The sequence below is a fragment of the Hordeum vulgare genome, chromosome 1H (genome assembly GCF_904849725.1).
Source record: "Hordeum vulgare subsp. vulgare chromosome 1H, MorexV3_pseudomolecules_assembly, whole genome shotgun sequence".
NCBI lineage: Eukaryota > Viridiplantae > Streptophyta > Magnoliopsida > Poales > Poaceae > Hordeum > Hordeum vulgare.
In genome coordinates, this window is record NC_058518.1 from 476,852,611 (window position 1) to 476,996,789 (window position 144,179).

The following is a 144,179-nucleotide window of genomic DNA, read 5'->3' on the forward strand; positions in this document are numbered from 1 at the left end:
CGCAACGGTGCACAGTCGGGGAGAACACAATTTCGTCTTGATAGTGAGAGATCACCTCATAATGCTACCGTCGTTCTAAGCAAGATAAGGTGCAAAAAGGATTAACATCACATGCAATTCATAACTGACATGATATGGCCATCATCATGCGCTTCTTGATCTCCATCACCAAAGCACCGGCACGATCTCTTGTCACCGGGTCACACCATGATCTCCATCATCATGATCTCCATCAACGTGTCGCCATCGGGGTTGTCGTGCTACTCATGCTATTACTACTAAAGCTACGTCCTAGCAATATAGTAAACGCATCTGCTAGCACAAACGTTAGTTTAAAGACAACCCTATGGCTCCTGCCGGTTGCCGTAACATCGACGTGCAAGTCGATATTAACTATTACAACATGATCATCTCATACATCCAATATATCACATCACATCGTTGGCCATATCACATCACAAGCATACCCTGCAAAAACAAGTTAGACGTCCTCTAATTTTATTGTTGCATATTTTACGTGGTGACCATGGGTATCTAGTAGGATCGCATCTTACTTACGCAAACACCACAACGGAGATATATGAATAGCTATTTAACCTCATCCAAGGACCTCCTCGGTCAAATCCGATTCAACTAAAGTTGGAGAAACTGACACTTGCCAGTCATCTTTGAGCAACGGGGTTACTCGTAGCGATGAAACCAGTCTCTCGTAAGCGTACGAGTAATGTCGGTCCAAGCCGCTTCAATCCAACAATACCGCGGAATCAAGAAAAGACTAAGGAGGGTAGCAAAATGCACATTACCGCCCACAAAAACTTTTGTGTTCTACTCGAGAAGACATCTACGCATGAACCTAGCTCATGATGCCACTGTCGGGGAACGTCGCATGGGAAACAAAAAAATTCCTACGCGCACGAAGACCTATCATGGTGATGTCCATCTATGAGAGGGGATTTCCGATCTACGTACCCTTGTAGATCGCACAGCAGAAGCGTTAAGAAACGTGGTTGATGTAGTGGAACGTCCTCACATCCCTCGATCCGCCCCGCGAACCGTCCCACGAACCGTCCCGCAATCCGTCCCACGATCCGCTCCGATCTAGTGCCGAACGGACGGCACCTCCGCGTTCAGCACACGTACAGCTCGACGATGATCTCGGCCTTCTTGATCCAGCAAGAGAGACGGAGAGGTAGATGATTTCTCCGGCAGCATGACGGCGCTCCAGAGGTTGGTGGTGATCTAATCTCAGCAGGGCTCCGCCCGAGCTCCGCAGAAATGCGATCTAGAGGAAAAACCGTGGAGGTATGTGGTCGGGCTGCCGTGGCAAAAGTTGTCTCAAATCAGCCCTAAAACCTCCGTATATATAGGTGGGAGAGGGGAGCCTTGCCTTGAGGCTCAAGGAGCCCCAGGGGGGTCGGCCGAGCCAAGGGGGGAAGTCCTCCCCTTCCAAACCGGATCCAACTAGGTTTGGAAGGAGGAGTCCTTCCCCTTTTTCCCACCTCCTCCTTTTTTTTCTTTTCTCTTTGATTTTCTTCCTATGGCGCATAGGGCCTTCTTGGGCTGTCCCACCAGCCCACTAAGGGCTGGTGCACCATCCCCAAGGCCTATGGGCTTCCCCGGGGTGGGTTGCCCCCCCCCCCCCCCCCCGGTGAACACCCGAAGCCCATTCGTCATTCCCGGTACATTCCCGGTAACTACGAAAACCTTCCGGTAATCAAATGAGGTCATCCTATATATCAATCTTCGTTTCCGGACCATTCCGGAAACCCTCGTGATGTCCGTGATCTCATCCGGGACTCCGAACAACATTCGGTAACCAACCATATAACTCAAATACGCATAAAACAACGTCGAACCTTAAGTGTGCAGACCTAGCGGGTTCGAGAACTACGTAGACATGACCCGAGTGACTCCTCGGTCAATATCCAATAGCGGGACCTGGATGCCCATATTGGATCCTACATATTCTACGAAGATCTTATCGTTTGAACCTCAGTGCCAAGGATTCATATAATCCCGTATGTCATTCCCTTTGTCCTTCGGTATGTTACTTGCCCGAGATTCGATCGTCAGTATCCGCATACCTATTTCAATCTCGTTTATCGGCAAGTCTCTTTACTCGTTCCGTAATACAAGATCCCGCAACTTACACTAAGTCACATTGCTTGCAAGGCTTGTGTGTGATGTTGTATTACCGAGTGGGCCCCGAGATACCTCTCTGTCACACGGAGTGACAAATCCCAATCTCGATCCATACTAACTCAAGTAACACCTTCGGAGATACCTGTAGAGCATCTTTATAGTCACCCAGTTACGTTGCGACGTTTGATACACACAAAGCATTCCTCCGGTGTCAGTGAGTTATATGATCTCATGGTCATAGGAACAAATACTTGACACGCAGAAAACAGTAGCAACAAAATGACACGATCAACATGCTACGTCTATTAGTTTGGGTCTAGTCCATCACGTGATTCTCCTAATGACGTGATCCAGTTATCAAGCAACAACACCTTGTTCATAATCAGAAGACCCTGACTATCTTTGATCAACTGCTAGCCAACTAGAGGCTTGCTAGAGACAGTGTTTTGTCTATGTATCCACACATGTATATAAGTCTTCATTCAATACAATTATAGCATGGATAATAAACGGTTATCATGAACTACTCCCTCCGTCACAGTTTATAAGGCGTGCACGTATACCTAGGTCATCAATTTAACATATATAAAATATATTATTTACTATAAAAATTATATAATTAGAAAATAGAACATCTAAAGTTTCTAATGATATATTTTTTATAATATATGCCTCTCATTAAGTTGGTCAAACTGACGACCTAGGTATACGTACATGCCTTATAAACTGTGACGGAAGGAGTAAGAAATATAATAATAACTAATTTATTATTGCCTCTAGGGCATATTTACAACACCAAGTACTAAAGAGACTAAAATCAAGTTAATGAGCATTTATTATCCTCCAAAACCTTCAATCCAAAACTTGCATGAGGAATTAAATGAGGAGAGAGAGGACTAATGCACATTTTAGTAGGGGTACCCCTGACTAAAACATTTTAACCTAAAGACTAGTTTTAGCCTCTCTTTAGTCAGGGGTGTTTGAAACTTTAGCCTCTTAAAGAGACTAGTTTTAATCACACTAGTTTTAGTCTCTTGTATCCAAACACACTCTATGCATTAAGGATGTAGTAATACTAGTGTATGATACTTCACATTACAATCATCCTTAGTGCGGGGAGCATGACGCGCCTAATTTTGATGTTCCGGTAAGTTGCCTGATTCAAGATGAAACAAAATTATTGTACTTGTTTACTCTTGACGCGCCGGGTTGACTTGCCGTGCACAGTTTATCGCTAGAACATCACTTTTGCCTTGAAATACGTTGAGTAGATCCGTACCGAGTAATATAATAAGTACACTAAGGAAGTAAGACCAACTTCACCGCGCGACACCATCTTGTCCGCGCGCGTCTGTTTGGGATAGAACGGACAAATACCGTGGCCCAACGTGCGTACCCAAATGGACAAATGTTCAGATTTCGTCCGTTTTTGACTCATCCCTGGCCCAAACTTGCGCCCAGTTTGGGAGAAACGGACATTGCGCGGACGCGCTCGCCGCACGCCCTTGTCCGCCCGTGGCCCGCGTGTCGGGGACACAAGTACTCCCAGAAAGTCCAACGCCTCCACCCCCTCTCCCGCCCCGCCCCGCTGACGGCGCCGCCGCTATTCTCCGGCCACCTCATCCCCCGGCCGTCCATAGCAAACCCCGTCTCGCCATGGCCGCCACCACGCCCGCGCTTTCGTCGTAGTTTGGGCGTCGATCGAAGGAGGTTTGACCGTCGTCGTCGTAGCCGGCGGCAGAGTGGATATGGCGGCCACGACAGCTTCCGACGAGTACTCTAGAGTGGCCAGTAGCCGGCCAACAACCACCCCTGCATCGAGGTGACCATCGCGACCTCTTTGCTACTAGGAGCGAAAGGTGTTCAACACTTTGCCCGCAAAGGTATGGACAGTGGTGATGAGTTTTTCTTCCATCACTTCATTTATTCATCGGACGATTCGTCGTCCGATGATGAAGATATTGTGGTGGCTGCAGTGATGGTTCACGACCACATTCAACGGCAGCTTTGGGAGGTGATGACTGCTTGTGTGATCATGTACAACATGATCGTCGAGGACGAGCGTGATGACAGTATCTTTGACCAAGGATTTGATTATCAAGGTGAAAATGTTGAGCCCCTCCACCAAGAACCGGCCACGTTTCAACAATTTGTCGAGTTCCATCATGAGATGCGTGATTGGCACACTCATTTGAATCTTCAAAATGACTTCGTTGAGCACATGCGGGAACATATTGAGAACCAATAGATGTATTGGTTCATTTTATGTTCATTCAAGACAATTTCGATTTGGTTGTAAAACTATTTTATTTAGAGACAATTTCGATTGGGTTTGATGTGCAAACTTGTTTTGATACGAAAATATGGACATTTTAGGCCCTGGCGGACAGGATGGGTCAAAAGGATGCGGCCACACGATGGGCGCACGACAACCGCATCCGAGGACAGGCCCGGACACGACCCCATCGCCCTACCCAAACAGACAGAATCCGTGCAAAACGGACGTCCGTTTGGGGTCGCGCGGTGGAGTTGGCCTAAGCTAGCTGTAGGCAAGAGAACCACACTCGCCAGCCCCATGGCCATAGCCTCAACAGCGGTGGTGCTCGTGCTCGTGCTCGTGCTAGCGATCGCGGCCGCGGCAGAGACTCCGGCGCCGACAGGGCCGGCCGGCTGCGCCACGAGCTGCGGGGACGTGGGTGTGTTGTACCCCTTCTCCCGTCGACACCCGCCTTCTTCCGCCGCCGTGGCAGCTCCTGGATGTCGAGGCGGATGGAGACAACGTCGTCCTCCTCGTCCGGCTCCCGCTCCCGCTCCTCCGGGTCGCCGGCGCTCCTCCCCGCCAAGTCGTAGCCGCAGGAGACGCCGCTAGGGGTGGCGCACGTGCATCGGCGGCATCGTCATCAACGTCCGGGGGGAGATGGAACGCTTCCTCCCGCCTCGTCAAGCCGAAGACGAAGCCGGGACTCCTCCCCGTCTAGCAGGAGCACCTGGACATGGCCGCCGTCGACGTGACCGCCCTCAAATGGGTGCGGGACGACTACGTCCGGGGGGAGATGGAACGCCAGCGTTGCGCCCTCGAGGGGATCGTCCCCCGACGCTGCGACCGCGGGGAGGGCGACATCGTCATCCTCGACGACAGCGACGAGGAGGCGTCGGGGCCTTCCAACCCCGTTCGCCACGGCGACCCAGGGCAAGGGTGCAGCAAGGGTGGCGGCAAAGCGCACGACGACGACGACGGTGATTACACCAATTTCTATAAGTTTCTCGGCATGTAGAAGGCGGCGGCGGCGGCGGATGGCCGCGACGTAATTGAATCATGTTTTTTATTTCATTTTGTACAAATTTCAATGAAAAACTATGAATTTCCTTTGAATTTGAGTCGATTTTGACCGAATTTGGATCGAGCTTTTTCTCTCCAAAAAACAGTTCGGACGACCTTTTTTTTGGGGGGGGGGCGACTGGGAACCCACGTCCCCATGTCGTTTTTTTGCCGGCGCGCCCCGAGACGATGCTATTTCACGCCCCTGAAGCGCCGAACGGGTGGAGATGCTCTAAGAAATTATTTGTCACACTTTTTATATGTGTGCGATGTGAGATCCTAATGTGGCAGAAGAACATCTTGCCTAAGATGAGACTTAAACCAAACAATCTTTTAAGTTGATCAAAAGTTTGTAACCTTAGGTGTGAGTGTGACAATTCAAGTCAATCTTAGTCACAAATTAAACAGCCCCGAAACTCCTAGATCCCCTGCTGGTCCACCCTGTCTCCACCACTGAGGATGACGCGCCGAATTCTGACATTCCGGGAAGTTGCGTGATTCAAGATGAAACAAAATTCCTGCACTTGTTCACTCTTGACGCGCTGGGTTGACTTGCCGTGCACAGTCTCTCGCTTTAGCCTTGAAATACAGTGAGTAGATCTACTAGCAGTATACTAGGGAAGTACCCAGCAGGTAAGAGAACCACACTCGCCAGCCCGATGGCCATAGCCTCAGCAGCTGTGGTGCTCGTGCTAGCGATCGCGGCCGCGGCAGCGGCAGAGACTCCGGCGCCGACAGGGCTGGCCGGCTGCGTCACGAGCTGCGGGGACGTGAGCGTGCCGTACCCCTTTGGCTTCGGCCCGCCGCACTGCCACTGGCCGGGGCTCAACCTCACCTGCGACACGAGCGGCCCGCGGCCCCCGCGGCTGCTCCTCGGCGACGGCGCGCTCCGGGTCGCCGCCATCTCCCTCCGGAACGCCACGGTCCGCGTGGTGCGCACGGGCTCCATCGTCGACAGCGCCGGCGTCACCTCCGACCGCAACGTCTCCTTCGGCGGCGGCTTCGTGGGCGCCGGGTACATGCTGTCCAACGGCAACGAGCTCGTGCTCTCCGGGTGCAACCTGCTGGCCACGCTGGTGGAGGACCTCGGGGTGGGGCCCGGCAGGTCGGGCATCATCAGCGGCTGCGCCTCCTTCTGCTCCTTCCGCAACAAGAAGGTGGACAGCGTCGGCCAGCCGGCCGGCAAGTACTGCTCCGGCATGGCGTGCTGCCAGGCGCCCATCAACTACCACAGCTCGCCCACCGGAGTGCACCTCCGGTGGCTGGACGCCGGGAACCACAGCGAGGCGCTGACGTTCCTGCCCACCTACGTGTTCGTGGCGGAGGAGGGGTGGTTCGACCGGAGGCCGCTGGCTGACGAGCTGCTGAGCGTGAGGCGGAGCCCGTCGGAGGCGGCGCTGGAGGTTCCCCTCGTCCTCCTGTGGGCCGTCAAGCAGGGCCTTCCGCCGCTGCCGAGCTTGACGGCCAACTCGTCCACCGCTTGCTCCGACGACACGCACCGCATGCTCTGCAAGAGCGGGCACAGCGTGTGCGCGGCCGGAAACCTCGGCTACACGTGCCAATGTCGAGACGGCTACGACGGCAACCCCTACCTCACCCATGGGTGCCAAGGTTAGTTACTCCTACTCTACTGTACACTTGCAATATATCGGCACGTCAACCATAATTTCTCAACCTTTTGGATTCAACGTCCACTTCCTTCGTTCCTACATATAAGTAGATTTTAATAAAGACTACGATTTCGAAACAAAATGAATGACTCCATATATTATTTTCAAAATCTATTATTTAAAATATTAATGTTTAGTATAAAAAAACTTTACTGTAATATTATAAAATATTTTTATAATAACGTGTGGGGCATCATCTGGTTCATGAAACGCGCATATTCACCTGCCATCACGGTACTCACGTTTTTTTTATTTGTTTCTTTGACTGTATAAAATTTGACTCGGTTTTATTACTGTATGAAATTTGACTCAGTAATAAACATGGGTTTCTGCGTCTTGTGATGCAGAGGCCGGTCTCCGAAGAAAAAAACGACATTCATGTGTCATTGTTTAAAATAAGATGATATTTTCTTTTAATCTTAATTTTGTCTGTCTATGCTTATATCAGTTGTAGACAGTACTGCTTATTAAGCAAATATATGGTCCAACTTTGACCCAAAATGTGAGTAGAGCGGCTATTTCTCGCTTGCTAGATAATTCTGGATGCATTGCATTTATTAGATACAAATACTTTATTACGTTAATATGTGATTTATCTATCTATAAAAATGTGATTATATCTGAAAATTATGTTTAACAAATACAAATATGGATGCTGGCATACAACAAATACGCTGGAAAGCCTCAAATAAATTCAAAAAATGCGAGCATCAGTGCAAATCTAGGACTTAAATCCCGGTGGATTGGTCCCACCACAAGGAATCTAACCATCTGAGATATGCTCGGTTCATAAATATTCTCTTCGTCTGAAAATACTTGTTGGAAAAATTGATGTATTTAGACGTAGCTCTAGATACATCCATTTCTCCGATAATTTTTTTCGGACAGAGGGAGTACAATTTTACTTGATAAATGCCGATTTAGTAAGTATTTATTTACTTATCAAAAATACATAACTTAATTTACTAAATCAATAAGGGATGACGCGATTGAAATGGTTTTCAGAAGAACAAAATTGATTAAAAAAATCACAAACGAGTGAAAACTTCACAATGGAGAGAAAATAATGTATGTAATATTAGATAAATTGCGAAAGAACAACAAACCTTAACTTTAGTTTTTTTGGGATCTTACTTTTTAAAAATATTCAAAAGGTCAAAAAATATTTGGGATTTTAAAAAAATCTTTGGTATTTCTAAAAAATGTTCATGTTATGCAAAAAAAGTTATTGGTTTCATTTTCATTTTTTTCTTTTCCTGTTCCTTTAGTTTGACATTTTCTAGTTTTTGTTTTGAATAAAAAAAAAGTTCTCGTGTTCACAATTTATATTTAAATGTTCATGCGTCAAAATAAGGAATTGTAAAAAATGTTCTTGCTTTCAAAATGTGTTCATATATTCAAAAATGGTCTAATGGCAGTGACATCAAAATTTGAATTGCAGATCATTTTCTCTTTCAAATATGTAATCTAGAATTAGTATGTTCCCAAAATCAAAGTTCAAACAAATGAACGCCAGTTATATTGTTATAAATTGACCAATCAATAATGCAAGTGCCCACAGACTAACACTTGTATGTTTTCAAGGTCTTTATGGTGTGCTAAATAATGAATTTTTTTCATAGATGTCAACGAGTGTGAGCAGCCACATGACCATGGGTGCTTCGGCAAATGTATCAACACAATCGGAGGGTACAAATGTCAGTGCCCACAAGGGACACATGGAAACTACACCATCAAGGATGGTTGCATCAAGTCTGCGGCTACAGGTTAGTACGTACTCTATGTTTCAACTTCTTCAACTTCATTGGTATCACTAGAAAATTAGTATTTCTTATTTGGTTGTACAGTACACTTTGTTATTTCATTTGACCATTAGTCCTTTTAGGTATTTGACATTTTTATACAAAATAAATTAGGGGCATGTCAAAGTATATAATAGCATACTAAAATAGGGTTACAAGAATTTTCTTACAAGATGAGGGTCTAGATTATTGAAAAATATATTCTTTAAATAAACGTAGATAGTTTTTGTGCATCCAACTTGTCTCCATAACAGAAACAAATATAGCCAGTTATGAGGCTAATCTTCCATGTAATTCTCTAGGAACTCGTGTTCTCTAAGATTTTGCTATTGCATGGTTTCCTATATTACGCCATACATTAAGGGATATTTCAAGAAAAATGTTACTGAGAAATTACATTTTGCATCAAATATACATTACTTGGCCGAGTGGCCCATGCAAGCTAGTGGTCTTATACACCTTAAGAGCGTGCACAATGAAGATGCATAAGCACAAGTGTGTAAAATAAAGTGAGGCCATATTACGACATCATTAATCATATGCATAATAGTTAACCTCTTCAATGTAGATTGGTGGTTAGGTATGCTCCTTTGTTAGCACACCATAAGCACCTATAGTGAACTTAGGCATGTCTCCTTATAAGCACATATGTGTATGATATGAGAAATAAAACCTTTTCGGGTACAAATATATTTTCCATGTGAATTTCAAAACAAAAGTTATTTTCATGTTGGGAAAGATACATACGTTTAAAAATCCGGTCTCATCGGGTATAATCCCATAAAACTACATTTTCTCACACATTTTAACCAATCAATACAACCTTGTAGGCCAGCTTTTGCTAAAGAACAAGAAACCTATTAAAATTTTGCTTCAGAGATGAAACTTTGGATATATAACCACATGGCACACATGGTATGCAACTGAAATTTAATGAGAAAAAGTTGGGCATATTGGGAAGGCCTTGATACTTCAAATAAGAATAATGTGATAAAAGATCGATTTATAAAAAGCGAGACATGCTCATTGGACCCTATTGATTCCATAGGTAAAGGCATTGTCTTTATGCATGCCATAATATAAAATAAGATTTTGCTACATGTTCTAATTATATGAGTTTACAATTACGAATATTCTTTATTATTTGAGGCTCAGCGGGTAAAGTTTTCATTCTTGTTACACACTATAATCAAGTATTGCAATCAAATATATATGTATTAGGAAAATAACTAATTTTGTGTATGCTAGAACAGAATTTTTTGACTTGCTAAGGATCTAGTTCAGCGCATACACCATATATGTCTCTTAAAAGGTTATGATTGTACTCGCTACTCTGATTTCATTTCATGTATTTCCTTCTAAATATATACTTATAGGGTTTTGGTAAGAAAATACTTGTTAATGTTGACTTCAAGTTCTCAGTATTGAGAGTAATATTAATATTACCCCACACATATCCAGGAACAAGCATTGGTATAGGAGTTGGCAGTGCAGTAGGATTTATGCTTTTGGTTCTCGGGGCAATCTTCATGGTCCAAAGGTTTCAACATAAGAGAGAGATGTTGTTGAAACAAAAGTTTTTCAAGCAAAATCGTGGACAGTTGTTGCAACAATTAGTCTCCCCAAGGACTGACATTGCAGAAAGGATGATCATTCCAGTTGACGAACTTGCAAAGGCAACCAACAACTTTGACAAAGCACGTGAGCTTGGTGGTGGAGGCCACGGTACAGTCTACAAAGGGATTTTATCAGACCTACATGTTGTGGCCATTAAGAAGTCAAAGATCACAGTACAAAAAGAGATAGATGAGTTCATAAATGAGGTAGCCATCCTGTCACAGATCAATCACAGGAACGTAGTGAAGCTTATTGGATGCTGCCTAGAGACGGAGGTACCATTGCTGGTTTATGAGTTTATTTCTAGTGGGACCCTCTATGACCATCTCCATGTTGAAGGGTCAAAATCCCTCCCATGGGTAACTAGGTTTAGGATTGCAACAGAAATTGCAAGTGCTCTTGCATATCTTCACTCATCAGTTTCAATCCCAATCATCCATAGAGATATCAAGTCTAGTAACATACTTCTGGATGAATCTATGACATCGAAGGTGTCGGACTTTGGAGCTTCAAGATACATTCCAACAGATAAAACAGGATTAACAACAATGGTTCAAGGAACAATTGGATACTTGGATCCTATGTACTTTTACACCGGCCGCCTCACAGAGAAAAGTGATGTGTATAGCTTTGGTGTCATTCTCGTCGAACTGCTAACAAGGAAGAAACCATTTTCGTATTTCTTCCTTGATGGAGATGGTCTTGTTGCCCATTTTGTCAAGTTGCTTGCTGAAAAAATGTTGGTCCAGATACTAGATCCGCAGGTCATAGAGGAGGGAGGCAAAGAAGTTCATGAACTCTCCATACTTGCAGCATCATGTATAAAGTTAAATGCTGAGGACAGGCCTACAATGCGACAGGTGGAACATACACTTGAAGGCCTTGTTGTAACCAGGAAATTTTTAGAGAATGACATTACTATGATGAATTGCTCGTTGAATAAAGAAAGAAAAAGCCCGCTGGAATGCAGCAGAAGACATAGCATGGAAGAGGAAATATTGATGTCTGCAAGGTACCCTCGGTAGATATGCCAGCTTTGTACCATGTGCATAATCATTGTAGCAGATTACTCACTTCTATATTCGCAAAAAAGTAAGGATCACTCACTTGTATTTATGTGTGTTGTTCTAGACTAGAACCTCAGTCACTATCGTTTTTTATGTTATGATATGCAATTATCATACTTCTGATTTTGGCCCGCTGGATAGACAAGCCCAAGGCACCCAGGGCCATGGCGTAGGTCGTGAAGCTATATCACTTTGTTTACTGCCAATGTTTTGGTCCGGGGCTTCGCACAATCCTGACTACGCCACTGCCTTCATGTTCACTTAACACAAGATCAATGAAGAAGAGAGGGTAGCTCCAGATATGCCAACCAGGGGCTCTCCTGAGCTCATAGATGGTGCTTCCGCCATATCCACCGTCCACCATGGACCCTGGAAGTTGTTCAGAGGAAGTTGTCGCTGGCGACGGAGCAAAGCATGGATACAACATATTGCCAAACCATGACATAACACAAGACTACCAAGGATTACTACTACCCTACACAAGGAAGATCCGATCACCTCCCACAGCCATCACCAGACACAAACTGAATGTGAACGGAAAATCTGGTAGGATGCCCATATACTTTTTTTGCTTCCGTCGAGAAACCCACGCACGCACGGACCAGTTGTACTTGTATTGCTTACAATCACATTACACGACGCGGTTACAACATTCGTTATACGAGCAGCGTGTAGCAACTCACTGAGACTAGCGAGACGTGAAGAGATCAAGGGACACCAAACGTAAGGTAAAACTCTCAGTACGAGATGGTAGGAAAAGTACCCCCCCCCCTGCCCGCCCAAAATAAAAAAGGAAAAATGCCGAGTTCGGCAGTTTTCATTCTGGATACTTGAAGCTGATGGTGTTTAAGGGTGCACACTTTGTAATCGGCGCAAACAGTGCTGATAAGAAATCCGTAATGGACGCGAAGTTGTAAACAAGCCCTGCACAAATGTAGTCATCGAGTAGCGTCTTGAGAGTTGAGAGAGCCTGCGGGTTCCAAATTGACTCACTTTTGGTCTGTGTAGACAGCATCAACGTCATCCAATTCAAGCAACTTACATACGAGGTCCTTGTTTAGTTCCATGGCCTCGTCATCCACCTGTGATAAAAAGGTGAAAATGGGTATTGTCATATCTATTTCCATATATATAGTCGTTCAGTACATGGAAAGAGTCCGTAAAAGGAGATCTAAAGGATTGGAGCATCACCAAAGAACTAGTCATGGATAGGGGTGCGTGGAAGCTTGCTATCCATGTGCCAGAACCATGAGTTGATCGCGAGATTTTATGGGTTTCACCTCTAGCCTACCCCAACTTGTTTGGGACTAAAGGCTTTGTTGTTGTTGTTGTTGTATAGCCGTTGAGTACATGACAATCCAATGTTGCTAATATGGATAGCATGATGCAACGATCTATGAGTTGCTTTCAGGCATGTTCTATCTCGCTCGGGTATGCTATACTGAAACTTGACTGGACGATAAGGTAAACCTAAAGTGTCAAGTCCTAATTTTATCACATCCTACCAAAGTACCAATGACTGGATCAACTCATGAAGATGCAGTAGTCCTGTTTCCTACGTAATTCGTCTGATATTTAACCGAAAACTAATTCAAGTAACATCAATGAGACAGCAGCTGCACCATTTGGAGCTTGGCAGCACACAAGGTACATCATAAATAAACCACCCAACTCAGCGATAATATCAATTGGATAGAAGATTAAGCTTTCACAGACACATGTGGTAGCATGTGTTCATTAATTTTCAACTCGTACAAACTTGACCACAACAAAAGGAAATCAAATACCTCAATCGGATTGAGAGGCAGCAGTTCATAACCGTTATCCGTTTCAAATTTCAGTCCTTCCTCTTGTAGCTTTGATAGCACAACAGGATAGTTTTCAGATGTAGTAACTATCTTGTAAAACCTGGAAGGAAAGAGAGCAATTGTAAGAGCTGTATGTACTCTGAAGAGACAGCTATGGCTAATTCCTAAATGTAGTGAATTGGAAACAAAAGCACCAGGAATATCACATGCAGGTCTCTGACTTTAAGCATAACCTCTCTGCATGCATGCAGTATTTTATGGAAGCGAGAACAGCACAATATCTAACTTGTGTTAATTTACCACCTGTAAGATACTATGAAAATGAAGATCAAATCCACTGGATCGGAGCGTAACATTTCTAGTTGAAATCAGTGGGGTACCTCTCTAGAACCTCCTCTTCAGAGTCATCTTCATCATCAAAATTTGGTTCAATAACATCATCGGCACCAGCATCCAAAGCAACAGACAGTAGTTGGTCCTTATCGGCATCTGTAACTTTTATGTTAACCACTCGAGCTTGTCTGAATCTGAATGTAACAGACCCAGGATCAGCCAATTTTGCTCCACAGTCTTTTACAACATTTCTAATATCCGCAATAGATCTTGTAATTTTGTCTGTAAGGACCTCAACGACCATACCTACTCCACCAAAACCATAGACCTGTTGAAATGTTTCAGGCACTTAAAACTTTCACAAGATACAAAATATGACCTTCAAACTTATTAACTCCTGAACACAATTTACGTCATATCTTGTAATACTATTGCCTACCAACCTCATATATTCATTTATTTGGAAAGAAAACTGTAGGAGTGACTCCTACATACAATTAGGGACCCAAATTTGCGTCCATGAGGATTTAAACCTAGGTGGTAGGGTTGTACATCCATTTCCCCAACCAGATGAGATAGCCACACTTTCTACCAATATCATATTACTGCCAAATGAGAACCTGGTAAGGTCCACAGTAAACTAGTGATAGAGAATTCTACCTCATAAATTTTTTCTGTGTAAGTATCCTGACCCTTTTCTGAAGCTCTTTTGATATTACGCTCAACAACTTCCTTGGGGACATCAAGCTCTCTTACTTTCTCTAGTAGCGCTGCTAAAGCTGTGTTGGATGAAGGACTTGGGCCACCCTTCTTGATGCTGCATGATATCCATATGAATATATAAGGAGCTGAAATAATTAAAATATTTGAACTAAAACCACGACAAGAATTATGGAATGGAGGGAATATATTAGAGTAAAATGCATCATAGGTCCTATAACTATTCCAAGTGTGTCACTTTAGCCCTACAACTTTCAAATTGCACATTTGGGTCCCAAAACTATTTCGAGTCGTTCACTGCAGGTCCTATGGTTGCCCGAGCAGCGTTGACTGCCCGACATGTCGTCTGGACCGGTGCCACATCGACCAGAGGGGCCTACCAGGCTAAGCAGTGAAGCACATATTTGCAGGAAAGCCCTTAGAATCTCAGCTTGTCTCATTCTCAGACCCTCCATCTCTCTTCCACGATCGAAGCTCTCGGAGGAGTGATATGGTCGCGACCGGCGGCGGACGCGCTTGATGCCCGGCGATTGGAGGCGCAGGACGGGAGTCAGGGATGCTAATCCGACCGCGGGGCTGGTCCGGTGGCTCCATCGCAGCGGCTTCCCAACACCCCTCCTCCGGAGTACGGTAAGAACCATAACCCCAATCCCTCTCTTTAGCTTAGAGATTTCGACAGAGTAGCATGATTTGGGCATTATAGCTTAGATATTGTGTCGATTCAGTCTGAATGTACGTACTGAAATCTATTTCAAAAGAGCTACTGCTGTATGTATGGTGATTTGGGCATCTTCCTGTAAGTATGGCGATTTGGGCATCTTCCCGTGCGTATGGCGATTTGGGCATCATTGCTCGTACTGTACATAATCCCTGCTGTAACTGAAGCCTTATTATGTACAGTGGTCTCTTTTTTCGCATTATAAGCTCGTCCTGTACACCTATAGTAGCATTTGAAATTGTACTGCTGATGTATATATGTACTAGTGGTGATGCAAAAGAAAAAGAATCATATCAAAGAATATAATTAACTGAGGTGCTTAATGCTCTCAGTAGAGATTAATCATGGTGGGTTTTTTCTCGGCTTTGGAACAAACAAGAAATACATGGATTGCAAAACATATTTCTTTGATCATTGTGAGGTTGAAACCTGGTCGCCACTGTGGATTAAAGATTTTGTGCAGCAGCTTGGTTATGATCCAAGTAAAGTGCAGTGTCTCTGGTTACTTCGTGGCATGAATTTGGATAATGGACTGAGAATTATTGATAGAGATGCAGATTGTCTTAGTATGACTGCTATTGTGCTAAAGTTCAAGCATTTCAGGTTGTACATGGATCATGGTGATGTTTATAGTGAGCTGAATATGGATGACATATGCATAATTGACTCACCTACAATGCCTGATATCATGAGTCCTGTGAAGCCACAAGAAAGAGGTGCAAAGAGCTATGTTAGGAGTAGTCCTAGGATCAAGAGCAAGGCACAAAAAGGTAGACTAAATATGTCCACTAGTCAAGAGAACATTAGACAGAGACCCAAAGGGAGAAATATAGAGCAAGTGCAGGAAAACAATGACAGCGATAGTGGTAGTGATAGTAATTGTAGTTATGAAGATTGGGCTGACTCAGACAATGACTTTGACAATGGTGATGATAATCTGTTTGAGGAGTGGGTTGATGACTTCAATAAGGATGTCAGAGCAAAGAAAAATAAAAGCAGTACAGTACAAGAGGGATAGTGACTAACTGACTATGACACTGATGAGCTAGAACTGCCAGCTTCAGAAAATGAGGAAAATGAATCAGAACATGAGGTTGTTATGTAAAAAGGAAAGAAGAAGGTGAAGCTCAGGTCTTTCAAGCCAGACGACATGAAAGCACCAACATTCAAATTGGGTATGAAGTTCCCTACCGCAGCTGATCTTAGAAGGGCAATTCGAGAGTACGCTATTCAGAATAGAGTTGCAATCAAGTATGCAAAGAATGATAAACAAAGAATTAGGGCACACTGCTCCAATGACTGTCCATGGTATTTATTCGCGGCACCTGACAGCAAAACCACAAGTTTTGTGGTGAAAACTTATGTGGGGGATCACATCTGCAGTAAAGAATGGGAGGTTCATGGATTCACATCAAGATATCTAGCAGGCAAGTATTTGGAGAACTTCAGGGCAGACAAAAAGATGACATTGATGAATTTTGCAAGATTGGTGCAGAAGGACTACGACATGATCCCTACAAGGAGCAAACTAGCAAGACCAAGAAGGATAGCAATAAAGCAGATTCATGGAGATGAAGAGAAACAATGCTCGTTGGGACTATGCACAAGATATCAGAATGTCCAACCCTGGGAGTAGCATGTTTATCAAACTCAAAGATGGCAGATTCTACCAATGTTACATGTCATTAGATGCTTGTAAAAGAGGCTTTTTAGCTGGATGCAGGCCTGTTATTTGTGTTGATGGGTGCCATCTTAAAACAAAATAAGGCAGACAATTGTTGACTGCTGTAGGGATTGATCCAAACAAATTTATTTTCCCCATTACTATGGCTGTAGTCAAAGTGGAGGACACACCAACATGGAAGTGGTTTCTACAGACTTTGAAAGATGATCTATGTTAGGAATATGCAACTTGTATTCCCATGAGGCCATAGGCCAGTATATATACATGTACAGGTGATGGACTATATGCAGGAAACCCCTTATATATCGGGATAAATACAAAAGGGTACATGACTTATATTATAACTCTAACACCCCCCCCCCCTCAAACTCATGATGGATGAACAACACTAAGTTTGGAGAGATAAAAGCCATGTTGTGCTCTAGTCTGGGCCTTCGTCAGGAAATCCGCCAACTGTAACTCGGAAGGCGCATACTGAAGAGCAATGACCTGATCCTGCACACCAGCGCGCACATAGAAAGCATCACCACCAATATGCTTGGTGAGCTCATGCTTCACAGGATCGCGCGCAATGCTAATAGCACCTGTACTGTCAGATAAGAGCAGAGTCGGTGTAGTGATAGAAACACCAAAATCCTGAAGTAACCACCGTAACCAAGTCACCTCTGCCGTCAAAAGAGCCATCGCTCGCAACTCAGCCTCTGCACTCGAACAGGAAACTGCAATCTGTTTCTTCGTCTTCCAGGCAATGAGAGAACCACCAAGAAAAACACAGTAAGCAGAAAGTGAACGGCGATATGAAGGATCACTAGCTCATGTAGCATCCAAATAGGCCTGAAGTTGTAAAGAACTGGAGCGAGGAAAGAATAGACGATGAGAGATCGTGCCCCGAAGATATCGGAGAACACGGAGGAAATGACTATAGTGAACCGAGGTGGGAGCGGAGACGAACTGACTCAGAATATGAACCGGATAAGAGATATTCGGACGAGTGACAGCTAGATAGACAAGACTGCCAACAAGATGACGATAACGCGTCGGGTTAGGCAGAGGATCACCATCAGTAGCACGAAGGTGAACATTGAGCTCCATAGGAGTCTCAACAATGCGCTCGTCAGTAAGAGCAGCACGAGCAAGAAGATCCTGGATATACTTTTCTTGGGATATAAAAAAGCCATCAGAGGTAGAAGAGACTTCAATCCCAAGAAAGTAGCGAAGAGGTCCAAGATCAGACATAAGAAACTGCTCACTAAGACGGGCCTTTACAAAGGCAATATACTCGGGGTCATCCCCGGTGATGATCATGTCATAAACATAGAGAAGAAGAAGAGTCCGACCACGAGGAGAAAGGTGAACAAACAATGCTGGATCATGAGCACTCGCTGAAAACCAGCGTCAGTCACCACACAGGCAAAACGCTCAAACCAGGCACGAGGGGCTTGCTTAAGGCCATAGAGAGAGCGACGAAGACGACATACCATGCCATCAGGAACAAAATACCCAGGTGGTGGTTGCATGTATACCTCCTCACGCAGCTCACCATTAAGAAAGACATTCTTAACATCAAGTTGAGATATAGACCAGTGGCGTGCAGAGGCCACGGCAAGAAGTGTACAAACAGTGGTCATATGGGACACAGGAGCAAAAGTCTCGTCATAATAACGACCATGCTCCTGCTGAAAACCACGAGCCACAAGACGAGCTTTGTGACGCTCAAGAGAACCATCGGAGCGAGTCTTAACCTTGTAGACCCACTTCAAGTGATGGGACGGACTCCGGGAGGAAGGGAAACAAGATCCCACGTACCAGTGCGTTCAAGAGCAGCAATCTCCTCTGCCATCGCAAACTGCCATTCAGGATGGACAACAGCCTCACGATAGGAAGTCGGCTCAAGAACAGCAGCACCAACGGTGGGAAATCCAAGGCGATCAACAGGCGGACGAGGGCGAGAACGCAAGGCATAGGGAGGCTGAGATGAGGATGATGACACATCCGCAGAGGCATCCACAGAGGCATCCACATGACGTGAACGACGAGTGTAACACTGAGGAAAAGATGGAACAATGCAAGGGGGGATCGCCAAGGTAGAATCGGGGGGGTGAAGACGTAGAAGTCACCTGAGATGAAGGTGCAGAATCCGGTGACATGCCAGGAGAGGAAACCGTGGGAGATGGTGGTAGCAAATCAACAAGAGGTGGAGAAGCAGAGGGAGCGGAACGAATAGGCAAAGGCTCAAAGGGGGTTAGAGGTGTATCAGGAAAAGTGAGGAAAGAGATATCCTCCACTGAAAAGGTCGAGGAAGATGGGCGTGGGTAGAAGGGACGAGACTCGTCAAAAGTCACATCCCGAGAGATACGCATCCGACGACCGATAGGATCCCAACAACGATAGCCCTTATGCTCATCACTGTAGCCTAAGAAGACACACTCAACAGACTGAGCGGTCAGTTTGGTGCGTTCGCGAGGGGCAAGAAGAACATAGCAAACACAACCAAACAGGCGAAGCATCGAATAATCAGGAGAACAATCAAAAAGACGCTCAAAAGGAACACCACCTTGTAGAGCAGTAGAAGGTTGTAGATTGATGAGATAGGTGGAGGTGGAGACGGCCTCAGCCCAGAAATGAGGCGGGAGAGAGGCAGCAATCATCATCGCACGAGCTGTCTCAAGAAGGTGACGATGCTTGCGCTCGGCTACACCATTCTGAGCATGAGCACCGGGACAAGAGAACTGAGCAAGTCTACCCTGCTCAACGAGAAATCCACACAATATCTTGGAGATATACTCTCCAGCAGAGTCAGCACGGAACACACAAATAGGCGTAGAGAACTGAGTGTGAACCATGGCAGCAAAACGCTTATAGATAGATAATACCTCACTACGAGAAGACATAAAATAGATCCACGTGTATCGAGAGAAATCATCTATAAAGATAATATAGTAGTGATGGCCTCCCTTCGAGGAAAAGGGAGCTGGACCCCAAACATCCGAGTGGACAAGGTCAAAAGGACGCTGAGACACAGTCTCGCTATGAGGATAAGGTAACTGAACCTGTTTACCAAGCCGGCAGCCCTGACAGTCTAACGACACACCACCGGAGACGGATCCAAGAAGACCACGTCGAACTAAGGATGAGAGACGGGAGCCACATAAATGACCCAGACGATGATGCCACTCTTGAAAAGAGCTGGTGGACAAGGCAACAGAGGAGGAGAGACTGGCTGCGGTGGCAGCGGACGGAAGGTGAAGCCAGTCAAGCTCCCAGAGGCCCTAAGAGTCACGGCGCCGGGGGGCAGCACCAAGAAGAGCACCAGTGTGACGGTCCAGAACTGAACATGAGTCAAAGTCAAGGATGACCCGACAATGAGAGTCAACAATCTGGCCACCAGAAAGGAGCTGCATGGTAAGCCGAGGAACATGAGCAACATCGGGAACATGAAAAGATGAAGTGCTAAGAGTGCCTCCGCCAGTAACCGGGAGAGAAGTGCCATCAGCAGTAAGAACATGAACAGGAGAATCAAGAGGTCGAGTAGATGACAGAGTGGATGAATCAGGAGTCATATGAAAAGATGCTCCAGTATCAAGAACCCACGGAGATGTACCTGCGTGTGTAGAAGGTGGTCTCACAATGCCAGAAGAGTCCGTAGCAGAACCAACAGAACCTGTCGATGAAGAAACAACAGATGGAGCTAGCAGACATTGAAATCGTCCAATCTCCTGCTCAGTCAGGGACGCAACTGAAGATGTCGATGTAGACACACCCGACAACGGAGAGTCGAAGGCAAGCAGCAGGGCGCAAAGTCGCGCAATCTCGTCCTCGGTGAAGTACACAGCTGAAGTAGGCGGCGTAATGGCACGAGGAGAGAAGCAACCACCACCACCTGTGGAAGCCGCTAAATATGGCGGTGTAGCATGTCTAGTATCGTCGGCAAAGACCGGTGGAGAAGACGAGGCCGTGTGCAGACAGGCACCAAGCACCAAGGGAAGACGCGGGGACGAAGAGCAGTCCATGGAGTCATAGGCACCAGGACAACCGGTGAAAGTCGCGAGAAGTGTCGGGGAAGAGCGACATGCACCGATGAAAGTCGCGAGAGGAGTCGGTGTAGAGCGACAATCACCATATGTAGAGCTCGCAGGAGCAACAGAAGAACTACCAACACTACCAACAGGAGTCACGGGAAGCAAGGGACTGCAACGTTGCGTGCTGGTGTAGACCATTTTATTTTTATTTATTTATTTTTGGAAACCGACGGGAGTCAGCAGCAGAAGAACTATCCGCGTCAGCAACGGATCTGGGGGCTGAACCGCGTCAGCAGCGGATCAGGGGGCTGCGGGATGAGCAGCCCCGATCCAGCGCGGACGTGGTCGAGATCCGGCGACGGGGCGGCGAGATCAGGCGTTCGAACAGCACCTGCGGCAGCGGCGGCGGCGGGATGGGGCGGCGGCGGCGGGATGGGGCGACGGTGGGGCGGCGATGTCGGCTGCAGAAGACCTGCGGGCCTACAGGAGAGGTAGCAGGTGTTGATCGGCGAGATCCAGCAGTAGGAGGATTCGATCCGCCAGCGCTGGCGTTGACGCGAGCGGGACGGGGAGCAGCGGCCTCGATCCCGGCCAGGAGTGGGACGAGCTCGAGCAGGACAGGTAACTGCGAGCGGGACGAGCTCGAGCGAGACCGGGAGCTGCGAGCGGGACGAGGAGATCGGCGGCTGCGATCGGGGTGGAGGAGATCGGCGGCTGCGATCGAGAACAGGAGATCGAGGCCGGCGGCTGCGATCGGGATCAATCGCACGAGTTGCAGCGTGCAAAAAATTGACCTAGCTCTAATACCATGTTAGGAATATGCAACTTGTATTCCGATGAGGCCACAGGCCAGTATATATACATGTACAGGTGATGGACTATATGCAGGAAACCCCTTATATATCGGGATAAATACAAAAGGGTACATGACTTATATTATAACTCTAACAATCTGCACATAGTGAACACGGCACCTTGGACAGTGATGAGTGATAGGCAAAAAGGACTAATAAATGCCGTTACTGCTCTATTCCCTCATGCACAACACAGTTTTGTGGGAGGCACCTTTATCAAAATTTTGCAAAGAAGTGCAAGGGCAAGAACCTGAAGAACAAGTTATGGGCAATTGCAAGGTCCTTCAATGAAATTGACTGGAGAAAAAACATGGATGACATGAAGGAATTAAATCTGGAAGCTTATGAGTACTTAGAAGCAATTGAACCAAGTTCCTGGTGCAGGGCTTTTTTCCTAGAATTACCAAAGTGTGACATGCTACTAAACAATAATTGTAAGGTCTTTAATAAGTAAGAACCCGTTTGGAAACTCTCCCATCACAAAACTCCCTCCGCGCCGGAGAGAAAACAAGGAGCCCGGTTTCAGCCACTCCTTAAAATTACCCTGGCGCTCCCTCCACTCCGGGAGCCGCTGTTGTGGAGCGGAGAGGATCCGGACAGGTCCTAAGTTTCCTATTGCTTTTCCATTCTAATAATTGTGAGATCTTTAATATGTGGTTTGTATTTACATTATGAACTGATTTGTTTCTTATCAATGAAGGTGGATACTTGATGCTAGAGAGCTGCCTGTCATGAGCATGTTCAAAAAAATCAAAAATCTATTGTCGACCAGGTTTTATAGCAAGAACAAGGAAAGTGAAGAATGGTCTGGAACAATTTGTCCTAAGATCAGAAAGATACTTGATAAATTCGGAAATGGCTAATAGTTGCCAGGCATTGCCTTCTGGCAAAGGCATCTTGGGATTCAGAGGTGAGTACAAGGTTGACATAAACAAATACACATGTTCATGCAGAGCTTGGCAGCTAACAGGCATATCATGTAGACATGGCATCTCTTGTCTCAGAGATGAAAGAATCAAAGCAGAGAATGTTGTCTCTCCATGCTATAGTATTGCAGCATTCAAGAAAGTATATGGTGAAGTTATTATGCCTTGGAGACCCAGGAGAGTGGGAAAAGATGAATGCTGCTCCAGTCCTGCCACCATTATATGAAAAGCATGTTGGGAGGGCTAGCAAAAAAAGAAAGAAGAATCCTGTAGAGACTGATGAAGGAAAGTTGAGCAAGCATGGTGCAGTTTCTCATTGCAGTATTTGTAGGTCAGGTGATACAAAAGAACTTGCCCTGAAAAAGGTAGACAGGAGCAGCAGGATGAGGCAAGGCAAGGGGAGCAACGAGAGGCAGGGCAAGGACAAAACTCAATTCCAAGGCAAATTGCAAAAAAGACAAAATTACCAGTGAAGAGAAGGATTATTTCAACTGATCAGGTAACCATTACTAGATAATTTCTATTATGTTACTTCTAGTCAGTTAGTTGCTAACTTAAATCCAAAACTACTCTGGAATCAAAGACCACATCTTCTGCAAGTGTGGTTGGATCTAATGTGATACAAGTGTGCGAGTGCCAAGTAGAACATGTCTGTGCTGGACATACTGATGCAATCTGTAAGTTCTTTTCAACTTTTGTTAATCTCATGGAAACTCACCTATTCCAAAAGACCAAAGCTGATGTAATACATGTTTTCCCATTTACAGTTACAACCATCCCAAGAATCCCAGGCACCAAGACCTCTTCCTGACAATCAATTTCTTGCAAGCCAAATAGAGGATCTGCCAATGACAAAACAGACCACAGGTATAATCCATGTACCGCCAAAGAAGAAAAGGAAGGAGAAGATCAGGGAGAAGAAGAATGTTATTCCTAGGAAAAAGAAATTGAAGATGAAGTGGATATGCCTTCTATTGTACAGAACTTGGTTTCGTTTTGGACAGGGTTTGGTTTATTTTGGAGAGATAGAGATGGCTAGGGCCTTCTCAATTGAAGGCTTTATTTTGGACAGAGTTACTACTTATGTAATGTGGTACTGCATCATGCAGAGTGCAACCCAGTACCACATTACATAGTTGCAAGCTTTAGTGTGTATCTATGTTTGTGTAAGAGCACTCTTTATGTAATGATGATATGCTGTGCTACTTCCTGGAATTGTGGCAATCCTCATCTATATATTTGTCTGTTAAGTTGCAACATCATTTCTCTCTTCTATGATTGCCCAGATCATGTCTCATTTATCATTTGTAATGTCAGAAGAGGGTGTGAAATATATATATTCATTTGTCATTTGTCTAAACAAATTCTCTCAGTCAATTACCATCCGGTTTGCTAGATCATTTGCCACGCCGGCTTGTTCCTTCTGCATCTTGCTGCCGTCAAGCTTGTTCCAGACATGGCAGCGGCAGCGGATAGCAGAACTGATGAAAGACAGATGAGATTGCAGAGAGGAGGGCTCCGGCTGGAGAGAGCTAAGAATTTAATGGACCAAATTGCAAAATGTCTCAACCGCCACGCGCCCTGGGTCATTGTGGTGCTGGTCCAGGTGACACGTCAGCCAACAATCACTATTCGGGCAATCAAAATAGTTTTGGGACCCAAATCTGTACTTTGATGGTTATAGGACTAGTGTGACACACCTTGAATAGTTATAGGACCTATGATGCATTTTACTGAATATATTATAATGCCTGATCTTGTCATGCCATTTCGAATATACTTTTAAGATTTTAGGGTCGATAGGATATGAAAGCTAATCTTTAAGGGCTAATAACATTCAATGGGTAATATAGAGGTAATGACCAATCACAGAAGACAATGGCAATATGCCCTAACAAGTTATCCACAAATAAAACACATTATGCTACTCAATAAGGACATATTAGTAGACATATTGGCAAAATATAGGCAAATTCGTGGATTGAAAAAAAAAATAGGCTACGACAAATGTATTTTTAGGCAAAAGTGCAATACAAGCTCACAGGGACTGCAACACCTACGCAGCAACGATTTCTTTTCCGATTTTGCTGTTGCGCTTCATCTTTTTCAAATTCTGAGCACCCTGAGCCAAAGAAACAGCTGGTATAAGAATATGCATTAAGAGGCTAAAGATAACTACACTTTTTTGTGTGAGAAAAGATAACTACATTTAGCTAGCAAGCATCGAATGTTGTTCCTGTCAATCTGTCCTTGTGCAATGCACAATGAACATGACAATTAGCATTAGAGCTAAGTCAGAGAAAACTAAAACATGACACTCTTTTGTAGAGTACAACACGGGCGCACACGGTATACCCACTTCCGTAGAAGCTAGAGACAAGCAAAATGTGCACAGCGAGTTGGCCCTGAATCCGAACTACTGCGACATGATGCAAAGAGCGTGCCAAGAGCAGGTCACCTTCCTCCCGGCGATCTTGCAGGAGCGCCGCCCCATACAGAGAGGCTGGAACGTCCAAATCCTCCGCCTAGACACGTGCCCCTGGAACAAGCTGGCGCCACAGGCAGAGCCATTCCCTGACGGCACCCAAAAACATGGTCAGAAAGGCCGAACTCGAGGGGACTGGATCGGACGAGGGAAGCAGAGCTTGGGTCGGCGGGTTACTGTGGAGAAGGGAGGCGCTTCTGAGAGCGGATGCGGAGGAGGACAGAGACGAGGCCCTGTGGAGGAGCGCGCCCAGAGCCCGCGCGGCGGACGCCATGATGGTAGCGGCCGCGGCAGCAGCGGAGTGGAGAGCGCGCGGCTGGTGCTCGACGGATTGCCGCCCCGGGCAGCGGCTGGGTGGGAGGAGCTGGGCAGGGAGCGAGACTGGGGTTCGGGGATTGGAACGCCAGGGTTCAGATTTGCCCCTGACCAAACGGGCCGGGCTAAACAGGCCGACCCGCGAGCCCGCCGGCACGGCCTGTCATGGATCAGGCACGGCACGACTTAACCCGACTCGCACGCGGCACGTCTCGGGTCGTGTTTGGGCCTAGAGGCTGGATACGCGGGCCGGCGCGGCACGGCCCGTTTATTTTTTATACATATTTTTAGAAAAAAATTAATATATATATACATAATATATAGTTCAATAGGCCCAAAAATAAGCCCATGAGGTTAAAAATATACGACACAGCGTGCTAATCGTGCCAACATGCCGGCCCGTTTAATAACCGGGTCATACCTGGGCCTGTAGGCGCAGCCCACGGGCTGGCACGGCACGGCCTGATTAGTAAACGTGTCGGTGTGGGTCGTGTCGTGCCGGCCCATTTGATCAGGTATCTCTGAGTCGTCGTATCAACCTTCGGGCTTCGGAAGTTCTTTCCCCCTTTTTGCTTTGAGACACGGGCCCAATGTTTGTCCAAGAAGCAATGTAATCTCATCATTCTCTCTCTCTTTTTTTGCAAAAAGGACCGCAGATAATATTAAAAGCAAGTAGTGGTACAACACACCCCATAAGATAAGGAAATTACAACAAACAACTTGGGGAACCAATCTAGAAACATCGTCGACACGGAATGATGGCACGCCGCCGCCGTCGTCGCCATCGCTCCCTCCCGGAGCCGATGATAACCTTGGTCATGCGCACGAACTATTGACGACGGGAAGCCACCATCCTCGGCCCCATCAGGGCCAGCACGTTGGAGAAGAACTAGACCGGTGGAGCGCCACCACTTGTGACAGCTTGAAGAGCGACGAGCACGTCGAGGCGCCCATACCGGCGATAACTAACAAATCCGAGTCCACAAACCACACCTACACCTGCACAATCTTCCAAGTTTGACGGCGACGCCACGAGGGCCTCCACCGTGACGAAGGGGAAGTTGGAAGAACAAAAGGCCCTGCAACACTCACTCCTTCATCTTACCGATGTCACCCGACAAGCCACACCACCCGCCCGCCCCAGCAGATTGATGGGGAAACAACAGTCCACGCTCCTCACCAACACCGAAGCCGGCGATGAGATGGAGACACAACTAGAGAACCCTTATTCGACACGCCGTCGCCACCTCCATCAAGCCGGTTGCGCGCGCAACTCTACCCCTACTAACCCTATATACACCAACCGAGCATAGATCCGGGGTCCCTACCCCACCCACTACCGACGATGAGCGGAAGATGTAGGGGCCCACGGGCTCGCTGGCGGGATCAGGTGGAAAAGGGAGCGCTCCCTTTCGCCTCCTCGGTCGCTAGAGAGAAGGGGGAAGGAAAACCGCCACGTTTGGATGCACACATCTCATCATTCTCTTCTGATTCTATGAAATCCAAACCGTTTCAAATATGCTTTGTAGTGAAGTTTCACAAATTATGTTGATATACCGGAAATTATAAATATCTTCCACATATGATCATCTTGAGATATGTAGAGAGAAGACGTACTACATAACCGGTGGTGTCCCACCTACGCGTTTGGCGATGGAGGGCGGTGCTGATACTTGTGATATGTGTTGGATTTTTCTTAAAGGAGGAAGGGATGATGCAACACAATATAGATAAGTATTTTCCTAAGTGAAAACCAAGGTTATCAAATCAAGAGGAGTGTCACACAACCCCCGTCTTCAGCGTCCACGCACAAAAGAGCAAACGCTTGCAAACTACGCAGGCAACAATCCCCTTGGACTCGTTACTTGCAAGGAAATTAGTAGTGTAGATGATAGTTGAATAAATATGAAGTGGGAAATAAATAAAAAGTAAATAAGAATAGCAAGGAAATAATAGAATTTGTAAATATATAAGGGACATAGTGTTCTCTAGTGGCATATCTCTTGAAGAAGGCATGCGTTGGGTAAATAAATTACTGTTGGGTAATTGATCGAAAGGCGCATAGTTATTTGTTTGAGATTACATTGCTTCTTGGACAAACAAAGGGACAAATGTTGTGGTGTAAACAAATTATTTATGTGTACGTCGATACGGGGTACGGCAATTTCTAGAAACAGCAATACGGCGATAATGTAAGCATATATAAATAATAATAAAATGATATGTAATAAAAAATAACATAATAAATGTGTGAGATATGAGATCAAAATATTGTTCCATTGGTTATCTAATTGTTTTCATGTCTCCTTGATTCTCATTTTAAATATCTCACTGTCATCAATGAGATAACACGACCATGGAGTGCCCCAAATTCAATTTAAGTTGTAATACTTATTAACACGATAACATAAAATCAACAAATCTTTTAAAGCTAAGAACTTGAGATTGACAAATGAGGCGGTGTTATTCTTCTTCCAACGTTTTAAAAGTTTTTTCTGTATAACGATATAGAAAGTACAATCTTCATTGAGCTCCTTGTTCTCATAACCATAAATATATAGAAACTCTCACCTATAAACATGACGATAATTAAAATCAGCAAGCAATACATATCAATAATGCTCAAATGATGATGAAGAAAGCTAAAAGATGCCATGATGTATACTTGTATCTTCTTCCCTAGCAATACGAGGTAGCAGCAATATCAACAAATATTTTTACGGCAAAAAAATTAACAAACAGCCAGCCAACAACATCAACAAATAATTTTATTCAACAAGCAACATCCTTAGCGAGCACTTTTATCTAACTATTACGAGTATTTAACCAAAAACTATCACAATTCACGCAAACGTGTCCAGAGACTACCACTATACGATTTTGTGCGAAAAACTATCACTTTCAGCCTAATGAGTGACAAAAAAACTACCAAAATGTGTAACTGTCCGTTTTAGCGGTTTTAATCATTTTCCTGACTTTCCGGACCCGCATTTCATAGCGGGAGAAGGAGGAGGAGGATTAGCGAGAAGCTGGTGCGGCGCGGCGGGCGGCCATGGACGACACCTTCAAGTCGTTGTCCATGGACTTGTAAGTGCATCTAGTGCCCCTTAGTGATTTTGGTGGTTTGAAGACTTATAGGTTAAGTATTTAATGTGTTTATGAGTGTACACAGGATCTATAAGTCACTCAGGAGTTTGAGATATTTGATGAATATCAACCCCTAAAAATGTATATCTTCGGTTGAAGAAATTGGTCTGAAGCTGAACAATTGAATCGCGAAGAATCTGCGATGAAATTGATATTCCTCTTGAAGATACTGAAATTGAGAAATTCGGTGTGTCCTGAAGAAAATCATCTTGAAGACTCTGAAGCATGAAGATTTACTCTTTCTGTTTTATTTTCTTCACACTTGAGTAATAGGAACACCGTACTGTTAAAGGGGGTCGAAGTTACACTTTGGAATGAAATTCCTCATGATGCTCAACCCAATCCCAATCCTACCAAAAGTCTCAAGTGAGGAATACGAGTGACATGAGGACTCTCACAGTTGAGGGTCCCGACCGTTTCGATAGCCACGCCACATCATTGGTCTTATCCACACCAACGGTCATATTATTTAAGGGCATTAGTATCAAATCATGTCGGGATGCTCCCAGGCTATAAATAGCCGCCCCACAACCATTTGCTGGTTGGCTGCTCCGCTAGAAAACTGACACTTGTCATAAGAGCAACCCAATTCCTCAGAGTCTTCGAGAGTAACTCATCAGTGATGAAATACCCCATACACCGAAACCACAAACCAAACCTAGTGATTGAGCATCACTGAAGAAGTTGTTCCTGTGTGGAACTGAAGCCTTTTACCTTTGAGGACTGTGCATCCTCCAGACGGTTAGGCGTCATGGTCTAGAGCAATCCAGTAGTCGATTGTGGATCGTCGGGTGATCAAGTTTGTGAGGGTTTGGAAGTCTGCCCTGAATACTTACCACGAGTGTTGGGCGAGGACTGTGTGTTCTTAGCCCAAGGAGAACACGGTAGGGACTGTGTGTCCCGGGACTGCGTGTCCTTTGGTTTCAATACCAAGCCGCTCCGAACCAGACGTACGACTGTCACAGCAGTTGGAACTGGGTCATCAACTACTGTCTTCGCTGTGAAACGGGTTCTAATTCCTCAACTCTTTACTTTCCTCAGTTTACGTGTTGATGACTTTCATTGTTACTGTTTGAAGAATTTGCTGAAGACTTTCTCTGGAATTCCTCAACCCCAAATTCTTCACGCTAGTTAATCCTCATATGTTTTCTGCGTGCCTACTCACTGTGCAATCTGTTTTCACATTCCTCACACTGAAAACTACTATTGTGAAACTTTGCATTTCTGATCCTTTACTGTTTCCGCTGTAAGTTAGTCATCGGTGAGGAATTTCCTCGGTGATGAAATTCTAAAAATCTCCTATTCACCCCCCCCCCCTCTAGTCGATATGACGCACTTTCAATTGGTATCAGAGTTAGGTACTCCCTTGTTCTATGTGATTTTGGTTTAACCACCTGGAGTTTTAGTTATGTCGACTGCATGCATGTTTAAGGTTACTGCAGCATGTCCTACTTTCGAAGGAAAGAACTTTCCCTTCTGAAAGAACAAGACGCAAATGCATCTACAAGCTATTGACAATGATCTCTGGTATATTGTGGAACATGGCGTCCCCATCATCTCTGCTAGTGTCTCTGCTGCTGATGTGAAGAAATTCAAACAACTTGATTCTCAAGCGAAGAATATCATATGTGGCCATCTGAGCCCAGGCCAGTTTGGAAGAGTGAGTGCTTTGGGCTCTGCAACACTTATCTAGAAGAGACTGTGCAAAGTAAATGAAGGAGTATCAACCCAGCGTGACTCTCGTGTTGATATTCTTCGCAATCTCTTCAATCGCTTCAAGAGGCACGACAATGAAAGCTGCCAAGATACCTTTGATCGCCTCACTGACATATCAAATAAACTGCAAGCACTGGGAGCTCGAGACATTACTGATCACGAAGTTGTGAAGAAACTGCTAAGATCTTTGGATTCTTCATTTGATACTTTAGTCCTGATGATTCAAGAAAGGCCATACTACAAGATGCTTGATCGAGCTGATATACTCGAAAGACTCAATACTCATGAATTCCAGCTAGAAGAAAAGAAAGATCTATATGGACCAAGCTATTCTAGACCACGTGCACTGAAGGCTAGAGCAATTTCCTCATCTGAAGAAGAAGATTCGGATGATAACATTGGTGACCCTGAAGAATTTGGACAGGAGCTTGCAATGCTCGTGAGGAAATTCCACAGGTTTACACGACGTGGCCAGTTCGGTAAATCTTCAAGAAGAGACATGAGGAAATCAGAATCTTCGTCTGAGGACTACAAGAAAAGAACCAGCCACAAATGCAAGAAATCAAGTCATTACATTGCTGACTGTCCCCGTTGGGGAAAGGAATCAAAGAAGAAGAAATACAAGGACGACAATTCTGATGACTCGAAGAAGAAGAAGAAATCTTCAAAATCCTCATCTTCAAAGCCCTCATCACACAAGAAGACTAGTTTCAGAAAGGCTCGGGCACTTATTGACAAGGAAATGGATTCCGAGGCAGAATCAGAGGAATGTGATGAAGAAGAGGGTTCTGATGAAGACTCAGAATCCGGACAGGCTAGTCTTGCACTGGCAACCACTTTCGTCAGCAAGTCAATCTTCAACCTCGAAGAAGATTATCACATCATCCACACTGATGACTATGCTGATGACTTCGCTCCAACCTATTGCTTCATGGCAAAAGGTTCAAAGGTACCGAATGATGCTTCCTCCTCTGATTCAAGTGACTGTGAACCTGATGATTATAAAAAACCTAGTTACAGTAAACTTGCTATCATTGCCACTAAACAACAAACTGTCCTGGAAAAGCTTCAGAAACTGCTAGATAGAAGTGATGATCCGTTGAATGATGAAATGAATCTTACCCAGATCCTCACTGAAGATGTGAAAAGTCTTTAGTCTAGATTTGATAATCTTCAAGATCATTATGATACACTCCTCGCTGATCATGAGAGACTTTCCTATGAATTTCTTCAAAGGAAGCTTGATCTAGAGAAGCTGAGGATTTCTCATGATGATCTTCGTATGAAAAATGATTCATTACTAGCTCAACAGATCAGCGCTGCTCAAGCTGAATTCATTTCTCCATGTCTTAAATGCATTGAACGCGAAACTGCTAATTCTTCACCAGAATCATCAAATGCTTCTATTGCTACAAATTCTTCAACTGCACCTGTAGTGTCTATTTCCTCACTTGAGAAAAACACAAATGTTACTGATGAAAATGCAGGGTTGAAGGAATTGTATCTGACACGCATATACAAAAGCCTCAAATGACATCAAACCCTTTGTGATGTGCTCAAAAAGCAGTTCTTGAACATGAACCCGGGGAAAGAAGGAATTGCCTTTGAGAGAAAATTAAATGTTGATGGATCTTATTGGAAACCTGAGTAGTATCCCAAAACCTCATGGGTTGCTGCTACTCGGCCTCCGTTTGATCCATCCAATCTAACTGGCTTTTCATGTGAATTATCCTATTCCTCAGATGAATGATTTGACTCCAACTATAAACTGTTCAAAAATCAATCTGGTGAAATATTTGCTCGATATGTTGGAACTAACTGCAGGAATGGTCCTCCCTTGAGGAAAATCTGGGTCCCAAAAGTTGTCTTGAAAATCTTCAGGTGAATGTCCTCATGACACCACCGATGAAGAATCTGAACCCCAGATCAAATTCCTCAGTAGGACCAAAGTCTTCAAGAGGATCAAAATCCTTAACTGGTCAAAATTATGCTCGTACCTATGCTAATGTGTCTAACATGCAGGGAAACTACAAGGAATATGAATATGAGCGTTACTCTTCAAATCATTATGTTCATAAATCCTCAAACCAGTTCTGTGCATATTCATATGAGTACTTTAACCCCCCTACTGTTGAGAGAAGTGCATTAGCTTCAATGCCACCTTTCTCATATGGTGCTCGCAGGATGATGAATGCTTTACCATCCCTTCAGATGTGGGTGGTGAAGAAATCGAACTAATCACTTCTGCAGGTCAAGTCTCCAAATGAAAATCATCATCTGAAGAATTTGCTGGAGACCTGAGGAAATGCTTGATAGGACACAAGCTAATATTGATGAAATAGAAATATTTCACACGTCCTTATAATTCTGTTGTGATGAAATTCTTATCTGATGAAATTGATATCATATTCTTCAAATCTGAAGCATATGAGATGGTAAGTTGTACTAATTCATCTGCATGATGATAAACCCAAGAATACTGAGTGGGTTCTTGATAGTGGCTGCACACATCACATGACTGGTGATAAAAGCTTGCTGATGAATATGCCACTAACTCCATCACCTCTGAAGCAAATCACATATGCTCACAAAGGTAAAAGCAAGGTATTGGGACTTGGCAAAGTGGCTATTTCCAAGGATAGACATATGGACAAAGTGATGCTAGTTGAATCCCTTGGTTTTAACCTCATGTCAATCTCGATGCTTTGTGATCTTGATATGATTGTTACCTTTGGTAGATATAAATGTGTAGTCATCATGGAATCTGACAGATCCAAAGTCTTCGAAGGTGTAAGAAGAGTGGATTTGTACATTGTTGATTTCTCTAGAGGTCCTCAACCAGCCACTCGCATAGTAGCAAAAACCTCAGAAGGATGGCTGTGGCACCGAAGACTAGGTCATGCAGGCATGAGGAATTTGCACACGCTCGCAAAAAATAAGCATGTCATCGGCATTGAATCAATCAAATTCCTCAAGGACCATCTCTGCGGTGCATTTGAATCTAGGAAAATGACCAGATTCAAGCATCCCTCGAAGACTATCATGACCACTACACGTCCATTCGAATTGCTTCATATGGATTTATTTGGCCCTACTCACTATGCCACACTAACCAATGCAGCATCTTTATATGGCTTCGTCATAGTTGATGATTATTCCAGATATACATGGGTGCATATCATAGTATAGAAAACTGAAGTGCAGGAAATCTTCAAACGATTTTCTTCAAGGGCCTCGACGAACTTTGGCATCAAGATCAAACATATTAGGAGTTATAATGGAACAGAGTTCAAAAACACTGGTCTTGATGATTATCTTGATGAACTTGGTATTACTCACGAATTATCCGCTCTTTATACTCCTCAGCAGAACGGTGTCGTCGAAAGGAAGAACATGACTCTGGTTGAAATGGCAAGAACGATGCTTGAAGAATATCAGACTCCTCGTCGCTTCTGGCCTGAAGCAATCAACACTGCATGCCATATCATAAACAGGGTATATCTTCACAAATTCCTCAAGAAAACCTCATATGAACTCCTCACTGATAAGAAACCCAATGTAAGTTATTTTAAAGTCTTCGGTGCAAAATGTTGGATTAGAGATCCTCACCATAGCTCAAAATTTGCACCTAGGGCACATGAGGGTTTTATGCTTGGTTATGGAAAGGACTCGCACACCTACAGAGTCTTCAACAACTATCACAACAAAGTTGTTGAGACTGTAGATGTGGGTTCGATGAAACTAATGGCTCGCAAAGAGAGCAATTGCCTTCTGATCCAGATAAGTTGTCTCCTGATGAAGCAATAAAGCTCAAACCTACTAAAGACATTTTTCCCATTGAGGAAGTTGATGAAGAAACGATCCCCATCACTGATGAAATCAAGAAGATGCTCCTGAGGAAATTGCACCAGAACCACTTCCTCAGCCCAGACGAAATCCTCAACCAACTCATACGTCGATTGCAAATGAAGTAGAACTTGACAAAATCCTCAACGACATCAACGCGCCAGGTCCTCACACTCGCTCAAAAGCTTCACACTTAGTTAACTTTTCACGCCCAAGATGCGACCCTATCCTCAATTTGGCACGAAGGCCTCGTCAGGGATAGAAGCGCATCTCGTCGTGTCGCAAGAATGGATATCGTTACAATACATGTACTGAAAAGAGGAGATATATATACAGAGTTGGCTTACACTCGCCACAAGCTACATCAGAGTCACATCAGTACATTACATAATCATCAAGAGTAAGAGCAGGGTCCGACTACGGACGAAAACAAACGACAAAAGAAGAACGACGTCCATCCTTGCTATCCCAGGCTGCCGGCCTGGAACCCATCCTATCTTGTTATTTATTCCTCTCTTTTCTATCCGGAGCGTTGAAGTTATCTCAGTAGTTCTTGTTTCCAATCTTTTCAATTATTTCGAGGTGCTAACCTCATCTAGTTCTCTTCATACCGGTGCAATATCTCTCTTTCTAGCAATCCTTTTCTACGGTGGCTTCTTTGAGTGGGCCCATAACCCACAGGTTTTCCCAGGATCTTGTCTGGCTCATGTAGTCATGCGGAGATCTTTAATTCTTTTCAACTATGACGTAAGTATGAATTTCATCAGTCATATTCCTTCTTCAAGATCTATTGGAATTAATTCTCACATTGGCTCAACCTTGCATTCTTCATTATTCCGGAGTGTCTCATTATCCTTGGTCCTGTTTCTCGTCATCATTCTCAGCTTGCAAATTCGAAGGAGTGTTCCTCGTAAATCTTGGTCCATTCTCTTCATGATTCATCGTTTCAGCCTTCTGGCATTGTCTTGAATTATTCCCAATCATGAGTATCCCTTTATTGCTATCCGGTGCAGTTCTGAGTTGTTATCTTTCTCGATCCTCCGAAGGCCATCATTTTAGAAGACTTCTTCGTTCTCAGCTTGCAGCTTTGTTCTCTAATTCTTCTCAATTGTTGTCTCTTCATTCGTCTCTCAATTATTCTGGTGACTTGTTCTAGTTTTTTCTCTCAGGTGGCTCATGATCTCTTCGTCCTCATGTATCTCCATTATTTCGTGGTGTTCCCATTTATTTGTGAATTCTCACCGGTGCTTCCTTCAATCATGCCTCAAGTGCTGCTTATCTCTCTATCTCTTCAAGTCTCTTTCAAGAATAATAAGTTGTATGCTAGATTCGTTGTTTGTCATCAATTTAATTTGATGAAGGATGAGCATAACAATAATTCTTATTATTGTCCTTCCTTCTTCCAAGAGATTTCAATTCTTCTTCCGGAGTAGCTCATGGTTTCAATTCTTTTCTCGTGTTCTTATCTTTCTTTTCCGGAGTTCTAAGTTTTCTCAAGTATCTCTTCGTGAAGCTTCATCGAAGTCTTTGCAAGGCTTCAATCTTATTCTTTCATCCTTCTTATCTTTGCATCATCCTTTTGATACGGAGGCTCGTCATGGTGGTTCTTCAAGATTGTGATTCATTCTCAAGCGTTCTTCAACATTCCTGTTGGAGTACCTCAAGTGTTCTTTCTCTTGCATTTCCAATGCGTTTGTTCTTCCTTTATCCTTTGAGGCGGTATTATAGCATTCTTGTTAGTGTAGGAGCCTCGAAGAGTTTTCCTTTCAAGAATAAGATAATTAAATCCACCAATTCTATGATCATGAGATATTTCAACCCATGATTTTTTCATTGTGCTATCTTGGTTTGGATTTCAACTAAAGCTTTTCCTATGGATTGCTGCTTTCATGGTTCTTGTCATTAATCCAAGTTCACAATGTACCCTCTTGGGGTAAGAAATTGTTCATATCTTGTTTCTCCCAAGCTATCCTTGTTTCTTTTAGTGGTTCGTTGTCACCTCATATTGGTTGAGATGATTTTCATAAGCCCGCTACTGTCTTGTTCCTTTCGTTGTTGGTTTTCCAACTACTCTATCAATTCTCTATCCGGAGGCTCTTCAATTCTATTGTGATGATAGTTGGCATTCTTTCTTCATTCTCTTCTTCCGCTTGAGCTAGTTCATATTCTCTTGTTCCGGAGGCATTGTGATGTTGCTCTTTTGGGTCTATTATGTTGTTCTATCAAGTTCATGGTGTTCCCTTGGTCTATTTACTTGTTTTTTGTGAATATTGTCTAATTCTCTCTTCTTATCGAATTTTTTGTCCCATTTTCCTATTGAAGTGTTGCCGAAATTTTCCGTGATTTCTTGCTTCTTTCTCATATCGCTCCTCAACGCTTTGCAACCTTCAAGGTTCATTGTTTTCACTCGTTTGTCAAAGAAGCGACTAAGTTGTTACATCTTGTTCTTTCTCATCCTCTTCCCCCTTTCATTCTGGGATCTCGGGGCGAGATCCTCTTGTAGTGTAGGAGAGTTGTGACAGCCCGATGCCGACGTTCCAGAAGATTCCCCCTTCTTTCCGTTTTCGTCGTGTGGGTATTTTCATTTGTCGCATCATCATCGCATCATGCGCATCATCAGCATTGCATCGGCATCCCGTTGTCGCCCGTTTTCAAAACTTGCATCCGTTGTTAGTTGCCGGTTCGCGTCGTTGTCCGTTCTAAGCCCGACCGCACACGCACGCGCACGCGGCACCGACGTAACCCTGTTTTTAAAGTGTGCGTAAAACTTTCTCTGGTGGAGGTGAAACTTGGCATGCGGTCGTGATTAGTTATAGCCAGGCCGCCTGTCGAATTTCATCGCGATCGGAGACCGTCTGGTACCCGAACGGTCGACCGTAGCGGCACCGTATTTGGTCTATCGTCGGACATCTTTTGGTGTTTGAAACCCCGATGCCGGGCTGCCCGTTTTCCCTCTCATCACCGCCTAGCCTCTCTGCACAGTGCACCGACCTGCGCGCAACCTAGCCCGAAAACCTTCCGGAACCCGAACCCGGCGGTCGTAACCATTGGATCCGGATCAACCCCGTTTTACCCTAAACCATCATCGGTTTGTTCATTGGACTCTCTAACCTAGTATTTTTGACCGTCCGATTTGAATCGGAGGGTCTAAATAGTCCCTCCCCTACCTATTTAGCGAGTGAAACCCTAAGCCAATCTGTCCAATCTATTTGATCCACCCGACCGCCGCCGCCACCCGACCAACCTCCTCCCTCATCGGGATCGATCCAGAAACTATTCCATCCTCCTCATTTTGCGCGTGCAGCCAACCAGCTAGGTCCCCATCGCCCGAGCCTCTCCTCGAGCGTGCCCCGCAACCGCCCGCTCCCTGGCCTTGGTGTGATGCCGCCAGCAGCAGCAACAGCAACGCCTCGTCGGACCGGGTTGTTCTCCATCGCGCCTCCTTCCCTTCCCCTTCTCGTCTTCTTCTCTCTCTCAACATGCTCTCTTTGTGTGTGCTTCTGTCGCAGGAGCATCTCCACCGCAGCACCGTGCCCATGCCCGGACGTCGAAGCTTCAGTGGAGGCCGCATCCACAACCGAGTGGAAGAGCCCCGTCCCAAGCTTCCGCATCCCCATGGTGACCGTCGCTAGCATCCCACTGCGTTCCTTTCTCCTGTGCTTCGTCTCCAACGCCCAAGCTCCTCCTCCCCTCGTTTTTCCAGTCAGGAGCCAGCGCCACCGTTGGCCAGCGAGCCACCGGATTCCAGCAGCGTCGCCCCGTCGTCAACCCTGCTGACAGGCCGGCCTCTTCGCACCCCCTCTTCTTCCTCCTTCCCTCTCCTTCCTCCTCTAATCCTTCACTTCTCTGCTTATTTTTCCCCTGTCAGGAACAGAACGAAGGTTGGTGCAGCCCCACCATGGATGCCCTTGCTGCCCTGCAGCTCCCCGTCCGCCGTTGTTCTCCAACGGATCCGGTCGATGCTCGCTAGATTCGCCCATTCCCGGCCTCCGATAGCCCCGTCGAAGCCTCCAAGTCCCTCCGGATCGACGTTGATCCCGTGTGGAACAGCCATGGCCGAACCAGTTACAGACAGGTTCAGACATAGTCCCGTTCAGTTTCAGTTCGTTTAGGATCAGGTTCAGAGTATGGTATGCTCATTTAGGAAGGAATCCAATCTAATCACAAGCCACCACCTAGCCCAGCTGGTAAACCATGTGAACCAAGACGCTTAGGTCTGGGGTTCGAATCCCACCAGTGGCTATATACTTTTGCTCTGTTTTTCTTTTTGATGTGCATGCGCCATGGTGCTGCTACTTCTTTTTGAAAGAATCCTGTGATATATCATAATGGAGTGCTAGCAAAGTTGGCTAGCGCAGCCAACTCTTATGCAAGGGCACCTGGGATCGAATCCCAGCTTGCCCCATTTTTGTTTCTCCTTTTTTCTGCACTAGGATTTTGTGAATTTCAGAAAAAGGCATCGACTTTCAAACACCCGTGGCTTTTAGACCGTGCACCGGATCGAGACAAGTTATATATGAAATTTGACTAGAATTTTGCGTAGATTAATAATTTCCAACTCTCATGCATATTTAGAACTATTTAGTGGCTGTTTGCATCGGTTTGCGTGTTGAAAACGGTTTAGGTCGTAACTATTTGTCCGTAGCTCCGTTGGAATTGTGCCATATATGTAAATGGGCTAGAACGACATGGAGAATCACGTGACCCACTTTGTTTTGTCGTTTAACAAACATAAAATGTGATTAGGACAAATTTGGACAGAATTAAGATTTAACACATGGAGTCATTTCGGAAATGCTATATGTCGTTTCCGGTCTCATTTAAAATGACTAGCTAGGTAGATTAATTTGTGCTTCACCCTCGTGCCATGTTTAACAACATTTAATATATCCGTGTACCTGAACAGGAGTGAACTAAATAATTCAACGTGGAGTTTCGCCGATATGCAACTCGTTGCATATCGAGCTTCACTTAATGTGTAGTGTTTGATTGTTGTGATTGTCATGTCTTGCATTAGACCGTTCATGCATCATATGTGTTGTGTATCGTGTGGTGAATATCGTGTGTTGATTTGTGTTTCCGGTTTGCTTCGTCTCGATAGAGTTCCGCAACGCGCCGGATTGTGAGGACCCGTTCGACTAGGTCGGTTCGTTTGCTTCACGGAGGCATTCTTCTTCCAAGCAGGATCTCAGGCAAGATGATCATTTCCCCATATACCATTACTATCATTGCCATGCTAGTTTTGTCGCTTCTATCGATTGTGTCTCGTTGCCTACCACATGTTAAATACCAGCCTCTCAACAATGCCATGATAACCTTCAACCTGTTCGACCTAGCAAACCACTGATTGGCTATGTTACCGCTTGCTTACCCATGTTGTTAGCGTTGCTAGTTGCAAGTGCAGATGATTCCATGTGAAAGCATGGGTTCCTTGTTATATCACCATATTAAATGCTATTTAATTTAATGCACCTATATACTTGGTAAAAGGTGGAAGGCTCGGCCTTTCTAGCCTGGTGTTTTGTTCCACCTTTGCCCTCTTAGTTTCGGCTACCGGTGTTATGTTCCATAAACGAGCGCTCCTAACACGATCGGGGTTGTTATGGGGACCCCCTTGATAATTCGTTTTAGATTAAAGCTGGTCTGGCAAGGCCCAACTTTGGTTCTACATTTGCCCAACATAATAATTTTGATAAATTGAAATGCGTAGGGAGTTAGCGCTACCCGAGGAGTAATTTTACATAAACAGGGGGGCCAATGCTGATGGTGTTGGTCCCAAACGGTCTGCCTGCGGGGCCACCGCGAGGAAACTCGAGGTTTGGCACTCGAAGCTAGTTCCATCCGTCGTGTCCTGAGAACGAGATACGCGACTCCTATCGGGTTCGTCGACACGTCGGGCGGCCTTGCTGGATTAGTTTTACCTTTGACGAGATATCTTGTGCATCGGGATTCCGGTGATGCTTTGAGTAATCTCAGAGTTGAGGTTTTCCACTAGGGAATCCGACGAGATCGCGAGCTTCGTGATTGAGGATTTCTATGCGGCTTGTGGTAATTTGTGATGGACTAGTGGGAGCACCCCTGCAGGGTTAAATCTTTTGGAAAGCCGTGCCCGCGGTTATGTGGCAACGTGGAAGGTTTGTTTAACACTGGTTCTAGATAACTTGAAGTTAACGTAATTAAAATATGCCAACTGTGTGCGTAACCTTGACTGTCTCTTTCGTGAGTTCTTTCTCCGATCGAGGACACGGTGGGGTTATGTCTGACGTAGGTATGTGTTCAGGATCAGTGATTTGATCATCAGTAGTCACGTCCGTTATGCGTAGATCTTCCACCTCTTATTTCTTGTACTCGTAAGTTAGCCACCAAATATATGCTTAGCCGCTGCTGCAACCTCACCACTTAACCATGCCTCATCCATTAAGCTTTGCTAGTCTTGATACCTTTGGAAATGAGATTGTTGAGTCCCATGTGGCTCACAGATTACTACAACACCAGTTGCAGGTACAGGTAAAGGTTACTTGATGCGAGTGCGTTGATTGCTCATTTGGAGTTGCTTCTTCTTCTTCTTCTTCTTCATCATCGATCTAGGATGGGTTCCAGGGCGGCAGCCTGGGATAGCAAGGATGGACGTCGTTCTTCTTTTGTCGTTTGTTTTCGTCCGTAGTCGGACCCTGCTCTTACTCTTGATGATTATGTAATGTACTGATGTGACTCTGATGTAGCTTGTGGCGAGTGTAAGCCAACTCTGTATATATATCTCCTCTTTTCAGTACATGTATTGTAACGATATCCATTCTTGCGACACGACGAGATGCGCTTCTATCCCTGACGAGGCCTTCGTGCCAAATTGAGGATAGGGTCGCATCTTGGGCTTGACATAACTTTTGTGGGCATTTTTCCTTTGTTTCTATCACAGAACCCTCAAAAGTTGTTGAGGCTTTCCTGGAACCGGAGTGGATCCAAGTTATGCAAGACGAACTTCTTTAATTCAAGCTGAATGACGTATGAGAGCTTGTCAACGACCAGATCCTCGCAAGCACAACATCATCGATACCAAGTGGATTTTCTGAAACAAGCAAGATGAGGATGGTCAAGTGGTGAGGAACAAGGCACGACTTGTAGCTCAAGGCTACACCCAGGTTGAAGAAATAGATTTCGATGAAACTTTTGCACATGTTGCTAAACTTGAAGCTATCCGAATGCTACTTGCTTATGCTAATCATCATAACATCATCTTATATCAAATGGATGTGAAAAGTGCATTCCTCAATGGTAAGCTTGAGGAAGAAGTATATGTTGCTCAGCCCCCAGGTTTTGAGGATCCAAAGAATCCAGACAAAGTCTTCATACTCAAAAAGGCTCTCTATGGTCTCAAGCAAGCCCCTCGGGCATGGTATGATACATTGAAGGAATTCCTCATGAAGAAAGGCTTCAAACCTGGTTCACTCGATCCAACTCTTTTCACTAAATCCTATGATAATGAGCTATTTGTGTGCCAAATATATGTCGATGATATCATATTTGGTTGTAGTGACAAACGATACAGTGATGAATTTGCTTACATGATGAGTGAAGAATATCAGATGTCTATGATGGGGGAGCTGAAATTCTTCTTAGGTCTTCAAATTCGTCAACAACGCAATGTAATCTTCATATCACACGAGAAATACCTCAAGGATGTTCGGAGGAAATTCGACATGCATGAATGCAAGGGTGCCAAGACTCCAATGCCTACCAACGGCCACCTCGGCACTGATGAAAATGGTAAAGAATTCGATCAGCAGGTATATCGCTCTATGATTGGGTCTTTATTGTATCTATGAGCATCTAGGCTAGATATAATGCTTAGTGTTTGCATGTGTGCACGTTTTCAAGCAAAACCGAATGAATCACACCATAAGGCTCTCAAGCATATTCTTCGATACTTAGCTCACACACCAACACTAGGATTATGGTATCCCAAGGGCTCAAATCTTCATCTGGTAGGATATTCTGATTCTGACTATGTTGGTGATCGTGTGGATCGCAAGTCAACTTCTGGTACATGTCATTTCCTTGGAAGATCACTAGTTTGCTGGTCCTCAGAGAAGCAGAACTGCGTATCACTCTCCACTGTCGAAGCTGAGTACATTGTTGCTGGTTCATGTTGTGCTCAATTACTATGGATGAAGCAAACCCTCAAGGACTACGACATCAACATGAAGAATGTGCCTCTCTACTGCGACAATGAGAGTGCAATCAAGACTGCATACAACCCATTACATCACTCGAAGACTAAGCACATCCAAATTCGTCATCATTTTCTCCGGGGCCATGTACTCAAGGGCAATATCCTCATAGACCATGTGAAGACTGATGATCAACTGGCAGATATCTTCACTAAGCCTTGGATGAGAAAAGGTTTTGCAAGTTGCGGTGTGAGATAAATATCTTAGAATCTTCAAATATTTTGTAAAAACATTCACACATCCTAACACTTATGCAAAATTGATGACTTGATGTGCAACACATGATAAATCAATTTTCTTCAACTGATGAAGAATATCACTCTGAATGTGAAGAAATCAACGAAGAAATTGATTCTCAAGGCCCTACGACAATTGTACGCGGCGCCTGTAATCAACATTCTTATATGGTGGGTCACGCCATCGTCCAACGTGAAATTCCTCAAGTTGATTTTCTTCAAATGTCCCATTTCCTCAAAATGTGTTTTTCTTCAAAATCAGTTGTTCTTCATTGTGAAGATTTATCACAAAATCCTCAAGTTACTCAAATCTTAAAAAAAACACTTGATGACTTTCGTTTGACTAGATAGACTGTGATTTCAAGTCCTCAACAGCATTCACTTATAGCTATTTTTTTCAAGTTGATATTTCTTCTAAGTGAATGTGAACGGACCCTACTTTCCCTCTATGCTATTCTCATCCAGTCTATTCGATTCTTCATATGCGTTCTACTTGAAACTTTGTTCAAAATCGTCACTGCGTCCTTGTCAGCTGATGATTTTGTAACAAAAATCCTCAAATCTTCAAAAAATGTTTCTTTAATGCACAGTAACTGAACCCCACTTCCCACGTTCGGATAACCACGATCTCCACTATCTCCACCGCCTTGCTCGGGAACTACAAGTGTCCTGCGGAGACGTAGAGGCAGGGGTTGTTTGGTCCGAATTCTTCGCGCCAACAGTAACTGTCTAGCTATAAATATGTCCTTATCCCCATCGGCAAACACTACAGCAAAAAGCACCGAACCCTAGCACCACCGCTGGAAGTTTCATCGCCGGTGAAAAAGAGCTTCACTGCCTCGACTTCTCCGTCGCCGGAACCACACCGGAGTCGGACCATCTTCGTCCGCCGCCGCCGTAGACGTCCTCTGCCGCCGGGTTAGGGCGCATTGGACACACAACCGAAGAGCTTCTCTCCACAACTTTTCTGTGTTCTTCGTGCGCGCCTTCAAGGGTAAATAAAAACCCCATTTTCACAGCAAGTTAGATCTACTATTTTACATCTCCGATGTGAAATCTGTTTTTCCTCTAGAATCGATATGCACTTGATTCCTCAAACACTGCCTATCACCACACCATTGATGAACTTCACTAAGCATCTAAGAGTTTCACGAGATTCCTCAATTGTGCGAATTTTCGGATCTGTACAACTCTGGAATCCAAGAACAGTATGCTTAGGCAAATTCCTCAACCACTGGTTAAATTCCTCAAACCGTCAAACATTTTCATTTTCTTCAAATCTGAGAACGCATATGACCTCTCCAAATTCCTCGCAACTATACTCTGTTCACAGGTACACACATGTCAGCTGATGAATCTCTCGGTTCTCATTACATTAACTCATTTGCAGCATTTGTTGAAAAAAATCTTCAAGTCTCATCAGAATCCTCAAGAATTCAATCTCATCAACAAAATCCTCAGCTGAAGAAAATGGAGGATGACAGAAAGCAGAAGGGAGGGAAGAAACTTGAGCAGAACACAGCTGTGGATATCCCTGAGGATATTTACTTGGACTATTGCACACCTGATGAAAATGAAACAATGGCCAAGATAAAGATTCGGCTGCAGAAGATAGAACGCCGATGGGCTAAGGAATGGAAGGAATACAGATTTGTAACTGCCAAGTATGCGAAGAAATTCGCCCTGAAGCCTCCTGGCAAACGGGCACCACTTGAGGCTCATCAAGTAGCACACCCTCAAGCCTCAAGACTCTTGATGACTATCCTGATGAGAAGGGCAAGCATTTGGCTAAGCGCAATAAGCAGGCAGATGCTGCAGTGAGGAAATTCAATGAATCCTCAGCTGCTGCCTCAACTGCAGCTACTTCCTCTGCCGTTGAGACCTGTGGTTCAGCAATTTCTCAACCACAGTCTGTGCCGTCAAAACCAAGGGCTCCAAAGCCTCAAGAGAAATCTGCTCAGGCATCAGTTACAAAACCCTCAGCTCCAAAATCCTCAGCACCACCACCAAAGCCTCAAGAGAAACTAGAACAGAATCAGGTCATGAAGCCAATGTCCGCTACCTCCAGCTCCTCACTCCCAGCTGCAACCAGCTCGGAGACAAAGTCTTCACTACCTCCTGTGAAGACTCAGGTGTCTGCTGAAAGAGCAACACAGCCAAGCCCCAGCAAAATCATCACAGTCCCATCTGCATCAGAGGTAAAGTGATGAATATGATGATCAAACCCTGCAAGCTATAATCAGAAACAAGCAGGAGAGGGTAGCTCAAGCTTCTGGTAGCACTATTCCTCTGGCCATGGATCCCAAGGTCCTCCTAGACTACATAAACATCTGGTATGAGGATCCAAACACTCCGCTTGATGATTTAAAACTTGCCCCTGGCATCATCCACATGGTGGCCACATTCATCAACGAGGCCAAGTGGAAGGAACAGCAAGCCAAGCAGGACAAGGTTGTAAAGCTTAAAAAGGAAAAATTCCTCAAGCAGAATCTCCTCAGCTTGACGCCTGATGCACTGGTGTCAACACAGGCTTAGTTGAAGACTTTGACTGATAAGTACTCCAAGCTATCTGATCGTCAGAGTCTCAAGAGCAATTTCATCAAACTGGCCACTAAAGTTGTTGACGACTACAACAAGAAGGCGACCCCTCCAGCACCAACTCCTCAGCCTCTGATTGAAGAGCCAGCTGATGAATCTCCTCAAGCTGATGAAACTCCTCAAGCTGAGAAAATACCCCAAGAAAGCCGTGTGGATATACTGGCTATTGAATAAATCACCATGGAAAATCCAACTGATGAATCTGCTACAGCTCGTGAGACTGCCCCTGATCCAGCTGCTGCATCAAAGCAAGCTGATGACTCTGCTCCACCTGGTTCCTCAATGTCAGCCGATGAATCTGTCAAGAGAACCCGTTCACCAAAAGCTTCAAAGGTGAAGAAGATGATTCTGTCTGCATCAGACGTGAAGAAAACCAGAGCTGCTGAGAAGGAAGCCAAAAAGAGAAAGGTCTCCTAAGCAGAAGAAGAAACAGAGGCCAAGCGCCTCAAAGCGCTTGAAGATAATGCTCCACTAGACCCAGTGCCCCTCAACGTTGCTCCGTCTTATGAAATGGTCATCCTTGCTGACCAAGAGAAAGGGACAGATGAGGAAATGAAGGATGCCGCATCTGAGGAACACACTGACGAAGAAATTCGTATTGACGACAGTCCTCAGCCCTTTGTCACCAAGCCAGCTGAGGAACAACAAAGTGATATTCCTCAAGCTGATGAAATTCAAAGTCCTGTGAAAAATCCTCAAGATGAGGAACAAGCTGACCCAACTCCTCCACCTGAGCAAGATGAACCTATTCCTCAGCCTGATGCCCAGCCAGAGCAAGCTCCTCAGCCTGAAGCCCCAGCTGATGAAATTCCTCACCCTGAGGACAATGCTGAAGAAAATGCACCTGATCAAGATAATGCATTCGTCGTGCTCAACCCCGAGACTGCAATTGTTGTCTCCCCTCCTGTTCCTCAGCTAAATCTTCAGCCAATGCAGCGTCAGCCATTCTCCAAGCGAACGAAGTTTCAAAAGGAGAACTTCTTTGAAGAACGCATGTACTTCATTGGAGAGAATCCCTATGATAAGCCTCAAATGAGACATCTGAAGTTTTGGACTAGGACACAACTGAATTACTATGCCTCTGTGCTGTGTGGAAGGAACAAGATATTCCAGCACAGACATATTCCTCACGTTGAACTTGAAGCAATACCGTGCCTAGCTCCAGTCCTTAATGTCCTCCATGAAGCTGGCCTGCTACCAATGTGCTCAGACATATCTGATTGGAACAGTAAGCTCATTCTTCAGTTTTATGCCACTCTTCACATATCTGGCGACCCTGAAGACATTAACACATGGGTGTTTGACTGGATGACACAAAACACTCACTACAAGGCTCCTGCAACTGAGCTCCTCCGTGAACTGCCCGTATCAATTCCCTCACAGGAGTCTGTGAAGCTTTAGGGTGAACGTGAGCTGCCCAACGGGATGATGGAAGTCCTCATGAAGCCTTTGGCTGAAGGGCAATCACCGAGAAAAACCTTCCTCGTCCACAAGCTCAAATATACACCAAGGTCTGTCTACAGAATCCTCTGCAGTGTGCTCGCACCGATCAAAGGCCATGATGATGAAGAAGATGTCGTAGGCATCATGAAGAATATACTCTTCAACATGATCCATGGTATTCCTATCAACATACATGATTTCTTCTTGAGAACTTTGGCCGACAATGCTATGTGTCCATCTGATCACAAGATATATGCCCCATGGATCATGAGATTCATCAGGACAAGGACATGCATCAACTTCCATGCTGATTTCCAAAACCATGTTGGTTATATGCCTCCTATCCGGGTCAACAAGAAGACTTTTGAGCCAGTTGTAGGAAAAGGCAAGTCAGTGATTGATGAAGGCAGTAGGCCCCTTGATGGCCAGTTCAGAGAGCCAGAAGCTTATTCTTCATGGGATGATACTGAGACTCGCCCGGCAAGCCCCATCCCTCCTCGCGTGATGAATACAAGAGAGCTTCTCCTCGGTCTTCACCAGAAGGTGGATCGCAATCACAAGTGGGTCAAACGCCAGTTTGGCGCTATTGTGAAAACCCTCACTGAAACACATAACTTTGTGAAGCTTAACCATCACTATCCGCATGAGGTTTTTGATCACACCTCGGCTACACTTGCTCATCTGAAGACTCAGACAGAGCTTGAAGAAATGGACTTTGAGCGAGACTTTGACTGGTCGTGGCCACCCAAGAAGAAGTTCAGGCCCATTCCAGTTCCAGACCTTGAAGACAGTTCCTTTTCTTCATTCTGCACTGCTGAAACTGATGAAGAACAGGTCGACACTGCTACCGATCCAAGGAAGAAGACTACTCCCAAGAAGCATCACGCCTCTTCGTCAACCGCCAAGAAGTGAAGTCTTCACGGACGTTAGTCCTCAGTTTGTCCCTTTTGTCACTTGATGACAAAGGGGGAGAAACTTGAGAGTTAGTCTTAAAGCGGGATATTTTGGGGCTTATGAACTATATTTAAGTTACAAACTCTTGGCTCTTCTGAAGTTTTTATGTAATGAGTTGTAACTTAAGCCCGATGGTACCGTGACGCTTTTGAACATTTTTCTTCGCATGCTTATTCCTCAAGTTTTTAATGCACGCATTCTGGAATTCGTCAGATACCATTTGTTATCATGCATCTTCATTTTCTTCATACTATATGTTACATGTATGCATGATTTACAACACTCACGGGGGGGGGGATCTCCATGATATAAATCATCAATGTGCTTTTGCTGTAGAAAGCAAAGTCCTCAAGATATGCACATCTTCAGGGGGAGTCTCTCTGAATCTTGATTTCAAATTCCTCAATTAAATATTTACACTTCATATTGTTATCCCTGTTGAAGACTTAACCTAACTGTCATCAACCACCAAAAAGGAGGAGATTGTAAGTGCATCTAGTGCCCCTTTGTGATTTTGGTGGTTTGAAGACTTATAGGTTAAGTATCTAATGTGTTTATGAGTGTACACATGATCTATAAGTCACTAAGGAGTTTGAGATATTTGATGAATATCGACCCCTAAAAATGTATATCTTCGGTTGAAGAAATTGGTCTGAAGCTGAAGAACTGAATCGCGAAGAATCTGGGATGAAATTGATATTCTCTTGAAGATACTGAAATTGAGAAATTCGGTGTGTCCTGAAGAAAATCATTTTGAAGACTTTGAAGCATGAAGATTTACTCTTTCTGTTTTATTTTCTTCACACTTGAGTAATAGGAACACGTATTATTAAAGGGGGTCGAAGTTACACTTTGGAATGAATTTCCTCATGATGCTCAACCCAAGCCTAATCCTATCAAAAGCCTCAAGTGAGGAATACGAGTGACATGAGGACTCTCACAGTTGAGGGTCCCGACCGTTTCGATAGCCACGCCACATCATTGGTCTTATCCACACCAGCGATCATATTATTTAAGGGTATTAGTGTCAAATCATGTCGGGATGCTCCCAGGCTATAAATAGCCGCCCCCACAACCATTTGCTGGTTGGCTGCTCCGCTAGAAACTGACACTTGCCATAAGAGCAACCCAATTCCTCAGAGTCTTCGAGAGTAATTCATCAGTGAGGAAAAACCCCATACACCGAAACCACAAACCAAACCTAGTGATTGAGCATCACTGAAGAAGTTGTTCCTGTCTGGAACTTAAGCCTTTTACCATTGAGGACTGTGCATCCTTCAGACGGTTAGGCGTCATGGTCTAGAGCAATCCAGCAGTCAATTGTGGATCGTCGGGTGACCAAGTTTGTGAGGGTTTGGAAGTCTGCCCTGAATACTTACCACGAGTGTTGGGCGATGACTGTGTGTTCTTAGCCCAAGGAGAACATGCTAGGGACTGTGTGTCCCGGGACTGTGTGTCCTTTGGTTTCAATACCAAGACGCTTCGAACCAGACGTACGACTGTCACAACAGTTGGAACTGGGTCATCAACTACTGTCTTCGCTGTGAAACGGGTTCTAATTCCTCAACTCCTTACTTTTCTCAGTTTACGTGTTGATGACTTTCACTGTTACTGTTTGAAGAATTTGCTGAAGACTTTCTCTGAAATTCCTCAACCCCAAATTCTTCACGCTAGTTAATCCTCATCTGTTTTCTGCGTGCGTGCTCACTGTGCAATCTATTTTCACATTTCTCACACTGGAGAACTGCTATTGTCAAACTTTGCATTTCTGATCCTTTAGTGTTTCCGCTGTAAGTTAGTCATCAGTGAGGAATTTCCTCAAAAGGAATTTCCTCAGTGATGAAATTTTAAAAATCTCCTATTCACCCCCCTCTAGTCGATATAACGCACTTTCAGGACTACCTCAACCTGCTCATCAACGGCCGAACCTTCAGCGACGTGACGTTCAGTGTGGAGGGCCGGCTGGTGCACGCGCACCGTTGCATCCTCGCCGCGCGCAGCCTCTTCTTTTGCGGCGTGCGTCTGACCAGGCCGCCGCCGGCTCGCCCGACGCGGTGCTCATGGACAACCTCAGCCAGCGCGCCCCCTCCGGTGCATCCGCTTCCTCCCCGCGCGGCACCGGAGGCTCTGGCTCGGCCTCCGCGACGGCCATGTGGCGGGGAGCGGTGATACCCATGAACTCAGTGAGCTACGAGGTGTTCGTGCCGGTGCTCCAGTTCCTGTACAACGGGCATGTGACGTTGGTGCCGCAGAAGGGGGATCCCAGGCCTGGGTGCGGCGAGCGCGGTTGCTCGCACACCCCACTGTGCAGCCCATGCCTCTCACTAACGGAGCAAGGAGTGGACAGTTACACATGAAATGCGGGTCCGAGAAGTCGGGAAAATGATTAAAACCGTTAAAACGGGCAGTTACACATCTTGGTATTTTTTTGCCACTGATTAGGCTGAAAGTGGTAGTTTTTCACACAAAAATGTATAGTGCTAGTTTCTGGATACTTTTGCGTGAATTATAGTAGTTTTTGGTTAAATACTTAACTATTACATTAGTATAGTATACACGTTCACTATCTATATGAAAGGATCAACGATACATGAAGACAGAAGCAATACTGAACGCCGATACTTCATGAATACCCGTATCAACATATTTTTTATTTTTATACTTGAGAATACCCATATTAAAGCCAAAAATGCTACACCTACGGACTACCTACACAATTAACTTACGGAGCCCTCTGTCCCGTGATTTCAACCGTGGGTCCCTTCTCCTGGTTTCCAGCCAATCAAATAATGCCACTGAAGGCCGTAAATTGATTCCGTAAAAAATCATCCGTAGGTGTAGTGTTGTCCTATTAAAGCCGTACCTAACGTATGAGGTATCGGTGTAGTACTGAAAAGCGCGATACATCTCTCCCTAATAATAAAGCAAATTTGGTTTTTGGTCGTCCGTTTTGAAAATTAACCCTAAATTTTGCATAAATTACTCACCATGCCACCGGTAAGTAATAGAAAACGTTTCACAAAGCAAAAAATCTTGGACTGGGCCGGCCCATGTAAAAACCTCCTATATTATGCTCTCCACGCTGGGAGAATATCCAGCACACCGTATGGGCCGGCCAACGCACAGGCGCCTACTTTTAGTTCCGTTTATTTATTTATTTTCAGTTCCGTTTTTACTTTTATTTTAAATAAATTAGAACTTCAAATAATCTTTAAAATTTTAATAAACTGAAAAATATAAATCAACATATTTAAAAAATTAAAATGTTTGTGACTTCAAAAACTGCTCGGAGTTTTGTAAAAAATACTCGCATATGCCTGTTTTGATAGTTTAATTTATTTAAAATTTTCCGTTCCATTTTTGTTTATTTATAAGTTAAATAATTTAGAATTACAAAAACTTTTGCATATTAAAAAATAGGAATTTTGAATTAAAATGCTCACGAATTTTTATGTTGAAATAAAAATGGGATTCAAAAAAAGCGTCGGATTTTATATTTTTTTTGCAAATTCCAAAACAATGTCCATGAATTTAATAAATATATGACTAATTTATAAAAATGTTTGTTTATTCATAAAAGCTTCATGCGTTTCAAAAAATGTTTGTAAATTTAAAATAAAATCCTCCAACATAAAAATTATGTTCGTCATCGCCAATTCAAAAGAAAATATTTAAACCCGTTCGAAATATAAAAAATATTCATGATTTTTAATAAATGTTTGTGAATTGTAAAAAATGTTCTCTATTTTAAAATTATTCCCATATTTGTAAAATTGTTCACGAAAGATCTAATGTATGTAGTTAAACATTAATGCTTATAAGTCTTTGTGACAATATACATGTGTGAATTTTGAAGAATTAACTGTTAGATGGATCGGATTATTATTGTATGTTTTCTAAAAAAAATCTTGAAATTCAGAATAAATCTTTGAGTTACCAAGATTTTTGACAACGATGATATATATTTTTTGAAAATATAAAGATTGCTTCAATTTTTAAATAAATTTAAATGAAGAAATATTTTTTACATTTGTGTACAAAATTTCTAAATCAAACGATGCTATATGAACATAATGTGATCACCGTCATTAAAAATTATGTTTTTCTTTCGTAGGAACGCACGAGCCATTTTGCTAGTAGATTTATAAAGTATCATGCTTCGTAGCTTATTTTTCTTAACATTGCGCAATGACACTTGGAAGAAGCGATCGCAACCATTTCGACACATGGCGTTCTCAACACGGACGTGTCACTACTCCAGGCACCCACAGGAGAAAACCTCGTGACTGTGGATCGATGCCGTCACGAACTTTATCCATCTTTTCTTCGGGGCATGGAACGGAGACAGACGTCCAGAAACGGAACGTGGGGCCCGTGCGTGGACTCTCCTGGCCCCACAGGTCAGGGACTACCGCCCACATACCGGGCCCGGGAGAGCCGACACCGAACAACCGCATCCGCTGGGGATACAAGCGTCGCGCATCGGAGGCGCTTCCTCTGCCGATCCAACGGCCAGGAGAGCACGCGGCCCCGCGGCGTCAGAGTGAACACTCTCGTGCCATCTCGCCGCTTCCATTTCCGGCCGCTTCCACTAGCTTCTAGACTCCCGGCGAACTCTCCGCTCCCACCTTCTTATCCCCGCCGCCCTCCGGCCCCCAGCACACCATCGAATCCAGAAGCAGAGCAATCCCACAAACGCTCGGTGATCCCAATTCCCAATCAATCTTCCAAACGCGACAGTCCGTTCGATCATTGTAGATTGTGAGTGCGAGCAGCAGCAGCAGCCATGAATCCGGACAACTTCACGCACAAGACCAACGAGGCGCTGGTGGCGGCGCACGAGGCGGCGTCGGAGGCCGGCCACGCGCAGATCACGCCGCTGCACCTGGCGGCGGCGCTGGCGGCCGACAAGTCGGGCATACTGCGCCAGGCGGTCGCGGGGGCGTCCGGCGGGAACGCGGCCGCGGGGGACTCGTTCGAGCGCGTGCTCACCGCCGCGCTCAAGAAGCTGCCGTCCCAGTCGCCGCCGCCGGACTCCGTGCCGGCCTCCACCGCGCTCATCAAGGCCATCCGCCGCGCGCAGTCCGCGCAGAAAAAGCGCGGGGACTCGCACCTCGCCGTCGACCAGCTGCTCATGGGCCTCCTCGAGGACTCGCAGATCGCCGACTGCCTCAAGGAGGCCGGCGTGTCCGCCTCGCGGGTGCGCGCCGAGCTTGAGAAGCTCCGCGGCGGCGACTCGCGCAAGGTCGAGTCCGCCTCCGGCGACACCAACTTCCAGGCGCTCAAGACGTACGGCCGCGACCTCGTCGAGGTGGCCGGCAAGCTCGACCCCGTCATTGGCCGCGACGAGGAGATCCGCCGCGTCGTGCGCATCCTCTCGCGCCGCACCAAGAACAACCCCGTCCTCATCGGTGAGCCCGGCGTCGGCAAGACGGCGGTCGTGGAGGGCCTCGCGCAGCGCGTCGTGCGCGGGGACGTGCCCAGCAACCTGCTCGACGTCCGCCTCGTCGCGCTCGACATGGGCGCGCTCGTTGCCGGCGCCAAGTACCGCGGCGAGTTCGAGGAGCGGCTCAAGGCCGTGCTCAAGGAGGTGGAGGAGGCCGAGGGCAAGGTCATCCTCTTCATCGACGAGATACACCTCGTCCTCGGCGCCGGGAGGACGGAGGGGTCCATGGACGCGGCCAACCTGTTCAAGCCGATGCTCGCCAGAGGCCAGCTTCGGTGCATCGGCGCCACCACGCTGGAGGAGTACCGCAAGTACGTCGAGAAGGATGCCGCGTTCGAGAGGCGGTTCCAGCAGGTGTACGTCGCCGAGCCGAGCGTCGCCGACACAATCAGCATCCTCAGAGGGCTCAAGGAGAAGTACGAGGGGCACCACGGAGTGCGCATCCAGGACCGCGCCATCGTCGTCGCCGCGCAGCTCTCGGCGAGGTACATCATGGGCCGGCACCTCCCTGACAAGGCCATCGACCTGGTGGACGAGGCGTGCGCGAACGTGAGGGTGCAGCTGGACAGCCAGCCGGAGGAGATCGACAACCTGGAGAGGAAGAGGATTCAGCTGGAGGTGGAGCTCCACGCGCTGGAGAAGGAGAAGGACAAGGCCAGCAAGGCCCGGCTGGTGGAGGTGAGGAAGGAGCTCGACGACCTGAGGGACAAGCTCCAGCCGCTGACGATGAAGTACAGGAAGGAGAAGGAGAGGATCGATGAGATCCGCAAGCTGAAGCAGAGGCGCGAGGAGCTGCAGTTCACGCTGCAGGAGGCCGAGCGGCGCATGGACCTGGCCCGCGTCGCCGACCTCAAGTACGGCGCGCTCCAGGAGATCGACGCCGCCATTGCCAAGCTGGAGGGCGAGACCGGCGAGAACCTGATGCTCACCGAGACCGTCGGCCCGGAGCAGATCGCGGAGGTGGTGAGCCGGTGGACTGGCATTCCGGTGACCCGTCTCGGGCAGAATGACAAGGAGAGACTGGTCGGCATGGCGGACAGGCTGCACACGAGGGTGGTCGGGCAGACCGAGGCGGTGAACGCCGTCGCCGAGGCGGTGCTGAGGTCCAGGGCAGGGCTTGGGCGGCCGCAGCAGCCCACCGGGTCGTTCCTCTTCTTGGGCCCGACCGGCGTGGGCAAGACCGAGCTCGCCAAGGCCCTCGCCGAGCAGCTGTTCGACGACGAGAACCTGCTCGTCCGCATCGACATGTCCGAGTACATGGAGCAGCACTCCGTCGCTCGCCTCATCGGAGCACCACCCGGGTAAGCACAGCGAGCCACTGATGATTCTGCTAAATGTTTAATCCCTGAATTTTTTAGCTGTAGAGGAAAACTGAATTGGATGCTTACAGGATTTAATTTATAATTCTGAATACTAAATTCATGGTGTTATTTATCCACATTTCACCCTCCTGTCTGCAATTGTGAGGGTAAACAAAGACTGAATTTGTTGGGTGCTGATTAAATTGTTTCTCTGAATGCAGGTATGTTGGACACGAGGAGGGCGGGCAGCTGACGGAACAGGTGAGGAGGAGGCCATACAGCGTGATCCTGTTCGACGAGGTGGAGAAGGCGCACGTGGCCGTGTTCAACACGCTCCTCCAGGTGCTCGACGACGGCCGGCTGACCGACGGGCAAGGCAGGACTGTGGACTTCAGGAACACCGTGATCATCATGACCTCCAACCTCGGCGCCGAGCACCTCCTCGCCGGGATGGTGGGCAAGAACTCCATGAAGGTCGCCCGCGACCTCGTCATGCAGGAGGTATGTATGGATCAGTTCGTTTTCGATTCCAGAACCACCAAAACTATATCTGTAATCTGTATTCTGATACTGAACTTCGTGTGTCTTATGTGTGCAGGTGAGGAGGCACTTCAGGCCGGAGCTGCTGAACCGGCTGGACGAGATCGTGGTGTTCGACCCGCTGTCCCACGAGCAGCTGAGGAAGGTCGCTCGCCTGCAGATGAAGGACGTGGCCGTCCGGCTCGCCGAGCGGGGCGTCGCCCTGGCCGTCACCGACGCCGCGCTGGACGTCATCCTGTCTCTGGCCTACGATCCAGTACGTGACAGCAATCCTTACTGAATCTCTGAATTTCTTCACCTTCTTCGGGCTCGGACGCTGACTCTGAATTCGTTCCACATTGTTGCAGGTGTATGGCGCTCGGCCGATCCGGAGGTGGATCGAGAAGCGGGTGGTAACGCAGCTGTCCAAGATGCTGATCCAGGAGGAGATCGACGAGAACTGCACCGTGTACATCGACGCCGCCAACAAGGACGAGCTGGCCTACCGGGTGGACCGCACCGGCGGGCTGGTGAACGCCGAGACGGGCCAGAGGTCCGACATCCTCATCCAGGTGCCCAACGGCGCCCTCGCCGGCGGCGGCGGCGAGGCCGCCAAGGCCGTGAAGAAGATGAGGGTCATGGAGGACGGGGACGAGGACGGCATGGACGAAGACGCCTGAACTCTGTCTGAAGTGAAGCCCGTGTCGGAGCGTGCAGTGGTGCAAGTGTGACCTTGTGCGTCTGTCATCAGATATACTCCATAAGCGTGAAGTAGATGAGTGAGCAAGAGGCAGGCGCTTCCTGTTTATTTCTGGTTGCTCGTGTGAGTGTTGGGAGGTCGGTTTCTGTAAGTGTCGGCTCTCAGTCTCAGCTGGTGAGGCCTTGCTAATCCATCTTCTCCTTCCGTTCCCTGTGTTTCTGATTTGATTAAGGAAACAGTTTCAGAAGAAAAGATAAAATTTGTCTCAAGACGAGCTAGTTATATTCATCAGCATACACAAACATCTGAATCCTCCCAGCTGCGTTGAGACAATGCATCGTCGGTCCACTTAAACAAACATGTGAAGAAGCTATGGAACTGTTCTCCAAAACACTGTTGCGTCAGATGTTGCAAAAAGCTCCGAAATGCATCTACGCTGCTGCTTCACACTTTTAGAAACTACTTTTGTGTTCTGCTGGCATCCATACCCACTGGCGGAGCTAGGGCTGTGGCTGCAGGTGCCACGGCCCCTCCAACCTTGATAAAAATTGTTAAGGATTCTTTTCAGGGTCCTCAGATTAGAGAGAAAAAAAAAGTCTTTACGCCCCCAAACATCTACATTTTCTGACTCGCCCACCCAACAGATCTTGCCTAGCTCCGCCACTGTCCATACCCATTATTTTAACAAGGGAAACCCTTCTGTTCGAGTTTCTGAGTTTGTTTGGCAGCTGTCTGAGCAAATAAACCAGTACTCCCTCCGGGATTAAGGCTGGTCACAATGGGGAGGAACTTAGCAGTAACATCACACACTCCAATACAACTTTGCTTATGTGGCACATATTTAATGAAGAGAGAGGTGCTTGTGGTAACTAGCTAAGTTACCGGAACATCACACACTCCAACAAACAATGAGTCTATAGCCTAATAAATGCATTGTTGCATGACACTACATATATGTTACTCCCCATTATGGAGATAGGAACATAGTCTAGAAAAATGTATAGGTTCCTACCTTATGTTACTCCCCATTGTGACCAGCCTAATTGATGCAGCCCGCCCCTATACGCATTAATTGGCGCAGTATACAATGTGTATAGGGTTTGCCCATTACCGTACCGTACGTTTTTAAATCCTTCCTGAATCCTGATGCAATGCACCAATGCATCAGGATGGTTGCCTAACCTGGCTACTGATGACGCATAAGTTCTACTATTGCTCTAGCAGTATATTTTTATTCATGCAAATGCAGTCAGTTCTTCATAAGCAAGAGTCGTCATTATAAAATCAAGCAAGAAGTGACTTTCGTAGGGCTCAAATCAGTGTGATGACTGCACAAACTAATTCATCGCTTTCTTCAGCTCTTTACCACTTACAAATGCCCTTTGCCCTCTTATCATGTACTCCCTCCGTTTCTAAATATAAGTCATTTAAAAAAAAATATTAAGGAAATACATACGGAACAAAAAAAAAATCTACATTTTAAAATATATGTATATACATCCATATGTAGTTCTTTAATATAAAAAATTAATTAGGAACGGAAAGAGTACGTACTACTATCAAATGGTTTATACAACGGCTCAAAAAATGGTTTATACAAAAAACATCAACATAGATCTTTAGAAGACCACCAGTAGCATAGCATAAAGAATCAAATCGAGCAGAATCAACGAATGAACAAACGGCCCTAAACATATGTCCTCCTAGGGTGGCGTTTGGTTGTGTGGCTATCACATGATGAAATAGGGATAGCCATTTTTCTAGGGATGGCAGTTGTTTGGATGAGAGGATAGAATAGTTGAGCGCAGCCACGATTTCCGAATATTCCCAGGAAAAACTGGATGAGGCTGTCCGCGAAAATCTCCATCACCTCCCGCAGCTCCTTAAGCGTTTTCTTCCTGCATCTCACCTGAGCAACATAACCAGTCCTTGCCAGAGGCAGATGGACGATTTTGGATCAGGATCTGCCCGCGACGGTGGGAAATTGAAGGACCGGGCATCATGGAATGTGTAGCGGTGGCGGATAACAATCACTATTAAATAAATGTCAGACATAAACTTATTTTGGGTGGAACTCTTGCTCCACTGACCAAAATTATGCAAATAAGATACCGTTGAAAAGCTACAAACATATCCTATACCTTTCTTTTTTGCGTCAACTCAAAATATGCACTGATTGGTGCTCCCTCTGATCCAAAATAAGTGTCATGGTTTTAGTTCAAATTTGAGCTAAAAGCACGACACATATTTTTGATCTCTGAGGGTGTACCATTAATTTTTTTTAATTATGTCTAGATTTATGCACAATTCAGTGTACAGACAAAGAGATTGCCTTCAAGCATAGAAAATGAGTATGTGATGTACTTGTCAAATTTACATTGACAGGCCATAAAATTAGAAAAAGATACAGCAAACAACTTTCATACTCTATACAAGCAAAGTTGGTTCAATGTTCCATATGAAAAAGAAGTGATTGTATCTCGTCTTGAATTCTTGACATGTATTTATTTTTTATGTTCATAAAATAAAATAATTTTTACCGCAAAACTGCAATTTCATCTGCTTGCATGCCATTGCTACCTCAAAAAGATAATGAGAATTATACCGTGTTACATGTAAGTAATATGTTGTCCAGGACAGACCATAATTTAAGGATGGCCGACTTGTGTCATACTCATAGTTGATCTTCAAAAAAATAAGTGTCATGGTTGTCCACATTTTGTAGAAATTCACAAATACTTTTGTGGGGTAGAAAAGAGTTTATACCCGAACGCTGATTTCAGAAAGCGAGTTTGGTAAGTAAAACATGAGTGATACTGGTTCAAATCATCATAAGAAAACAATTGAAAAGGCATGTATGAACAATAATAGAAATTTTAGGGTATGCAGACTTACGTGGACTATCTTCAACTACATAATTGGTGTCAGCATACTCAAGTTCCTCATCACTATGTTCATTTGAAGGCTTCTCAAGTAGTGACACTTTTGAATAGGCAGGGACAACAACATTCTTTCCAACTTTAAACTAAAATGATGCAAATAAGAATGTGATTAATATGTGAAATGCTGCTGGATAGGAAATTACTGTATGTAGCAGTACAAGAAAAGTGAATAGCATAGAAATGTAATAGTATATAGCAACATACCATAAATGACAATATGCACCCACGCTCAGCAATTGCTAGGCCCTTAGATGAACACATCACAGACTAAGGAGTTAGTCACTTTTCACACATATTCAATTATGACATTATCCCATACATAGGAACCATGAATGAGAACATTTTGACCAATACTGCAAGCTTCCCCAATTAGATAATTGAATACCTTGCACTGCTTTCCAATACTTGTAGCATTGCCAATAACAGAATTTGCACATATTTGTGCAGAATGGGACAATGTAATATCCTTCCCAGTCGAGCTAGTTCAATCCGACACCAATTCTTTGGTGAGGCGCGGGAAGCGTCTGTTGGGGAACGTTGCATGGGAAACAAAAAGTTTCCTACGCACGCGAAGAACTATCATGGTGATGTCCATCTACGAGAGGAGATTAGATCTAAGTACCCTTGTAGATCGCTAAGCGGGAAGCTTTAAGAAACGTGGTTGATGTAGTGGTACAGCTTCGTGATTCAAATCACCGTTGTCCCACGATCCGTTCCGATCTAGCATCGAACGGACGGCACCTCCGTGTTCAACACACGTACAACTCGATGACGATCACGGCCTTCTTGATCCAACAAGAGAGACGGAGAAGTAGATGAGTTCTCCGGCAGTGTGACAGCGCTCCGGTGGTGGTGATGATCTACTCCTGCAGGGCTCCGCCCGAGCTACGCAGAAATCCGATCTAGAGGTAAAACTACGTGGTATAGGTTTGAGTTGCACGTGGCAAAGTTGTGTCTCAAAATCCCTAAAACCACCAGTATATATAGGAGGAGGGGAAGGGCTAGCCTTGGGGCTCAAGGACCCCAAGGGTGCGCCGGCCGAAGGGAGAGGAGGACTCCATCTCCAATTCGGTTTGGGGAAGGAGGAGGCCTCCTCTTCCTTCCCACCTCCCTCTTTACTTTTTTTTCCTTTCCTTTGTTTTTTTTTCACTTGTGGCGCCATGGCCCTCTTGGGCTGGCTTCACCAGCCCACTAAGGGCTGGTGCACCACCCTAAGGCTACTGGGCTCACTCCAGGGTGGGTGGGCCCCTCCCGGTGAATACCCGAAACCCATTCGTCACTCCCGGTACATTGCCGGTAATGCCCGAAACTTTTCGGTGACCAAATGAAACCATCCTATATATCAATCTTTGTTTCCGGACCATTTTGGATACCCTCGTGACGTCCGTGATCTCATCCGGGACTCCGAACAACATTTGGTAACCACACATATAACTCAACTATACTAAAACATTATCGAACCTTAAGTGTGCAGACCCTGCGGGTTCGAGAACTTCGTAGACATGACCCGAGACACTCCTCGGTCAATATCCAATAGCGGGACTTGAATGCCCATATTGGATCCTACATATTCTCCGAAGATCTTATCGATTGAACCTCAGTGCCAAGGATTCATATAATCCTGTATGTCATTCCCTTTGTCCTTCGGTATGTTACTTGCCCGAGATTCGATCGTCGGTATCCGCATACCTATTTCAATTTCGTTACCGCAAGTCTCTTTACTCGTTGCGTAACACAAGATCCCGTGACTTACACTTAGTCACATTGCTTGCAAGGCTTGTCTGTCATGTTGTATTACCGAGTGGGCCCCAAGATACCTCTCCGTCACACGGAGTGACAAATCTCAGTCTTGATCCATACTAACTCAATGGATACCTTCGGAGATACCTGTAGAGCACCTTTATAGTCACCCAGTTACATTGTGACGTTTGATACACACAAGGTATTCCTCCGGTATCAGTGAGTTATATGATCTCATGGTCATAGGAATAAATACTTGACACGCAGAAAAACAATAGCAACAAAATGACACGATCACATGCTACGTTTATAGTTTGGGTCTAGTCCATCACATGATTCTTCTAATGATGTGATCCAGTTATCAAGTGACAACACTTGCATATAGTCAGAAAACCTTGACTATCCTCGATCAACTGGCTAGCCAACTAGAGGCTTGCTAGGGACATTGTTTTGGCTATGTATCCACACATGTATCTATGTTTTCATTCAATACAATTATAGCATGGATAATAAACGATTATCTTGAAACAGGAAATATAATAATAACTATTTTATCATTGCCTCTAGGGCATATTTCCAACAGCGTCCATGGCGGTGGAGAAGCTCCCGGAGGTCAATCCTCCCTCCGGCAGGGTGCCGGGAAGAGGTCTCCTGACGCTCCTGATCTCGGAAGCGCTGCAGCGGCGGAACGATGGAGAAATTCGCAATTCTAAAAGTTGTGGAAGGGTTTCCTCTCGGGACTCTAAATATAGGCCAAAGGAGGGCACCGGAGGAGGTGGGACCCACCCAGGCGGCCTCCTGGCGCGGCCTAGGGCCTGGCCGCGCCAGTAGGTCGCCTGGACCATCTTCGGTGATCCGGAAGGTTCTGTTTCGCTGATTTTTTATATATTTTTTCTGGAATTTTTCGGGCTTCGGAAAATTGGGTAAAAGTCCCTGCAAAATAGACATCAGCAGACAGAAACTGGCATTGGGTGCACTGAGTTAGTAGGTTAGTCCAAATATGTGTAAAATGATATTAAAATGTAGCAAAACATATAACAATGTCACCCAAAAGAGCATGGAACAAGCAGAAATTATAGATACGTTTGGGACGTATCAGTTAGTTCCAAAAATAATATAAAACAACATATTAATGCATACTACCTCCGTCCGGAAATACTTGTCATAGAAATGAATGTATCCAGACTTATTTTAATTATAGATACATCCATTATATGCATTTTTAGGACAAGTATTTTCGGACGGAGGGAGTATAAAACATCCAAAATGGATATAATATAATAGCATGGAACAATAAAAAATTATAGATACGTTGGAGACGTATCAATAAACTTCGTGATACTTGTGATCTGCGTTGGTTTTTTTGTGAAGAGAAACGGGTAATTGCAGCACAATACGAGTAAGTATTTCCCTCGGTTAAGAAACCAAGGTTTATGGAACCAAAAGGAATATCAATCCTCAACTGTCTTCAGCGGCTGCATACAAAAGAGCAAACAACTTGCACCTAACGCGGGCAAGTGGGTTGTCAATCCACTTGGTCTCGTTATTTGCAAGCAAGTGAGGTGTGTAGATATTTATAGATAATTGTAAACTGCAAAAAAAAGACAAATAAAGGCAGCAAGGTAAGGATAAGTTTTGTAAATATATGAGTGAATAGATCTGGGGGCCATAGTGTTCCCTAACGGCATCTCTCATGGAAGTAACATATGGTGGGTAAACAAACTAGTGTTGGGCAATTGACAGAAAAATGAATAGTTATGTGATGTTCATGTGAATGATCATGTTTATATAGGCATCACGTCCATAAGAAAATAGACCAACTCCTGCATGCACCTACTACTATTACTCCACTTCACGATCACTTCTATGCTTGCCTCTCTACGTATTAAGTTCATGACAAACAGAGTAATGCTTGGAGAATGATGACATGATGTAGACAAAGTAAACTCAATCAATATGAATAAACCCCATAGTTTTATCCTTAATAGCAACAAACCAAAGACGTATCTTGTCCCCTTCTATCACTGGGATATAGAAATCCATCAGGTTGAACCCACTACAACGCACCGCTCTCACTGAAAACTATCAATCCACTTGGCCAAATCAATTCAATAGATCAAAGAGATTTACGAGGCTATGATGATCATGCAATTAAGAATTATAATAACCAGAGGTGACTCAAATACTTTTCATGAATAGTCAGAACATAAACCCACAATTCATCGGATCCCAACAAACACACCATACAAAAGTAATACATCGGATGGACCAAAGCGAAGATGAGATGATCATTGTATTTAAGATCAAGAGAGAGATGGAGATATCCATCTAGGTACTAACTAGGTACCCGTAGGTCTATGGTGAACTACTCACACACCATCACGAGGGAAGCAAGGTTGATGAAGAGGCCCTCCGTGATCGATCCTCCCTCCGACAGGGCGCCGGAAACGAAAGCTCCAGACGAGATCACGGCGGAATAAAGACTTGCGGCAGCGAAAAAAGTGTTTCGTGATGCCCTTCAGTTTTTTTGAAATATATATGAATTTGTAGGCCACAAAACAGAGGTAGGGGGCCATCAAGGAGGGACAAGTCATCAGGGCGCGCCGCCCCCTGACCGCGCCTTGTTGGCTTGTGCCTCCTTCGTGTGGCCTCCGGTCTTCTCCCGAGGCTTCTAGGTTTTCTTTTGGTCCTGAAATAACCATAAAAAAGTTTCGGAGAAATTGGACTTCGTTTGGTTCTGTAAACGTGAAAAGTAAAAAAAACAAAAAACAACAAGTGACACTAGACACTTGGTCAATAGGATAGTGCTAAAAAATAATATAAATTGGTAAGTTATTACTCAAAAAGTATCCTAGAATGATGATCTAATAGCATGAAACAATAAAAAATTATAGATACGTTGGAGACGCATCATGGGAGCGACACCCCCAAGAATAATTTTGCATCGATTCCATTCCCACACTAATGGCATCTCTGAGGGCGTCATCTCAGAGTCGTTTACATCATTTGCTCGTCAATCCTTCAGATTGGTATAAGTTTCCTGGATGTCGTCGGCAAGGCGGTGGCGACACCGATTCCATCAGAGGTAAGTGTCTTCCTGCTTTGTCATCATCGATGCAACGTGGCTCTGGCGCCGTTGAGGGGCGGTGTGGATTGTGTCCGAAGTTTGTTGATGGCTGCTACCCTTGATGGTGGCGTTAGAGCATGTATAGTAGAGCCCTTAAACCCTCAAATAAACAGAAATAACCGTTTTTTACGGGTTGAAACGAAAAAATGGCAAATAATAGAACCCCTAAACCCTTAAAAAAAATACGGATTGGATGTGGGGTTGCCCTTCCAATCTGTAAAAGTGAGGATTGGAGAGGGAAACCCACCTTCAACCCGCACTCCACCGGTCGTTGAGCGGGAGGGAAATTTCCCTTCGCGCGCTCCCTCCCGTCGCCCCCGCGGCGAGCCATGGAGGCACCGTCGGACTCCTCCGTCGCCCCGCCCGCCCCGCCCGCGTCCTCCCTCCCTTCGCCCGTCGCCACGCCCCTGGCCTCGGCCTCGGCGACGCCTGCGCCGGCCCCGTCCTCGCTCCCTTCGCTCGCATCGGAGGTGCCGTCGGTGGTGGCCGCGACAATGGAGGTGGACGCCGGCCAGGCCAAGCTCCGGCAGCCGCGCCCCACCGTCCGCCTCGCGCTCCTCCCATGCCGCGCCGCTCGGCTCTCCTGCGTCCCCGACGATGCCGCGGCCACAACCGCCGAGCCCGAGCAGCAGCCGGGGGGAGGAGGAGGAGTTCGTGCTCCTCGCCTCCAACCGCAGCAACTTCAACGAGGTCATCATGGTGATCGACTCGTCCTCCAACCGCTACCTCGTCCTCGTCCTTCTCCTGACGAAATTTCATCAGTGGGTGTTTGTGATCTTTATCCGCTTTCATATTTTTGCTGTCCACTTCAAACAATTTGCTGCAGCTCCTCAAGTATCTAAATTCTAGGCCTCATGTGCATATGTTGTAACCTGAAATCCCTCGGATCTTCTCATTGAGAGGTGAAGTCTGAATGTATGCCACTTGTCTTTAATCTCTTGGGAGAATTGTCTTGATTTATACTACAACCAAAGACTAAATTATATCAAATTATGAGCTTGAGGTGGTAACATCTAATTTCCAATCAGGGGGAGAGGGAATCGTGAATTTAGCATTTCTTTTAAATATGCCCAATTCTCTAGTCTTTTGGAGAATTAGATCGCATCTCAAACTTAGTTGGATGGTACAAATAAATACGGTAAGACAATGAATAGATAGTTTCAGGATGAATTGTAGACAAATTAATAGCCTATGAATATGTAATGTGTTTGGTTGTTTTTTGTGTATGCTTTCCATTATAGAGGCAGCAAGACAGAACTTTTTGTGCTTGGTCCGTGCTTGGGGCACATGTGGGGTTGGATGCAAGCACCGGTACCGATCAAACCATGCATCAATGATCTTCATTTCCGTATTTGTTTGAAGATTGATTGTGGTTTTCTAGTGAAAATTGTAATATGTCAAATGACAGTTTTAAAGGTTGGGGTTGGGGCAAAGACTAGAACTCTCAAACCCAACCCTTATAACGGAATATTCTGTTATAAGGGTTGGGTTTGAGGGTTTTAGTCTTTGCCCTTATTTTCCAACCTTTAGAAGTATCAAAAATAGCCAATTCTCAACCCTTAAAACAGGTTTTAGATTTAAGGGTTTGAGGGCTCTACTAGACATGCTCTTAGCTCATGGGACAAGATGGATTGTGTGGTTCATGGAAAGAGGCACGAGGATGGAGGTTCTCGTGGTTTCTCTCGACTTTGTTGATGAGCAGCGTCAGATGTGTGGTCGAGATGGCATGGGGACGATCGTCGGCTGACATGCCACAATGTTATGTGCTTTGCCGCGTGCGGCGGGCCCGGTCTTCGGTTCAAAAAGTTGTGGTGGCGATGATGCTCTCCTCGCGATGGCAATGAAGGAGCTCAAAGGACTTAATTTTAATTTTCATTCTTTCTTAGGCTTTTCTGCAACGTTTCCTCGACAGTTGTCTTGTCCGTGTGTGTCTAGTAGGGTCGTGGATTCATGTAATCTCTTTATTTAATAATATACTCCCCCTTCGACCGAAAATACTCGTCATAAAAATGTATGTATTTAAATGTATTTTAGTTGTAGATATATCCATTTTTAGCAATTTATGAGTAATTTCAAACAAAAGGAGCACGGTTATCTTAAAAAAAACTGGCATGTCCAATCTCTCTCCCGATTCCAAATTCCACGTATCCAGTTCAAAGTGTTAGGATTTAAACTAATTATGTTAATTAGGGAATAATCCTCCCTTGTACAGAAACGCTTCGTGCGGTTCCTATCCAACCGACGCGGTGGTTTTCCCACGACCCCCACGAGCGGACGCATCCGTTCGTGGGGACGGTTCCGTGTGTATTTAATCTTCACAGATCATCAATGAAAGAGATGGTTCATTCTAAACACGTTATCAGCCCGTAACTCTACCGAGAGCAGAGAAAAGGCAAAACAACTCCGGCGAGAGTCGCCGGAAAAGAAGAAAGAAGGGAGGAAAGAAGAAGAAAACTTCGAGAAACAATCCAATGGAGGAGGAAATTTGTTTAGTGGACAGTGGTGCCTCTAACACAATTCTACGGGAGGTTAAATACCCCAAAGTCTCAAAAAGAGTAAGGGAAGTGTTATGACAATTGGTGGTCATGACACGGTAATTGTTGGTTCTGATCAAGCCACATTTACCCTCCCGAATGGTACAAAACTTGAAATCCAGGAGGCTTTATTGTATCCAGATTCAACTCGTACCCTGTTGAGTTTTAAGGATATCCGTATGAATGGCTACCACATTGAAACTCATGAAGACAATGTGGTTGAAAGCCTACTCATAACTCAGCAGAAGGGATCCGACAAGGAAACCCTTGAGAGACTGCCTGCTCTATCTTCTGGACTGTATTACACATACATCAAGCCAGAGCAACATTTGGCATACAAAATAATTTTTCAAAATCTTGACAAGTTCAAGATATGGCATGATCGCCTAGGTCATCCTGGTGTGGGGATGATGAGAAAAATTATTGACGGTTCAATTGGACACAAGATAACGGTTGCTAATTTCCCTAAATCCTCGGATTTCGTATGCACTGCATGTGCAACTGGGAAATTAATCACAAGACCTTCATATCTGAAGATCAAGAATGAACCACTTAATTTTCTTGAACGCATTCAAGGAGATATATGTGGTCCAATTCAACCGTTATCGGGACCATTTAGATATTTTATGGTGCTCATTGACGCATCAACAAGATGGTCTAATGTATGTCTATTATCAACAAGGAACCATGCTTTTGCAAAGCTGATCGCTCAAATCATTAAACTGAGGGCAAATAATCCTGAACACAGGATAAAATCCATCAGAATGGATAATGCTGCTGAATTTAGTTCACGGGCATTCAATGATTACTGCCTAGCTTTAGGCATAACTGTGGAGCATTCTGTACCATATGTACATACAAAATGGTCTTGCAGAATCACTTATCAAGAGGATCAAGTTGATAGCAAGACCACTCCTACATAAATGTAATCTTCCAACATCTTGTTGGGGACATGCGGTATTGCATGCCGCGGATCTGATACAAATTCGACCAACTGCATATCATACGGCTTCCCCGTTGCAGTTAGTACGTGGAAATCAACCAAGTATTTCCCATCTTCGAAGATTCAGTTGCGTTGTGTACGTACCGATATCACCACCTCAGCGTACATCGATGGGTCCACATAGAAAAATGGGGATCTACGTGGGGTACAATTCTCCGTCGATCATAAAGTACCTGGAGCCTCTAATAGGGGATTTATTTACAGCCCGGTACGCTGATTGCATCTTCGATGAGGACAATTTTCCGGCATTAGGGGGAGAAAAGAACCACAGAGAATGCCGGGAAATAGATTGGAATGTCAAAGGCATTCAGTCCTTAGATCCACGTACGAATGAATCTGAACTGGAAGTTCAGAAGATTATTAATTTGCAAAATATTGCAAATAATCTGCCAGATGCATTTACTGACTATAAAGGTGTAACTAAATCCCATGTTCCCGCTATGAATGTTCCAGAGAGAGTTGAGATATCTCATAAGACCACTCAACCGCCCAAGAGGGGGAGAAAACTGGACAAAAAGGACAAGGCTTCTCAGAAGCGTCCGCGGGAAGTGAGGATCCCTCAAATAGTAAATGCAGGTCAACCGCGTGTTGATATTCAACCTAGTGTTGAAAGACACCTAAACGATGTTATGCATCCGGAACCCAGCACAACTGTGCACACAAATATTGGTGCTGGGACATCGGTACACCTTGACTCGATTATTGTGGGAAATCACAACGAGTCAGAAGGTATTGATGAGATTTCCATTAACTATGTTGAATCAGGAGAATCATTCAACAGAAAGACTACAATTGTCGACATATTTTTTGCCTCAAAGATTGCAGATGACCTGGCATTGGATCGTGAACCTAAGTCCATGGCAGAGTGTATGAAACGCTCAGACTGGTCCAATTGGAAGGTTGCAATAGAGGACGAATTGCGCTCGCTTGCTAAGAGAGGGGTATTTACTGCAGTAATACCTACTCATCATAATGTTTTCCCCGTGGGGGCAAAATGGGTTTTTGTTCGTAAAAGGAACGAAAACAATGAGGTGGTGAGATATAAAGCGAGGCTTGTAGCACAAGGGTTTACACAGAGACCCGACATCGATTATGATGAAACATATTCTCCTGTGATGAGTGGAATCACGTACCGATACTTAATATCACTGGCAGTGCAAATGAATTTGTATATCCAATTGATGGATGTTGTGACTGCATATTTATATGGGTCACTTAAGACGGATATCTATATGAAAGTTCCGAGGGACTGAAGATTCCGGATCCAAAAGCTAACCGCAACATGTATTGCGTAAAGCTACTGAAGTCGTTATACGACTTGAAACAGTCAGGTAGAATGTGGTATAACCGACTAAGTGAGTTCCTTCTGGAGAAGGGTTACTCAAACAATAATGATTGCCCATGTGTGTTCATCAAGAAATCCACTGATGGATTTTGTATAATTTCCGTGTATGTTGATGACTTGAACATCATTGGGACTACACGTGAAATACATGAGGCAAGTAATCATCTCAAGACGGAGTTTGAGATGAAAGATTTGGGTAAAACCAAATTTTGTCTTGGTTTGCAACTTGAACATTTTTCTTCAGGAATACTTGTTCATCAGTCTGCATACATCCAAAAGATACTGGAAAAGTTCAATATGGATAAAGCATACCCATCAAAAACACCTATGGTCGTCAGGTCACTTGACAGAGACAAGGACCCATTTAGGCCTAAGGGTGATGATGAAGAGATATTGGGACCAGAGTTTCCATATCTCAGTGCCATTGGTGCACTAATGTATCTAGCAAACTGCACTAGACCTGATATATCATTTGCAGTTAATTTACTGGCTAGATACAGTGCATCACCAACAAAAAGGCATTGGGTTGGTGTGAAGAATATTTTCAAATATCTTCAAGGCACCAAAGATCTTGGTTTATTCTATCAGAAAAATCAAGAGAGAACCATGGTGGGGTATTGCGATGCTGGATACTTGTCAGATCCCCATGATGCCAGATCGCAGACTGATTTTGTCTTCTTACATGGAGGTACGACCTTCTTTTGGAAGTCAACAAAGCAAACCTTAGTGGCAACGTCCACCAATCATTCTGAGATAATTGCTTTGTTCGAAGCATCACGTGAATGTGTATGGCTTCGCAGAATGATGAACTTTGTCCAAAGTTCAAGTGGGATTGGTTCGGTAAAATCACCCACTATTATCTACGAAGATAATGCTGCTTGCATTGCACAAATGCAAACGAGTTATATTAAGAGCAATATTACAAAGCATATTTCTCCTAAATTATTTTATCCCCATGATCTGCAAGAGAAGGGGGAGATAGGTATTTTGCAAACGAAGTCATGCGATAATCTCACTGATCTATTTACTAAGTCTTTACCAAGTTCTTTATTTCATAAGTATGTAAATGGAATTGGTATGAGACGACTTCAAGACTTGTAAAATTCAGGGAGAGAAATCTCCTAGGATATAACCTGTTAAGATCATGAGATCTTTTATATTACACTCTTTTCCTTTGTGAGTTTTCCACATGGTTTCTCACGAAAGATTTTTAATGAAGTAATATCAATGCAAGCATGGACGATATATGTCATTTTCTCCTTATTTTTCCCACTGGGTTTTAGAAGGAGTTTTTCATGGCATATTGTATGTTTTCTTCTCAATTTTCCCACAGGGTTTTGGAGGATAATATTTCAAAGATGATCGGTCTTAAGGACAAGCGAGGATTAGGGAGAGTGTTAGGATTTAAACTAATTATGTTAATTAGGAAATAATCCTCCCTTGTACAGAAACGCTTCGTGCGGTTCCTAGCCAATCGATGCGGTAGTTTTCCCACGACCCCCACGAACGGACGCATCCGTTCGTGGCGACGGTTCCGTGTGTATTTAATCTTCACATATCATCAATGAAAGAGATGGTTGATTCTATAACACAAAGCAAACACGCTGCGAACACCTTCACGCCGAAGGAAGGTAGAAAAAGGGACGCCGGACAGCCTTGGAAATGACCACCTCCTCCTCCTCGCCCTGTCTCCGCCTGCGCACAGCGTCGCGTCGCATCGCATCGCACGGCTTCGCACCATACTCTCCCACGAAGTCCTCCTCCTCCTCCTCCCCGCGCCCCCGACCCCTCTCCCCCGCACCCGCGAGATCTCTCTCCCGCCATGGCGGGGAGGGGCTACCAGGGGCGCGGCGCGGGCGGCAGCGCCGGCGCCGGCGCCGGCGTGCCCATGGCGGTGGTGAGCACGCCCAGCCAGGAGCTGGCGCTCACCAACTGCGCCTACGTCTCCCCCGCCGACGTCCGCCGCTTCCCCACCGCCCTCGCCCTCGTCGGCGACGGCCTCGTCTTCGCCCTGCGATATCCTTTTGTTCCTCCTCCCGCGATCTCGCCTCTGTGTTGCGCGTGAGATCTCTCTGAATTTGAGGTGGCCCGGGCCCGGCGCGCTGATCTGGTCCGCTGGTCGGTTCAGTTCGAAACCTCGGCGGGTCTAGAGCACCGCGCGCACCTGTTTTTTGGTCGCTGGGGCGCTTTGGTTTCGTTTTCGTGGTGATCCCGCGGGGCCGGCTGCTGGCGACGCTGGCTAGTGTCTGGGATGACACGATTGGCCGTTTTACTTGCTCTAGCTGCTAGTTCGTACCAATACCATACGATTATTATGGGTGCATTGCAAAAATTGTGCTTCTCTAATCCACGCGCCACCTGCCTAGTCAAATAACCTTGATGAGTAATATCCACAGAATTACGTTCAGAGTCCAGCCTGCTCTGTAGATGCCATTTATTTGGGATGTGGAAGCCTTGATGAATGATGAATCAGATTGTCAACAGCCATTCGTTTTTATATAATTTCACTTAGCCTAAACATGCAAATTACTACACATCATCCCAGTGCAGGGGTTAATTTTTAGTTTTCTCAACTAGAATCACCATGCCGGATGTTATTGTTCTGAAGTGTTTACCTTGTTAAAATCACATTGTGCTGTCTCAACTTTAAGAGGCTTTCATGTGGAATCTATGGAGCTTTGATGATATTCTCTGACGATTTTCTTTTAGAATAATATATTCTTTCATGTTTGATCCTTAATGAGTATCCACTGCCCACGATGCCGTTGCTACTGGAAGCATCGCTTTGAATGCCATTCAGCGTCGACAGGTTAAGGTTTCGGCTGGGGATTCTATTACTGTTAGCAGGTAGGATGACCGACTGTCAACTGAATCATGCTTTTTCTTGGGTGTGATTCTGTGTTGCCTTACTGTTGTGTTGAATAATATTTCTGCCCAGTTTTGCTCCTCCTGATGATTTCAAACTGGCATTGCTCACATTGGAGCTAGAGTATACTAAGGCAAGGTCCAACCGAGTTGAGGATGTAAGTTCACTGGTCTGTCTGACTACAGTTTCAGTTATGCTTTATTTACTGTTTTTTGACATGCATTAGCCTGGCTTTGCAGCTGGATGCCGTCTTGCTTGCCCAACAACTCCGGAAGAGATTTCTGGATCAGGTATGGCATAATCAGTTAGCTGGCTTTGCAGTTGTCCATGAAAAATCTCATGTGCATGACTAGATTGAGAATGTCTGTAATTTGATACTGCTTCCACTTCTGTGCCCATAACGGTGACATATGGGGTTGTTTACAGGTCATGACAAGTGGGCAACGGGTGCCATTCGAATTTTATGGAACAAACTACATATTCACTGTCAATCAAGCTTTGCTAGAGGGTCAAGAAAGTTCCACGCCCTTGGACAGAGGATTCCTGTCAAGTGATACATACATCATATTTGAGGCGGCTCCTAATTCAGGAATCAAGGTTCCTTTGAATAACTTCTATGTTGTTATCAGCAGTTCTATTAATACTTTATGTGACGAGAGCATTTTGTATGGCTTGTGAAGCAACACAATAAGACCCGTTAATCTGCTGTAGGTTATCAACCAAAAGGAAGCAGCTAGCAGCAAGCTTTTCAAAGATAAAGAGTTTAACTTGGAAAAATTGGGGATAGGTGGGTTAAGTTCTGAATTCACAGACATTTTCCGTAGGGCATTTGCTTCAAGAGTGTTTCCTCCTCATGTTGTCAGCAAGTAAGTATCATTCATGCTTCTTTATTTTGTGCTACCGGTGACATATGCTGTTTTACTCACAACTGAATACTTTAGATTGGGCATTAAACACGTAAAGGGTATGTTGCTATATGGGCCTCCTGGTACTGGCAAGACCCTCATGGCCCGTCAGATTGGAAAACTGTTGAATGGAAAGGACCCCAAGGTATGGATATTCTTATCGGGCATGTAGTATAGCTTTGTTAATTGTCTAAATATTTGTTTAGTGCCTGTCATCTAGTTCATTCTTATATGCATTGTTACTCCCTCCGTTACATATGTTTCAGCAACAGCTAATATGGAATGGAGGGAGTACTTTTTAGGACCCTTTATCCTGTACGAATTTATGAATATTACATTTAAAACGCGGGCACAGGCACCAGTAGTCAGTGACATGTAGTCTGCTAAGACTACAATGCCAGATGCCTGTCTATTATGTTTACTTGAGGTTAAATACCTTTTCCTGACCTCAGATTGTGAATGGACCTGAAGTGTTGAGCAAATTTGTTGGAGAAACGGAGAAGAATGTGAGAGATTTGTTTCTTGATGCTGAAAATGACCAGAAGGCCCAAGGTGCATATCTCATGAGCTGAATTCTTCACATATTATGTGTGAGGTGAATCCTTATCAACACTTGATTTTTGTACCTCCTTGTCACAGGTGATCATAGTGACCTCCATGTTATCATTTTTGATGAAATTGATGCTATCTGCAAGGTGGGTTCTCTTGACTGTAATTCTCACCATAATATATATTTTCTTTTGCTTAGGCTTTGTCAGTATGGCAGAACAAATAATTAGCCTGTGATTATCACTAGTGACTAGATAGTACAGGTTTATTCTTACCAGCTTGGGTTTCAATGGAGTTTAAGAGCGTGTCCTCAACATGAATAGTTCTATAGTTTGTGCTGGGACAGTGGGTAATCGTGTATTAGCCCCTGCAAAAGGAGTATCTCATAACTTCCGTGTGACAGAGATTTACGTGAAACCTATCATATGCTCATATCCTTTTTATTTTTCTTCAGTTATGCCTAAGATCCTACAGCAAACATTTATTCTAGAACCCTTTAACTTGCAACTTTATACTGTATAATACATCATGTACAATGTTGGTTTAGTTTTATTCAAAATAGCTAAGAGCATCTCCAATAGCACGTCTAAATGGACGTGTATATCGATTTTAGACGATATGGCCTCAAAACCAGCGTCCAGCAGCTCGTCTAAACGGACGTCTAAATGTCCACATCTTCTAAATGGGACTCGACATCGTCCAGGGCTGGACGATGTGAACTCATCGTCCAAATCTCAACCGAAGGCCAGTGTCTCCTTCCCACAGAGACCAGGAAGAGGAGCGCCACCATCGTGAGAACGCCGTCGCTGCGCTCGGGGGGAGGGGAGAGTCGCTGCAGTCGGGCTGGATCCAGATGCCGCCGCGCTCGGGGGAGGGGAGGGCCGCCGCCGGTGCGCTCGGGGGTGGAGGGGAGGACTGCCGCGGCCGGTCCGCTCGGGGGTGGAGGGGAGGGTCGCCGCCGCTGATGCGCTCGGGGGGGGGGGGGGGAGGGAGGGCCGCCGCCGGCGCGAGAGGGGGAGGGACGGGGTCGCCGCGCGTGGTGTGTGTGTGTGTTTGGGGGGGGGGGAGGAACGGGAGCACAGGGAGCATAGGAGATGTTAACTGAACATGTTCAGTGCTATTGAAATGGTAGTTGAATTGATAATTACAAAATAATAATAAATAAAGAAGAAAGAATATAGACATTCTGTATATAGACGTTCTGCTGTAAAACTGAACGTGTATACCAAAGAATCTTTATAGACTATTGTCTGTATAGATATATAGACATTCAAATTTAGACATGCTGTTGGAGATGCTCTAACATTGCCTGTATTAATGTTGTGCAGTCTAGAGGATCTAGCAGAGATGGTACAGGCGTACATGATAGCATTGTAAACCAGCTGCTTACAAAGGTATGCTTTCCTAGAATTTGAAGTTCACACTTTATGTTCTTTGCTTATATCTATTACGGAGTTATATGTCTGAACTCTCAAATTTACAGATAGACGGTGTTGAGGCGTTGAATAACGTGTTGCTTATTGGAATGACCAATCGTAAGGATTTACTTGACGAAGCTTTATTGAGGTATGCTCTGACCCATGTTGCGTGACGACAAACTGATCTAGCAAACATGTCATTGGTAGCTCCAACTTTGTGGTACTGAACAAATAAGTTTCCTGACGAGGCAAACTAATGTAGCAAGTCTTTCATGATAAATGCATTCATGCCGAATTCTCAATAATATATGAAGCCTCCCTTCTTTACTCCTAGTGGTGCATGTTACTGAGATGGCTACACCGTATTCTCTTTTGTTAGTTCATTTCTGTTCTACCATTCACATATGCTCACTGCCCTTTGATACATCTGCTGCAGACCAGGACGATTGGAAGTTCATATTGAGATAAACTTGCCTGACGAGAATGGTCGTTTGCAAATTCTTCAAATTCATACAAGCAAGATGAGGGAGAGCTCTTTCCTTTCTCCAGATGTTAATCTTCAAGAGCTAGGTATGTTCTTTGCAAATTAATATTGTCTGCGATATTTGTGTTATTATAGCAAAAATATATATTTAAAATATTTTTTATTTGTGTTATTAGTTGGCCATGTCATGCTAGTGCTATTATCTGTACTTCAAAGATTTTGTTTTTTCTTGTTAAAAAAGTGAATGCTGTTAGCAAATAGCGATGCTTCCTTAGTGCTTACTGCCATTTTTTTTGCAGTAGGACATTTTAGTATGACTAACTAGGAGTTTGTGGGATGTGGGAAGTTTGTCAGTATAATAATTTTTTACTATATATAATTGTAATGTGAAAATCATATCCAAATGACATGTGATCTTCTCAATGAAGCTGCACGGACAAAGAACTACAGTGGAGCAGAGTTGGAGGGTGTTGTTAAAAGTGCAGTTTCATTTGCTTTGAACCGGCAGATAAGCATGGATGATCTCACTAAACCTTTGGACGAGGAAAGCATTAAGGTTACTATGGATGATTTTGTGAATGGACTTCATGAAATTACTCCCGCATTTGGTGCTTCAACTGATGACCTTGAAAGATGCAGGTGTTATTCTGATATCTTCAATATTTTTTAACAAAATGATTTCCATCAGCACAAACTTCAAAGTGCAATCAGTAGTTTCTTCTTGGAGTATTCCTGGATCTGGCTCTTGTTACATAATACTCCCTCCGTCCCAAAATTCTTGTCTTAGGTTTGTCTACAAATGAATGTATCTAAATGCTAAAATGTGACTAGATACATTCGTATCTAGATAAATTTAAGACAAGAATTTTGGGACGGAGGGAGTACTACCTCTGTAGTTTGTACCAAAATATAAGATGTTTTTGCAGCTCAATTTGAACTGCAAAAACGTCTTATATTTTGGTACGGAGGGAGTACCTCTTATTATATGTGCTTTTGGATTTTTCCTTGTAAGGATTTATGCTCAACATTGGCTACGACCTGTGGACGCTGTCACTCTTCTCCCTTAATGCAGCAACACATGGGTTGGGCTTTATAATACATCCATTAGCGAGTTTAGAAGGAAACATAAATTTTCCCTCAGGCCATATAAGACTTGATATTTGACTGTAACAAACCACATGCTTATAGCTTTTCAGCCATATAAGAATATCCTTTAATGATGAGCTTAACACGTATAGGATTTTACAAGTACTTACCCTCATGTATCTCTTATTTTATCTTCAGTTGTCTCAGTTGCTACATTTCTAATGTTACCTTTATGTGATTTTTTGTACAGGTTACATGGTATTGTTGACTGTGGCAAGGCACATCAGCACATTTTTCAGCGAGCTATGCTTCTTGTGGAACAAGTTAAAGTTAGCAAAGGTAGCCCACTTGTGACCTGTCTATTGACAGGTTCTGCTGGAAGGTACAGTCTCTGAAACACATCGTTGTTGCCTTCGACAATATTGTTGGAAGCTTATGTCACATTAATTGCTTTTCAGTGGTAAATCAGCTTTGGCCGCTACTGTTGGTATTGACAGTGATTTTGCTTATGTCAAAATTGTAAGTTCCTTCACTTCTGGTTCCCTCCATCCTCAGTTGCAAACTATAGGGCCACATATCTCTAATTGTAGTTTTCACCATAGATATCTGCAGAGACAATGATTGGTTTCAGTGAAAGCAGCAAGTGTGCACAAATTTGCAAGGTCAGCGATGCTCTTAATATAATGAATTTGGTAGTTAGTTGATACATGGAAGAATCTATTTGAATCATGTTGCTCTTGTGTACGCCTTTTCTAGTTATGCCGTTTGCTTCCTGTATGGTTTCACATAAGGTGTCTTTTGTTGTGATGGTTACAGGTTTTTGAGGATGCTTACAAATCTCAGTTCAGCATCATAATTCTTGATGACATTGAAAGGTATTAGGATCTCAACGCCACAAAAGTCTGCTGTCATTTGTCCTTTCAATTTGATTGAAGTATTCGTTGGTGCTCCTTTATGACCATTTAGGTTACTGGAGTTTGTTGCCATCGGACCACGTTTTTCAAATCTGATCTCGCAAACTCTTATGGTCCTCCTCAAGAGGGTTCCTCCTAAGGTTTGCACAATCACAGTTTTTTTCTTCAGTAGTATCCTGGATCCCAATCTTTTCTTGGCTGCGTAAACAGCTTTGACTTGACTTTGTCTTCACATATCTTGCCTATCTTTTGCAGGGCAAGAACTTGCTTGTTATTGGAACAACAAGCGAGACAACATTTCTAGACTCCATTGGTATGTCTGGTGTGTTCTCGGTGACCTACGAGGTTCCCAAACTGACAAAGGAGGATGCTGCAAAGGTAAGATAATTATTAAAGACATACTCCCTCTGTATCATAATATTTGTTGTTGGGGAGAACTAATCTAGTTCTCCTGAACAACAAATATTTTGAAACAGAGGGAGTACATTGAGGGTATATGGTTAAAATGCAAGATACTGTAACCGTTTCACATTGCATATTCTTGAACAGTACTCCCTCTGTCTCAAAATGTAAGACGTTTTTTGACACTTAGTAGATGATTTGAGACAGAGGGAGTAGATAATTTGCTGTCCTGTCCTCTGTAATACGTATTCTATGGCCTTGGCAATTTGGAATTTTACTCTGTATCAACCTTATATGACCACCCTGCAGGTGTTGCGACATTTGAATGTCTTTGATGAAGGAGATATTGAAACAGCAGCAGAAGCGCTGGACGATGTAATCTTCTTTCTAAGATTCTTGTATTCTCTCCACTTAAATGGTTCCCTATATTTGCCCAAATTCTTACAATCCTCCAACGATTGCAGATGCCGATCAAGAAACTGTACACGCTTGTGGAGATGGCTGCGCAGGGGCCACAAGGGGGAAGCGCGGAAGCCATTTATGCCGGAGAGGAAAAGATAGACCTCAACCATTTCTTTAGCATCTTGAGTGACATCATCCGCTACTGATCACACATACATCCGAGGACCCTGGGCTCCACTATAGGAATTTGTTTATTTCAGTTTCCCCAGCTTGCCATCTTCACAGGTAGAGAGAGTGGTTTGATCCCGAGTGGCCTTTCATTTTCACGGTTCGGCGGGAGTTGTCTCTTTGCTATGCTTCTGTCGATATAAATATTCTGTTGTCTAAGCCTGAGGGCTTGTTTTGTTTGAGACCTTGGCGCCGTGCCTGAGAAATATTTTACTTGGTCATGCTATTTGGAGTTTGGTTGATGACTAAGGATACCAATCCATAGCTCCAGGATGTGCTTTTAGAGTTTGGTTGATGTAGATAACTTGTCAGTTTCTTCTATGTCGACACTTTAGAATCGTGCAGTTAATTTGTTGCCATACTATTTTTTGAAGTTGTTAAGGGTTGCCTGCTTGTTTATTTTAAAAAGAAACATTGTACTCTCTCCGTTTCATAATTTGTTGCCATACTGTTTTCTATGCTACTGTAGTGTCAAAAAAATACTTTTATATTATGAGACGGATGGAGTAATTGTTTGTTTGTTGATACCAAAAACAAACGAAAGTGCATTGTTCAGGATTCATAGCACATCTGGAAGAGCAAAACTCAACCAATCATCCGTGAGGACTTGAGCCGCAAAAACAGCATCCCTAAGGGTGTGTTTGGTAGCTGTTCTCATTCCAACATAGTTCTCTTTTAAAACATGCTAAGTCCAAACATGTTGTGTGCATGCATGTGTAGTTGTTTGATAGTGATGTATGTGTTGAAACATGATGTGTTCAGATTGTGTTTGGTACAAATTGTGTTTGATAGCCTGTATCCAAGATAAGATGCATCAATATTTTTTTTGGCACAAAAACAACTTTGAGCAATAAACATCATCGTTTCAACATAATCTGAACAATAAACATCACCGTTTCAACATAATACAACTTCGAGCAACAGGGGTGGCGAGTAGATCAGTAGCGGGAGATGCGGCCGCGGTGTAGATCGGCATCGACGGCTGCGGTGGTGGAGTAGATCGGCGGCTGCGTCTATGGCGGTGGAGTAGATCGACGGCGGCAAGGTTGAAGAGGGGCGGCATTGAGCAACAGGGGCGGGGCAGAGACCATGAAGGGGTAGACTGGGGGCGGTGGCGGCGGGTTGACCGGCGAAGGCAGGGTAGACCGAGGAGTAGATCGGCGACGCCGGCTGCGACGGTGGAGTAGATTGACGGCGGTGAGGTTGAAGAGGGGCGCAATCGAGCAACAGGGGCGGGCAGAGACGATGGAGTGGTAGACCGGGGGTGCCGGCGGCGGCGGGGTAGAGACGATGGAGGGGTGGAACGGGGGCGGCGGTGGCGGGCTGTGCGAGAGAGAGAGGGATGGGGGTCGCGAGAGTCAAATGGGTCGCGAGGGAGGGTGGGGTTCGGGAGGGGAGGTCGATCGAGGTAGAGGTGGGTCGAAGCGAGCTTAGCGGAGCCCAGCTCGCCCCGCTGGGGGTGCTGGGTTGAGCATAGCTGAGGGGCTTTTTTGCATCAGATGGACATAGCTCAGGTGAGCCCATGCACCCTACCAAACAAGCAAAAATGGGTTGGATTAGAAACTTTTGCCCTTATGCACCCTACCAAACACACCCTAATACTCCCTTCGTTTTTAAATATAAGACCTTTTAGAGATTTTACTACATATGGAGCAAAATGAATGAAACTATATTCCAAAATATGGCTACATACATCCGTACGTAGTTTACAGTGAATTCTTTAAAATATCTTATATTTAGGAACTAAGGCCCTGTTTGGAACCATAATAGATTATAATAATCTGGATTATGAAGATAAATTATATAATCTGGTTTATAAAAATAATCTAGGTGGACATGTTTGGAGGCCAGATTATATAAACTTTAATCTAGGTTTTACGTTGCATAATGACCTGTCTGTCCTTTGTTTTTTTTAAAGAGAAGGGTGGCGGTGGTACGAATGTAATTATCTCCAACTTTACAAGGGTAATGGGTCATTAGCAATCCATAATCTGATTTTAGCTGATATAGAGTAGATTATGAGTTTTTAATAATCTATCCATCTAGTTTTTATAATCTACATCATAAGCTGTCCTGTTTGGAGACAGAATAGATTATAAAAACTGAATTATATAATCTGGGTGGTTCCAAACAGGGTCTAAGGGAGCAGCAAAACTAAAACCAAACCAAACTTTCCTATGTGTGGGCTCTCCTAGGTTACGTGTCACCACCGTTGTGCTGCTGATTGGAAGGAGATGTTCTCAATTGCGGGTAGGGTGTGGGAGGTGTGATGGTACTCCCAAGTGCGGATAGGGTTGCCAAAGGGGATGTTCCCTTGGCTCTATGCTATGTAATGCAGCAGAAGATACCTTGGAACATGCTCTTGTAGAATGCAACATGTCCAAGAGTGTTTGGTCATTGGCAGATGATGAAAAATTAGTGGATCACTTGATTGCATGTTCCCCATAATGGCGGCGCTGGATTCTACATCGCCCGGCCGTGACCGCGACCGCCCCCAAGGCACCTGCTGCGAGCGTTGACATCAGCCTCAAGCGTGACATCTTGATTCGGGTGTAAAATAATACGAAGCTTACAGAGGTATTTAGAACCAAAACGCTGATACAGAGGCCTTATGAATGTTTGGAGTGTGCCATGGGGGACGACCACGAGCTTGCTAGGAAGCTACACATAACCCGGCCGACTAAATCCCTGGGAAGCAACATTGGCGCTGAGTTCTCTACTTGGCATGCCACATCGTCCGTGCTACTGCCAGCAGCAGCGTTGGTGCTCTGTCCGGAGTTCAGGTGCAAGTCTGGACCTCACCGTCGAGCTTCTGCGCAAATGGCGTTCACACCCAGAAGGCATATGTGGTCATGGAGGAGAGGACATGCTTTCGACTCTTGTTGTACTCCCTCCGTTCCTAAATATAGTTCTTTTTAGAGTTTTCACTAAAAAACTACATACGAATGTATATAGACATACATTAGAGTATAGATTCATTTATTTTGCTCCGTATGTAGTCTCCTAGTAGAATCTTCAAAAAGACTTATATTTAGGAACGGAGGGAGTAGTACGGTACCATCAGAGGCCCCGATCGTCCGGTCGCTCAAGCTAAGCATAAACTATGAGCTTCAGAAATCAGTGTGCGAGAGGTGTCTACTCATATCATATGCTCTGGCCTTCACATGTCACCGGCCATTCTTCACCTATCGTCTCAAGGTAGATTATTCCGAGGAGCCAAGTTTAGAGACCAAGCCTGCAGTTGGCATATTTGTCTGCTCATTTAGTTCAGTTCCAGTTGAAGGCTTGGCCTCCACCATGGCAGCATGATCCTTCGTCTTCATTCCTCTTAGGCCAAACAGAAACACACCTCATCAAAGTAAAAGGTACATTCAATGTCCAGCTGGAGTTGCAAACGAGCAGAATTGTACAGCTTGCTATTACTTGAAGCCGTCTAAGCAAGAGGGGAGGTTGTACCCAAATCTGCATGACAAGGGGTGCTGCAACAAGGCAGCGGGCTTCACCTCTATTGTTGTTTCTACTACTCCCTCCGTCCCAAAATAAGTGTCTTAAGTTTAATACAATTTTGTATTAGAGCTAGTACAAAATTTAAGACAGTTATTTTGGGACATAGGAAGTATTTATGAAGCAGAATGCAGATGCAAGCTCCTCTTATAGTTATCGCCCCTTACATTTACTGGTTACTCAAATTGGCATCTCCTGATGGCAGTCCAGTCTACATGCAAGTTCTATGCGAGTACTCTGTGGTTGTGATGGTGAGTTACACTTCCTCGTATGATGGTGTTCCTTATTACTCTGTTGGTTGCACCGTACAGTATGGGCCAACATGCATGCAAGTCAAGGTTCATGAGCAATTCCCTATGTTTGCTTATTGTGTTCTAGAGGCTGGGGTTTTTTCTTGGAGAAGAATAATTTTCAGCACCAACCTTACTATTGTGCATACAACCGAAGTAGTTGCAGCTGTGCTCAATATTCTTTCTCAATGTTCCTTGCAAGTGACTGCTATAAGTTTAGTGTGGAATTTGTTTCCTTGGGCTACTCTACAAGGAGGTGGGACTGGTGGGCTGAATCATTGGCCTTCTTGGGAATGCTTTTTCTCGAAGAAAAGTTCAGTGTGCCCCATTTTATACTGGAAGGCCTTCTCGATATGGTTTTCATCAATTACAGTTCCTCATTGCATGGTCATTCTAGTTGGAAACTCTCTGATGATTACAAAAAAAGCAAGTCAAATATTCATAGCAGAGTTCGATGATGCATTATCACATCATGAACTTATTTCTTGCACTTCTGGAGATGTTTCATTCTCTGATTCAGAACAAGTTGAGTGGGAAATTGCTTGGTCACTCTGTGATGGATTTTCGGTTCTCGAGAATATCTTGATGCGGCTCCGCTGTGAGAGTTCCGTCGAGGGAACGAGCCTGGCAATAGTACCAGGGCCGGGGTACGAATGAGGAGGCGAAGCCTAGCTACGACGCAAGTGTAACACTCGGATGTACGAGTTCAAGACCCATTCGAAAGTGGTAAAGACCGTACTTCTTGAGCCTAGAGGCTTAGTGTTGCTTATGGGGGTGTGAATATACGGGGTGCTTAACCCTTGTCCAGAAGCACCGGGGCAACTTATATAGAATTCGTCAGGCCCACGGCGTGCCATTACAAGGACATTAAATGACTATAACTATAGAAGTTACCAGTAACAACAGCTCTAACTATGACGTTACTGGTAACGTTAGTCTTCAGTGTGCTTTATGCGAGATGTTAAGTCCCTTGGCCGTTGCAGTCCTTTCGCCGTCCACGCTTGCTCTGGCCTGAGTGCTGGTACATGTCCGACTAACTTAAGAATAGCCGAGTGAATCCATGTGTCCGAGTGAAACCTGAGTTGCATCGGTAGCTTTAGGACTTCAATGACTGTGTGGGGCCCTAGGTGGGCCCTAGATGGCAGGTCCATGCCCTACCCTTAGTAGGTAACCCCATCAGTAGCCCCTAAATCGGTTGAGGTATAACTGATCGAGTGAAAGACACTTCATGGTGTCTCCGGTGTCCTAGAGACCTCTAGAAAGCAGCTCGGCGCTGTTCCACTCGGATCCAAAGTAAACCACCACGAATTCAGGATCAGACCGACCCGAGGGTCCTCATTCGGTAACATTTGATCGTATCTCGGAGAAACATATTGATGACTCGGATACATGCAAGCCAAGGGCTCCGAGTGATCAAGCGAGAGTTAGGACTGATCCCACTCGCGTCCGAGTGGAACTCCCTTGATCACGCCTGCGCATATCCGAGTGATCTAAGTCCTTCAGAGGGATAGAGTGTTCGGCAGGCCGAATCACCTCGTTTTTGGAAAGTGGATGCGGGAGTTCCACTCGGACGCGAGTGGGATCAGTCCTAACTCTCGCTTGATCACTCGGAGCCCTTGGCTTGCATGTATCCGAGTCATCAATATGTTTCTCCGAGTGATCTAAGTCCTTCAGAGGGATAGAGTGTTCGGCAGGCCGAATCACCTCGTTTTTGGAAAGTGGATGCGGGATCCAATCGGATCGAAACTCCACGGGGTTTTTGCGGGTTTCAAATCGTGGGTGACGCACGCTCGTGTCACGCCCAAGATGCGACCCTATCCTCAATTTGGCACGAAGGCCTCGTCAGGGATAGAAGCGCATCTCGTCGTGTCGCAAGAATGGATATCGTTACAAGTACATGTACTGAAAAGAAGAGATGTAAATAGAATTGGCTTACACTCGCCACAAGCTACATCAGAGTCACATCAGTACATTACATAAATATCAAGAGTAAGAGCAGGGTCCGACTACGGACGAAAACAAACGAGAAAAATAAGAACGACGTCCATCCTTGCTATCCCAGGCTGCCGGCCTGGAACCCATCCTAGATCGATGAAGAAGAAGAAGAAGCAACTCCAAATGAACAATCAACGCGCTCGCGTCAAGTAACCTTTACCTGTACCTGCAACTGGTCTTGTAGTAATCTGTGAGCCACAGGGGACTCAGCAATCTCATTTCCAAAGGTATCAAGACTAGCAAAGCTTAATGGGTGAGGTATGGTTAAGTGGTGAGGTTGCAGCAGCGGCTAAGCATATATTTGGTGGCTAACTTACGAGTACAAGAAATAAGAGGGGAAGGTCTACGCATAGCGGACGTGAACTACAGATGATCAAATGAATGATCCCGAACACCTACCTACGTCAGACATAACCCCACCGTGTCCTCAATCGGAGAAGGAACTCACGAAAGAGACAGTCACGGTTAAGCACACGGTTGGCATATTTTAATTAAGTTAACTTCAAGTTATCTAGAACGAGTGTTAAACAAAGTTTCCACATTGCCACATAACCGCGGGCACGACTTTCCGAAAGATTTAACCGTGCAGGGGTGCTCCAACTAGTCCATCACAAATTACCACAAGCCGCATAGAAATCCTCAATCACGAAGCTCGTGATCTCGTCGGATTCCCTAGTGGAAAACCTCAACTCTGAGCTTACCCAAAGCATCACCGGAATCCCGATGCACAAGATATCTCGTCAAAGGTAAAACTAATCCAGCAAGGCCGCCCGACGTGTCGACAATCCCGATAGGAGTCGCGTACCTCGTTCTCAGGACACGACGGATGAGCTAGACGTCGGGATCGCTAAACCTCCCGGTGACCAGAGGGGCGCCGGACATCGCTCAGGTGGGACCAACACTCATGAGGAGCACTGGCCCAGGGGTTGATTAAAATAGTCCGCGGGTGCCGGCGGGTCCCTATGCATTATTATTAGGTTATTAGGCAAATGTAGTACCAAAGTTGGGCCTTGCCAGACCAGCTTTAATCTAAAAAGAATTATCAAGGGGGTCCCCATAACAACCCCGATCGTGTTAGGAGCGCTCATTTATGGAACATAACACCGGTAGTCGGTAACTAAGGGGACAAAGGTGGAACAAAACACCAGGCTAGAAAAGGCCGAGCCTTCCACCTTTTACCAAGTATATAGGTGCATTAAATTAAATAGCATTTAATATGGTGATATAACAAGGAACCCATGCTTTCACATGGAAGCATCTGCACCTGCAACTAGCAACGCTAACAACGGGTTAAGCAAGCAGTAACATAGCCAATCAGTGGTTTGCTAGGTTGTGAATAGTTGAAGGTTTCATGGCATTGTTGAGAGGCTGATATTTAACATGTGGTAGGCAACGAGACATAAACGATAGAAGCGATAAACTAGCATGGCAATGATAGTAATGGTATCTGGGGAAATTGTCATCTTGCCTGAGATCCCGCTTGGAAGAAGAATGCCTCCGTGAAGCAGACGAACCGACGTAGTCGAACGGGTCCTCACAATCCGGCACGTTGCGGAACTCTATCGAGACGAAGCAAACCGGAAACACAAATCAACACACGGATTCACCACACGATGCAAGGCACATATGATGCATGAACGGTCTAATGCAAGGCATGACAATCACAACAATCCAACACTACACATTAAGTGAAGCTCGATATGCAACCAGTTGCATATTGACGAAACTCCACGTTTATTTATTTAGTTCTATCCCGATTAGATACACGGCAATGTTAAATATGGTTAAACATGGCAAGAGGTGAAGCGTAATTAAATTACCTATCTAGGCATTTTAAATGAGGTCGGAAATGACATATAGCACCTCCGAGATGACCTCACATGTTAATTTACAATTCTGTCCAGATCTGAACTAACACATTTAATTAGTTGTTAAACGGCAAAACAAATAGGTTTAACATATACACGCGTTTTCATATACACCTAATTCTGGAATTAACTAATTCCGGAAAAACAACCTAAAAATAAAAACCTATTGGGCCGAATCTACAGCGGATGCATGTGTGCAAAAAAAGCAAAGCAGTGCATGGGCGTGGAATAGGAGGGCAGGGGAAGGATCTACCTCGGCCTAGGAGGCCGGCCTGGAGGGGAGCGGTACTGGGCCTCGAGGGAAGGCCGGCCCAGTTCGGCGCTGGAGAGGCAGGCCGCTGGGGCTGTGCTGGCGCTGGCCGGCCCAAGCGCTGGCGAGGTCAACGCACGGCTGGATGGATCTCCCGATCTAGATCGAGCTCGGGGAGGCGACGGCTCGTCACGGCGGCTGGCGGCGAGGGGCTTCGGCCTGGACGTCGAGGAGGCCAGGAACGAGGTGAGGGCGAGCGGCTGCGAAGGACCCGGGGCTGCGGCGGCCGGAGGAGGCGCTGAGCGGCGGCGGCGGCCATCGGCGAGGAGACAGCGGGATCCGGGAGCTCCAGCGAGGTTCGACGACCGGGTGCGGGCGACGGCTCGTCGACGGGGCAGCAAAGGTCCTCCGGCGGTGATGGTCCGGTGACGGGGCCGCTCCGACGTGGGCTGGCCGACGCAAGAGGCACGGGAGGCGGCGCTCGGGAGCGGGTGCGACGGCGCGGTTGCCTGGCTAGCTCGGGCATCGGATGGGCTCGGGCGGGCCCAACGCGGGCTGGAGCGGGCCGGCGGCGGTTGGAAGGAGAGAGGAGGTGGGAGGAAGCTGCGGGCACGGAAAACGAGGGGGGGTTTAGGGTTTCCTAAAAATTAGGGGGAGGCCTATTTTATAACAAAAGAGGGGCTAGGTTTAACCGAATCCGGCTCCGTTTTCGCCCACGCGATCGTAACCGAAAGCACTCGAACGCGGGGTCGGCTAAATGACCGCGTAGAGTAGGCTAGCCGGTGAAGAGAGGGAAACGGGCGGTGCGGTAACGAATTTAAAACACCAGAACACGTCCGACGGTAGACCGGATACGGTGCCGCTACGGACGATCGTTCGGGTACCAGACGGTCTCCGATCGCGACGAAATTCGACAAGCGGCCTACCTATATAAAAATAATACCGCACGACAAATTCCAGCTCAATCGGAGAAAGTTTTATACACGCTTTTAAAAACAGGGTTACGACTGTGCCGCGGACGCGTGCGTGAGCGGTCGGACTCGGAACGGACAACGACGAGAACCGGCAACTAACAACGGATGCAAGTTTTAAAACTGGCGGCAACGGAGATGCCGATGCAATGCAGATGATGCGCATGATGCAATGATGATGCGACAGACAAACGAACCACACGACGAAAACGGAATAGAAGGGGAATCTTCGGGAACGTCGGCATCGGGCTGTCACAGCTCGTGCGCGGAAACGGCGACATTGTGGATAGTGGAGAAAGTGGCGTAGCGCCTCGATTTCTGTGCCTAGAATTCCGCCACGTGCAACAGGTGCGCTGTTTGTGGGATCTTGCAGATCTCCTCTAGACCGTGGATTGACGGCTGAAGATCTCCTGCCTGAGCTTATAAAAGGAATATTTGGAGAGAGAGAGAGAGGGAGAGGGAGAGGGAGAGAGAGGGAGAGGGAGATAGAGGGAGAGGGAGAGGGAGAGAGAGGGAGAGGGAGAGGGAGAGGGAGGGAGAGGGAGAGAGAGGGAGAGGGAGAGGGAGAGGGAGAGGGAGGGAGGGGGAGGGGAGGGAGGGAGGGAGGGGGAGGCGGAGGGAGGGAGGGAGGGGGGAGGGAGGGAGGGAGGGGGGAGGGAGGGAGGGAGGGGGAGGGAGGGGGAGGGGGAGGGAGGAAGGGAGAGAGAGAGAGAGTAATCTCAGATCTGGCTTTCTGCTCCCTCACCCTCTCCGCCACGTCGCTCAAGTGTTCTGCTGCCGAGCTTCGCGCCAACCTCTCGCTCCGACCAAACTCCACCGTGCACGATGACGAGGAGCGCGGTGGTGAAGGCCGAGTGAGCGAAGAAGGGCTCACATGGGTCTTCCTCGAGAGTCGGAGCACCGCCGATAGGGTGGATCCAGGGCCACTGGTTGCCGTCTCGCATCACGAAGAGCTGCCTGGAGGAGCTCGAGAGCGAGGGGCTCATGGTCGCCAGGAGTTGGCGATTGCGGGAGGAGGGTGAGCACGAGCCCTCACCACGAGGAGACAAGCGGGTGCTCCTCGTCACTCACGCCGAGTGAGGTTTCTCCATGCCCCCGCACCCCTTCTTCCGTGCCTTCCTTCACTTTTTCGGAGCTCAGCTCCACCATCTCCCCCCGAACGCCATTTCGTATTTGGCTGCTTTTGTTTCCTTGTGTGATAAATTCCTCAGCTGTCACCCCCACTGGGGGTTGTTCAAACATCTTTTTACTTGTCGGGTGATGACGGTGAAGTAATCTTCTCGGTCGGGGAGAAGACAAATGTAGTTCAGCTTTGCGGAGGTCTAGGCATCTAGACTAGAGGGGAGAGTAGCTTCCCGTAGATGTCGTTTCCTGACTCGGTCAAGGGTTGGCAAGACTCCTGGTTTTACTGCCAGGATGTCTCAGTCGAGCCTCCCTCCTTACTTGGCAGAGAGAGTGCAGTCGGCCCCTTCTCTGACCATGTCGAAGAATGAGAAGTTGTACGTCGATATCTTGGTGATCGCGCTGGTTGCGATGGTGCAAACGGGTGTCAACGGGGTGGATCTGTTGGAAGTCTTCTTCCAGTGAAGGATTTAGCCCCTCCAGGTCAGGGCCCATCCCATGTGGATGTACGAGGGGTTGAATGACTCCATGCGAACTCACCCCTAGGAACTCTGGGTGAAAGCGATGGAGATGAAGCTCGTGGCTATCACTCTGGCGTGCGACAACCCTAGGGGGACCAGGCTGGTGCCCCCTTTCTCTTTGGAGAACCCGTCGAATGAGGTAATATGTAATTTAGTTTGTCCAAGTGATTTCTCACGGTTGTCTTTCTATTATTTGACTTCGACTTGGTTTTTCGTTCGGCAGGCCTTCGCGATGTTGATCAGCCTGGTGCCGGCAGCCGACGTATGCTAATCGACGTGGCGAGTGATACTGAGCGCCCTAAAGTTTCAGCAGGCGAGGACAACGATGATGACGAGGAAGAGTCCGAGGAGGGTGGCGACGACTCGGAGGACGGGGACGAGGCAGAGTCCTCCCCGTCCGAGGGTGTCCTATTGGAGACCTGTTCAAAGGTGCTCCAAGACCCTAGGGCCCGTGCTGGCGGCGCCAAGGTCCCGAGTGTCACCAAGCCAACTATGGTTGTGGCTCTGACTTACAGCTCCAAACGAGGGCGAAGTGAGCTTGCGGCGTCACCAGAGAAGGCCGCCAAGCAGCCCAAGATGATAACCGCTAAGCCCTAGAAGGTCGTCTTGCTGAAGATCAAGGTGGATGTGCGTGTGGCCTCAGCGTAAGTGCTTTCACCATGTGACATTTTTACCACGACTGTTGTTTTTTGACTGTTGGACAAATGACCTAACTTCCCGAATGAATTTGCTGCAGGGCTGATACCCCGATCGCTTCGCTCGAGCCTAAAGCCCTAGAGAAGGTCCAGACTGACGTTGATGTTGCGTCTTTGGAAGGTAGCCTCTAAACATGTTTATATTTCATTCTGAAGTCTTGCTTTCTCTTGCCATTAATGATCGAGTGATCTACAAGGTTTGCAGGGCCGCATGACGTGATTGAGCTTGATCTGCCTAACCCTTCAATCATCGATGATGTCAAGATGCAGGACGTTGCTCCCACCTGAGTGACCACGTTCTCCCCTGCACGGCACCACTCCAAAGATCGGGGCCTCACTCAGAGCATGCCCGTCTGTCCCTCCGCCTACTCCTTTGATGTCCAACATTTTCACGTTGCACCACATCCCGAAGGACCAGGTGGGCGCAAGCAAGGATGCCTTGATCCAGCTGGATTTGATGAACGACCGACTGAAGGAGGCGTATGACGCCAATGAAGATCCGAGGAAGAACATTCGAGTAAGTACTCTTGTAAGTACCGGTTTCAGTCGGGACTTTTTCTCTGCGTGTGTTTTTTGTTTTGTTTCCCGAGTGGGTTTGCACAGAGCACACCCACTGGGTGTTCTTTTCTAGTGGGGGCACACTGAGTGCACCCACTGGGTGTAGTCGTCGAGACTGTCGTCGACTGAAGCAGTCGGTGGTAGTCTTAGTTTCTACATTGATTTGACACAGACTGTCAGAGTACAAAACCCTTTGTCTATCTCTTTATCCCTCCAGTGGGGGTGCGCCGAGCGCTCCCACTGGGTGTAGTCCCCAAGTCTGCCATTGACTGAAGCACTTGGCGGCAGTGTTAGAGTTTATATTGCTAAAGTTTGACTAATGTCTTTTCCTAGTTTTCTGATGGCAGAATGTCTGTGAGCTCAGGAGCTGCTGTAATGTCATGGAGAAGGAGCTGCAGGACCCGCGCCTCAGGCTCGAAGTCGATGAAATCAAGAGCGTGTGCCTGGAGCACGAGAAGCGCTCACTCGTAGGTAAGCACATTCCACCGGCTGCCTTAGCATTTGTTCTTTCTCCCTGTCCGACTGAAACTACTTTATTAGATGTTCGTAGCAAAAATTAACAACTTGTTGAGAGGCTAATGACTTGTACTTCTTTAGACACCATGAAGGCAACCCTCAAGAAGAAGGACATGGGATTCACGTGTGCTTGGAAGGAGGCCAATAGGAAGATCAAGGTGGTCGGTGATAAGCTGAAGTCAGTCGAGAAGCTGGAGGAAGAGAAGAAGACCTTGGAGGCTGCTACGAAGAAGTCCACAGAGGAGCTCACTGAGCTGAAGAAGCATTACACTGAGTGGGAATCCAAGTTAAAACACGTCTTGACCAAGAAGCTCGAACTGGAGCAGTTTGTGAGGAGTTCGACAATGAGGCGAGTGAGAAGCTTAAAGGTAAGCTAGCGACCCGAGTAATTCTTGCATTGCTTTGACATTTTGTTCACCTCTGATTTCTTTCTTCACCTAACCGTGTCCAGAATTCTGCATCGACGTTGGGGAAGAGACCGATAGAATCGAGAAGGAGCTGGATCCAATCCCTGTTCAAAAATATTTCCGGATATGATCCTTTTTGCCCTTTTGCGAAAGTTTAGACGGATCTAATCCCTATTCAAAAATATTTCCGGATAGGATCCTTTTTTCCGCGGACATTGACCGGTCATGCCTCAAATAATGCATTCTACATCCGGACATATCATATTAGGATCCTCAAATTCATACAAAAACATGCAAGATATGAAACCTACGTACAACGTAGAACCTATCTACTCCTCATCGGAGATGTAGACGATCTCTGTGCCCTCAGGCGGATAAATGGCTGCCTGCCGCAGCTCTGCCCTCTCCGGCGCCTCCGACTGCTCCACTGCGGGCTCCTCCACCTCAATCTCCGCCATGAGCTCGTCAGAGAGTACGTCAGCCTCCGTCTGCCTCTTGGATGAGCCGACGGTTGGCCTCCACCTCGGCCTCATCCCGGATGGAATCCAGGATAGCCTGTTGCTCCGTCATCTCCTCCGATTGGGCGACGGCGAACTTTGCCTCTGCCAACATGCTCAAGCCGGGAGCCTCCTCCTCCGGGTTGTCCTCCTCCATGCTCTGCGGCTGCTCCTCCTCCTTCTACCGCTGTTGCTCCTCCTCCTGCTCCTCCTCCTCCTCCTTCCCCTCCATCACCGACGAGTCTGGAGGGAGACCCGCATCGATGCAAGCGGTGCGGTGAGCCTGGATCTCCGCCTCAATTTGCAGGCACCGCTCCGAAGTGAGCTGCGGTAGGTGGTGATGAGTCGTCGGACCATCCTGATGGAGAGGGAACTGCAAGAGGAGGCAGACGGGCTCGGGTGGCGACAGAGAGAAGGAGGAGGCAGATGAGCTAGGGCTGGGGGCTCCGATCGGCTTAAATAGCCGGCCCCGACCTCGAGCGGGGAGCCGGAGCGGCGTCACGCGACGTTCACACCACACCGACGGTCGAGGCACCGGTCGGACCGTCGGGTTTCCCTGCTAGTCCGCGTGGGGCCAAGTCATCATGCCGATGTGGCGGGCTTGCCTTGGCTCCCTCATATCCGCCCCATATTTGAACTAAAAATGAGGGATACCAGTCCAATTCGGACGTTTGAGGTCGGTTTGAGAGACCTATTTGGACCATAATTTCTTGACCGGACATTGACCGAATGTGTGACATGTCCGAATGAGGAGGCTTTGAGAGGTCGGGGTGCTTTTATTAGTGTTATGCCACACCGCATTGATGTATGCAATCTCGCCTAACCCTCTTCTACCCCTGGTGCACGAGTAGACCAGACCGTAGGTATATAATCGGAAGCAACCAACCAAACCTGACGTCACCGCTCTCTCCTTCCATTTCCGTAGCTCGTCTCCCCGAAATAAATTTCAAAAATCTCCCACTACGGCCACGCGCACCGATCTCCCTCCCATCTCCCCCGCCGAATCCCCAATCCCCCTTCGATCCGCAGATTCCCTCCCGCATTCGCTCCGGTCTGTCCCCGCATCCCCGCCGCGTCCTCGCGCTCCTCCGAATCGGCGGCGGATCTCGGGGCGGGGCGCGCTCCCCTCTGCCGAATCCGTCACGGGATTTCCTGCCGTTCGGAGCTCTTTTTCTCTGCTCCGAGCCGGAGATCCCAGCTCGATTTCGACCGCCGCGACGAGTTTGGACTGCCACCGCGGCGGATTCAGACAGCGCCGCGGTTGCGGTTGGAGTGCTGTTGGCGCGTCGCGGCATTGGATCGGACCAGTCAGGAGGGGTTGGTGGGCGGTGGTTCGGTGGGTGGGGCGTCCGTGATCTGCGCCGCTGCGCCGGCGCAGCGTAGCAGGGCGATGAGAGCTGGCGCCGTGGCCTCGAAGGCGGCGGAGGCATGAGCGGCGGGGCGTCGCTGGGGCTCAGGACGTCCGGGAGCTATGGGTCCTTGCAGCAGCCCAACGGCCAGTCGCCCTCCCCGTCGCCGCCGGTGGCGGTCCGGAAGCCCGCTAAGATGTCCCTTGGCGGCGGCCCCGGCGCCACCGGCCGCGGAGGCGACCGCCTCCTCTTCGCCCGGATCTGTATGTTCGCGGGCCGTCGCCGGCGGATGCTCCTGCTCCTCCTCGTTGCCGTCGCTGTCGTCGTCTGCTTCCTCTTCTCATCACTTGTCAGTAAAGGTGCTCGTTGTGTTCTTTTGCCTCGCGTTTCATTCCTAAGCCTCCCGACTGTTATCGTGACTAGCTAGAAATGTTTACCAGTTACTGTTGTGTTGTTTTACAATCATTTGATCAGTGAGTTCATCGGAATGATACGATGCAACTTGCATACAGTATTATTGTATGATTCATGTAGGTGTTCCCCATCACTAGGACTACTAAACATCAGGGTTCCTGTTACTTGTGCATACTTCACTTTTTTTATTCCCAAGTTAAAGGATGCTCGTGAGTACTATTATTAAGTAGTATTAGTGTGGGCGGCCTTCAAGTACACAGGAAGATTTGAGCTAATAGTTGACTTGCAAATTGTAAAAGGTTTAGTGAAGTGGCAGATAAGCAAGGTGATGCATCTTTATCTCGAAAGAATGCCAGCAAGACCTTGAGTAATGGAAATGAAATAGTATATGGATCGATGCTTGAATATTCCTGTGCTGGCTGGCAACCTAATTTTCCTTTGGATTATTTAGGGTGTAAGCATTTGCATATTTGACCACGTATATCCTTGTTTGTGTGTCCATTAATTTGCATCATCTTTGACTCTAGCTGACTGATGTGATGCAAATGGATTAGCATGTGAGCAGTGTAAGTATTTCTGTTATAGTTAAGCTAGAGAAGGCTGCATTAGAGATTGGTGGATGATCTTTGGTTTTGAGTCACTTCAGTCAGTTCTTTGGAACTGAGCTGCAGACTTTGATTGGCATTTTTGTTGTGTGATACAGTTAATATGAATATATGATACAGTGTTCCTTGAGTTGAGGCTTTACAAATTGAAAATTGCTAATGTTGACAATGCTGTCAAAATCTGTGCCTTTCTGTTATCTTCTATGCAGGCCTTTGCACATGCTCCTTTACATTTTTATTCTTACCAATATGCATGTTGTTTTGCTTTGACAAGCTACTATATGCCTTATGGATTTGACTAAAATGAGAAAGTCCTTTCTTTCATCTAGCAGTCAATTTGTACAAGTAGGATGTGCTTGTGCTAATAGGTTGGTCTGGATATAATCATTCCAGTGTATTACTAAGGATTTCATTGGCTTGTGCTAATTTTTCATGGACTGGCAGGCCTTCTAAATGTATGTGGTAGATGTTGGTGATTGTACTGAATATCTGTTTGACTAACCCTGTTAGGTCAACATGGTATTTCTTTTCATATGTTGTTTGCCTAAAATGTTGTCCACTAAACATTTTGTTTTGAGTAATAGCTAAACTGATCTAATCTACTTTTTGATCTGTAACAAAGTAAGGCATAACCTTTAACTCTTGTGTTATTTCTATGTTTTTACTTATGTATCTTTGAGTATTGAACCACAAAATCTTCTTTTGGTTGGTTGTAGATGAAATTGCAGCACCTGGTACCGAAACCATGCTGGGATTTTCTGATCATGTCCGGAGCTTTGTAAATCCTGTATGGACATCTTCTTTGAGTGGAAATGATTTGAATACAACATCACCAACTGTAAACCAGTCGGACATCAGTCATGAAAAGGTTCGGGGTCTTTCACGGATTCTCCCGCCAGCTATTCATCTGGAGCACCATCCTTGTGAAAATTTCTCATTTTCTCCTCCACCTATTGATAGGAAACGTACTGGACCACGGCGTAAGTTCCTCACCAGTCCAATTCAGAGTTACGAAAAAAATTCTGAATCTGATTATGTTATTTTAAACTTGTGTAGCATGTCCTGTTTGTTATGTGCCTGTTGACCAGGCCCTGGCATTGATGCCAGTTGCTCCAACAGCATCACCTATCCTTCAAAGTTTAAATTATTTGTCCGAAGACAATTTGGTACTCAAAGAGTCCAACAGCGGTTCTTTGTTTGGTGGTTATCCGTCCCTGGAACAACGAGATATGTCTTTTGACATAAAAGACTCGATGACAGTACATTGTGGGTATGTCCTTGTATGACTCAAATGCCTTAATTCTTGTACGTTTGTATGATGACTCTGTGATGTAACACTAACCTTTTCCTTATATGAAGATTTGTGAGGGGGAAGATACCTGGTCTCAATACTGGATTCGATGTAGATGAAGCTGATCTGTCTGAGATGCGGCAGTGTCAGGGGACAGTTGTTGCTTCTGCTATTTTTGGTAACTGCGTCCTCTTTCTATGCCAGTTATATTTGCATGTCATCATCTTTCCATGCCGATGCTAATTGCACATTTTGTGTGAACTTTTCTCAGGGAATTATGATATACTGCAACAACCAGAAAACATCAGTGAATTTTCAAAAGATACTGTTTGCTTCTTCATGTTTCTGGATGAAGAAACAGAAGCTGCAATAAAGAACACCACTGCTATTGATAATACGAAAAGAATCGGGCTGTGGCGCGTGGTTGTTGTCCACAACCTTCCTTATTCAGATGCAAGGCGGAATGGAAAGGTACCTGTACTGACATTTGGCTATTTGATTTTCCTAATCGAATCTTTGGAGAGCCAATTACTTCTGGCATGGAAATCCATCCGAGAATCTGCTAAAACCAACATGTATTCTTATCTAGATAACTGATCCATCCGAGACAAACATGTTCTCATTCTTTTGTGCATTGGATGAGCATGTCAAAATTTGGATTGCACAATCTCCATATATTTTTATCGACTCGACAAGCATTTTTCTGTTGCTGTAGAAAGGCGAGGGGAGGATGCCATGCTTCATGTGAATCAGTATCGGAGAGTTGTTATTCGAATTGTTTATTTCCCTTGTGATGATTTTTTAACTGAATCCCTTGTGATATTTTCCTCAAACAGATTCCAAAACTATTACTTCATCGGCTCTTTCCTAATGTGCGGTATTCACTCTGGATTGATGGGAAACTTAAACTTGTGAAGGATCCTTATCAGCTATTAGAGAGGTAAACATCATGTTCTCTCACTGAGCTCTGTCTACTAGTTGTAACCACTCTGCACATAACTCAATGAACATTTAAGTATGTCGTCAAAAAGTAAGTTTGCTTGTTACTAGTGCCACTTATGCTCTGTATGTTGTATTAAGATCCAAGCTGCACCATATTCTTCTTACTCTAATATTTTTTCTCAGAGTCTACTCTCATCTGGATTTTGACATGTTGTTTTCTGATTCTGTATACACTGTTATGTTGCAGATTCTTGTGGAGGAAAAATGTGAGCCTCGCTATTTCCAGGCATTATAGACGCTTTGACGTCTTCGAGGAAGCTGAGGCGAACAAGGCTGGTGGGAAGTATGATAATGCTTCAATCGACAACCAAATAGAGTTCTACAAGAGAGAGGGTTTAACCCATTATTCATCAGCTAAGCTTCCTATTACAAGTGGTAATGGGTTCTTCTCACTGAATTCTGATATAGCATTATTTCTCCTGATATCACAATGACACATTTATCTTGAACAGATGTCCCTGAGGGCTGTGTAATAATAAGAGAGCACATACCCATCACCAATCTCTTCACATGCCTTTGGTTTAATGAAGTTGACCGCTTCACCTCAAGAGATCAGATAAGCTTCAGCACGGTGAGGGATAAAATAAGGTCAAGAGTTAATTGGACTGCAGACATGTTCCTGGATTGTGAAAGGCGCGATTTTGTTGTTCAGGTACTTTTGAGTTCATGCTTTGTGTACCATGTTTCACCTTTTCTGTGCTCCATATTGTTATGGTATATCTTGCTGATAGTCTTGAAAGATAACGAAATGCAGAACCGACAGCGACATTGTGCAGTCTAGCTTATTCTAGTAATGCAAATCAGAGAGCTTTGATCCCTCTTTTTATTTAAGAAAAAAAACATGATTACCAGTAATGCACTTTTTAAAGCTTATTCCTGAATAGCATCGTCTTCTACTATTCGGCCCCTTATTCATCGTGTCTGTCATCCTTCTTACCTTGCAGGCATACCACAGAGAACTCATGGAGCAAAGGCTGGCCGCCTTAAGGAGCCAGCCTCCACCGCCGCCTCCCGTGGTGCGCATGCAACAACCTCGAAAGATGCTCCCAGACAGCGCACCAAAGGAACCTGGAAGAGCATCAAAGGAGCCCGTGAGAGCTTCCAAGAAGCCAGCGGGGAAGCGCTCGAGGAAATCAGGCTCGAAACGGGCCCATCGAACGAAAACCGCTGGCGGGAAGGAACCCATTCGACTGTAAATCTCTCCTGGCGAAATTTTGCTCCCATATAATTGAAGATCAACCCGGTTCGGTTTATTTAGCTTGTATTCATGTTCCACTCCCAAAGGCTCGAAAATTTTGTCAGGACTTGTTGATAGAGAGGATTACCACAAATTTTTTTGGGGTGTAAATAAACATTTTGGAATAAAAGGTGGGTTTAAGTTGCAGATGATTGAGTTCAATAGTACAGTGTTATCTTTTTTGTTTGGAACGGTCTCGCAAATGGTGGAGCCATGCATTTCCCTGTACGCTCGCCGTCGGTGATCATGCTAACCTTTTGGCTCAGTTTATTTAGAGCATCTCCAACAGCTATAGGGCCGCTTTGAAAAATGATACTCCCTCCATCCGAAAATACTTTTCTAAAAATAGATATAATGAATGTATATATAACTAAAATAAGTCTAGATTCATTCATTTCTAGGACAAGTATTTCCGAACGGAGGGAGTAGTTTTTTACGCACGACGCAGCTGCTTCTGGTGCTTCAGCTCGGACGCAAAACACGCATGTCAGGTATAAATGGTTCAGCGCGCGGTGCGAGATGGCATCGCGTGCCGGTTATTCTGTGTTGGACAGCGACGACTCACGCGCGGTTTCACCCATCACTAGATCTAAGCGTCGGCGTTGCTGCCTGTGCCACCCCATTTGCTCCGGCGACCCGGCGACGCTTTCCTGGCCTATCCTCGTGTCGCCCGCTTGTCACCCACACGGTGTTCGATAAAACGCTTGCAAGGTATGTATTGTTTCAACTTCATCTTCTTCACATGAATTTGGTGCATATTTTTTGTAGTTTTTTTAGATTGGTTTAAATTCAGATTTGTAGATGAGTTCATCATATGATTCTTTCGAAGAAGAATTTGATATTGAAGAGGAGGAGGACCTTGCAATGATCCTAGCTATGCACATCAACAAAAAGCCGAAGCACGGTGGTTCGGTTATGGGTCGGCAGAAAATTTGGAGGGATAAAATTGATGCCCACAACAGATTGATGAGACACTGTTTTGTGGAGAATTCCACATACCCCCGAGTCCTACTTCAGGCGTTGGTTTATAGGATGAGCACCGAGTTGTTCAGGCGCATTGCATAGAAACTGGCGAGCCAGGATCTTTTTTTCAGCAAAGGAGGAATGCCGCCGAAGAACTCGGGCATAGCACCTTTCAAGACAACCGCTTTGCGCATGTTGGCATGCGGTATTCCGACTGATCTAGTTGATGACCACTTGGTCATGGGTGTGAGTCAGACCATCATGTGTGTCAAGCGCTTCGCACTCGGAATTGTGCAAGTGTTTGGCCCGGAGTATTTGAGATCTCCCAATGCTGAAGACGTCGCAAAGCTATTGGAGATGAACAAAGCTCGCGGGTTTCCAGATATGCTTGACTCAATAGATTGCTTGCATTGGAGTTGGAAGAACTGTCCTGAGACATGACATGTGCAATTCCATGGCCAGAAAAAGGGTTCCGCTATAATCCTTGAAGCCGTGGTCAATCAAGAGACTTGGATTTGACACTTTTTTTTTGGAATGCCTCTATCTTTGGATGACATTAACGTTGTTAATCGGTCACCACTCATGAATAAAATTGCAAACGGTGAACTGCCACTGGTGAAGTTTGTAGCAAATGGCCATACATACAACTATGGCTACTATCTTGCGGATGTCATCTACCCAAAGTGGCAAACATTTGTGAAGCCGTTGAAAAAACCGAAACGTAAGAAAAATCTAGATTTCCACAACGCTCAGACGACGACTCGGAAAGATGTAGAGGTTTTGGGATTTCGCAAGCCTAATATGCTATTGTGAGAGGACCGGCTAGATTTTAGATTCAAAGATCCTTTGGTACATCATGCACGCTTGTGTGATCATACATAACATGATCATCGAGAATGAACGTGACCAAGATTTAGACTATTCTCAGTATGAGCTCTTGGGACATGTCGTGCGAGTGCGGCGGAGTGCTGCGAGGGTGGCCCAATTTATTGCCTCCTATCATGCCATTCGACGTATCCAAACGCGTACTGATTTGTAGAAGGATCTAATCGAGGAGTGATGGACACGGTATAACCGACAAAACGAATAATGATTCGTATGTTTGATGTTGTACGTTGGATGTTGTAGTGTCGAACTATTTATTGTATTGGAAGATAAACTATGTGTCAAAATTAAAATATTTATTGTTAATTATTTTTATGTGTTTGATTTTAATTGATTTTGTTTGGAGTGTCATTTGTTGTGTCGCACGTCGTTTTTTTGCTGCGTCTGCTGAAGCGGCTCACACGCGTTATTTTTTACTACAGTGATTGGAGCCAGCGTTCTTAGCACACTAAAAGTCGTTATTTTGAAGCTGCAAAATATTTTAACGCGTGACGGTTACACGACTATTGGAGATGCTCTTTGGTCTTGAGGTTCAGATATTAGAAGGCTGGTAGCTATCAGAGGCTGGTGTCAGTATCAGGAAATTGCGGTACGCTTTTGGGTAATGCAGCTCCATCAAGTTGAGCTTTTTTTGAACCGGGCTTCTCCCCTTTCCATTAAATGCATAACGGAAATACATAGATTTGTTCCGAGACCAGAGAGAAGAAGGGAAAGAGAGAGAAGCGAGCTTAGAGCTGAAAAGGACGTGGATGTCGCCTAGAGGGGGGGGGGGTGAATAGGCGCTTTAAAATAATTAAGGTTTATGCTTGAACAAATGCGGAATAAAACTAACGTTTAATATGTCAAGCACAAAACCTCAAACAACTAGTCTCACCTATGTGCACCAACAACTTATGCTAAGCAAGATAAACAACTAAGTGATAGCAAGATATATGATAAGAGACAATATGGCTATCACAAAGTAAAGTGCATAAGTAAAGGGTTCGGGTAAGAGATAACCAAGGTACGTGGAGACAATGATGTATCCCGAAGTTCACACCCTTGCGGATGCTAATCTCCGTTGGAGCGGTGTGGAGGCACAATGCTCCCCAAGATGCCACTAAGGCCACCGTAATCTCCTCACGCCCTCGCACAATGCAAGATGCCGTGATTCCACTAAGGGACCCTTGAGGGCGGTCACCGAACCCGTACAAATGGCAAACCTTGGGGGCGGTTACCGAACCCGTACACGTGGCAACCCTTGGGGGCGGTTACCGGTACCCGTACAAATTGCTCGGGGCAATCTCCACAACCTAATTGGAGACCCCGATGCTTGGTCGGAGCTTCACACCACAATGATTGAGCTCCGAGACACCACCAAGCTTCTAGGACGCCAAAGCATCCACGAAGAACAATATCTAGGGTACTAAGTACCAGAGGTAATAAGCTTCTCAACCTTCACTTCCACGTATCACCGTGGAGAACTCAAACCGATGCAACCAATGCAATGGCAAGAACACACGAAGTGGTCAAGTCCCTCACACTCAAATCCCTCCACAACAACGAAAGCTATGGAGAAATATGAGAGGAAGAACAAGGAGCTCACAAAGAACTCCAAGATCAAGATCCAAGGGGTTCCCCTCACATAGAGGAGAAAGTGATTGGTGGAGATGTGGATCTAGATCTCCTCTCTCTTTTCCCTCAAGAACAAGCAGGAATCATTGGAGGGATTGAGAGTAAGCAAGCTCTAAGAATGTCAACAATGGAGGTAGAACAAGAGCTCAATAGATAGATGAGACCAAGGGGGAAGAAGACCCCCTTTATATAGTGGGGGAAGGAATCAGACCGTTACCCCCACTCTCTGCCCGAGCTCCAGCGGTACTACCGCTGGCACTCCAGCGGTACTACCGCTCGCACTCCAGCGGTACTACCGCTGGGCCCCTGGTAGTGCAAAGGCACTACCACCGCCAAGAAAGTCTTCGCAAAAAGGTCCGTCCACCAACAACCGCTAGGCAGGCGGTACTAAGCTCCTGGAGCGATACTACCGCTGACCAGGGGCGGTACTACCGCCAGCCAGCGGTACTACCGCTAGGGCCAGCGGTACTACCGCCAACTCTAGCGGTACTACCGCTAGGTCCAGCGGTACTACCGCTCGCCACTGAAACAACCATAACTTTCGCATACGAGCTTCGAATCGAGCAAACCCAAGCTTGTTGGATTCAGGACGACAAGGGCTATCCAAACAGCGGCTGGAAATCTTAAGACCATGCAGTTATGAAAATGCCATAGATATAGAGATGTGAGTCCTCTATGAATGAAGAACCGGCAAAAACTCCAACATCGAAAACATCATAGTAGATGCATATGGACTCCGTTTTCGATGAACTCGAGCTTGTCACGAAGATGACCATAAGCTCTAAATCTCACAAAGAGAAACACCAAACAAGAACCAAGAAGTATGATGCAAGGATGCAAATGGTTTGAGCTCTCAACGAATGATACGATCAAGCTACTCACTTGAGAGCCCCCTTGATAGTACAACAATCTATCCTAAACAGAAAACCTATCAAGGGCAAACCTATACCTTGCACCTCGTCCTCTTGAGCTAGATGATGATGATCTTGGCTTCCTCAAGATGGACCACCTTTCTTGATTGTGTTGGCTTGATGAAGACTAGTTGATTGCTCCTCCATACTCACTATGGGTGAGTCACTCTTCAGCATATCTTCACAAGTCCATTGCCACCAAATGGACGGCAAGCTTCAAGCATGATATCTTCGTGCTGATCCACTTGAACTTGCACATCGCAATCTTGATGACGATCACAACTTGACGTCATACTTCATGGGTTGTATGAGATCTTCCCTTTGACGCAAGCCCATGGAAAAACACCTAACCCCCACATAGAACTCCCACAAAGACCATGGGTTAGTACACAAATACGTAATGGACAATGCTTACCATACCATGGGATCACTTGATCCCTCTCGGTACATCTTGTACGCTTTGTGTGTTGATCATCTTGATTTACTCATGGGTTGTATGAGATCTTCCCTTTGACGCAAGCCCATGGAAACACACCTAACCCCCACATAGAACTCTCACGAAGACCATGGGTTAGTACACAAACACGTAATGGACAATGCATACCATACCATGGATCACTTGATCCCTCTCGGTACATCTTGTACGCTTTGTGTGTTGATCATCTTGATTTACTCTTTGTCTGAGATCTTGATCAACCATGTGTCTCTATGACCATTCTTTGGATAATACCTTGAATACCATCTTGGTCATCATATAAACTCCTTGAACCCAACAGATGGACTTCAAGAAGTGCCTATGGACAAATCCTATAAATGTAACTTAAGGCAACCATTAGTCCATAGGAATTGTCATCAATTACCAAAACCACATATGGAGATATATGATCTAACAAGAGCAATGCTAGGAAACCCACCGCCTTGCGCGTGTCATCAGGAACACAAGACTATGGGGTGAAAACCTAGCATCACCCAAAACCCCGCCACGACTCTAAGGAGGATAGAGCAACATCCAGTACCGCGATCAGTTCGACCAAAACATGAACCAGAAAGGCGCTAGAACTACGACATGCCACGCAGGGCCGAATTAGGGGTAAACACCACATCACCAGAATTATCATACTCCGAGCGCATCACCATTCGTCCCAGTTGTCGTCCCCCTCATCCTGCTTGCTGGTATCTGGCATTGGAGGCCCACAGAGCAGCAACATCTGCGAAGCATTTGCTTTCAGCATCTCAGCACCTTTTTTCATCACCTCAGCCATCTCCAGCTTCTGCAACCCTGTCCAGTATAATATAAAAGCACAAGCTGTGAACACGATTTCAAACGGATTATTAATCCATTTCTTTTCAAATGTAGCACGATTGCGTGCAAGCATATTGCCCAGCATATAGCAGCCAGTCCAATAGTATAAACATCAGGACAAGAAGGTAAGAAAGAGTTGATCCAAGCATAATATTGCCACATGGAATTAGGGACATATTCAGTACCCAGCATCGAACCCACTGCCCTCCAGACAACTCTAGCAACAGGACAAAGAAACATAATATGTTGAGCAGATTCCTTCTGATCACAAAAAGAACATGTAGGATCCCCTTGCCAGTTTCTCCTTTTGAGATTGTCTCTCGTTAAGATAGCATCCTGGCACATCTGCCACATAAAGATTTGAATTTTCAAGGGCATCCTAGATTTCCAAATCCATTTATGATTAGACCCAGCCAAGTTTCTTTCTAACCAACGATACATAGACTTGGTAGTATATTCATGAGTACTATCTAGTTTCCAGAATATTTCATCACTTTTCTCCCTGTCCAACTTACTTAAAACATAATTTTTGAGCTCATCCCACGTCATTTGCATATCACTATTAAACCTTACACGAAAGGAATTGCAAGGATTCATCGATTCAATTTTATCCACAGTATTATTTTGCTCAATGCAAATCTCAAAAAGATCAGGAAACTTATCTTTCATACTAAAATTGTCACCCAGATCATCAGACCAAAGACTGGCAATATCACCCTTATTCACCCTGATTCCCCTCCCAGCTATATAGTTTTCTCTAACTTTCAAAAGAGCTTTCCAACAGGGGGAATCATTTGCTTTCTGTTTAACCATCATAACAGGTGATTTTTTGAGATATTTAGCTCTCACTATGTCTTGCCATAGCCCCTCTTTTTTCTCTAATTTCCACCACCACTTAGTCAACAAACTAATATTTTGTTTTCTAAGATCTTTAACACCAAGACCTCCTTTATTTTTTGATCTACAGATTTTTCCCCATTTTACCATATGATAACCTTTTTTGTTACCATTACGATGCCAGAAAGTTTTCCTTCTGGGCTTATCCCATCTCTCGAGGGTATATTTATTAATCAAAAACATAGACATATAATAAGGAGGGATATGTGAAAGTACAACATTAACTTATGATAAGTCTACCCCCACTGGACAGTGTTTCACTGATCCATGATTCACCATGACTAACAAATTTATCATCCACAAACATCCAGTCACAGCTTTCGAGACCACCATAGCTAACAGGAACTCCCAAGTATTTAATAGGAAAACTACCAATCTCACAGTTGAACATCTCAGAGTATTTCCTCACAGTATCATCATCAGCCCCTACTGAGAAGATTTCACTTTTTAAGAAATTAATCTTCAAACTTGACATGATCTCAAAGAGATATAACAGGAGTTTAATGTTCAGCACTTCCCTAGGGTTATCTTCAAAGCAAAGAATAGTATCATCTGCATATTGCAAAATAGCAACCCCATGTTCAACCAGATCAGATGCCAACCCTTTAAAAAGGCCATTTTCCTGTGCATTAAGGACCATCTTGGTCAGGCAATCAACTGCTAGATTAAACAAAAAAGGGGAGAGGGGATCCCCCTGCCTCAGACCTTTAGCACTTTGAAAATATTCCCCCACTTCATCATTCAGTTTCACACTAACAGTTCCTCCTACCAAGATGTTCTTAATCCAGCCCACCCATTTGGGATTAAAATTTCTCTTAACATGACATTCAAGTAGGAAGTCCCAATTGACTTTATCATAGGCTTTTTCAAAATTGAGCTTAAGCACTATCCCAGGTTTCTTACGACTATAAGAATAGTGTAGAATTTCATGGAGAGACATAATACCATCCATAATATCTCTACCCTTAATAAAAGCATTCTGGTTTCTGCTAAACAGCGTATCAACAAAAGGTTCAAGCCTGATGGTAAGCAGTTTGGTGATTAGTTTATAAATGCATCTGAGCAAACAAATCGACCTAAACTGCTGAATCTTATCAGCCCCAACCACTTTGGGTAGCAAAGTTATAATCCCATAGTTGAATCTTTCCACATCTATTTCATCTTTATAAAACCAATCAAAAAGCATTTTCACATCATACTTAACTATACCCCAGCAGCTTTGGAAGAATTCAATTGGAATATTATCAGGACCTGGAGCTTTATTATGTTTCATAGAAAATAAAGCATTCGTGATCTACAGCTCCGAAAAAGGTCTAAGTAAAATGAAATTGTCAATATCTCTTAGTTTTTCCTGCTCTTTCCACATATTACTATCAATCCCACACATGTTCCCAGGGGCAGGGCCAAAAAGCTCCCTGTAAAAGTTTGTCTCATGTTTTAAAAGATTCTTGTTCCCCTCAATAACAACCCCATCACAACAAAGAGATACAATAGTATTTCTTCTCCTCCTCCCGTTCACCATTCTATGAAAATAACTAGTATTATTGTCCCCCTTCAATAACCAGTTTTCATGAGATTTCTGTATCCAGGAAATTTCTTCTTCTATCAAGAGATTATTCAGTTCTACCTCAAGATCTATTTTTTTCATATACAACTCTGGTGATAAAGTATCAGTTTCTTGCAACATTTCCAAGTAGCCAAGTTCCTCTCTCAGCCATTTCCTTCTCAGTCTTGCTTTACCAAAGATATTTGAGCCCGAACCTTTAATTTTTTTCTTAAACCTCTTCAGTTTGATATTAATGATATCAATAGGATTCTTAGAATGAACAGGTTGCATCCAAATTTGTGCCACCAATGGTAAGAACTCAGGGTTCTGTAACCAGTTCAAATCAAATTTAAAACCCCTAGACTTAACAGGGATAGGAATGTTATCCTCAGTGTTTAAAATCAAGGGGAAATGGTCTGAAATCTCCCTTACAATTTTCCTAACAAAAGTAAAAGGAAAAAGATGCTCCGAGGAACTAGACATAAGCACTCTGTCTAATTTCTCAAGTGTTGGTATATTCTGATTGTTGGACCAGGTGTATTGGCCACCACTCATATCAACCTCTCTCAGAGAGAAAGTATTAATGATAATATTAGAGAGATCAGAAGAATGACCCAATCTAACTTTCTTATTTTTATCACTGGTAAATCTCAGGATATTAAAATCCCCCCAATTATGAAAGGGCAAGCAACCCCCCTGCACATATCTGCCAATTCAGTAAGAAATTCCATCTTATGCTCTTCATGAGCAGAACCATACACTGTCATAATGCAACAAGTACCCCTTCTACACTTGTCCCAAATTTCAAGCTTCAGAATATACTTGGCCGGTGAACAAGTTTGAATATCATAGTATGTATTCCTAACACCACAAAGAATACCACCAGATTTCCCTACAACAGGAATCCAATTCCAACAAAAATTATCTCCAGGATCAAATTTCCTCAAGAACTTAGAGGAAAAGTCCTTCTTCATTGTTTCATGTATCCCCACAAAATCAAGATTGAAATCTCTAATTAAATCACTTAAGTAGGTTGCCATACCTTTTTTCCCCATCCCCCTACAGTTCCAGAATAGGCACATCATTTATTTTTATTTTTAGGGGAATGAGTTTTATTGCTAGGTTTACCAGGATCCATGGTCTTACCTGCAATTCCACTCATTCTTTGATTTTGACTCCTGGTAACAGGTTTAGAAATTACCACATTAACTTTCCTTTTTTCTCTTTTCTTAGACCTTACACTTTTAAATCCTTCCTCATCTACATCTTCATCACCCCCCAAGCTGTATTAAGATGGGAGGATTCCCCTGCTGCATTAGTAATCAACAACACCTCTTCTTCTTGTTTATTATCAGTATTAACTTTCTTAGCTATATTAGCTCTAGATTTCTCCAGTTCTCTAATAACATCAATAACAGTAAAGTCATCATCAGGGATATTCACTCCCATATGAGCAGCCATATTAACAATTTCCATATTGGATAGCACATCAAAAGAATTTTCATATACATGTTCATTACCTTGTAGATTCCTCTTTTTTGTCATCTTCTCAGCCCTGGCACCAACATGTTCCATATTGATCCCAACAGTCCTTTTGCTGAATCTGGCCTGCACTTCTTCCAGAACAGGAGGAGTAGGCACAACATCCACATCTTCACAGGACCCCCCAGGAGATTGCACAAAGTAAGCCTGGTCTTCCTTCTGATAATTCTTATCATGATTTTTCATCTCAGTAACTGTTGGTTCTCCCATACAAGCATCCAAGTAAGAGGAGAATTTTCTGTGAATCACAGGATTGGAAACAATTTGCATAGAGTTCACCACAATTTTCTCAAAGGAGGTACCCACAGTAGACTGTTTTTCAATCTCTTTCATATGGATTTTTTCTGCTTCAGCAGCCATAGAATCTATGAGCAGCACATTATCCACATCCTCACTTTCCTCATCAGATTGTGTTTCCTCACTTTTTTCCTGATTCTGAACCATATCAACTTTTTCCTAAATAGTGTCCAACCTCACACTCATCATATTTTTTCCTCCAGACATGCCAGAGGGAGCCGAAGACTCCCCCATAGTAGATGAAGAAATATTCTGCCCATCAGGTCTAATATTCTCATTAAACGTAGTTCTTTTAGGAGAATTTCCCCCATCAGCCTCCATTTGCACATTAATTTTTTCCATAGGAGGATTTTTCACAAGGATCTTATCCACAGAGAAGAAGAAATCATAGAATGACCCCCCAAAACTCCTTCAGCAGATGTATGTCTGTTTATAGTAGCTTTATCTATTTCCAAAGTGACCCCAACCAAGGAACCCACATATGCAATGTTTTTTCATGTCTTTTATCTAGGGGGATATTACTAACATTGACCCAAGCAATGTTAAGTATGCCCTTAGCTCCCACAGATTCTGACCACTTCCTCAAATTAATAACAACCCCACAACTCTTCACATTCATGCTCTCAGCAAAACAAGCTTTATCAACATCCCTAGGTGATGGAAATCTCATCACAGAAGTTTTTGGCCCGATAGATCTAACAGAACATCTCCAGTTTGTGTTAATATAAGCATTGAAAAACTCCTCTAACTGCCTACCAGATGCTTGCCCCTCAACCACAGATATGACTATGAACCGATTCCTATCAGTGTTCTGGTTCGGAGTACTATGATCATGAATATAGAAAAAACCTTTCCCTCTAGCCTGGAATCCACACATCGGAGCCACACATTCCCAAGGAAGCACCGTGTTGCAAACTGAGGCCAAATGACCATGATTCCCACATCTACCACACACATCACGTGGACAGAACGCACGTAAATGACCTGGATCCTTGCAAGTAATGCAAACCTCCTTGCTCCAGCAATCGCGGTGTTGTTGCTGTCGCCCCACTTCTCAGATCTGCGCGCGCCTCCTTGCTCCATCGCCTGTGCGTCCCACCGCGCCTTGTCGGACGACCCATGGCGTGGATCAACGTTGGAGGAGCCGCCTTCGTCGCTGTCGCGCATCCACATCAAGTTGCGGCCCCCGCCGCCACCACCACGCTCGCGAGCACCGCCGCGCCCAGATCGACCCCCACCACGCCGAAGTCTCCCTTCCGCTGCCCCCATCTCCTCGATTGAAACGATTGCCTCCGTCGCGCCCCGCCATGGACTGCGCCCGCGGAGGCGAAGCAGCCACCTGTGCGAAAGACCGCTGATCCCCTCCCACCTTTCCTTCCCACCAGCCGAAGGTAGATGAAACCCTAGGAGCGGAAACCCTAGGAGAGCTCCAGAAATGGCTGAAGAGGGAGTCGAGATCTAGATCGGAAGTGGATGTGACGATGGGCGGCGCGGGGTTGGTGGTGGGAGGTGGGGGTGAGTGGATAAGAAGGCTCTCTCTCCCTTGTAGCACCGGGGCCCCAAGCGGCTCGACCGCGTCGCGCGTCGTGGGTTTGGGTCCGAGAACCTCCGGATCGAGCGACCGGGACGGTACATGGCTACCACGCACGGAGACGGGCACGTGCCCGGTCGTCGCTGCCCACTCGGACGGTGGCGCCGGCGGCGAGGATCGCCGCACAGGCCGTATCGTCGCGCCGGGGGATGATGACGACTGACATCTTGCGCCGCTCCACAAGTACATACAGCTCCATCAAGTTGAGCTGTCCGATGCTGCTAGCCAGAGGATGTTGTGCATGCTCGGTATGAAGTTGCTTCATTATCTGGCAAGCTAAAAAAATATGTCCGGTACAGATGAGGAGCAGCAGCAATGGCAACCGGCGACGGCCTCTTCCTCCTCCTGCAATGGCGCTTTCTGCACCCGAACCACACCACGTCGTGCATGGCTTGTCCCCGGATGACGAGGCGGCGCATGCAGGTGTACGTGCTGGAGTGGACTGCCCCGTTGGCCAGCGCCGCCGTGGCCTGTCCACCGTGCTCGAGGCTAGCGTTTTCCACGTGAACACCCGTGCCGGGGCTGCGAGAGCCACGGCGCCGTGCCGTGCCATGCCGAGCGTAACATCAAGGAGCGACCGCGGCGCGCGCTGTCGACCGCGCCGCGACGGGGGTGGAGGGCCGTGGAAGCGTCTCGTGGACGGACGACGGTCGGCGCGTCGCGGTCGCGTGCGGACATGCGCCGCGGTCGGTCTCGTCCGGGGCTAGATGGACCATGGAGCGCACAGCTCAGCGCTGCACGCAACGCAAGCACCGTGGACGGTGGGACCCCCCCACCGGCGAGGCATTATTGGTTGGCGCCACGAGGAGGGAACCGGGCCGGGACGCGGGGGGTCGAACGTGGGCGACGGATTCTCTCTCTTATCTCCTTCCTTTCCCACGGCGCCGGGGATCCTCTCCAGCGCGCTGCGCCGCTGTGTCCTTGCCCGTGATAACATTTTCTAACGTGCAAAACCATCGACGTACATCCGGCACCCACCCGTCTAAAAAAATAACTTCATCCAGCACATACTTTTGTATTTCTCGTTAAAAAAGCACATATTCTTATTGACACAGTAGAATAAAATGCTCACATACACTCAGCCAGTCACTTTTATGAGCGTATGCATATGCATCCTATCCCGTGAGCATCTTCGACATACCGGAAGGACACTACATCTTAAGTTTGACCGAGTAATCACATACGTCTTATTAGTTGAGCAGAACATCTTCTATCACTGGACAAATATCATCAAAGAGACTAAAATAAATTTAAGAACATACGAGCGTGATTTTTAAGTCTAGGCATTGACCTCTGGCATGCTGGTTCCACTACAAAAAATCTAACCATTTAAGACCCTGTTTGGAACCACTCAGATTATATAATATAATTTTTATAATCTATTATGTTTCTAAATAGGATGGATTATGGTGTAGATTATAAAAAACTAGATGAAAATATTATTAAAAACTCATAATCTACTCTACCTCAGCTAAAATCAGATTATGGATTGCTAATGACCTATTACCCTTGTAAAGTTGAAGATAATTATATTCCTGCCATCACCATCCTCTTTTTTAAAGAAAAACAGAGAGCAAACATGTCATTATGCAATGTAAAACCCGAATTGCAGTTTATACAATCTGACCTTCAAACATGTCCACCTAGATTATTTTTATAAATCAGATTATATAATCTATCTTTATAATTCACATTATCATTGTATATTGTGGTTCCAAACAGGGCCTAAGTTAAGCTCGGTTCGCCATCGAACACATACTTGAAGATTATCTACATACTAGTACTAACTTCACGAAATCCATAAATATAGATGCTAATTAAACATAACATATACATCCCAATAATACAATTTCCTCCTTTTCTTCTTGACATGCCATTTTATCACCATAATGATTCAAATAATGATGCACATAATCAACATGATTTTAGATCCACAATTTATAATTATGTGAAAGATACAAATTCTACTATTCAAATTTAAACAAAATAATGTTCGAAATGAATAAGAGTAAACATGATTTGGAGACGTTTATTGCCTACAAAGCTCCCACAAATGTTCAATACGGTCATCACGAAGTTGTTCATGTCCCCACACGCACTTCAATATGTTGGTGCAATTTGAAAAAATCCCTCAACATTTGAAACCTGCTCCGTAAAGTTCTATGCCCAAACACAGGATTCTCTCCAAGATAAATCATGCATAAGCTTATCATGCCCTGCTTGCTTAATCCCACGAACTCCAACATGCCCGAGCACTGGACCTCCATGCTTCTGCCTCTTTGTTTGTCATCATGTTTGTATAAAATCATCACAATATCAAATTCATTGTTGTCGTACGATGATGAATCGTTGAATAACAACCCAACAAGATAGTTGATCTTAACAATAGGCACGCCCTTCAATTGCATGGAACAAAATGTCGATTCTTCATGAAATAAGAAAACATGGTTGAGGAATTTTGTCAAACACTTCCCGGTGCCGGTATCTTCTTCTTCTTTCTGAAGAGACTGTGTGGACAACAGGACATCGGGGTGGAGGGGGAGGGGCTCGACGGAGCACCAACGCGATCGGCCGGGTGTGGGACCGTCCGCGGCATAGATACGGAGCCAGACAGGAAGGTGATGACCGACGGAGACGTGGTGCGGGAGCTTATCTTTCGCGGGGTTATTGTGGATGTTTATTAATAACACAATACATAGACATATGCCCATATATACATACACGGAGTCACTTCTATGAACACACGTATACCCTAACCATATGGCCAAGTCTCCTTCTATATATGAGGAGCTGACTTGTCTTATTACACTTTTTTGTGACGACTTGTATTCTTACTAACGATTAATAATTTATTACCCCCACCTTTTAGGTTTATATATGTCTTGCTTATATATCTAGGCCGACTATTTTATCACAAAAATCATATCATTAGGACTTCAAATGTTTATAGACTGTATAAGATGTATGTACGCGTTGTTCCACTCTCTTCGAAATCTCATTTGCTACTCCATGCAAATCTTGAGCGCCCGCGCCACTGCGTTGCTTCGTAGAGGATCAATCAAGGCCATGAACCGACGTGTGATCGTGCTGTTCAATTATCCCAACCTACTGGGACCCACACTATCTCAAGCTGCCTCATCCAGATCCACTCCGCGCGGGCCCCACGATCACCGTACCTGCCATTGCCGCCTCGCCACGTCCCCTGCGTCTCCGGGTATATAAGCCGGCGGGAACGAGCCGGCGGCTGACCCACGGAGCAACGTGAGCCACGCACACACGATTCACAGCCAGGCACAAGGAAATGGTGGTGGCGGAGGCCGGCGAGGAGATGAGCCTGTCGAACATGGTGCTGGGGTTCTACGAGGAGGCCGAGCGTGAGCGGTGGCCGGAGGACGACACCACCACCATCGGCAGCGACGACGAGCGGTCCGGCCGCGCCGGCGACGCCGAGAGCAGCGCGTTCTGGGCAGAGCAGCTCTCGCATTTGCATGTAAGTTGATGCATGGAGCCGTCGTGAATTGGTTGGTGTGTTCCGTGTTCGTTTGTGATCGCATTTTTGGGCGCGGGCATGTAAATTAATCTCGCCGTCGCAAATTCGTGCATGCAGGAGGTACTGGGCAAGACGAGCTCGGCGGAGAGCCGGATCCGGGCGGACACCGAGGAGGCCGTTAGGCAGGCGCGCCCCGCCACCGCGGCGGCCGGCATCTGCTCCTGCGCGATCCGCACGACGGCCGGCGGTGGATGCCGGGGCTGCACGCTCCGGTCCGTCGCGGGGCGGCTGCGCGACGCCGGGTACGACAGCGCCGTCTGCCGGTCCAGGTGGGCGCGCTCGCCGGAGTTCCCCGCGGGGGAGCACAGCTACGTGGACGTGGTGGTGCCGACGAAGAGCGGCAAGGCGGTGCGGGTGGTGGTGGAGCCCAGCTTCCGGGCCGAGTTCGCCATGGCGCGCGGAGGGGCCGGGTACGGCGCGCTGGTGGCCGCGCTGCCGGAGGTGTTCGTCGGCAGGGCGGAGAAGCTGCGGGCCGTGGTCGGTGCCATGTGCGCCGCCGCGAAGCGGTGCGCGCGGGAGAGCAGCCTGCACATGGCGCCATGGAGGAAGCGCCGGTACATGGAGGCCAAGTGGCTCGGCACGCCGGACCGCCTCTTGCCGGCCGCCGGCGCCCCCGTTACGGCCGGCTCCCCGGAGAGCGAGAAGCAGCGCAGGTTCATGGCCTCCATGCTGACGCTCGACTTCGGCGGCCGGAGCGCCGTGGAGGTCGCGTGAGTGATCGATCAACGGAATGGGGGGCCTACGAAATGACCACGAATACATATATAAAAACATTTGAATTGAATTCTCGCGTAGGAATGAGTACTTGGCTCCCAAGTGCGTCATGAGCTGCCTGCCCCAGCGACATTGATTAGATTATCTACTAAGCAAATCACCAGGATCCGAGGCTCCCATGGTGATCAAAACCGCCAAGGATGCAGTGCAGGTGCTGGTTCATTTACCGACAGGTAAACGAGCTCCCGCATCATCTTGGATTTCTTTTCCGACTGTAAATATTTACACTTGTATCTTACGAGCATCTAGTAAAATCCGGTTGTATTTCTTCTCCGAATGTAAACACTGCTGTACAGTACTTGTTTCCAGCCGAAATTTCCTATTCGGCTCCGCTTGAATGGTCGGTTTGCTCCAAAATACCCCAGGCACCGCTTGGAATCGGTGTATCTTGATACACCCGTATTTTCTTTATAAGTGTATTTTACTGGCCGTGTACGAATTTTCAGGGGAGAATAAAAACGATGGATCGTGATCTGTATATTTTACAGGTGTAAAAGCACTGGAAACGACAATCCAATCAAGGAATCAGTAATAAATACAGACCTACATCCATTGTTTTCAATTCAACCAACATAACACAGGGACTGGTAATATACACCTGTAGAATAAATCCGGGTGTATAAACTTACATCAAATCCAAGCGGGGCCTTAGACGTGTCTGACCACCGCGCCGAGCCTCCCGATTCGCTTCGCTCAACTACGTGTATAAACATAACACAGGGACTGGTCACACCTCATATTCTCTGATGTACATCGGACTAGCTCATATAACATATTCCATTTCCTAGACCATACAAAATACGAAAAAGAAAACGTACATACTACGCAAATCACACTAACACTAGCCTATGCATCACCCTCGTCGAAGATGTCCACTCAAAACATGGCAGAAACATTCTGGGGGCTATTTTGCTTACTCAAAACAGTATGTAAATGATTTTTAGTGAGGATGCAAAAGACATGGGCAGGTAGTACACATAACAATGAGAAATTCATGTATATGTCATGTATTTATTTCATGCATGGATATCTAGTTACTAATTTTACAAAATGCCATGTTTTACAAAAATCAGTGAAATTTACAGATTAACATTAAGTTGCCTGCTTTGAGCAGATCAAACAGTGGCTTAACAAGATGATCCAATCATGAAATTGGTATGTAGATGTAGTGTATATAGGGCTTAACAAAATATATCTGAGGATATGCACCCAAAAGAGTCAGAGATCAAGCACAATTTCCACCACAAATAAGCTAAACAGAAACAGTTTCAGACTTCGCAAAAATTCAGAAGTTTCAAACAAAAAATGCAGAGGAACAAAAACATTCTCATGCTGACTTGGATGCAAGATATGAACATGCTATAGAAAGCAAACATGGTAAAAATGGGCATGGCATGAAATTACACATGATGTAGTTCCAAACTCATGTAGGAAACATTTGCATATGCTATATAAATCAATGACTATCATCATGAAAAAGGCTGCAAGTTTTAACAGTCTCAGTGTTTAACATCAGGATGCACTTTTCAAATGAAGCTGGCAACATATTGATAACTCTCACATGGATGAAAATGCCACTAACAAATAGATCACATAATTTTTATCAAAATTCATATATGACACATTATTATATGATGCACAGGTTAAAAACTACATCTGTTGAAAAATGTCTAACTTTAAAATAGACAGTTTAAAGACAGTCAACATGGCAGAAACATTATCGGGGGTACTTTGCCTACTCAAAACAGCATGTTAATGATTTTTAGTGATGATACAAAAGACATGGTCAGGTAGTACACATGACAATGAGAAATTCATGTATATGTCATGGATTTATTTGATGCATGGATATTGAGATATGAATTTTATAAAATGCGAAGTTTTACTGAAATCAGTGAAATTTACAGATTAACATTAAGTTGCCTACTTTGAGCAGATCAAACGGTGGCTTAACGAGATGGTCAAATCATGATATTGGTATGTAGATGTAGTCTATAAAGAAACTAACAAAACATCTTGAGGACATGTACCCAAAAGAGTCACAGATCAAGCACAATTTCCACCACAAAAAGGCTAAACATAATAGTTTCAGACTTCGCAAACATTAAGAAGTTTCAGACAAAAAATTAAGAGGAACAGAAACATTGTCATGCTGACTTGGATGCAATATATGTACATGCTATAGGAAGCTAACATGGAAAAAATAGGCATGTCATGAAAGTACACATGATGTAGTTCAAAATTCATGTAGGAAGCATTTGCATATGAGCTATAAATCAATGGCTATCATCATGAAAAAGGCTGCAAGTTTTAACAGTCTCAGTGTTTAACATCAGGATGCACTTTTCAAATGAAGCTGGCAACATATTGATAACTCTCACATGGATGAAAATGCCACTAACAAATAGATCACATAATTTTTATCAAAATTCATATATGATACATTATTATATGATGCACAGGTTAAAAGCTACATCTGTTGAAAAATGTCAAACTTTAAAATAGACAGTTTAAAGACAGTCAACATGGCAGAAACATTATCGGGGGTACTTTGCCTACTCAAAACAGCATGTTAATGATTTTTAGTGATGATACAAAAGACATGGTCAGGTAGTACACATGACAATGAGAAATTCATGTATATGTCATGGATTTATTTGATGCATGGATATTTAGATATGAATTTTACAAAATGCGAAGTTTTACTGAAATCAGTGAAATTTACAGATTAACATTAAGTTGCCTACTTTGAGCAGATCAAACGGTGGCTTAACGAGATGGTCAAATCATGATATTGGTATGTAGATGTAGTCTACATAGAAACTAACAAAACATCTTGAGGACATGTACCCAAAAGAGTCACAGATCAAGCACAATTTCCACCACAAAAAGGCTAAACATAATAGTTTCAGACTTCGCAAAATTAAGAAGTTTCAGACAAAAAATTAAGAGGAACAGAAACATTGTCATGCTGACTTGGATGCAATATATGTACATGCTATAGGAAGCTAACATGGAAAAAATAGGCATGTCATGAAAGTACACATGATGTAGTTCAAAATTCATGTAGGAAGCATTTGCATATGAGCTATAAATCAATGCCTATCATCATGAAAAAATTGCAAGTTTTAACAGTCTCAATGGTGGCGCCAATTGGACCCGGAGCTGTCCTTGGATCAGGAATTGCTCGCCGGTGACCACTTCTCGTTATCGGATTTCTTGCCCATTGCGGCGTCCGAAGATCTGGTGTGTTCGGCGGACGGTGGATGTGGGACAGGAAGACGATTGTGTGGGGGTGCAACTTGCGAAGGAGGATCCCGGACAACTTTAAAGCCCTAGTAGGCTTCTTGGTCGCCATGCCACCATGAATGCGAGTAGGCGGGAGGCCACCAAAGTGAATGCAGTCAAGCCGAAACAGACGCGGCGGAAGAGGGGGGGGGGGGGGGGGGGTGAGTGGGTTCGTGTTGTCGATGTATGTCCAGTTCGAACACAATTTAGGTAACCACCATCCGGTCCAGACATTTGCGGTTGATTTGGTGCTCAACGTTGGAGTTGCGTGAAGGCCTGTGGGCATTCAACTTCTACCAAGCTTAGTATATGAGCTGTGTTTATATTCATTCATGGGGGCATTCTATTCCTTTTTTTTCTTTCATGAGTGGAGCATTCTATTTCTACCAAGCTTAGTACATGAGCCTTGTTAGATGGTACTCCCTCCATCCCATAATATAGGACGTTTTTTGACACCAAAACGTCTTACATTATGGGACGGGGAGGGTAGAAGTCAAGTTTTAGCTGATACCATATGACCAAGATTTTCTTCTATTCTTTTGAGATGGTTTTTCTTCTAAAATAGAGGCAAAACCCAGAAAAAATATATTTATTGTGTTCTGTAAAGAAAAGAAAAGGGCGTCTCGTGTAGTTTGTGTTTTATATACAACGAAAAATTGATTTACAGAGTTATGACCTACCACAGAACACATTCTGGGAAGAGGAAGACACATAATCACAGTAGCTTCGGCGGCGGGGGCCCTGAGAAATCCGGTGGGCTATATGAGAGCTTCAGGATCCAGCTGGCAAGTCTATTCTTGTTTTGCTCCTGAGCAGCTTCCTGGCAGCTGGGGGTTGGGGTCTTCTCAATGGTTCCATCTCTATCGAGAGCTGTCTTGAGATTTTCAAGGGTTTGAACTATCTCAGTAAACACGGGCCTCTTCTCGGGTTGAGCGGACCAGCATTGCTCCATCAACTGTTGCAACGGTGTCGGGCAGCTAGAAGGAACAATCGGTCTCAAGTTCTGAAATGAGAATTTCGTCAACAATCAGTTCAAGTGCAGAATTGTCAAGTGAGTAAACTGACTGTTTCTTTGGGAATTTTCCTCACAAATCAGAAGATAAGTAAATTAGGAGGGAGGGTACCTTATTAACAACTGCATAAGCTGCTTGGAGCGGAGTCATCTCTTCATAGGGAATCGAACCACTAACCAGTTCCCACAAGACAAGGCCAAAACTATAAACATCGACTTTCGGACCATATGGCTTGCGCTTACACATCTCCGGCGCCATCCATCTATATGTGCCCGGGTCATCTTCCAACGTGTTGCAGTAGACGTTTTCGAAAGCTACTCCAAAATCAACGACCTTTGCACAACATTCTGCGTCGAACAGAATGTTCTCAGGTTTCACGTCACGGTGGATTACGCCTTGCGAATGCACATATTCCAAACCACGCGCAATGTCCAGGGCAATGGAGAGAATCTTGTCCAACGGAAGTTGTTTGCCCTCCAGCTTGCGCAGAAAAGATCTCAAAGAACCCCCAGGAAGGAACTCAGTGATTACACAGAAGACAGGTGCAGATCTACATGCTCCAACCAGCTACACAAAATATTGTGAATGGATTAAAAACAACTCTTTGTTACTGTATGTACTGAAATATAGAGAACCAACATGATGAAATGTAGCTACAGTCCAATGATACTGCCTTTCTTATACTAACAGTGCTGTTTTTAAAACAATGACATAAATACAGGTGCATGGTCCAGGTAGTCAAATACCAAGCGAAGGAAATTATTATTATTATTTTTTTTTTTGTGATACAGGCTATGAGCTTGACAACAATGACAACATTGATTACACTGATGGGCACAGGAGCAGTTAGATAGTTCATAGTTATATCCAAGTCAAAGACATTGACTAATGACTAGCATCCTACTCGTGTACTTGTCATCTCCAGGGGAAGATATTTCTTCTTTTTTTAGTGGCAGGGGGGAAAGATACTTGGCATTGCAGTGAGCATATTCCTTGTATATGTCACTAGGGAGAAATACCCTGGATTATCTATTGTCAGCAAAGTCATGCTTGCAGAAATACAAGAAATACAGAAGACCAAAGTTGAGGCTCACACGGTTGGAACATATTCGAGTAATGCCCCTACGGAAGATAATGCATGTTGCACCTGTTAATGATTTGAGGGTGCTGCATAGTGACTCAACAACACAAAATACCCAAATTCAAGTATGGCCAGCTCCATGATTACATAGAAAGACAAAATGACATACTGGTTACCGTACTGTTTTCTAACGAAGAAACAAATGCGAACTCATGGGCAATGGATAGCTAGAAAACAACAAAAGAAAATTTATATAGAAATTCATGTCGTTACCTCAATGACATTACGATGCTGGAGCCGGGCCAAAATCGTAACTTCGACAGTGAACTGCTTCTCAAGCCGAGCAGCCAGTTCTGGGTCTTCACCATCATCAGGTTGCCTGATAAACTTGACAGCAACAGGTTGCTCCTTGTAGATTCCATGGAACAGACGACTATAAGCCCCCGATGCAAATCTATGGCCAATGAGTAACTGTGAACGGTCGACCGTCCATTTCTCAAGTACATCCAGCGCGGCGACCTTTGCAACTCTAGCTTCGGAGTTCCTTGGCCAGGAAGAGGCCCTTTTAGTTACCAATTTGCTTGCTGCTCTTGTCGAAGAGAAGGCAAAAGGGGGACTATCATCCAGCAACCGAACAGAGCTAGATTTCCTTTGCCGCTGTGGAGAGGAGAACCTCTTACTGGCAGCTTTCGCCTCCCTAAAAACGTCGGAGATGACGCGCGTCGGGATGGGGGATTTCGCTCTCTTCTTCGGCTTTGATCCATCACCAGCAACCTTAAAGGATACACTCCGTGGATTGGAATCGCCGGCTAGACCTGCATCCTTTGCAAAGTAAGGACCTGGGCTAGAACACACCCTCTGCAACCTCAAGCTTTGCTCCTCGGAGTGGAAAGAGAACTCCAGCTTGTTTTCTGAGCTTCCATCATTCAACCCCCGGACAATACGCCGATTAGGAATGTCCAGGGATTTCAAGCTCAGGCCATTTCCCTTTGGTCCGAGCTCGCGGCAATCCTGCTTCCTCGACGTTTCTTTCAGCGAGCCATCACTAACAGCACCATGCTGTTGCAACTGAACATCTGAAAACACAACATCTTTTGGCTTCCGGTCTGCCTGGCCAGCTGCTGATTTTGCCCTGGGAATCGCTGGCCTCGCCGGATTTGAGGCCGCTCCTTTGGCCCTCGGCTGCAGATTCTTGAGCTCTGAATCAAACCCTTTCGGCATCGACAGGGCACGGCGGCTGAACTGCTCGTCGAATGAACATCTGCCGGAGCTAGACCTGACGATGGATTGCGAGAACTTGGTGCGGCGCACCCAAGAGTACTCGTCCTCGTCCATCTACTCCACGGAATCTCGGCCAAACAAGATCAGAGAATACAGCAGGGCGGTGACGAACTTGCAGCAAGAACTGGATCACAGATGGGAGCCTGACGCTAGAACAGGATCCTCCGCATTTGGTCCTTCCCCGCGGAATGCGTGCTGCTCCGTCGCGGTGGACTCCGTCGCGTCATCCCACCAGATTCAACCACCAATCGCCTCCTCCTCCTCCTCCTCGTTAGCCTGAACCTGAATCAGTTTGTTGGATTGAAAAGATCAGAAAGAACACAACAAATCAGGAAGAAGAAGAAGGAGAAGAAAGATCCCTCCTTGTGCATATCGGGGGTACCCTACCGGATTCGTTGCGGAATGAATGAATGAATCTACCGAACGGGGGAGAAAAGGCCGGCCGATCGGTCGGTCTGGGAAAGGCGAAGGCAAGGGCCGAACAGTTGGCCGTACATGTCTGGGCGAATGGGGAGGGTGCGGCGGCGACCGCGATACGCCGCTCGCTCACAGGGAAGGGTAAGGGGAAGGGAAAGCGACGAGATGCGTCGCCCCGAAGCAGACGGTGGTGAGTGGAGTAGGAGTAGGAGTAGGAGTATTGTTTTTCTGGCGGCTACCGGCGGGATTCAAAGGCCGTTGGTCTCACGCCTCTCTCCTTCTCTCCTCCTGTGACGCCATCAGAGCACGCGCCCAGATCGAATCTGAACAACGAAAACCGCCGGAGGGACCCGATTGGCGGAACGCGCGGGGCGAATGGAATCAGGATCACGCGGAGCAGAGGAAAAAGCGGAGCGAAAGAATGTAAGAGGGTCGCGCGCGCGCACGGCGCACGGGAAAGGCGATGCCCGTGCGCGCGGTGAGGTGACTGCGGGAGCTGGAGGAGAAGGACGAGCGCTCACCGTATGCGTCTGGAGAAGGGAGAAGCTTGTACGCCTCCTCCGTCGTCGCCGTCGTTGCTGCGGGTGCAGAGACGATGCGCGCCGTCGCCGGTGGTCAGTCAGTGCTGCGAGTCGCGCGTGGTAAACTGGGGCTCCGGTCTCTGGATGTGGCTGGGAAGGTACGTAGACAAGTACGTAGTACGAGAGGGTACACTTGGAAACCGTACGGTGCGGAGGGGGGCCCTGCGACCACGACGACGACGACGACGACGGGCTGCGTGGGTGGGAGGTCGTCTACCGGGGCTACAGAAAAACACCGAGATGTTTATCTTGCTCGCCCACTCGGCCCAATTATTTGAGGTGGACTTGTTTGTTTGCGTTTGCCAAGGAAAAAATGGTCGCTCATCGAATCCCTTTTTATCTTTTCTTTTGTGATGGGTTGGGTGGAGGGTGATGTGGCGTGCGTGGTGTTGGTTCTTCTTCTTCATCTTCTTCCTCTTCCTGCTATCTTGTCGCGTCCCCGTAGAGTGAGTTGTTGTTGTTACGTGGACGTCGGCGAGCGTGGACTGGGGCTGGGGTGGGTGTCTGATTGGCATGGCATGGGGCCCGGGACGGGGAGCCGTGACCTCACACGCTTGACCGTGGAACCGGTGCCAAGACGAGAGACGAGAGGAGAGGGGAGGAGAGGCCCTACGGCGATCGCGATGGCGGCACCACCAACTAGTACTGCGGGGCGTTAAGGTTCAAAAACTAAAAAATAAAAACTACTACCGGCCTACCGGGTGGATCATTGGATGCCGTCTCCCGTGCCCGCCGCGTGCGCGTGCCTGGTCGGCCGCTGCGAGTCGCGTGCGCGCGGCACGGCGGCGAGGAACATGCCGTCCGGCGTGTCGGGGTCGGTGCATGCGCGGGGCCGGCGCAGCCTGCCGCTGGTGCCGACCCACGTTGTACAGCCCGGAGCTTACGACAACTCCAAGAGCAACACCAACTGATGGATACAAACGGACATCGAGTTCGTCCGTTTCTTTTTTGTCTATTTGGGTGGATTGCTCGCCCGACGTCCGTCCTGTTTTACATATGGATCGGCAGCGTCCCAACGCGCCGACCCATATGTGCTAGCCACTGGCCGTCCTATTTTATATGATTTTCATAGTTTCAATCAAATAACATAATTTAAACCGGAAATACCATAGTTATTACAAACCGAATAAAAATAAAAATGTCTTACATAGTTTTGCTAACGAATAAAAGAAGATAAATCTATTGCTTGTCAACATGAGTCCATATATGCTCAACCAAATTATTTTGCAGTTGCACGTGAGTTTCCCAACATTTTGCAGTTGCCAACTGATACGTCTCCCACGTATCTATAATTTTTTATGGTTCCATGTTATTATCTTGTTAAATTTTGGATGTTTTGTATGTCTTTTATATCCTTTTTAGGACTAACTTATTAACTCAGTGCCAAGTGTCAGTTCTTGTTTTTTTCGTGTTTTTGACCCCTTTTAGAGGAGAATTTTAAACAGTGTCCAAACAAAATAAAAATTCCAAAAAGATTTTTTTCAAAACAGAAGATACGCAGAGGACGTGAGAACCAAGGCAGAGGCCACCAGGGGAGGCCACAAGCCCCCTAGGCGCGGCCAGGGGGCCCTGCACCTAGCGGGCTTGTGGCCCCCCTGTGGCTCGTCTGCACTACCTCTCCCGTCTATAAATTCCTGAAAAATCCAAAACTGCGGAGGAGATCCACGAAAATACTTTTTCGCCGCCGCAAAATTCTGTCTCCGCAAGATCCCATCTGAGACATGTTCTGGTGCCCTGCAAGAGGGAGGATTCGGATACAGAGGCTTCTTCATCAACACCATGACCTCTCCGATGATGCGTGAGTAGTTCATCATAGACCTTCAGATCCATAGCTAGTAGCTAGATGGTTTCTTCTCTCTTTTGGATCTTTAATATAAAGTTCTCCATGATCTTCATGGAGATCTATCCGATGTAATCTTCTTTTGTTGTGTGTTGTCGAGATCCGATGAAATGTGGATTTATGATTAGATTATTTGTGAATCTTATTTGAGTTTCTTCTGATCTCTTATATGCATGATTTCATATCCTTGTAATTCTCTTTGAGTTGTGAGCTTTGTTTGACCAACTTGATCTATGATTCTTGCAATGGGAGAAGTGCTTGGTTTTGGGTTCATACCGTGCGGTGACCTCACCCAATGACAGAAGGGGTAGCGAGGCACGCACCGTGTTGTTGCCATCAAGGGTAAAAAGATGGGGTTTACATCATTGGTTTGAGTTTATCCCTCTACATCATGTCATCTTGCTGAAGGCGTTACTCTGTTCGTCATGAACTCAATACACTAGATGCATGCTGGACAACGGTCAATGTGTGGAGTAATAGTAGTAGATGCGGAAATTATCGGTCTACTTGTCTCGGACGTGATGCCTATATGTATGATCATTGCCTTAGATATCGTCATGACTTTGCGCGGTTCTGTCAATTGCTCGACAGTAATTTCTTCACCCATCGTAATATTTGCTATTTTGAGAGAAGCCTCTAGTGAACACTATGGCCCCCGAGTCTACTTCACATCATATTTTCAGCCTTACACTTTTACTTCGTTGCACTTTCCGCCTTCAGATCTCACTTTGCAATCAATCTTGAAGGGATTGACAACCCCGTTATATCGTTAGGTGCAAGCTCGTTTGTGTTTGCGCAGGTACTCTGGACACTTGGCTTGATTCTCCTACTGGATTGATACCTTGGTTCTCAAACTGAGGGAAATACTTATTGCTCCTATGCTGCATCACCCTTTCCTCTTCAAGGTGAAAACCAACGCAAGCTCAAGAGGCAGCACCAACATGTGCGGGCGTCGACGAAGAAGACGACCGGCGAAGGGAGTCGCGGCACCCACAGACCAGCTAGTTGCCCTGCCGGCGTCCGACGAGTGGTGCCGGTGAGGATCTGGCCGGGCGACGAGGCGACTTCTTGGTTGGAGGCGTGGGTGTGGGAAGCAATCGGCTCCCCGATGGCAAGACGGCGGCGGCCGGCGACGTGGGAGTGGGCGGCGTTGCTGAGAGTGGGCGGATGTGGGCGACGTTGCTGAGAGTGGACAGCTGGCAGAGTCGCTGGCAAAAATGGGCGGGGGCGTCGGCGACGAAGGAGGCGGGCGAGGGTTGTTGTTGGATGTGGGGAGGCCAATGTGCCACCGACCAGCGAGCCTGGGGGAGGAGAAGGCGAGCGTGCGCGCGTCCGTCGCGTGTCCGCGCCGACGCAAATCCGCCGACGCAAATCCGGCTCAAAAATGGGTCGGGAATGGGTCGGCCGCGGACGAAAAGCGGACACAAGTCCGTTTGGGTCGACGCCTTGGGCCATAATTTTTGTCTACGCCGATTCAAACGGACGGCGGCGGACGAAATGGGTGGCCACATTGGAGTTGCTCAAACACATCATCCCAAACACATGTCCGCTTTCGTCCGTTTTTCATCCATTTGGAATGGCAAACATACACATTCATCTACTCGCGGTCATGCACGCGTGGGTGTTGAGTAACGTGATTGGTTACAAAACATATATACACTAAGATTTGTTTTTGCCTTGATTTGTACTTCAAGATAATCCTGTATTCCTATATATATACCCATAAGTCTCAAGCAATACAACAACTATTTCACCACCCTTTCAATATGGTATTTGCCACAAGTTTCTAGACCTAGCCACCGCACGCAGCTTCCGCACCGCGCGCCGCCCCCGGGGCGGTCGACCATCATGACCGTCGTCGGGGCCGCGCCGCCCGTACCTAGGGTTCATCCGCCGGTCTTGTTGATCGGCTGCCCTAGAGAGCCTTTTTTTCCCGATCTCTTGATCCGGATTTCTCTTTTTGTCGGTCTCTTGATCGACGTTTTTCCTTTTTGGTTTTCCGATCTAAGTTCGATTTGCGTCGCTCGCCGCCTCCGTCAACCACCGCGCCTCTACACCCACATCGACGCGATCTGGCTCTACACCGACCCAGCGGCCTCGAGCGTTGCTGCCGCCACTCACGACCGTCGCCCGCGCGTCTGCTTGCGTGTCGCCCTGCATCGGTCATTGTCATCCTTTTCCGATCGGGACTTCTTCATCATCACCCGCCTCCACCATCGCCTTGTATGGGTCGCGCAACGGATGCCTCTAGCCGGCTGCGTCAGGTCGGTTCCCAGCATCGGCCGCGTCAGCTGCCTCGGCCGGCTGCCGGCTCCTGCCGCATCGACCTCGCTGCATGCCTCAGGCCGACTGCGTCGGGCCGGCTCCCGGCTCCGTTTAGCGTCGGATGCCTCGGGCCGACTGCCGGTTTCGGTCGCGTTGGCCTAGACGCCTGCCTCGGGCCGGCTCCCGGCTCCGTCCGACGTTGGCTGCCTCGGGCCGGATGTCGGTTCCAGCCGCGTCGATCTCACCGCGTGCCTCAACCCGGCTTCTGGCTGGCTGCCATGTCGGCCTCGTTGGCTTCCTCGCGTCGGCCTCTTCAGACCGGCTGCCGGCTCCGGTTGCGACCGTCCTCGGCCGCATCGGGTCGGTTGCGTCGCGCCCGCCTCCACTCGGATGCCTCCACCGAGCGACGTCCCCGACATCGCTCGTGATCGGATTGATCACCCGCCCGCTGATGACGAGATAATGTATATACTTCTCGCACCTCGTTGGTTACCCCAAGTGGAAGGTTGAGATGTAGTCAGCAGCAAGTTTTCCCTTACACGGAGACTGTAAGGTTTATCAACCAGGAGGACTCCTAGGATCAACAAGTAGGTGTCTTCCACCCTGGCGCTAGCAGAAGACGTGGACCTGCACACACAACAAATAACTTTGCTCCCAACGAGTACAAAGAGGTTGTCAATCTCTCCGGCCTTGTAGTTTGCAAAGGATCAGAACACAAGCGGGAAAGTAATAGTGATTGGAACGGAAAAGTAAATGAAAGCGATAAATGATGGAGGTGTAAACAATGATGGTGATATGGACCGGAGTCACATGATGTTCACTAGTGATGTCTCTCTCCCAAAACACGATACACAAGTATGCTTGGGTAAACAAATCATAGTTGGGCAATTGACTGAATTATGAACGCACCGCAATGCTACTTATGCTACTTGATAGTTACATGTTTAATAGTAATGGGCAGTACGGCAAGACAAGTAGACCGTTTATTCTACAGCATCTACTTACTAATCATCCACCTTGAGATATCTATCCAGAACATCTCACCGCTATTAAGTTGCGGGACCCACCCAAAGTGTAAACTCAAAACAACGGACAACTACACTAACAAACTATGCGTAAGGTAAACAATCCTTGCAACCGTGGTCACAAGCACCGTTGTTTTCTCCCAGGTGGCAACAAGCACATCCCGTAGTCTCATGTGTCTTTCACTCAAGCTAGACATCGAGGGGCATGAACCCACAATCATGCATAACTATCCCTCTTGGAGTTACAATCTACTACTCGGCCAAAGCAATAAATAGCAACGGAGAACATGCATGAATCACTAAGGAACATAATATAAAAGGATGATTGATACGTCTCCGTCGTATCTATAATTTTTGATTATTTCATGCCAATATTCTACAACTTTCATATACTTTTGGCAACTTTTTATACTATTTTTGGGACTAACATATTGATCCAGTGCCCAGTGTCAGTTCCTGGTTGTTGCATGTTTTTTGTTTCGCAGAATATCCATACCAAACGAAGTCCAAACGTAATAAAAACTTACGGGGATTTTTTTGGAATATTTATGATTTTTGGGAAGAAGAATCAACGCGAGGCGATGCACGGAGCGCCCACAAGCCCTGTCGCCGCGGCCAGGGGGTGGGCCCGCGGCAGGCAGGCTTGTGGCCACTCCTTAAGGCGGTTGGAGCCCTTCTTTCGCTGCAAGAAAGATAATATCCGGAAGAAAATCGTGTTAAAACTTCAGCCCAATCAGAGTTACGGATCTCCGGGAATTTAAGAAACGGTGAAACGCAGAATCTGGGAGCGCAGAAACAGAAGGACACACAGAGAGAGAGAGAGATCCAATCTCGGAGGGGCTCTCGCCCCTCCGCCACCATGGATACCATGGACCAGAGGGGAAACCCTTCTCCCATATAGAGAGGGGGTCAAGGAAGAATAATAAGGAGGGGGGCTCTCTCCCCCTCTCTCTCGGCGGCGCCGGAACGCCGCCCGGGACATCATCTTGTGACGGTGATCTACACCAACACCTCCGTCATCTTCACCAACATCTCCATCATCTTCCCCCATCTATATTCAGCGGTTCACTCTCCCGCAACCCGCTGTACCCTCTACTTGAACATGGTGCTTTATGCTACATATTATTATCCAATGATGTGTTGCTATCCTATGATGTATGAGTAGATTATCGTTGTCCTATCGGTGATTGATGAATTGCTATGATTGGTTTAATTTGCTTGTGGTTATGTTGCTGTCCTTTGGTGCCCATTGTATGATCGCGCGCGTGGATCACACCATAGGGTTAGTTGTATGTTGATAGGACTATGTATTGGCAGACTAGAGTGACAGAAGCTTCAAACCTAGCATAGAAATTGATGCATATGGGATTGAAGGGGGACTAATATATCTTATTGCTATGGTTGGGTTTTACCTTAATGAACGTTAGTAGTTGCGGACACTTGCTAATAGTTCCAATCATAATTGCATAGAATTCCAAGTAAGGGATGACATGCTAGCAGAGGCCTCTCCCACATGATACTTGCTATCGATCTAGTAACTAGTCAATTGCTTAGGGACAATTCTGCAACTCCTACCACCACTTTTCCACACTCGTTAGACACTCGTAGTTGTTTCTTTATCTAACCAGCCCCTAGTTTTATTTACGTGTTCTTTACTTTCTTGCAAGCCTATCCTATCACTCCTACAAAGTACTTCTAGTTTCATACTTGTTCTAGGTAAAGTGAACGTAAAGTGTGCGTAGAGTTGTATCGATGGTCGATAGAACTTGAGGGAATATTTGTCCTACCTTTAGCTCCTCGTTGGGTTCGATACTCTTACTTATCGAGAAAGGCTACAATTGAACCCCTATACTTGTGGGTTATCAAGACCTTTTTCTGGCGCCGTTGCCGGGGAGCAATAGCGTGGGGTGAATATCCTCGTGTGTGCTTGTTTGCTTTATAACTAAGTAGATTTATTTGCTGTTCTAAGATGTTCTTTATCTTTAGTTATGGATATGGAACACGGAATAGCGAAAAAATTAGGTGTACTTGCTACTCATGGAGATGGGGAACCTCCTAAAACCCTCGAGGCTCGTTATGTGGAAAATATTATGCACTTCTTTAATAATCCTGAGAAAGCCCCATTCAATTATATAATGGGATACACGTTGGATCAACGTGAATACTTTAGGGATTATCGCTTGACTCAAAAAGGGAAACTTTTATGGGATCAAATCCATTTGTTGAAATGGTATGCTTGGGAACTATGCAAGAGATATGGTGTTACTTGTTGCTCTAGGATGAAGGCTCCACACCTTCCCTTTTCTTGTGAATTTAATGATCATAGAACCTTGGCTTCTTATGCTAATGGTATATATTATTACTATGATGTGGATCAAATAGAAGAGTTTGTTGCTTTTATGGGTGCTTATGAAATTGAGGCTCTGTTTAAAAGGTGTGATGATAATGATGATGCTCCTTACCGATCTAAAAATTTGGCTATGCTTCATTATTGTTATACTAATTATGAATATAATGCCCAGATTGAACGATTTAAGGAGAAATCCTATGCTGCCCAAGAAGAGACTATTATTTTGCAGGAAACTATGGAAGAAGAAAATGCTGAAATTGTGAGCTCATTAGATGAAAAAGATGAAGAGGAGAGCGAAGAACAAAAGGAGGAAGAGCGGACTAGCTACCCGTGTCCACCTTCTAATGAGAGTAACTATTCTACTCATACATTATTCAATTTCCCTTAGTTCTTACCGAAGGATGAATGCTATGATCCCTTGGATTCGTTTGAAATATCCCTTTTTGATGAACTTGATGCTTGCTATGCTTGTGGCCATGATGCCATTATGAATGATGCTTATGAAGATGAGCTAGATATAGTTCCTTATGTTACACATGATGATTTTGATGAATATAATATGCATGTGCTTGCTGCTCCTACTTGCAATTATTATGATAGAGGAACTACACAACCCGATGCTGACGTTCCAGAAGATTCCTCTTTTCTTTCTGTTTTCATCGTGTGTCTATTTTCTTTTGTCGCATCATCATCGCATCATGCGCATCATCAGCATTGCATCGGCATCTCCGTTGCCACCCGTTTTCAAAACTTGCATCCGTTGTTAGTTGCCGGTTCTCGTCGTTGTCCGTTCTGAGTCCGACCGCACACGCACGCGCCCGCGGCACCGTCAAAACCCTGTTTTTAAAGCGTGCGTAAAACTTTCTCTGATCGGGTTGAGATTTGACGTGCGGTCTTATTTTAATATAGCCAGGCCGCCTGTCGAATTTCGTCATGATCGGAGTTCGTCTGCTACTCGAACGGTCGTCCGTAGCGGCACCGTCTTCGGTCTACCGTCGGACGTTTGTCGGTGTTTTAAAATTCGTTGCCGCGCCGCTCGTTCTCCCTCTCATCTCCGGTAAACCACCCTACACGGCCACATACCCGTTCCCGCGTGCGGAATCGTTCGAATCTGACCCCGCGTTTGGATCCGGAACGAAATTCCGGCTAACCTAGCCCCCCGTTTGTCTATATATAGACCCCCATGCCGTTATTTAGACAGCTCCCTCCTTTGCCTCGATAAGCGTGCAAACCTGGCCCCACTCGCTCTCTCTCCTCTCCAGCCCCCCTCTCTCCCTCAGCCGCCGCCGAGGCCCGCTCGGGCCCGAGGCAGGCCCGCCAAGCCCATCTGGCCGGCCGCCGCCGAGCAGCAGCAGCCCGAGCCCCTTGCGCCGCCGTCTGCTCGCCCCTGCCCGAGCCGCGCAGCTCCCGCGCCGGCCCTTGCCTTGCCGGCCCCCGCTACGGCTCGCCGGAGCAACTTCGCCGGTCGGAGCCGCCAGCCGCCGGCCCGAGTTGCCACAAGCGTCGCCGCGCCCAAACCTACAACCCCAGCCTCCCCGCCGATGCCTCGCCGCCGCATGCGCCATGCCCCACCGTCAGCCGCCGCCCTTGCCCAGATCCGGTGGCCGAGGACCGGATCCGGCCATCCCTCGCGTGGGCAGCCACCGGGGCCCGACGGAACCGCCGTTGCGGGTGCCCAGCGCCGCTGGGGGGCTCGTCCCGCAGAGCTCCACGAGGGAGACGACGGGTACGGGCGAGGCAACTCGCCAGCCTCGCATGGGCCAGCGCCCCGAGTCGGCCCAGCAGAGCCAGGCCGACCTCCTCCCGCACCGGCCCAGCTCCTCTCCAGCAGCCGGCCCAGCGCCCCACCTCCGTTCTGGGCCGAGCCCATCAGGTGACTATTCCCCGCCCCCTGCGCTAGATAGTATATTGCGCCCCAGCTCGGCCCGTTAGATATTTAGGTTATTTTTGGATTAGTTAATTTCAGGAAATAGATAAATATTGTAATGCCCGTAACTTTTTATCCGTAAGTCGGAACGAGGCGTATTTTATATGGTTTTGGGATAGCTTCGCGAGTAGAACACGATTTCACAACTTGCATATTTATTTGACGTAGTTTAGCATGCCGTATGCCTAGAAACACGTGCTGTCCTATTATGTTTCCGACCCGTATAATTTCTCGTGCGTGTCCGGACTGCTCGTATACCGTAGATTAAATGCCCATGTTTTAGGGACTATTTTTTCTGTGTATCTTAGAGCGGTCATTTGTATTTTTGCGTGTAGGAATTTGCCGCTAGTTTATTTTCCCGTTTATAGGTTTTTTTTCTCGCATTTATGTGTGGCATTATATTTGTGTTGCAACCTCACATATTTTATATGTTTTCGGCAATTAGTTTTAACTTTCGAGTAAGTTAGTTCGCTCGATATTTTGCTATGTTGCCCTCTTGTCTTTTTTGTAGGATTTAATTCGTGCTTCGTTTCAAGGAGATGTCAACTAGGGAGTTGTTCTTGGGTGTTTAGACTAGCCCCTGGTGTTTTTAGTTGCAATAGAAATGCATGTTTAGGTGTGGTTTGATTGCCCTCAAGTTGCTAGAAATAGTGCTGATTTTGAGGAGCTGAAATATTTCTTAGTCTGGGATCTGTTATTATTTTGTTGATGTCTTGTCTTGCTTGCATATTGTGATCTGTAGCTCTTTTGAGGTTGGTCCAATGGAGTTAGTTGTAGCCCTTATGTTTCTCTAGCATGCTGTAAATTTTCATGCCATTTGGAGTCCTGTAGCTATAGGTTTTGCTGCTGTCATTATAGCTTCAGATCGAAAACTACACTTTCATGAGGTGTAATTTTTCACTAAGTCTGAAATAGTGTGTGAGATGCCATTTTGTGTCTTCTTTTCCTAGTGCTCCTTGCTGCCATGCTAGTTGTTGTTAGTTGTTTGTAGTAGTGCTTCTTGCCCTATTTCGTGCCATGCCTTGCTTGAGTTTATCGGAGTTGTGTAGCTCGTAGTTGTGGGGTGTAGAAAATGCTATGTGGCTGATTTTGTCAACTTGTAGTCATTTCTTGTTTTGCTCGTGGTTTTTGAACCGTAGCTCCGATTTGATCGTGTCCTACATGAAACTTTCTTAGAATCTCGTGTAGTTTCATTTTCCCTTGCTGGTTGGATGTTTTGAAGTGCTCGTGACCGTCGTTGCACACATTTTGCATTCATGCCATCATATCTTGCGGTGCTTGTATCTTTTGAACCGTAGCTCCGTTGGAGATGTTCTTTATGTGTAGGTTGCTTGAAATGACGCGTAGAATCACGTGAACCTATTTTTTTGCTGTTTAACAACCAATTAAATGCATTAGTTCAGATCTGGACAGAATTGTAAATTAACATGTGAGGTCGTTTCGGAGGTGCTATATGACATTTCCGACCTCATTTAAAATACCTAGATAGGTAGTTTATTTACGCTTCACCTCTTGCCATGTTTAAACACATTTAATATTGTCGTGTATTTAATCGGGACAGAACTAAATAATTAACGTGGAGTTTCGTCAATATGCAACTCGTTGCATATTGAACTTCACTTAACGTGTAGTGTTTGAGTGTGTGATTTGTCATGCCGTGACTTGCATGTATTCAGCTGCTCATGCATCATATGTGTTGTGCATCGTGTGTTGATTTGTATTTCCGGTTTGCTTCGTCTCGATAGAGTTCCGCAAGCGTGCCGGATTGTGAGGACTCGTTCGACTACGTCGGTTCGTCTGCTTCACGGAGGCATTCTTCTTCCAAACGGGATCTCAGGCAAGATGATCATTTCCCCAGATACCATTACTATCATTGCCATGCTAGTTTATCGCTTATATCGTTTATGTCTCGTTGCCTACCACCTGTTAAATATCAGCCTCTCGACAATGCCATGTTAACCTTCAACCTGTTCAACGTAGCAAACCACTGATTGGCTATGTTACTGCTTGCTTAACCCTGTTGATAGCGTTGCTAGTTGCAGGTGTAGATGCTTCCATGCGAAAGCATGAGTTCCTTGTTATATCACCTTATTAAATGCTATTTAACTTAATGCACCTATATACTTGGTAATAGGTGGAAGGCTCGTCCTTTCTAGCCTGGTGTTTTGTTCCACCTTTGCCCCCCTTAGTTTCGGCTGCCGGTGTTATGTTCCATAAACGAGCGCTCCTAACACGATCGGGGTTGTTATGGGGACCCCCTTGATAATTCGTTTTAGATTAAAGCTGGTCTGGCAAGGCCCAACATTGGTACTACATTTGCCTAATCACCTAATAAAATTGCATAGGGACCCGCCGGCACCCGCGGACTATTTTAATCAACCCCCGGGCCAGTGCTCCTCATGAGTGTTGGTCCAAAACTGAGCACTGTGCGGGGCCACCGCGAGGAAACTCGAGGTTTAGCACTCGTACGCGTAGCTTATCCGTCGTGTCCTGAGAACGAGATACGCGGCTCCTATCGGGATCGTCGACACGCCGGGCGGCCTTGCTGGATTAGTTTTACCTTTGACGAGATATCTTGTGCATCGGGATTCCGGTGATGCTTTGGGTAATCTCAGAGTTGAGGTTTTCCACTAGGGAATCCGACGAGATTGCGAGCTTCGTGATTGAGGATTTCTATGCGGCTTGTGGTAATTTGTGATGGACTAGTTGGAGCACCCCTGCAGGGTTAAATCTTTCGGAAAGCCGTGCCCGCGGTTATGTGGCAACGTGGAAACTTTGTTTAACACTGGTTCTAGATAATTTGAAGTTAACTTAATTAAAACATGCCAACTGTGTGCGTAACCGTGACTGTCTCTTTCGTGAGTTCTTTCTCCGATCGAGGACACGGTGGGGTTATGTCTGACGTAGGTAGGTGTTCAGGATCATTCATTTGATCATCTGTAGTTCACGTCCGCTATGCGTAGATCTTCCCCCCTCTTATTTCTGGTACCCGTAAGTTGGCCACCAAATATATGCTTAGTCGCTGCTGCAACCTCACCACTTAACCATACCTCACCCATTAAGCTTTGCTAGTCTTGATACCTTTGGAAATGAGATTGCTGAGTCCCCTGTGGCTCACAGGTTACTACAACACCAGTTGCAGGTACAGGTAAAGGTTACTTGACGCGAGCGCGTTGGTTGTACATTTGGAGTTGCTTCTTCTTCTTCTTCTTCATCGATCTAGGATGGGTTCCAGGCCGGCAGCCTGGGATAGCAAGGATGGACGTCGTTCTTCTTTTGTCATTTGTTTTCGTCCGTAGTCAGACCCTGTTCTTACTCTTGATGATTATGTAATGTGCTGATGTGACTCTGATGTAGCTTGTGGCGAGTGTAAGCCAATTCTGTATATATATCTCTTCTTTTCAGTATTTGTACTTGTAACGATATCCATTCTTGTGACACGACGAGATGCGCTTCTATCCCTGACGAGGCCTTCGTGCCAAATTGAGGATAGGGTCGCATCTTGGGCGTGACACTACATCTCCACCTCTCTATGTTTCCAATACGATAAAATTGCAAGAAACTGCTTATGCTATGTATTGGCCTTTACTTGGTGTGCATGAATTGTTCTTTTATGACATGCCAATGCATAGGAAGAGAGTTAGACTTCGTCATTGCTTGATATATGTTACCTTGTGCTCACTACTAAATTTCAAATCATTGCTAATTAAAATTGGCTTTGATATACCTTGGGATCCGGGTGGATCCATTACTTGAGCACTTTATGCCTAGCTTAATGGCTTTAAAGAAAGCGCTGCCTGGGAGACAACCCGGAAGTTTTAGAGAGTCATTTATTTCTGTTGAGTGCTTTGATTTAGTTTAAAAAATATATAGAGTGGAACTTAAAACTTTTTCAAAAAGAGAAGCGATTGAAAGGTGATGCATTGCGGAAGTGAGGGTTGACCTTGAACACTTGTGTTCATGCTCATGGAAACAATGTAGAATTTTTCATGGAAGTTTCTCACAAAAATAATTATCCCCTTGTACAATTCCTTTGTGTTTTTAAAAATAATGTGCCAAGCAAAGCCTTTACGATTAGTTTGGGTGATAGTTGTTTGATCACGCTGAGAAAAGACAGAAACTTTCTTCTCACGAAATTAATTTTCATTTTTATTCTGGAAGTGCTTTTGAGTTGATTCTTTTTGCTGATGATTGATATGCAAATTTTCCAGACGTTTGTAGTTTTTCAGATTTTGTGAGATATCAGAGGTATACGGAATATACAGATTGCTACAGACTGTTCTGTTTTGACAGATTTTGTTTTCTATGCAATGTTCTCTTATTTTGATGAATCTATGGGTAGTATCGGGGGGTATGAACCATGGTGAAGTTGTATTACAGTAGATATAATGCTTATATGAATTTATAATGAGTTCACAATAGTACTTGAAGTAGTGATTTATTTTATTATACTAACGGATCTCACGAAGTTTTGTTGAGTTTTGTGTGATTGAAGTTTTCAAGTTTTGGGTGAGAGCACGATGGATGAAGGAATAAGGGGAGGCAAGAGCCTAAGCTTGGGGATGCCCGAGGCACCCCAAGGTAATATTCAAGGAAGACTCAAGCGTCTAAGCTTGGGGATTCCCCGGAAGGCATCCCCTCTTTCGTCTACAATCTATCGGTAATTTTACTCGGTGCTATATTTTAATTCGATATGTGAAAATGCTTGGAGCGTCTTTTGTGTTTATTTTTCCTTTTTATTTTTTGCACCATGCTGGTATGAGATAGTACTTGGTTGGCTTTATAGAATGCTTCTTATGCTTCACTTATATCTTTTGAAGTTTGGATTGCCTGTTTCCCTACACATAGAAAACCGCCATTTGTAGAATGCTCTTTTGCTTCACTTATATTTGTTAGAGCGGGGCATATCTTTTGTAGAAAGAATTAAACTCTCATGCTTCACTTATACCTATTTAGAGAGTTAACAGGAGTTGGCCATTCACATGGTTAGTCATAAAATCCTACATAAAACTTGTAGATCACTGAATATGATATGTTTGATTCCTTGCAATAGTTTTGCGACATGAATATGTTATATTAGAGTCATGCTAGTGAGTAATTGTGTATTAGTAGATATACTTGTGTTAAGGTTTGTGATTCCCATAGCATGCACGTATGGTGAACCGTTATGTGATGAAGTCGGATCATGATTTATTTATTGATTGTCATCCTTTCTGTGGAGGTCGGGATCGCGCGATGGTTAACTCCTACCAACCTTTCCCCTAGGAGCATGCGTGTAGTACCTTGTTTCGATGACTAATAGACTTTTGCAATAAGTATGTGAGTTCTTTATGACTAATGTTGAGTCCATGGATTATACACACTTTCACCCTTCCACCATTGCTAGCCTCTCTAGTACCGCGCAACTTTCGCCGGTGCATTACACCCACCATATAGCCTCCCTCAAAACAGCCACCATACCTACCTATTATGGCATTTTCATAGCCATTCCGAGATATATTGCCATGCAACTACCACCGTTCCATCTCATGACATGTGCCATAACTTCCATATTGCCATTGCATGATCGTAAGATAGCTAGCATGATGTTTCCATGGCTTGTCCGTTTTTTATGTCATTTGCTATGCTAGATCATTGTCACGGTACACTACCGAAGGCATTTCATATAGAGTCATCATTGCTCTAAGTATTGAGTTGTAAGTGTGATGATCATTATTAATAGAGCATTGTCCCATGTGAGGAAATAAAAGAGGCCAGAGAAGCCCATATAAAAAAAGAGGCCAAAGATGCCCACAAAAAAAAAGAGGCCAAAGAGCCCACAAAAAAAATGAGAGAAAAGAGAGAAGGGACAATTGCTACTATCCTCTTTCCACTCTTGTGCTTCAAATAGCACTATGATCTTCATGACAGAGAGTCTCCTATGTTGTCACTTCCATATACTAGTGGGAAATTTTCATTATATAACTTGGCTTGTATATTTCAATGATGGGCTTCCTCAAAATTGCCCTAGGTCTTTGCCAGCAAGCAAGTTGGGTGCACAGCCACTAGTTTCTTTTGTGATCTTTCATACACTTATAAGCTCTAGTGCGTCCGTTGCATGGCAATCCCTACTCACTCACATTGATATCTATTGATGGGCATCTCCATAGCCCGTTGATATGCCTAGTTGATGTGAGACTATCTCCTCCTTTTTTTGTCTTCTCCACGACCACCATATTCTATTCCACATGTAGTGCTATGTCCATGGATCATGCTTATGTATTGCGTGAAAGTTGAAAAGGTTTGAGAACACTAAAGTATGAAACAATTGCTTGGCTAAAACCGGGGTTGTGCATGATTTAAATACATTGTGTGGGGAAGATGGAGCATAATCAGACTATATGATTTTGTAGGGATAACTTTCTTTGGCCATGGTATTTTGAGAAGACATGATTGCTTTGTTAGTATGCTTGAAATATTATTGTCTTTATGTCAAATGATAGACTATTGCTTCGAATCACTTGTGTTTTAGTATTCATGCCATGATTAGATTATATGATCAAGATTATGCTAGGTAGCATTCCACATCAAAAATTATCTTTTTTATCATTTACCTACTCGAGGACGAGCAGGAATTAAGCTTGGGGATGCTGATACATCTCCGTCGTATCTATAATTTTTGATTGTTTCATGCCAATATTCTACAACTTTCATATACTTTTGAAAACTTTTTATACTATTTTTGGGACTAACATATTGATCCAGTGCCCAGTGCCAATTCCTGATTGTTGCATGTTTTTCGTTTCGCAGAATATCCATGCCAAACGAAGTACAAACGTAATAAAAACTTACGGGGATTTTTTTTGGAATATTGATGATTTTTGGGAAGAAGAATCAACGCGAGGCAATGCACGGAGTGCCCACAAGCCCTGTCCCGCGGCCAGGGGGTGGGCCCGCGGCAGGCAGGCTTGTGGCCACTACTTAAGGCGGTTGGAGCCCTTCTTCCGCCGCAAGAAATATAATATCCGGAAGAAAATCGTATTAAAATTTCAGCCCAATCGGAGTTACGGATCTCCGGGAATTTAAGAAACGGTGAAACGCAGAATCTGGGAGCGCAGAAACAGAAGGACACACAGAGGGAGATCCAATCTCGGAGGGGCTCTCGCCCCTCCGCCGCCATGGTGACCATGGACCAGAGGGGAAACCCTTCTCCCATCTAGGGAGGAGGTCAAGGAAGAATAAGAAGGAGGGGGGGCTCTCTCCCCCTCTCTGCCGGCGGTGCCGGAACGCCGCCCGAGACATCATCGTGTGACGGCGATCTACACCAACACCTCCGTCATCTTCACCAACATCTCCATCATCTTCCCCCATCTATATTCAGCGGTTCACTCTCCCACAACCCGCTGTACCCTCTACTTGAACATGGTGCTTTATGCTACATATTATTATCCAATGATGTGTTGCTATCCTATGATGTGAGTAGATTATCGTTGTCCTATCGGTGATTGATGAATTGCTATGATTGGTTTAATTTGCTTGTGGTTATGTTGTTGTCCTTTGGTGCCCATTATATGATCGTGCGCGTGGATCACATCATAGGGTTAGTTGTATGTTGATAGGACTATGTATTGGCAGGCTAGAGTGACAGAAGCTTCAAACCTAGCATAGAAATTGATGCATATGGGATTGAAGGGGGACTAATATATCTTATTGCTATGGTTGGGTTTTACCTTAATGAACGTTAGTAGTTGCGGACACTTGCTAATAGTTCCAATCATAATTGCATAGAATTCCAAGTAAGGGATGACATGCTAGCAGAGGCCTCTCCCACATGATACTTGCTATCGATCTAGTAACTAGTCAATTGCTTAGGGACAATTCTGCAACTCCTACCACCACTTTTCCACACTCGTTAGACACTCGTAGTTGTTTCTTTATCTAACCAGCCCCTAGTTTTATTTACGTGTTCTTTACTTTCTTGCAAGCCTATCCTATCACTCCTACAAAGTACTTCTAGTTTCATACTTGTTCTAGGTAAAGCGAACGTAAAGTGTGCGTAGAGTTGTATCGGTGGTCGATCGAACTTGAGGGAATATTTGTCCTACCTTTAGCTCCTCGTTGGGTTCAACACTCTTACTTATCAAGAAAGGCTACAATTGGTCCCCTATACTTGTAGGTTATCAATGATCAAATATATAACTCATAACAATCTGAACATAATCTCATAATCCATCGGATCCCAACAAACCGAGCATAGCAATAGCAAGAGAATTACATAGATGCCTTGATCATGTAGGGAAACTAACAAGGACTAACCATTGAAGCACAAGATTCGAAAGAAGACATCACATAGCTAGTGATCATGGACTCATGGTCCAAAAAGTACTACTCACAGCATGTCCGGGAAGCGTCCATGGAGGTGGAGAAGCTTCCGGAGGTCAATCCTCCCTCCGGCAGGGTGCCGGGAAGAGGTCTCCTCACGCTCCCGATCTCGGAAGCGCTGCGGCGGCGGAACGACGGATAAATTCGTGATTCTGAGAGTTGTGGAAGGGTTTCCTCTCGGGATTCTAAATATAGGCCAAAGGAGGGCACCGGAGGAGGTGGGACCCATCCAGGCGGCCTCCTGGTCCGGCCTAGGGCCTGACCGCGCTAGCAGGTCGCTTGAGAGGCCCCTGCCCCCCTCTGGCTCATCTTAGGTGATCCGAAAGCTTCTGTTTTTCTGATTTTTTATATATTTTTCCTGAAATTTTTTGGGCTTCGGAAAATTGGGTAAAAGCCCGTGCAAAATAGACATCAGCAGATAGAAACTGGCACTGGGTGCACTAAGTTAGTAGGTTAGTCCAAATATGTGTAAAATGATATAAAAGTGTGGCAAAACATATAACAATGTCACCCAAAAGATCATGGAACAAGCAGAAATTATAGATACGTTTGGAACGTATCATGCGTCGCAATTCGCCTCATCTATGCAGTGCGACCGATCTGGCCCGTCGGTTGCGCGCGCCTTCACAAGTCCCGCAAAGAATGTCCCGAGTAAAGTGCGCCTCTCCACCGATCGAGCACCGGGTTGGCGTTGCGTCGCCCCGTCGGGCCATCGCGCCGCCGCCCTGTGGTTCTCCTAGTGGCTGATTCGACCCGCGGCCCGCTGCTACTCCGCCCTTTTAGCCTGTAGCGCGGCAGCACGCAGTCCCCGCCACCGCCCGGGACCGTCCCCATGGCTGCACCGATCCATGCACCGCCGCTGCGTTGCCCCTTCGGGCCGTAGCATCGTGGCACGCAATCTACGCCGCCACCCCGAAGTGTTTCCGTCATCGCCCCGACCCGCGCGCTGCTTCATCGCCCCTTCGGGTCGTAGCACCGCGGCGCGCGGTCCACTCCGCTGCCCCGCGCGTCAATTCCCGTGGTATGCGTCGCGTCGTCTCCCTCGGCGCGGGAACGCTATTGCGCCGTCTTCGTCACGCTGTCCGGTTCTTCATCGCCTACTTCGAGCATCGCTGACGCGTTCCTAACCAACCGGAACTGCCGCCGTGAGGCGGCCGCCGCCGCTCTTCTTCGGTGTCGTGCTACCTCTTGAGCTTGCGTTTGTTTTCCCTGAAGAGGAAAGGGTGATGCAGTGAAGTAGATAAGTATTTCCTTCAGTTTGTTGAGAACCATGGTATCAATCCAGTAGGAGGAACAAGCAAGCCTCCAATAGTAGTACCTACACAAAGAATCAAACACTTGCATCAAACGCTATAAAGGGGTTGTCAATGCCTTCAGAGTATTTGCAAGAATGAGATCTGATAGAGATAGATATAAAATATTGATAGATATGAAAGTAAAACTAAAGTAAATAAATTGCAGCAAAGTATTTTTGCTATTTTTGGTTTATAGATCTGAAAATATAATAAGGAAAATAGACCCGGGGGCCATAGGTTTCACGAGAGGCTTCTCTCATAAAGGAAAATAATATGGTGGGTGAACAAATTACTATCGAGCAATTGATAGAAAAGCAAATAATTATGAAGATATCCAAGGCAATGATTATGCATATAGGCATCACGTCCGTGTCAAGCAGACTGAAACGATTCTGCATCTACTACTATTACTCCACACATCGACCGACTCCTGCCTGCATCTAGAGTATTAAGTTCATGAAGAATAGAGTAACGCATTAAGTAAGATGACTTGATGTAGAGGGATAAACTCAAGCAATATGATGAAAATTGCATCTTTTTACCCTTGATGGCAACAATAAAATACGTGCCTCGCTACCCCTACTGTCACTGGGTGAGGACACCGCAAGATTGAACCCAAAACTAAGCACTTCTCCCATTGCAAGAATTACCAATCTAGTTGGCCAAACCAAACCAATAATTCAAAGAGACTTGCAAAGATATGAAATCATGCATATAAGTATTCAGAAGAGACTCAAATAATATTCATGGATAATCTGAACATAAACTCACGATTCATCGGATCTGGACAAAGACACCGCAAAAGAGTATTACATTGGATATATCTCCATGAAGATCATGAAGAACATGGTATTGAAGATCAAAGAGAGAGAGACGAAGCCATCTAGCTACTAGCTATGGACCCTTAGGTCTGTGGTGAACTACTCACACATTATCGGAGGGGAAATGGAGTTTATGTAGAGGCCCTCTGTGATCAATTCCCTCTCCCGCAGATTACTGAAAAAGGCTCCCAGATTGGATCTCTCGGGAACAGAGGCTCCTGATGGCGTAAAAGTATTTTCGTTGCTCTATTTGGCGATACGGGAATATTTGGGAATTTATAGGCCAAAGAATAGGGTTAGGAGACCTGGAGGGGGCCCACAAGCTAGGGGCGCGGCCACCCCCCAAGGGCGCGCCCTATAGGCTTGTGGCCTCCCGGCAGATGCCCTGCCCCCCTACTCCAAGTCTCGTGGGTGTCTTCTAGTCCAAGAAAATTCTTTCCGGAGATTTTGTTCCATTTGAACTCCGTTTAATATTGCTCATGCGCAATACTCAAAAACATGGAAAAACAAAAACAGGCACTAGGCTCTAGATTAATAGGTTAGTCCCAAAAATAATATAAAACATCCAAAACAGATAATATAATAGCTTGGAACAATAAAAAATTATAGATACGTTGGAGACGCATCAAGCATCCCCAAGCTTAATTCCTGCTCGTCCTCGAGTAGGTAAATGATAAAAATAGATTTTTTGATGTGGAATGCTACCTAACATATGTATCCATGTAATATTCTCTATTGTGGCATGAATATTCAGATCCATAAGATTTAAAACAAAAGTCTAATATTGACATAAAAATTAATACTTCAAGCATACCAATAAGGCAATTGCTTCCTTTCAAAATAACATGGTCTTAGCAAGTTATCCCTATAAAATCATATGGTCTCGCTATGCTCCATCTTCACCACACAAAGTATCCAAATCATGCACAACCCCGATGAAAATCAAGCAATTGTTTCACACTTTTGATGTTCTCAAACCTTTTCAACTCTCACGTAATACATGAGTGTGAGCCATGGATATAACACTATAAGTTGAGTAGAGTGTGGTGGAGGTTGCAAAAAAGAGTAGGAGATAGTGTCACATCAACTAGGCATATCAATGGGCTATGGAGATGTCCATCAATAGATATTAATGTGAGTGAATAAGGCTTTCCATGCAACAAATGCACTAGAGCTATAAGTGTATGAAAGCTCAAAAAGAAACTAAGTGGTTGTGCAAAAGATGTAATTCTACTAGTTATATGAAAGTGACAAAATATGAGACTCTTGTTGGAAATATGCCCTAAAGGTAATAATAAAGTGGTTATTATTATATTTCCTTGTTCATGATAATTGTCTATTATTCATGCTATAATCGTATTAACCGGAAACTGTAATACATGTGTGAATACATAGACCACAACATGTCCCTAGGGAGCCTCTAGTTGACTAGCTCGTTGATCAATAGATGGTTATGGTTTCCTCATCCTGGACATTGGATGTCACTGATAACAGGATCACATCATTAGGAGAATGATGTGATGGCCAAGACCCAATCCTAAGCATGGCACAAGATCGTGTAGTTCGTATGCTAGAGCTTTTCTAATGTCAAGTATCATTTCCTTAGTCCATGAGATTGTGCAACTCCTGGATACCGTACGAATGCTTTGGGTGTATCAAACTTCACAACATAACTGGGTGATCATAAAGGTGCACTATAGGTATCTCCGAAACTGTCTGTTGGGTTGGTACAAATCGAGACTGGGACTTGTCGCTCTGTGTGACGAGAGGTATCTCTGGGCCCACTCAGTAATGAATTATCATAATAAGCTCAATGTGACTAAGGAGTTAGCCACGGGATGATGTGTTGCGGAACGAGTAAAGAGACTTGCTGGTAACGAGATTGAACAAGGTATAGGGATATCGGCGATCGAATCTCGGGCAAGTGTCATACCGATGGACAAAGGGAATTGCATACGGGATTAAGTGAATCCTCGACATCGTGGTTCATCCGATGAGATCATCGTGGAACATGTGGGGGCCAACATGGGTATCCAAATCCCTCTATTAGTTATTGGCCGGAGAGAAGTCTCGGTCATGTGTGCATGGCTCCTGAACCCGTAGGGTCTACACACTTAAGGTTCAGTGATGCTAGAGTTGTTATGGGAATTGTATATGTGGTTACCGAAGGTTGTTCGGAGTCTCGGATGAGATCACAGACGTAACAAGGAGTTCTGGAATGGTCCACAGGTAAATATTTATATATGGGAAGTCCAGTTTCGGTCGCCGGAAAAGTTTCGGGGTTTATCGGTATTGTACCGGAACCATCGAAAGGGTACCGGGGGTCCACCGGGAGGGTCCACCTGTCCCGGAGGGCTACATGGGCTGAAAGGGGAAGGGAACCAGCCTCTGGTGGGCTCGTGCGAGCCAAGGGAGGAGGCCCAAGGCACAAGGGGCCAAACCCTAGGCCGTGGTGGCTGCCTTAGGTGGCAAGCCACCCCGAGGGCGCCGCCCCTCCTCCTCCTAGGGCTTCCGCACCACCTAGCGTTTCCCTAGGGGTGGACGCACCCTCTGTCCCTCCCTCCTAAAAATAATGGAGGAATTGGGAGGGCTGCACACACACGTCTCTCTCTCCCACGACGCAGCCCTACCTCTCCACCTCTCCTTCTCCGCGGTGCTTGGCGAAGCCCTGCCGGAAAGCCATAAACTCCATCGCCACCACACCATCGTGTTGCCGGAGTTCTCCCTCAACTTCTCCTCCCTCCTTGCTGGATAAAGTAGGAGTAGACGTCCCTAGGCTATAGGTGTGTTGAACGTGGAGACACCGAATGTTCGGTGTTTGACGGATCGCCGCGAGTACGACTCCATCGACCGCGTTCATAGTAACGTTTCCGCTTTGCGATCTTCAACGGTATGAAGATGCTCTATGATGACCCACAAGTATAGGGGATCAATTGTAGTCCTTCTGATAAGTAAGAGTGTCGAACCCAACGAGGAGCAGAAGGATCTGACAAGTGGTTTTCAGCAAGGTAAAATCTGCAGGCACTGAAATTGTCGGTAACAAGTGATTGTGTGGTGAGATGATTCGTAGCAAGCAACAAGTAACAAAAGTAGCAACGGTGCAGCAAAGTGGCCCAATCCCTTTTGTAGCAAGGGACAAGCCTCGACAAAGTCTTATAGGAGGAAAAACGCTCCCGAGGACACACGGGAATTTCTGTCATGCTAGTTTCATCATGTTCATATGATTCGCGTTTGTTAATTTGATAGTTTGATATGTGGGTGGACCAGCGCTTGGGTACTGCCCTTACTTGGACAAGCATCCCACTTATGATTAACCCCTCTCGCAAACATCCGCAACTATGAAAGAAGAATTAAGACAAAGTCTAACCATAGCATTAAACTAGTGGATCCAACTCAGCCCCTTACGAAGCAACACATAAACTAGGGTTTAAGCTTCTGTCACTCTAGCAACCCATCATCTACTTACCACTTCCCAATGCATTCCTATAGGCCCAAATAATGGTGAAGTGTTATGTAGTCGACATTCACATAACACCACTACAGGAAAAACAACATACAACATATCAAAATACCGAACGAATACCAAATTCACATGACTACTATTAGCATGACTCATCCCATGTCCTCAGGAACCAAAGTAACTACTCCCAAAGCATAATCATATTCATGACCATAGAGGTAATGAGTAGCATCAAGGATCTGAACATAAACTCTTTCACCAAGTAATCCAACTAGCATCAACTACAAAGAGTAATCAACACTACTAGCAACCTTACAAGTACCAATCGGAGTCGTGAGACGGAGATTGGTTACAAGTGATGAACTAGGGTTTGGAGATGAGATGGTGCTGATGAAGATGTTCATGGTGATGAGTCCGCTCCGATGAGAGGAGTGTTGGTGATGACGATGGCGACGATTTCCCCCTCCGGGAGGGAAGTTTCCCCGACAGGATCGTCCTGCCGGAGCTCTAGATTGGTTCTGCTCAAGTTCCGCCTCGTGGCGGCGGCGAATCCACGAAAAAGCTCCTCCTTGATTCTTTCCTGGACGAAACCCTTCATATAGCAAAAGAGGGGGGCCAGTGGGCCAGCAGGCTGCCCACAAGCCCTCATGG

General features: G+C 45.7%; 7 protein-coding genes across 8 annotated transcripts; 5 read left to right on the plus strand and 2 right to left on the minus strand.

The window, feature by feature from the left end:
• The first annotated feature begins 6,120 nt into the window (after positions 1-6,120).
• LOC123446976 (wall-associated receptor kinase 2-like) lies at positions 6,121-11,740 on the plus strand. Its single transcript, XM_045123530.1, has 3 exons — positions 6,121-7,072; positions 8,754-8,897; positions 10,395-11,740. The coding sequence occupies exons 1-3, from the start codon at positions 6,121-6,123 to the stop codon at positions 11,573-11,575; spliced, it is 2,277 nt and encodes a 758-aa protein (XP_044979465.1). The 3' UTR covers positions 11,576-11,740.
• A 408-nt stretch (positions 11,741-12,148) lies between these two features.
• On the minus strand, positions 12,149-25,556 carry LOC123446988 (probable transcriptional regulatory protein At2g25830). Its single transcript, XM_045123541.1, has 7 exons — positions 25,342-25,556; positions 25,138-25,253; positions 24,740-24,801; positions 14,419-14,575; positions 13,806-14,086; positions 13,405-13,525; positions 12,149-12,699 (listed from the first exon to the last, which is right to left on the minus strand). The coding sequence occupies exons 1-7, from the start codon at positions 25,436-25,438 to the stop codon at positions 12,607-12,609; spliced, it is 927 nt and encodes a 308-aa protein (XP_044979476.1). The 5' UTR covers positions 25,439-25,556; the 3' UTR covers positions 12,149-12,606.
• Positions 25,557-52,243: 26,687 nt separating this feature from the next.
• On the plus strand, positions 52,244-55,882 carry LOC123446999 (chaperone protein ClpB1). The gene is made up of 4 exons (XM_045123551.1): positions 52,244-54,394; positions 54,616-54,895; positions 54,993-55,190; positions 55,282-55,882. Exons 1-4 carry the CDS (start codon positions 52,434-52,436, stop codon positions 55,591-55,593), a joined length of 2,751 nt encoding a protein of 916 aa, XP_044979486.1. The 5' UTR covers positions 52,244-52,433; the 3' UTR covers positions 55,594-55,882.
• A 14,085-nt stretch (positions 55,883-69,967) lies between these two features.
• LOC123447006 (vesicle-fusing ATPase) lies at positions 69,968-77,931 on the plus strand. Its single transcript, XM_045123563.1, has 21 exons — positions 69,968-70,320; positions 71,056-71,151; positions 71,243-71,327; positions 71,410-71,460; positions 71,597-71,767; positions 71,882-72,036; positions 72,112-72,220; positions 72,528-72,627; positions 72,715-72,770; positions 73,953-74,018; positions 74,108-74,190; positions 74,479-74,612; positions 74,955-75,165; positions 75,863-75,994; positions 76,071-76,131; positions 76,215-76,274; positions 76,429-76,487; positions 76,579-76,666; positions 76,782-76,904; positions 77,238-77,303; positions 77,393-77,931. The coding sequence occupies exons 1-21, from the start codon at positions 70,127-70,129 to the stop codon at positions 77,534-77,536; spliced, it is 2,244 nt and encodes a 747-aa protein (XP_044979498.1). The 5' UTR covers positions 69,968-70,126; the 3' UTR covers positions 77,537-77,931.
• Positions 77,932-91,601: 13,670 nt separating this feature from the next.
• Positions 91,602-96,780, plus strand: LOC123447017 (probable hexosyltransferase MUCI70). Its single transcript, XM_045123575.1, has 9 exons — positions 91,602-92,460; positions 93,837-94,100; positions 94,177-94,390; positions 94,480-94,589; positions 94,683-94,882; positions 95,248-95,351; positions 95,601-95,788; positions 95,866-96,065; positions 96,358-96,780. Exons 1-9 carry the CDS (start codon positions 92,181-92,183, stop codon positions 96,607-96,609), a joined length of 1,812 nt encoding a protein of 603 aa, XP_044979510.1. The 5' UTR covers positions 91,602-92,180; the 3' UTR covers positions 96,610-96,780.
• Positions 96,781-111,445: 14,665 nt separating this feature from the next.
• LOC123416098 lies at positions 111,446-112,806 on the plus strand. Its single transcript, XM_045106778.1, has 2 exons — positions 111,446-111,689; positions 111,807-112,806. The coding sequence occupies exons 1-2, from the start codon at positions 111,501-111,503 to the stop codon at positions 112,461-112,463; spliced, it is 846 nt and encodes a 281-aa protein (XP_044962713.1). The 5' UTR covers positions 111,446-111,500; the 3' UTR covers positions 112,464-112,806.
• Positions 112,807-116,381: 3,575 nt separating this feature from the next.
• LOC123447028 (probable serine/threonine-protein kinase PBL25) lies at positions 116,382-120,366 on the minus strand. 2 transcript variants are annotated; one of them, XM_045123586.1, is made up of 4 exons: positions 120,125-120,366; positions 118,179-119,468; positions 116,936-117,391; positions 116,382-116,814 (listed from the first exon to the last, which is right to left on the minus strand). In XM_045123586.1, exons 2-4 carry the CDS (start codon positions 119,238-119,240, stop codon positions 116,527-116,529), a joined length of 1,806 nt encoding a protein of 601 aa, XP_044979521.1. In that variant the 5' UTR covers positions 119,241-119,468; positions 120,125-120,366; the 3' UTR covers positions 116,382-116,526. The 2 variants fall into 2 exon arrangements, with proteins under 2 accessions (XP_044979521.1, XP_044979530.1); XM_045123595.1 differs by lacking the exon at positions 120,125-120,366 and adding an exon at positions 119,574-119,993.
• Positions 120,367-144,179: the final 23,813 nt, after the last annotated feature.

Coding starts and splice junctions, on each gene's coding strand:
- LOC123446976 (XM_045123530.1), top strand. CDS start 6,121: ATGGCCATAGCCTCAGCAGCTGTGGTGCTCGTGCTAGCGATCGCGGCC. Junction 7,073..8,753: donor CCTCACCCATGGGTGCCAAG/GTTAGTTACTCC, acceptor TTTTTTTCATAG/ATGTCAACGAGTGTGAGCAG. Junction 8,898..10,394: donor CATCAAGTCTGCGGCTACAG/GTTAGTACGTAC, acceptor ACACATATCCAG/GAACAAGCATTGGTATAGGA.
- LOC123446988 (XM_045123541.1), bottom strand. CDS start 25,438: ATGGCGTCCGCCGCGCGGGCTCTGGGCGCGCTCCTCCACAGGGCCTCG. Junction 25,254..25,341: donor AAGCGCCTCCCTTCTCCACA/GTAACCCGCCGA, acceptor GGGTGCCGTCAG/GGAATGGCTCTGCCTGTGGC. Junction 13,526..13,805: donor GAAGAGGAGGTTCTAGAGAG/GTACCCCACTGA, acceptor CTTTCCTTCCAG/GTTTTACAAGATAGTTACTA.
- LOC123446999 (XM_045123551.1), top strand. CDS start 52,434: ATGAATCCGGACAACTTCACGCACAAGACCAACGAGGCGCTGGTGGCG. Junction 54,896..54,992: donor GCGACCTCGTCATGCAGGAG/GTATGTATGGAT, acceptor TTATGTGTGCAG/GTGAGGAGGCACTTCAGGCC. Junction 55,191..55,281: donor TGTCTCTGGCCTACGATCCA/GTACGTGACAGC, acceptor ACATTGTTGCAG/GTGTATGGCGCTCGGCCGAT.
- LOC123447006 (XM_045123563.1), top strand. CDS start 70,127: ATGGCGGGGAGGGGCTACCAGGGGCGCGGCGCGGGCGGCAGCGCCGGC. Junction 71,152..71,242: donor GATTCTATTACTGTTAGCAG/GTAGGATGACCG, acceptor ATTTCTGCCCAG/TTTTGCTCCTCCTGATGATT. Junction 71,328..71,409: donor GGTCCAACCGAGTTGAGGAT/GTAAGTTCACTG, acceptor CTGGCTTTGCAG/CTGGATGCCGTCTTGCTTGC.
- LOC123447017 (XM_045123575.1), top strand. CDS start 92,181: ATGAGCGGCGGGGCGTCGCTGGGGCTCAGGACGTCCGGGAGCTATGGG. Junction 94,883..95,247: donor ATGCAAGGCGGAATGGAAAG/GTACCTGTACTG, acceptor TTCCTCAAACAG/ATTCCAAAACTATTACTTCA. Junction 96,066..96,357: donor GGCGCGATTTTGTTGTTCAG/GTACTTTTGAGT, acceptor CTTACCTTGCAG/GCATACCACAGAGAACTCAT.
- LOC123416098 (XM_045106778.1), top strand. CDS start 111,501: ATGGTGGTGGCGGAGGCCGGCGAGGAGATGAGCCTGTCGAACATGGTG. Junction 111,690..111,806: donor AGCAGCTCTCGCATTTGCAT/GTAAGTTGATGC, acceptor TCGTGCATGCAG/GAGGTACTGGGCAAGACGAG.
- LOC123447028 (XM_045123586.1), bottom strand. CDS start 119,240: ATGGACGAGGACGAGTACTCTTGGGTGCGCCGCACCAAGTTCTCGCAA. Junction 117,392..118,178: donor AGCATCGTAATGTCATTGAG/GTAACGACATGA, acceptor TATTTTGTGTAG/CTGGTTGGAGCATGTAGATC. Junction 116,815..116,935: donor CTTATGCAGTTGTTAATAAG/GTACCCTCCCTC, acceptor TTCTCATTTCAG/AACTTGAGACCGATTGTTCC.